The 142,792-nt window shown below is 41.6% G+C and overlaps 5 protein-coding genes across 9 annotated transcripts; 3 read left to right on the top strand and 2 right to left on the bottom strand.

Moving 5' to 3' along the window:
- Positions 1 to 6,882: 6,882 nt before the first annotated feature.
- CDC23 (cell division cycle 23) lies at positions 6,883 to 15,800 on the bottom strand. Its single transcript, XM_082291597.1, has 16 exons — positions 15,670 to 15,800; positions 15,108 to 15,180; positions 14,082 to 14,219; positions 13,778 to 13,820; positions 13,312 to 13,417; positions 13,094 to 13,226; positions 11,948 to 12,125; positions 11,761 to 11,858; positions 11,464 to 11,545; positions 10,736 to 10,889; positions 10,481 to 10,600; positions 10,052 to 10,127; positions 9,714 to 9,775; positions 8,775 to 8,853; positions 8,556 to 8,675; positions 6,883 to 7,681 (listed from the first exon to the last, which is right to left on the bottom strand). The coding sequence occupies exons 1-16, from the start codon at positions 15,795 to 15,797 to the stop codon at positions 7,511 to 7,513; spliced, it is 1,761 nt and encodes a 586-aa protein (XP_082147723.1). The 5' UTR covers positions 15,798 to 15,800; the 3' UTR covers positions 6,883 to 7,510.
- A 22,894-nt stretch (positions 15,801 to 38,694) lies between these two features.
- On the bottom strand, positions 38,695 to 46,936 carry LOC309578861 (GDNF family receptor alpha-4-like; the record flags this gene model as incomplete). The annotated part of the gene is made up of 8 exons (XM_082291789.1): positions 38,695 to 38,829; positions 39,130 to 39,260; positions 40,231 to 40,365; positions 41,445 to 41,554; positions 41,628 to 41,973; positions 42,398 to 42,490; positions 43,185 to 43,460; positions 46,894 to 46,936. 8 exons carry the CDS (start codon positions 46,934 to 46,936, stop codon positions 38,695 to 38,697), a joined length of 1,269 nt encoding a protein of 422 aa, XP_082147915.1.
- Positions 46,937 to 53,188: 6,252 nt separating this feature from the next.
- Positions 53,189 to 64,484, top strand: LOC309578701 (C-terminal-binding protein 2-like). The gene is made up of 9 exons (XM_082291492.1): positions 53,189 to 53,309; positions 53,900 to 54,054; positions 54,145 to 54,289; positions 56,752 to 56,958; positions 57,567 to 57,781; positions 58,567 to 58,697; positions 58,983 to 59,110; positions 59,659 to 59,779; positions 60,823 to 64,484. The coding sequence occupies exons 1-9, from the start codon at positions 53,261 to 53,263 to the stop codon at positions 60,992 to 60,994; spliced, it is 1,323 nt and encodes a 440-aa protein (XP_082147618.1). The 5' UTR covers positions 53,189 to 53,260; the 3' UTR covers positions 60,995 to 64,484.
- A 1,973-nt stretch (positions 64,485 to 66,457) lies between these two features.
- Positions 66,458 to 117,090, top strand: KDM3B (lysine demethylase 3B). 4 transcript variants are annotated; one of them, XM_082291777.1, is made up of 24 exons: positions 66,458 to 66,686; positions 74,049 to 74,216; positions 76,632 to 76,745; positions 77,196 to 77,301; positions 78,764 to 78,888; positions 79,611 to 79,679; positions 80,597 to 81,178; positions 83,574 to 84,816; positions 85,178 to 85,379; positions 86,718 to 86,932; positions 88,000 to 88,152; positions 89,132 to 89,239; positions 90,706 to 90,833; positions 91,517 to 91,793; positions 92,660 to 92,916; positions 96,467 to 96,733; positions 104,495 to 104,666; positions 108,283 to 108,373; positions 108,460 to 108,590; positions 111,759 to 111,878; positions 112,377 to 112,516; positions 112,851 to 113,027; positions 113,614 to 113,748; positions 115,743 to 117,090. In XM_082291777.1, the coding sequence occupies exons 1-24, from the start codon at positions 66,516 to 66,518 to the stop codon at positions 115,821 to 115,823; spliced, it is 5,232 nt and encodes a 1,743-aa protein (XP_082147903.1). In that variant the 5' UTR covers positions 66,458 to 66,515; the 3' UTR covers positions 115,824 to 117,090. The 4 variants fall into 4 exon arrangements, with proteins under 4 accessions (XP_082147903.1, XP_082147902.1, XP_082147901.1 ...); XM_082291776.1 differs by having other exon boundaries at positions 83,574 to 84,858; XM_082291775.1 differs by lacking the exon at positions 115,743 to 117,090 and having other exon boundaries at positions 113,614 to 115,684.
- Positions 117,091 to 121,862: 4,772 nt separating this feature from the next.
- On the top strand, positions 121,863 to 134,898 carry REEP2 (receptor accessory protein 2; the record flags this gene model as incomplete). 2 transcript variants are annotated; one of them, XM_082291233.1, is made up of 8 exons in its annotated part: positions 121,863 to 121,894; positions 122,261 to 122,333; positions 127,547 to 127,623; positions 128,893 to 129,013; positions 129,579 to 129,692; positions 130,053 to 130,200; positions 130,488 to 130,645; positions 132,553 to 134,898. In XM_082291233.1, 8 exons carry the CDS (start codon positions 121,863 to 121,865, stop codon positions 132,625 to 132,627), a joined length of 798 nt encoding a protein of 265 aa, XP_082147359.1. In that variant the 3' UTR covers positions 132,628 to 134,898. The 2 variants fall into 2 exon arrangements, with proteins under 2 accessions (XP_082147359.1, XP_082147360.1); XM_082291234.1 differs by lacking the exon at positions 121,863 to 121,894 and adding an exon at positions 125,625 to 125,682 and having other exon boundaries at positions 122,312 to 122,333.
- Between the last annotated feature and the right edge of the window lie 7,894 nt (positions 134,899 to 142,792).

The following is a 142,792-nucleotide window of genomic DNA, read 5'->3' as shown; positions in this document are numbered from 1 at the left end:
CATTAAGCTACTGTATATAATTTCAAATAAATTTCCAAGGATAATGCTGAAATCCTCATTGAGTTCACCTAACGCAGGATACCATGCAGGTCACGGACACCCACTGCATGTTCAAAGAAAACAGCAACATGTAGGTCATGTTGTGACCCACAAAAAACAGAGACATAATGCAGAAGGGATCTGCAAGCACACAGCCTTGCTGGAGACACCGCTGGGGCAGCGATCCAACCACAGTGAAGGCACAGATGTTTGTCAGCTATCCACTGTCCCTCTGAAACACGTACTGGACACATGCTAAACTTACAGGTTTGTTCTTGAAAGTGCTTCCAAATTAATTATGCAGTCTTCCCTTAGTTATAAGCTACCAAATAGTAACCAGCACAACTGTTCTTTCAGATGCAAATAATCCAATCTTTTTCCAGTGCAACAGTCCCCACGTACTCTTTGTTCACCTAAGACTGATTGTAACATCACAATTTCCTGTCAGAGAGGGGACACGAAACAGGGATATTATTAAGGGCTGTATTAAATAAAGCAGATTCTCAAAAAATGACTGCATTTCATTTTGTTCCTCATCAATGCACAGAGATGGAATAGAGCAACTTACAGAACCTTAAATATTAAGTACAAATAAATACAGTGAAAAAAATCCCCAAGGACTTACCTATAAAACACAGAACTTAAAACAAAAATCACATTCATGTTCATGAAAATCTAAGTGTATATTATGTATTAACACAATTTTAAGCCTTTTTAAAATTTTTGTACACCAAGCCTACCCCAAATACATGCCAAACAGTACAGTATTGATTCTAATTACTTTCTATCACTTGTAACATTAGGAGTTCCTAGGATTTTGCTTACATTATAGAAATGAAAAATTGAAAGTATTTCTACACCCATTAAAAAAAATCAGCTTAGTGACTATTAGCAAACTAGTGCACATACAGGGGGAAAAAAAAAAAAATCGAGAAGCCCCAACTGCAACATTTCTCCCAATTTTATTTGCTCACTCATTACTGGTTACCCTAAACTACCTGAGACCTCAATGCAATTTTCAACAACAGTTTCTTCTTCTTTTCAGTTTTAATTTCCATGTTATTTAGGCCTTTTGTTTACAGTCCATGCAATGTAAGGTTTAACAAGTCTTTCCCTTAAACACTTTAAGGAATAATATAATACACAATTTCAAAACATTCAGCTAATAGCTTGAGAAATGGAGTACAGGGGTGAAGATATTACCTCCTGGTCGGAGATGGAAGGAATGCATAAAATGAAAAAATGAGACAACATGCATTTTAGCATCAGATGTTTAATTAATTCAAATCGTTCATTATTTTTTATAAAATAATCTGAGATGCTGCTATACTTTGCATTATCATTTTTAACATAAAAGAAGATCTGGCATACCATACCAGCTCTTCTAGCCTAACCATTTTCTCAGGTACATCAGTCTGCTTTATTATTCATTAGAGTACATTTCATCCAAAGTTAGAAATGGAATAGTAGTCTATCCAGTCTTCACTTGCATTCTTATTTGTTGGTATTTGTTAAACTGTTAACTAATAAGGTTTCATTGCGCAGCTGTGTACTAAAATGAGTGCTGCACTTGTGTGCCTCTTTCTTGTGTAATGCTGCTGTGTGGACGGTCACATAGATCAGTTCACTTTGCTTCTCTTCTGACCACTGCTGATGCAGACTGTTCAACTGTTCAGGGAAATGTGATGTCCAAACATGATCTTCCAGAGAAAGTGCAGATCCTAAAGTTTCCAGGATGCGTGACGGTTTCTCAGCAACCCACCAGTGATCCAAATGCACAGCAAGCAAAGCGTACAGCATCATCAGTTCTAGTGAGAAGAACTGAAAGCCTGTGTTCCTGAAAATACATGCATGTATTATTTTTCAAGTTCCTCACTGGATGTTTTGGAGTCCAAACTGCAGACTCTGATCCACACTGTTCTGCCATTTCCAAAGAAGCTGTGCTTATGCTCATTTGACCTGACAGCATTCAGTGTGGCCACACCATAAAGCTTTCTCATGTTTTTTTCCAGCATGTTGTTGAATTTTCTATTTAGAGCCCTACCTCCTGGAGCAAAGATTTCTAGTCCTCATATTTTAAAGAAGAAATTCAAATAGACCTTAAAGATACAGAAACTACAAGTACTAACAAAATTACATTTTTCTACCCTCGTGGATTCTGGATTTTGAGAGCTGATGACAGAGAACTGCACAGATGCTTTGCACAGACCTAAAAAGAGAAGACAGCAGAGAATCCATCCCTGAAGATGGGAAGATAAATTTGTTATAATCTGATCAAGACCTGACCTTGAAAGGATATAGATTTATAGAGGAACTTTGAAGATGTTACCTGCTTGGAATTTAAGTACGCTATTGATTTAGAAACACATAATACAAACACGTAATTATAAATTCAAGTAAATAACATTAACATAAATATTTTAAAAATTGGTTTTTAAAACAAAAACATTCGGTTTGCAGTCTTGTAGTACCAATATTGCATTGCTATGCACTAAGATTAAAGAGAAATCTGATAGAACCTAGAAGATACAACATCACTGGAAAGTGACTCAAAATTTGGGCATCTGGTAAGGACTATTTTGCTGCCTCATGACTTCACAAAGCCAATAGAAAGCAAAATATTTACCACTATTGAAAATTACCATGACTGAGTAGTGAAAGCATCTTCGGCCTCACACAGTTTGGTTAAAAAGAAGAGGGGAAAACCCTGGAAGTTATCATTAACAAACAACTTGGATTTTAACTGCTCAAGCTACATCTGAGTTATACCAGCCTTACAACAGTAGAATCCATCACCACACCTTTGTTACAGTTTGAGGACGAGTTTCGTAACTTTCTAAACCACAATATCAACTATTAAATGAATGGAGATCTACATTGAAAATTATTCTGGGCATCATTCCACGGTTACATTTCACAGCATTTTCCTGGCTTGAATACCTTGAGGTCACTTATCCTTTGTAATGACAGAGAACTTATGCAGCATCTTTCCAGCTACATTGAAGTCTTGATAGTAAAAGTCTACCAGAACCCAGCATACATTTACAAATTAAAATAGCCAATCACCTCCTTAAAACACAACCATACATAACCATACATACATAAGCTCCACCTTATGTTCAATTCTTAATGTGCAGGATACCGAAGTTCTTATTCAGAAGATTATTTAGCTGGGAATGGCTTCTGAAAGCAAAGGGATTATCAGAAGCCACTGAAAGGTGACAGGTGCAAGGTTCTCATAAGGGAGGCTGAGTCAATGCATTAGCAATATCACAAAGCCTGAAATTATGCTTAGAGAGGACACTGGAAATACCTGGCTCAAAATTATCTACAAGACGAGAGCCACATTTCTCTACCTTAGGCACTACCAGAACAGTCAGTCAGAGAGCAGGAAGTCAGAAAGGTTGCAGTATCTGTCACTGACAGCCTACTCCTTTCTGCTAGGAGTTCTGCTGACAAGCAGGGAATTCCAGCAGACCACCAAGTTGCCACAGTTCTGGGAAACTGACAAAAGCAAAGGGGCAATCCATCAATAGCCCCTGGCAGCCACCTCCACTGGGTGACTCCTATGGAAACCCCAGCAAAAACTTTCTAGCCTTTCCTCCCTGAGGCTTCTCCTTGGGATTTTGCTTCCTGTGGAAGCAAAGGTGGAACTGGCTCCAATCACACAACTTGATTAGAATCACAGAATATCTCAAGTTGGAAGGGACCCATAAGAACCACTGAGTCCAACTCCCTGCTTCTCACAGGACCATTTAATACTAAACCACATGACTAAGAGCATCATTCAGATGATATCATTCTGATCATTCTGATAAGCTTAGTGCCCTGAGCACTCCCCTGGAAAGTCTGTTCCAGTACCCAACCACCCTCTCAGTGAAGCAGCTTTTCCTACTGTCCTGTCTGAACCTCCCTTGATGAAGCTTCATTCCATTTCCTTGTGTTCTACTGCTGGTCAGCAGAGAGAGATCAGCACCTCCCCCTCTACTAACCCCCTTGAGGAAACTGTAGACTGTGATGGGGTCACCCCTCAGCCTTCTCTTCTCCACGATGAACAAAGCAAATGTCATCAGCTGCTCCTCCTAAGCCTCATCTTCAAGGCCTTTCACCATCTTGGTCACCCTGCTCTGGACACACTCTCATAGTTTGAGGTCCTTCTTGTATCGAGGTGCCCATGGTATCTTTTGATTGACACAGAATTACTGATAAGAGTATTTGTGTCTTGTGCCCTCTTCAACAATGACTGTCTCACCACTCCCAGTTTTCACCAAAATCGCACCAGCTCCTAGAAAACCTTTTAAAATCACCAGGTGTTTACCTCACTGAAGTACCTATCTGAGCCAGGTTGAGTGCCAGCACAGGCAGCATTTACAGCACAACAGGCCTGGGTTTGAAATTCCTATGCAGAGCAGTAGGCCAGATCAATAGAAACAAAACCTGAGTCAGAGGAGGAGCAATAACCTCACGTTATTTCCTGAAAAGGAACAAAACATTCTCCTGATGGGCTTTCCTGATGCTTAGACCAAGCACAATACCTGCACGACGGCAGAATCTGACCCAGCAAATCAGAGACGTTGAGAAGGGGAGTCCAACATGTCACCTTACCGTGATGCACAGGACAGCATCAGAATGCAAATGTTTTTAAACATTTTTAAATGTTTTTTAATTTTAATGGTTTTTTTTAAATGTATCTCTTTTTTTTTTTTCCTTACAAGAGATCAAATTAAATTTTTAAAATATATGAGTTACTATGTTCCCAACATGTAAGGTATGAGCAGCATCTTTTAAATATTTGCATTCACAGCAAAAAACAGAAACAGGCTGCAAATGGGTATTCAGTGCCATAAGGTAGCTCAAATGTAGCATCTAGATCTGCCATAAGTGGCCAAAATGAAGCTGAGGGATGGCAATCCGGTAATTTAACCATAAATTGCACACCGGTCCAAGAGGCAGGTTTCCTCTATCAGTGGCTGTGAAAAAAGCATGCACTGCACGTACAAAGAGATACATTCTGCGGGGTCTGTGTTTGCAAGACAGAATGTCTTCTCACATATAGACACGCCAGCCCTGAAAACCCAGGACACGTACAGGTGCAATTTTGAACAGTGTGCTGGGCAAAAAGCCTTGTGTACCGCCGTGGGAGCAGGGGAGCGGGCACAGATGCACCGCAAGTGGGAACGAGCGCAGGGAGCGCCTGCAGGGCCGCGCTGGCCTCGCTCCGCTCGGGCTCCGCCGCTGCGCCGAGGCCCAGCCCGGGCTCCGCCGATCGCCCCCAGCCCCGGAGCATCCCTTCCCTTCCCTGCCCCAGCCGCCGCACCCAGCGCGCCGCGCCCGCATCGGGCGGACAATGACCGGCGGGCACACAATGGTGTAGGGCCGGCGGGAGGCTAAGGTGGCTGCGGGCTGCGCCTGCCACACCTCTCCCGCCATCTCCTCTCCATCACCAGCGCCGGCTCCCGCTCGCGCTCCCCTCCCCTCCCGTTCATCACCTCCATCGCTTCCTCTCCCCCGCCGCGCCGCCACCCCAACCCCCCCGCAGCCGGCCGCTCATTGTTCTACCGCCGCGGGCACCGGGCGACCCTCCCGGCCGCCGCCGCCGCTCACCGTGGCGCCAGGGAAAGATGCCGAGCGGCGAGGGATGAGCACGGCGCATCCATGTTCCTGCCGCCGTGGCGGCTCCAGCGCCCGCACCGGCCCCACCGCCTCCTGCGCGCCGACGCTGAGGGCGGGCGCCCACTCCGCCGCCGCCCCGCGGCCGAGGCTGCGCTGCCGGTCCGGGGCTGCGGCAGCCCCGCCCGCCCCGCCGCAGCTGCGCGCCCGGCAGCGCTGGCAACGCCGCGGGGAGCGCGGGCCGAGCCGGCCGAGGAGCGCCCGCGGCGCCCCGGACCCCGCGGCTCCGGCAGGGCTCCCTGCCCGCGGGGTCTGACCAAGCCGGCCTCTGGGGGCGAAGGGCCGCAGCCCTCGGACCACAGCCAGGGAGACGCGAGGCGTCCGGAGCCCCCGCGGCCCCAGGCTGGAGCTCACCCCAGGCCTTGCAACTCTCGAGGAACACACCTCATCACTAGTTTCCCTCTGGACAGCAAGTCAATGGCCACAACATTTGGGAGTGTGACCTTCCTCACCCTGGGGTCCACCTATCCAATCCCTGTATTTCCAGCTTAGAGACAAGGACACTGTGTGGAAGCACCAGTATCAAATGCTTTGCACAAGCCTAGGTAAATGATATGAGTCACTCTTCCCTTCTCCACCAGTGCTTTAACCCCTCTGCAGAGGGCCACCAAGTTCATCAAGCACAATTTGCCCCTAGTGACAATTTCACAAATGGTCTCATTGATATCCTCAGCTTTGCATGGAATAATTAGGAGAGTTCTTGAAAAATACATCAAGATCCAGTTTTACTGTTTAACACTATCTGCAGTAGAAAGGGTTGTTGAATGGTTATTATGGAACATAAGACAGTTATTCCTAGAGATGCCCAGAACTAAGAACATGGGCTCCCTCTGCTCCATGCACACAATGCAAATGCATTGTGCAGAGGGTCCCGGGCTGCGACCCGCAGGTCTCTTGCTGTGCCCACCTGTACAACTGGTCTTGTTAAACACAGGAACCTATGGCTAAATGGGAAAGGGTTTTTAGAAAGCTTTGTTCTTGACTGAAGTCATGCCACAGACACCGGGATAAGTCTGTAAATGTATAGGGGTGAACAAGGACACTGATTCTGAAACAAAGGCATAATTCTCTTTTCACCTCAACAAAATGATCCATTATAGTTCATTTGACTCCATTTGCTACAGTACACATGAAAGCTGCACCATAAAGAAGTCCAAGGACAGTAACTTCACTTATTTTTTTTAATTGTGCTATCCCAACTGCTTTTCTACTGAAAGCCGAAACTATCCATCACTTCTACAACAAGAACTCAGACAGCTGTCACCTGTAGCTACTTGGGACTCCTCTGACATTTGCCAATCCTTCAACATACCCATGGGATCTATATCTAAGCGCCTATTCTACCGCTTTAGTGAAACATCTCCTGTGTAGTTCAAGACAAGCAAAAGTCATGTAGACGTAGGTAACAGTCTCTGATCAGGACAGCAGTGATACTACAAAGAGGTCATCCAAAGAAGTGCAGTAAAGACCAGAGGTAACTTGGCAGAATCAAACTTAAAATGTATTTTAATTCAAGCAGACAAGCTCTTCCCAATGCCTCAGTTGGGAGTAGTCCTGTGTAGTGGGACATGTCTGCCCTCTGACTGGAATGACTTGGTGAGAAGTAGAGAAGGTTCTCACATCTCAGCACAGGCACTTTCACATTAGGTGCCCATCTGTCTTCAGCTGCGGACTCTGCTAACTCCTACCCTTCGTGTGAGGGCAACAACAAAAGGAGCAATTTCCCTAGAAAGAAGTAAGTGGTTGCATGTCCCATCTGCAATGTCACATCCAATGCACAAGTTAGAAGTATCAGAATTGTTCATGGTGTTACAGAAGACAGATTGAGAGGGGAAACACGACGTGTGGGAGTGTTGTTAGCGGACAAGGATGCAGGAAGGAAAAAGGGAGCAGCAACATCTGTGGATGATGTTTCTCCTTGGTTGCGAAGCTGTAAGATCTGCCGCAGAAGGGCCTTTCCTTCTTCTCTGGTCTGAAATTAATTTGTAGAAAACAGAACAATACACCTATGAATGGATGGTTTCTGGGTTAAATTCAGTATGTAAGCAGTATAACTTAAAGTACTTCATCATTCTGTAAGGCTACAAGCTATAAAAGCCATTCTCAACTCTTTTTTTCTTCCGCTCCTTAAAAATGTTAAGGTAAGTCACTCTTTTAGTTTTAGCCTTTCCTCCTTTTACTCCCAATTGGTGTGTTTCTTGGATATTTCAGAGAATGGAACCATCAACCACTGAAGCTGTCTAAATATTCCAGCAAAAAGTAGATTGGGAAAACTTCAGTAAGTTGAATTCAGGTTGTAGAGAGCTCCAGACAGCTTCATCACAGGTAGGCCAAACATCCTGCACTCATGGCTAGTGTCTACCAGTAGGCTGAAATTAAATATCTCAAACTACCCACTTACATAACATCACATAGTATGGAGTTGCACAGAAAACTCCAGAACTATTATATTCTCTGCACTGTCTACACACAGAAGATGAGAAAAAAGAAGTTTTAGAAGTACCATCACTACACAGTGTGTGGGAGTTTGTGACCATTCAACTGCCTCCTCACCACCAAGATTTTTAACAGCCTTAAGACTGCCATGTGAAGCTTCAAATTCTTTTACTTAGTGAATACCAATGAGATATGGTTCAATTTAACTATCTACACCACATTCCATCACTTTTATCAACCATACTCAGCATGAGTGATCAGGTATACACAACAACCACCATTCAGGATGTGACCTGTATGGCAGACAGCCCTCATTCTTTCATAAAGGATTCCTTCTACTCTGAGCGGAGCCAAGATCAAGGTCATGGATCCCTTAAGAAAGAAGCACCAAAGACTGCACAACTACTCACATCATTGAAGGCACAGCATTTCTGAGCACATGCTGAGGCTTCATCCCAAAGCTTACACTTGAAGTAGTACTGGGCCAGGTAACGGAATGCAGTGCTGACTTCCAGGTGCTCCACTACCTCCTGCAGTGAGTGGGGTAAAAAACACCATCTGTTAAGTGCCTTCCAAAGTAGTTCTACACAATGTTTACTTTTCCTTTTATTCCCAAGATACCATCTTACCCCACAGGAATAGATATCCTGGATGTATTTGATGTAGCACTGAGCTGCCTGTTCAGATTCATTTAGCTGTTCATGCAACCTAGAAAAGGAGAAAAAGTGGGTCACTGGAACAAGACTGCACTGTTGAAGACCTTCTTGGCCTATGAGAAACTACCTGCTCAACCTGACCTGGACTAAAGCCAGGTCCTTTCCTTCAGAATTTGCAGGACATGCAACATGTACTGCCCCTTGTGGAAAGAGATGATCCAGCTTGCATCCATGCTGACAAGACAGGGAGGCAGTCAGATAGTGACTTGACAGCTAGAAGCAGTGACAACCAGAGCAGGGACCTTTGTTTATCCTGTTGCATTTTAAACCTTTTAACAGACCTTTGTCATTCTACTTACCTGCTATTTCCTCCATTGCTCCTTCTTCCCCTGCTACAGCCCAAATTTGTACAGCAGTTTTACTTTTCACTTGCCCTTTTTTCCCCCCTTTGCTTTTCCCACTTTATATTACTTAACCCCCACCAAAAAAATTAGTGCTGATGTCACAGTATTCACGTTAGACCTTTTCCAATGTCACAGCTATATACTAGAGAGGAAAAATAAAATCAAACAATTTTGTACATCATCTACGGTCATGGGTTGTTTTTAAGTTGCATTACGACAAATACATTTGCTAGCACTGCCTGCTCAAATCACCTCAGGATTCAGAAGTCCTTTGCAACCCACATTATGCTATCATTCTCTCTAGTTATCCTGATGGAAACAAAGATAAAGCTGGACACCAACATTTGCAGTCACTACAGCCCTAAAGATACCATTTCTTACACAGCTCCAAAAGCTATACTACCTAGCAGCAATTCCACTTGTTTACATTCCATATTTTATCCTTAGATATCAAAGTGCGACTTGCATTTAACACAACCCTGACAGTTCAGTGAGGGTACATACTCACTTGGCGAGTTTCACAAGTGCCATTTTCTCCACATCTCCCACAGCATAAGCTCTCCAGTAGCACTGTCAAGGAAGGAAAGTCAGTCAAGCATGCCACAAAAGTCACTCCAGCTCATGACTCCAGCATGCAAGTCAGAAACAACAAACTACAGAGCTTGTCAGCAAAAGGGGCAGGTATTTGTAGACAACTTCTTATTTATCAGCTCCTCCAGTTATATTGCAGCAATGCTTCCCCAGTTGTAACTGCCAAAGAGTTTAGGCAGCACTAGCTACACAATTTTGCTACAATTTCACCCAGTGTTCTGGGAGACATCTTAAGTTTTACACCTCAATTCTCACCTTTTTAGCCTCCACCAACTGATTGAGTTTCTCATAGCATTCTCCTAGAGCAACCAGCATACGAGAATCATTTGGTCTGTAAAAGAGCAATTCTTAAGATAGTTTAATGGACTGCAGCTGATCTCAGGGTGAGGGGAAGGGCAGAGGCGGGGGTGGTCAAGGGAAAAAAATAATCTACACCTGGCAGTCTGTCATCCTTTTGCATAAAACATCACTCATACTCCTGACCAGTCATCCTCAACATTTAACTGACAAAGCCTTTGTTAACAGTTAATTAACACAACTAATAGGATTTGGAACAGTGAGATTGCACACATCACAAAGCGTCGATGTTTTTTTTCCCTTACCCAACTTAGTTCTTGTATGTAAACTCCTTAGCCAGTAACAACCATGTCAGAACCAAGACCAATAAACATGGCTCCACTCTACCTGAGCTGGTGGGCCCGCCGGTAGTAGTAGAGACAGTAAAATGGCATTTTGAGGATTTCATAGGTTTGCCCCAAGCCATACCATGCTCTGTAGTCCCTTTTGTTCACCTCTATTGCATGCCTGTCAAAGAAAAGGAGATGAACTAGACAGAAAGTCAGGATCAAAACCAAGACCAAGTCCAGCAAAACACTAAAAAAAAATAGAAGATAACTATTTCAGAAACAAACACCATTTTGTGCAGTACATGAGAGGTACCTATAAGCCTGGATAGCTGCAGATGTGTTCTTCATTTCCATATACTCATGTCCCATAAGTGTCCAGGCTCCTAGATAACGAGGATTCAATTTCAAGGCCCTCTGGAAATAGAGCGCTGCTTTTTCATGCTGGGAACGCAAGCTATAATAATTTCCTAAAACAAAAGTCATAATACTTAAATAAATTTTAAAAATCCACAACCAACCAACAAAAACCCCAACACCAATAGAGAAGTAGAAAAAAGCATGTAAAGCATATTATCTATTACCTCCTAACAAATTATAAAGAGTCCTAATAAAGAACTGATTCAAACCTCAAAATACCTAATTGCACTCTCTTCACCGGTGTTCTGGTTAATCCTTTTCCAGCTATATCAATCAATTTATGATTCCATCCCCTTGGAAGGTCATGATCTAACAAATTAATTTCCTGCTCCTGACACACAATTATTTCCATTGGAGTTTGAAGACTATAAAGGGATTTTCAGGTGCACGGGTCTCCTTTCTGCCCTGGGAGAACTACAGCAGCTCTTTCAGAGAGAAAGGAGGGAAAGGGGTACTCTGTTATTTAGCCTGCTTTTCAGGCCGCCTGAATCCACATTCACCAAGTGGTGATTTTGAGTGCCTTGCTGGCTGATCACTTCCACAAGTGTTTCCAAGATTCCCTCACACAGCCTACAGACAGCAAAATAAGATGTAAAAATAACATGTAAAAGAACCAGCTCTCACCAATTACACAGCAGGTCTCAACACGGTACTTGTCTATTTCACAGAGATTATGAGCCAGGTAGCTCAACTCAGGCTTCATGCTCTAGTGGAACAAAAGATTGAAGCGATGAGAGAGCACATTATGTTTTGAAAGAAAACCTAAGCAATTAGCAATGCATACAGCGCATCTCTTCCATGGAGTTGAGAAGCAGAAAGCCTGTATTCAGAGAGGTTAGACAGGACCAGCTGCTTTGCCAGTGTTTAACATACCTCCAACAAACACCATCACTATGAACAGGCCACAGGAAGAGTGCTTACCCTTACATAGAGCAAGTTGGAGAAAGTGTCCATGTTTTCTATCCTGTAGGGATCTTGTTTCCTCAGCTCATTAAAGATGGACAAGGCTTTGTCAATATCTGAAGACAGAACAGCAGATGGGACACCAACAACTATAAACACCAAGTTTGCATTAAGAGGGTCATTCCTACTACTTAACGTCACTGACCTCTTATATTGTGGTAAGCAACTGCAATCTGAGAGATGATGTAAGTGCTTTTGGAAAATCCTGCATCAATGAGACTCTGATACTTCTGCAGAGCTTCCTCTATCAGCTGCAGCTCTGTATAAATGTGTGCAAGAAAGAACTCTTTCATCCATGTATCTGGCAAGGACAGGAACTTCAACTAGCAAGAATCAAAGGAGAGGAGGAAGAGATGACAATCAGAAGTATTCTACAAGCTACATGTGGCAAAGAATCCATTATCTTCCCTCCCATGACTTAGCAGATGGCCTTGAGGTAGGAGGCCTTCCTGCAGTCACTTTCTTAAATCCATTTGGTCAATCAGGGAAGAAATTGTCTTCAAATCTGACATCCCCTGGCTCCTGCTTCAGCCATTAAATTCAGAAGTCCTTTGAAAGACTGCACTTTCTTCCTACGCTTGAACATCAATATCATATCACTAATTTCAATTAAGACAGCAAGAAGACTCAAAATAATATAATAAAAAATGCACTTCCCTTTTTCAACAAATTGGTAATGGTCTCTTCTGTGTCACCTGTACTGTTTTAAATACTTCATCAGCCAGAATTTACTTTAGAATTCCAGGAGTGGACTCAAATTCCATGCAGAAAGAAGAATAATCTATTTTGGTTTTATATCTGAAGTTTGTTTCTTTGATACAATTCACCTCCTATGTGGCTTTGTATATTATCATTTCCGTTTTGAAAGTAGTGATTCTATATATCCTTTCAAGCTATCAAAAGTGCTCAATAACTGAGGAACTAGAACCAGATTAAGAAAAAATAAAAAAGGGAAGTCTCTTAGGAGGATCTCCTTCATGTGACAAGGTGATAACCCTGGTGACAACTACTTCCAAAATACATGAATTAGAAACTTCTTAAACCACTTTGTGGATGAATGATAAGAAATTAGCCCTGCCTGTATAAAGATTCTCAAGCTACAGCATGGCCAGCAGTCAAAGATAAAGAGGATTTAACAACAAAATGTACAGTTTTGGATTGCCTTGCCTGACAGTGTCTCACAGAATAAAGCAGTGAGCAACATCAATCTTGTGGCAACAGAAACACTGGTTACTGAATCAGGCTAAACTCTGAGATTTGCTACCACATCTTGGTATCTCCAAAGTTTTACCATCTCTTTATCTGTAATCAAGTTGCAAAGTTCCAGCCAGGCTCCCCAATGCAAAGGCAGGACATGAGCAGCTTCAACAAACACATCTATTGCTTCTTTCACCAGGTCCAGCTTCCGCAGCACAACACCGTATCTGTCAAAAAAAGTATCAGGTCGACAAGAATCATGAAATTCTGTATATCCACACAAATATATAAAGAATACATGCAGACACTTACAGATAAAGGCCAAATCCATCCAGTTCCTGTGCCTTGTGTTTCTTGCTGAGCTCAACTCTCAATTCTCGTAAAGCTTCATTTTTCACTTGTCCTTTTTCCAGAGGTCCTACGTGAAGAGAAAGTCACACAGCTAGCTTTCAATAAGGAGTCTCACCACAGCAATGCAAAGTCTAGGGTATATTCAGAATTATCCCTGACATGGCATGAAGGCTTCCCAGCCTGTGTTTATTTTCCCCATTTTAAAGAAAATTGCTCAGTCTGATCACCCAGTTTAAAAGAAGACCTAACAGATGAAAAACTGTAACCTGTAATTAAGCCAATGAATCAAAAGAGAATGAAAGAAATCATGTTACACTATTATCCAAAAAATTGAGGAGAAAGCCATAAACCCAAGATGAGTTACATGAAGAGTCAACAGCGGAAGCTTCATTATATTGTCATGTGTTTCTTGACACCAGAGACTTACCCAAACTATCAACTGTCTCATCATCCTTCTTCTTTTCCCCTGACTGTGGAAAAGAGAGGAAATCCAAGATTACATTACAATAGTATATTTCCTATATTTGCTGCAGCACTTGCAGCAGCATGAAAATTGAGTTTTCACAGACATCACAGTTCTGAAAAGAACAGCCCTATCTTTCCTTACCCCAACACAGAATTGAACTTCAAGGTGGTCATTAGGAACAGAATAAGCAAAAAAATAAGATATGCCAGGGAGGGGTAGGAGGCAGAAGAGTTCAGTGCTAGGAGGCAACTTTTTTCTACCTTACCAGATATCTGGAGTACATGTACAAGAAGTAAGCTTTCTGGCTCTTGCAGCCCCGTAAAAAGTAGGCAGCCCTGTCATATTCCTTGAGATCAAAGTAAGACTTGGCCAACGTGTAGGCATCCAGATCACGAGCATCCTCCTGCAGGGACACACAAGAGTTTTAAGACCTGAGCTCTGACACACTTTAGGAAAATCATGGTTACAAACATATCAATGAAATTGCTCCAAAAGCTAAAAATGTAGTTTATTCATCTTCAAACATGATTTGAGTACTATCTGAGAAGTTCCTCCACTCCCTCATACGATCCAATTCTGGAGTTCTCAAATAACGAGTACGGACTATTTAGGAACATTTAAAATAAATGGTGAGATTCCAGAAACAAATTGTGGCAAGCTGCCAGAAGGCAAGACTTAGCTCTTCTATGAGTATGAAGGACCATAAACAAGAAACCTGCTCAGGAATTCCATGTAAAAGAATATTAATCTGCTAACATACAAGAGAACAGTTCCTTGGTAATTATACCTTGAAATGCATTTATGACACGTTACACTCCTATAATACACCAGCACTGGCACATACCTATGAGCTCTACTATATTCCTACAGAGGTGGGGATGGAGACACAACTTGTTTCTCTTGTGTCCTAAGGAGCACAAGTTCAATGGCATAACACAATTAGTATTAAAATAAATTTTGACCTTTGTAAAGAAGAATAAAAATAAAGTAGCATGTGCGTGATTTCAAATTTGGCTTACAGAGTGCCTCATTTAGGACACAGCAACAGATAATGCTGTCATCCAGGAAAGCACATTCAGCTCTGTCACCCCATTGAACACACTATGGAAAGGAAGTTCCCAGCATTATGGCAGGATTGGCACTCAGCACAGATTCCCACCTGTGGGATTTGGGAGACTGCAATCACATATTTTCCTCCATAGTTAAGATTAAACAGCCCACCCCCAAGAGCTGCAGCACCTTCTCCTAGAGCTCACAGCCACTTTCCCCCAAGCACAGCCTGGGCCCATACCTCGGTGAGCACGGGGGGAGGCGGCAGCTCGCTCAACGGCAGTGGCTCCAGGGCGAATGCAAGTTCAGCAGCCCTGAGGGAAAGAGAGCATTAGAATCATTGAACCATCAAGGTTGGAGGAGACCTGTAAGATCATCAAGTCCAACCGTCAGCCCAGTACTACCACTGTAATCCCTAAGACACATCACCTAGCGCCAGATGCAGACACCTCTTAAGCACCTCCATGGATTGTGACTCCACCACCTCCCTGGGAAACCTATTCCAGTGCCTGGCCACCTGAACAGTGGAAAAAAAAAGTTCTAATATCTTACTGAATCTCCCCAGTCTCAACTTAAGGCCATTTCCTCTGGTCCCCTCCCTGCAGGCACGGCAGAAGAGACCAACCCCCACCTCACTGCAACCTCCTTTCAAGGAGTTGTAGAAAACGATGAGGTACACGCAAGCCTCCTGTTCCCGAGACTAAACAAACCTAGCTCCGTCCCGTCCTCCCTCCCGGCACAGAACATGTTTGCCCGGGGTCGGCCGAGCTGGGGCCCCGCCCGCTGTGCCCGGCCCCGCTCACCACTTCCCGCTGTGCTGCAGCCCGCGTTCGCGGCTCCGCTCTGCCACGCTCAGCAGCTGCTTCTTGATCTCCCGCAAATCCGAGAAGTCGCCGCCGCCCGCCGCCACCACCATTGCCGCCGCCGCCATCGCGCCAGCCCGGCCAATCACAGCCCCACGCACTGCGCGCCCGGCCAATCACAGCCCCACGCACTGCGCGCCCACCCGCCGGTCCGGCCAATCACAGCCCCTCGCGTCGGCCCGACCAATCATAGCCCCACGCACTGCGTGCCCGCCCGCCTGTCCGGCCAATCACAGCCCCTCGCGTCGGCCCGACCAATCATAGCCCCACGCACTGCGCTCTCCCGCCCCTATACGGGCTCCTCTCCTTGCCCGGGTGCGAGGGTTTCCGTGACTAATGGCAGGAGCGCGCCAGAGCTTTGCCGTCTGATTGGCCGGTTGCGGCGGGCGCGCGCTCTTCCCGCGCGGGGCTCGGTGCCTCGCGCCCGGCGCGCGGAGGCAGCGCCAGTGGCGTTGAGGTATCAGGACGTTCCGAGACCAAAAACACCGGGCTTTCTTATGTCTTCTTTAGTTCTTAGCTGATAGGGGAAATACTCGTTATGTGCCACCCTGCCCTCAGGTTCTAGTTTTCAAGATCAGATGATTGTTTCTTAAGGAGGTATTTCAATTTGCCTCTGTATTGCTAACACCTACTCAACTTAGTATAATTTCAAAATTTGTACTATAATTTAAAAACATTGAGTAGAATCAATCGGTGTCTGATTTTAACAGTACAGAAATTGAAGTACTTGTTTAGGGATGACCGTGCTCCACAACATTTTAAGCTTTTCCAGAAAATTAACAACATATCTGTGTGCTCATCCTAGGATCAGAATGTCAAATTTAATTATGACTTTTAAAACAGAAGTGAAGAAAAAATAGTGTGAAAATTCGTTTTGTATGTCATTTGCAAGTTACACTTTTTGATTTTTTCTTTTTCTGATGGTAAGGGCAATAAATGTTCTGTAGCATGAAAGTGTCCTTCATAATCACTTTTATTGCAGAAGTGACTTGAACCAGAGGACCCAGTGTTTGAATTGGCAGCAAGTTCACTGGTGATGAAAGGAGTGTCACTACTGAGCATGGTGTCATCGTACCTGATTTGTTATTATCGTAAGAAAAGATTTTTTGTTTTTTTGATGAGTTGTGAATGTCGCTAATTCTTACGCTGACTCCAGTATAGAGTCTAAGGCTACCACTGGCTTTCACTTTACTGATGATTACTATGAAAATTTCAAGATTGTGCCTGTGTTGATCTGGAACCATTTCATCTGGAGCCACTTGCTGAAATTAAGGTTGTTCTACAAAGGTTTACAGAGGTAGGAAAAGCCCACTTTGTTGTTAAAGTGGGAAATGATGAGTCATTCATAGTCTTCCATAGTCTTTCAAATAGACAAATCAAATTAGTCCATTATTAGAAGTATAATTTTAGCATTACATGGGTTTTTTCCCCTCTCTTAATTTTAGCCAAATGTGTTGCAAGTTCAGTTGTAGCTTTGATAGAAAATGCGTCTATTACTCTGCCAGCCCATATATCCAAAATGTAAATAAAAACTTCTTTGGTATTGTTGTTACTACACAGATGGGTCTAGTCAACACAATGCCTGACTCATACCTCATTCTCTCTCTCTTTGCCCCCTTCCAAAACGTATGAAAAGAGCCTCAGAATTTTTTTTCTGATGATAAATTTTTTGTTGTACTTACCATCCCTTTTATGTTCTCCATATGTAGGGATCAGCTGTTAGTGTTCTATGCTCCTAAACTTTGTATTTGATATTTGTTTGATAATTACATTGGTCCATTAATTGGACTCTGTGTTCTTAGAACTCTTATCCAACCTAAATGATTCTGTGATTCTCTGTGTGTTTTAATTTAAGGATGTTCGGTTTTTACATGAGTACAAAGAGTGATATTTTAAAAAATCTATGTATGTGTGAGGTCTATGAAGTAATTTTATTAAGGTCTGTTTATCTTCAGTTTTGAGCCCACTGGGTATCATGTGCTATTTTCCTGCTGGAAACTGTAACAATATGTTTGAAGTGAGATTTCAATATGAAATGCGGAACCGGCTGCAAAAATGCACAAAGTGATACTTGTCTTCTTCCTGAAATCTAGGCGAAATACCCTTTATGTCATGTTCCTGGTGCGTGAGCCCTGGGCAGCTTTGATCCAGCTGTTCATATGACTGCTCCTCTCGAAGAGCAGCGTTTCTGGCAGCTGTGACATACTGAGCTGTTCAGTGAGAAAACGTATTTCATTGTTGGTACTTACCCAGACGGATTTGAGTCAAGAGCAGTTCATCAGCTGCCGGAATCGGTATTTGTGGTTCCAGCTGCTTAGCAGGAGATGGCGCTTTGGGCTTTCGAAGGAGCAAGAAGAGGGTGAAAGGAAAGTTCGTACTGGGTGAGTTCAGTAATTCAGTTGCTCAAGACTTGCTTAATAATGAGAACTCGTAATTCTTCCTGTCATTCCATTCTGTAATAGCTAGGTCTGAAGTGACACCAGAGGCTGGCTGTTAGAGCCCTGAGACTAATTAAATCCTCTGTGTGTGAAAACAGATAGTATCTTGGGGAAATACAGATTAACTGAGCAGTACTAACTGGATGCTCTAGGAAGAGAGGAACTTGTGCCCCGTGTTATTGGACAGCTACCTGGATGAGGTTCTCTAGTCCTTCACAGAAACATGTTGACAAAACCAAGGAAGGTCGCTGATGGAAGGGTGGGAATTGTGTCCATCATACCAATGGGTTGTATAGGTGCTTTAAAAGGAATTTTTTTTTTTTTCAAAGTTAAAATCTTCAAATGTACAGCTGATGCTCAATGAAATCCTGTGTAACTGGCCTTTACCAAGTGAAGTGTCTTGCCAATGCAGTGAGTTTCATGTGTTGACTGTTAGAGAAAATTTTGCATTATCTGAATTGAACTTATTTATTATGATGCTGTAAAACTGTGCTTTTTACCTTTTTTAAAGATCAGCTATGATTACAGTTTCTTGTATAATTTTACACTGAGAAGTTTGATGTGGTAGGAAGTTCTTTTCTACTACTGGTTGTATTCTCCATTTAGCATAGTTAATGCAACTCCCACTTTTGCTTTTTGTAGTCTGCTGGGACTTCATTAATGTTAAAACTTGGAAACCATGTGACCCTAAAGTAGGAGGGAAACCATTTATACTTGATTTACATTGAGACCAAAGACTAAATTCGCACCACCTGGGGATCATTTCAAACGGTGGGAGATTGCTTGTTCCAAATGAAAAAGGTCACCCAGAGATTTGTGTCAGCTCTGTGACAACTGTTACTGAGTTCAGTAGTGTGGGGTTACTTTTATTTGTTTAATGAGACTCTTGTCAAACTTCTAATCCCATGCAGACAAGTTTTGCTTTCCAATATCCTTTCTATTTCTTCTTTCTAACAGTTAGTGAGTTATTTCTAATAGAAATTAGTTTTATTTCTGCCTAGACTGTATGAGTATGCTGTTAGTATGCACCCTTTAAGCGACCTGGCATAGGCTAGAAATTATCAATAGTTATCAATAGACAGTGGAAACTTTAGGCTGTGTCCAGTTCCTCTGGTAGGTACTGCCAATCCTTGAACTCCTGGTGAAGTGCTCAGAGAGAGTACAGTACTGGAGAAAAGTGGCAGAGCCATTCTTGGAATGTGAAAGGGAAGATTGGCAATGAGACGAAGACTGATAGGGAATTGGGAGGATATATGAAAAGACTGGTAGAGCAGCACTAGCAGATAGGAGTGGGATCTCTTGGATCAGAGTAGATGGTCCCTGTAATGGAGGGAGCAGCAAAGAGAGTGTGCTAGTGCTGTAGGGGAGAGGGTGGGCCAGTGCTGCCAATACACTTGTCCTGGTTGGATATTTCTAGAGCATTTATGATTTCAATAACTTTGCACTTCTCCTTGCCACACCAATCTTTCCTTCAGATTTTTATGATTGTTATGAATGTTAAAGTGCAGAAGGGGAGTGAGAGGTACAGAAGGTACAGAAATATTTAAATAACTCAAAGTTTGCAGACAGTAAATTTCAGATAGAGAATTTTGCCGTGCTGCTAGAACCCCACAGGCCTTTGCATTTAGCTACAACAATCCCTGAGATTTTCTGCTCCGAAGGAAGCACTTAATTTTCTTCTGTGGAATGCAATATAGCATAATGAAAAAAGTGTATTAAAATAATGTAGCAGAGTAGTGAGGGTTATTTCTGTCAGTGCTGCTATGAAAAGGTGGTGCTGGAACAACAATGTCAGAACAGGTAGTGGCAGGTATAAGTATAAAGTAAATTGTCTTTTCTGGAAGCAAGGAAACAGAAAGCCATATTGTGACATAAAAGTTACTGTGAGAAAGATAGAATTATTCATTTACAGTATGTACAAAATTGAGATGGGGAACATTTTGAAGCTGAATAATGTGTTGAGGTGCAGTTGGGAAATCTTGACTTTCAGCAGCAATAACTTCATTGACATCTGAAATAACTTCTCCTGTGATTCAGCATGCAGCTGTTCTTCTGTCTATATCTCCTGCTTTTCTGCTTCAAACCTGAATTCCAAGAAATCTGCCTATGACTCAATTAATACAGAATTATGACATCAGAGTAGGCTATTGTGTAGTCAGTAATGTCGTTTTTCCCCTCTCTCTTGTCCAGATCTCAATTGTTTTCTTGGGAGGTTAATTGAGATGAAGTGACATAAAATGCCTCTGAGGGCCATGGACTAATGCAGCAAAAGTGTTTACTGTGCCTGAATCACTTCTCCATATCTGAAAAATTCATTGACTCATGCCATATATTTTCTAGTTTTGAGAGATTTTATTTAATTGCAGCTTTTGATGAGCTTGAAAGTAGTAGCAATTAGGCATGCACATCTAGCCCATATGGTCTGACAAAAGCAGCATGCACCATTTGCTTAGCATATTGCCCACTAAGACCTCTGGATATCACAGTGAGGTTGTAAAGAATTATGCAGGTGCTTAGGATGCTGTTATTCAAGAACCTTCATGTTGTTGCTAAACTACAGTTCCCGATTTAAATGGAGCATGGGCTTTCTTCCTTTTCAGGAGACCAAGAAATTTGTTTTAACCAGTGGTGAAAATTATGCTTAGGCTGAATGTTAGGAACTAGATTTGTTTGATTGGGTCACATCTAGTGTACTGCTGTGCATCCTAGAAGTCATGGAGGAGAGGGGAGCCTGGAGACAATACAAGGAGTAGTGATCATTTTGCCATGTGTGCAGCTGGAATCTGCAGTGGATGAGCAGTCTGGGCAGTGCTAAGGCCCTGCAGCCTGTGGTTCCACAGGCACTGCTGTCTGACCCAAGTGTGTGGTGTGTGCTGAGAAGGTTAGTCTTACACCTATCATCCTCCCTTCAGTGCTAGTGACTGTGTACCTAAGCAGTAATGAAAAACTAATTTGGTTTCAAATCCATTGTTGTTTTTTCTTGGGGCCACTGAAGTCAAGAGTGAGGCAAGTGAATTTGGGAAGGCAGAACTTCCCCTTCTGTTATTGGTGAAAGCTTATGCTGGAATAAATAGAAGTTACTGGTTTTCAATGTTTGTTTTTTTTCCTACCCTCCCTCCAAGACAGAAGTAAATGGTGCTGTTGGTAAAAAAAAAAAGTAAAAAAGCCACTGGTAGCTTCTTTTTGTGTGAGCTTTGTTACTGAGCAAGTCAGAACAGATTTCTAATGTCAGGAAACTTAGAAGTTCTTTCTGGAAATCCTTATTTATGTTTGGTCTGTCCAGGCACCTTTCCCCCCTTTTTCATTATACTTACTCTCCATTTGAGAAAAGAGGAGGATGTTTTATGGTGACCAGCAGTCCATTACTATGTTTTAAGGCTGTAGCAATTTATACAATTTTGACCTTGCAAAATAACTAACTAAATGTCTGCTACCCACAGCTCCTCCTGATTGTAAGAGGGGACTTATGGTTGCTCAGTGCATCACAAAATCGGAATGCTTGGTAGCATTTCCATTTTGCAAAAGTGTTACTGAGAGGATATATTTAATAGGAAGGATGTCATCATAAACTTGATCTTTTCAAATAAAACACAATGTTTCTTTGATGTTCTTTTGAACCTTAGTGTTTAATGTTTTCTGCATACTGCATCAGTGAAAAAGCAATTATTTAAATACCTGCTATAAAACCAGTGAATCTCCAGAAAAGGATGTTCTGACTGTTTGCTGTATAACAGTTCCTGAGAGGCAAATGAAGGCATAGTGCAAAGTAGAGCTGTATGTACTGGAGAACAAAAACGAAACAGAGGTGAATAGTTGTCAAAAGGGTGTGGCTAACATCTTTACGAATATGCTGAAGGTGTTGGTACTCTGGATACACTTGCAGAATTTACCTTGAAAAATAGCTTGTCTTGGCAGCTATGGACAGCTTATGAGAGTTGATGAGCATCATCATCACTGCTCAAGAGCAGAAATCCTAACTAATGTCTGAGCAAGATGATAAAGAGAGTCACCGAGTTTTGGTTTGGATACGATTTTGATATTGCTTTTTTCTTTGGTGGGTTGCTTTTGCTTTTGTTTGTTTGAGGGTTTTTTTAATAGCCGGAGTAAGTAAAAGTTCAGCAGATAAGTAAATGAAGGATAGTTGAAGAGTTTATAAAGCAGAACTCTTGGGTTGTGTGTTGTCCTTTACTCCTACAGGAGAAAACTAGAATGTGACAGGAAGAAACGTGCACAAAACATGATACTTTAGAAGGCTTTTTGTACTACTGCAAAAATCTTCTTCATTTGTGAACTATTTCTGGTTCATCATCTTTGTGGCCCCTTTGTGGGACTCTCTGCAGTATGTCTGTGTCTCTCCTGTACTGGGGATACCAAAACTAGACACAGCACTCCAGGTGTGGCTTCATCAGTGCTGAGCAGAGGGGCAGGATCACCTCCCTCGACCTGCTGACAATGCTCTTCTTAATGCATCCCACTCCGTCTGCAGGAATGGTCACGCTCCTGGTCTCTCTGCAGCCTGGTGCCTCCAGGATCAAGGTCCTTTCCTGCAGAGCAGCTTCTTAGCTGGGTGGTCCCCAGCATATATTGGTGCATGTATTAAGAAAGTAATTTTCTTTCTGCTTCATAGGTCTGTTGTTAGAATGAAGTTTAAAATGGTTTTTAGCAGGTTATTTTCTACTGTTGTGGTGATAAAATGAATTTTAATAAACTTTTCAGTATAATTGTGATGACTGCTGAAATTTCAACAATTCTTTAGGAACGTAATGATTTGTAAGCCTTGCTCAAGTGAAGAATTTCTGAGGACATTGTGAGTATCCAAGTAAATGGCAGTGCTAGATTACAAGGCTTTTTAACCTGTGCTAATTAGATTAAAATTTCTAGCTTGTTAACTGAGGCATACTGATTTGGATGGAAGACAAAGTAGTGCGCGTGTAGACTTCTACCATGTAGATGAGTTGCTGCAAAAGTGTTTTCTGTTGTCACTGGATCTGATTCAAATGCAAAATTTATTTCCTTGGTGTATCAGTGTATCATATTAGACATCCTGAGGAAAATTACATTAAGTATTACTAAAGTATGTTCTGCTCATAATTGACTTTATTTTCTTTATTGGAGAGTGATGCTGTTCTGAAACAGAATTTAGTATATCTAAATTGTCTGGTTCTAGCTGCATTATGATGGAATAGAAAGTCCAAAAGACCCAATAGTCACTTTGGTGACAGTTTATTTCCTATGAATTTTCCATAGGTCAACAAAAATTGAGGTAATAAGGACTTCCAGTTTAACTCTGACACTGATATGTTCAGTGCTACCTCTAGCCATTGAAGTATTTTTCTGTAATTCATGCTTTTAAACTGTTTCTGGGAGAGTTCTGTGAATTTTGTGTAGATGCCCAGGTTGTTAAAGTATTTTAAACATGTCTATGGGTTATGTCTTTTTTCTTCCCTTTTAAGAGCAGGAAATATAAAATCCCCACAAAGCCCACTAGATTGCATCTCAATAATGGAGATGCAATATAAGGGATTTTATAGGGATGTTTTTGATAGAAGTAGATTACTTTTTTATCACAATGAAAAATTAGGATGAATCCCAGTAACCATAAGTGCATAGCAAAATATAACATTACAGGAATTCCTGGTAACTGCCTTGGTTCAAGAAAGAAAAATACCACTTTATATAGGTTTTCTTGCAGTGGCACATGATTTACTGCTTATCCTCATTCTGTGTTGACATGATCTGGAATAACTTTTATGGCACTTGAGGCCATCTCTTCCAAGGTTGCATAGTATCATTTGGTCACTGAAATCATTAAGTTAATAGTGATTTACACTACTACAGCATCCTCTGTGAAAGATACCCTTTCATCTGCTGAAGGAAGGCAGCTGAACATACATTCTCCTCTTGTCTGTTGTCACTAAAAGCAAAGCAGGTAAGCTTAAATCACCATGGTGTTTCAGTGGGCTAGAAATGTATAGCCATTTGAAGGATACTCATGTTTTAAAGTCGCTCAATATTTGTCTGAAGTCATCTCCCCACACTGCTGTTGCACTGTTAAGGGAGATGAGTAAGAAGATTCTGTATTCAAAGGCGAAGAGGAGGCTTTTCATGCTCACTGAATCAATGCTTTATGCCTAACTGAAAACTGAACCTAAATCAAGTGCCTGTGTTGCTGCTTAGTAAATTGAATTTCTTCTAGTAGTTTCACTTCAAGAAATGTTGGTGTCCTGTCCTCCTTCAACCTCTTGGCCACTCCGAAGAAGCAAGCTACAAGAGGTATGTTGGTACCCAGCTCATATGATTAATTCAGTTCTACACACTTTATCAAATCAGTAACTAGCAAAGAAGGGTCCAAGGAGGACTGAGTCTGAGAGTCTGGAGTTTTCAGTGAGTGACAGGTACAATAAGCAGGGATGACTGGACTGAATCCAGCCAGTTTATAAATGGAGAAGTCAGCACTGGTAGCATGTCACAAGAGTGTAAGCATAAGATTTATTCAAGGAATATTTAATTAAACTGGAAGGTAATGGAAGATACAGTGTATAGCTCTTCCATTACAGAAAGTACTAGATTGCTCAGATGATTTATTACTGGGGAGAAGTAATGGCTTCATGTTTTTTCCAAGACACAGAATGAAAGTGATACGACATTTTAAAACTACACAGATTGCATTGATATGAATGTAAGAATTTTTGTTGGGTGGAGTTGGTTTTTTTGATCGTACATGCAAAAGCAATACATTCGGATGGCATGTGTGAAAAGTTTCAGGTAATGCTGTTTAAAAAGTACTTTTGACAAGCAGTACAAAAGTCAGAAATGGAACCATAGGCTGTAATTCAGTTCCTTGTGCCCATGTATTTTGTGAATTGATAGTTATTGGTAGGCATGGCACTTCCTTGATATAATTTATTGTTTATTAGTATGTTCTCTGTTAAAATGCTTCTACGATTCCCTAGAAAGACTTGTCATTCTTTTTTCTTCTTTTCTTTTTTTCGCCCTGTGATTTTGGGTATTTTGCAATGGAGAAAATCTGGGTGGATGTGCTGCTTGTCAGCTGGAGTTTGACAGTGCTGCATGTTTACATTGTTGGGCAATTATGTATTTTGTATTCTCTAGAAGTTGTGTAAGGGGAAGCTGATCTTTGCAATGCATTTTTCAGGGGCATAGTTTTAAAAACCAGTAGTACAGTAACTGGGGGTTAATTGAGCAATACCTTCAGCAACAAGGTGCCTGCCTTGCAGTGAGTGAATGTCAGTTTTCTTCCTAGACTAGGCTATAATTTTTTTCCAAGTGAAATCTTCTTCTGACAATCACATTGTGCAGTGAGCACTGCTGATCCTTTACTTTTGGAATATTTTGCTTATTTATAGATTCTGTTCTTAAGGCTGTCTTCAAAAAGTTCAGTGGAAAACAGCTCTGTCTACTTTGTATGACCTAGTAATTAATATATTCTCTCCAGACCTTGAATGGTGCTTCATGTTTTCTGTTTCCCAGTATGCAGCCTTCCATGTGAAACCTTTCTGATGGTTTGGCCACAAAGTTACTCTTTTCATTTACTGAGTTGACCCCACAAATAAAAGTAAGGCTGGTGAAAGATACTATGTGAAAGAGCATGTGTTTTGAGATGACAGTCTTTTAGAAATAAGTATTGTATTGGATGGGACAAAAGGGCAGATTTTGGTAAAGTTTGGATAGACTTCAGTATCAAAAAATTTTGTGTGCAGTGTATTAAACCAACTGAAAATGTGTAGTAGTATTTGTAATCCAGCATTATAATTTGTGCTGTCATATAAATACTTTTGCACAAGCAGTTACCAGTTTCAAGAAGGCTTTTGATTAAAGACACTGAAATATAGAGACAAACTTTGTGTCTTAAGCTTGAAACAATGGAGACTTGGTGTGAGAAAAGGGGAGAGAAAAGCTGTCGATTACCACCCTCCTTTTTATGCATAAGTGAAATGTGAGAATTTAAACTATGTAATAAGGTCCTACAATAAACTCCTGGGAATGGGGGTGTTATAGGAGAGGTAGAGATGCATGTATTTTAAGAATTTAGGTCTTGAAACATGCTTTAAACAATAAAAAGTTAACCAAAGCATTAATATTTAGAGAGCTCTTAGGAAGAGGGCATTTGAGGGGGGAGGATATAAAGACTTTTCTTTAGTCAGGCTGTTTGAGGTTTTCTTTATACTGTACCATGCAGTATTTGTGGAAAAGACATCATATTCAAGTCATCTATCATGTTCACTTGCATTTATGCCTAAATCCTTTGCAGGAAGGTCTGCTGTCAAGAATCTGTTTCTTTTGTGGCACTTGAGCTTCTCAAGGTATACAAAATGGAGCAAAGAAACTTTTATCCAGACAGGCGAGAATTTCACTCTAGGGTACAGATTATTACTTTGTTCTAGAGCATCAGAAGATATTTTTGGTTACTTCTTTTGACAAAATGTTAGTATATAGGTGGGCTGCCCCAGTGAAATCTCTTATAATCAGACCTGCAGTGTCCAAATCGGTGAGACAAGGCGCTGTCCTTTAAGTTGTCGTCCTATTGAGCTGTGTCATGGCCAGAATGGAGATAGGACATCAGAACTCTGCTCATGTCATTGTCTCTCCCAGAACTTTTACAACTGGGTTGTAGAAGCGATACAGTCAAAATTGTTTTACCCTCTATAATAAAAGGGGTACCTCTCAGAATTCCCTTCTTTTTGAAGGAATCTCTGCTTCCAAAATAGTCAAAAGTTAACCAGGGCATTGAGCACTTCTGCACCAAATGCATGTGCTGTTTCTCATGTGTAGTTAGAATTCCTGAGTTCACTTTTATTTCTGATTTTTGTATTCTGTAATATCTCTGATAACATGCTTCTCTGTCTGCTATAATGTTCCATGCTGTTCTGCTTACCCATCAGACAAGAATAATGAAAATTCCATGTCACTGCTGTTGTCTGTCTTACAGATACCAGTTTCCCTTAGCACACGGATGTTGTAACTGTTCTTGTCAGATCATAGTGCCAATCAGTACTAGCTGCAGTACTGTCTCTTCCTAGTCAGTTATGGGATTTAAATTTTTGTCAGAAAATATTTAGACTAAATATTCTGTGGCATCTTAGATGTAGTTAATATTAGCTTCTATTCTGCTTGAAATGTCAAAGCCCTCGGTTGCACACATCTGTGTAATGTGAACATGATTCTTGTTTCTTTCAGTACTGTCCTTCTGGAGATCTACTTGTTTCTGATCTTGTTAGATAAAACATTTCAGAGGAAAGATTTGACTTTGTTTAGCAACATCCACTCTACTGCGCAGAAAATTTGTGGTGTAGCTGCTGTATGCTGCCTTTAAAACAAAGATAAAATTCAACACAGTAAAAATAACTTCCTGGTTAGGGGACCAAGACAGTGTTGCAGTTTTACTTAGATAACATACAGAATGGGAAGTGGTTTCAATTTTTGTCATGAGAAATGTATGCCGCAACACGTAATGTTGCCATGTCAAATCTCATACCAGTTACAGGAGTTCTCAGTTGAGTATTTTACATTTGCTGATTTCAATTTAGATTTGTATTCTCTGCAGAATAAATACAGTAAACTGTCTGTTGGTATGACTGATGGGCTCTTGAGTAATGAAGCCGGGGACTGAAATAGCAAAAAGGGTGGATCTGCTGTTGCCAGTATGGGTGGGGGCTGCTGAGTTTTACAGGATGAAGCAGCTGTATGTAAAGATGCTTTTCAGCCACTCTTAAGGTAACTGTGAAAATAATACTATTAATACATGTTGGAAAACCAGTGAGGCTTTAATAGAAGTAAATGTGGCTTCTCCAGTCTGTGGGCTGCTGGTCCCATTTGGGAAGGCATCTACATTAATCTGACATCTTGTTTAGCACTGATAACACTAGAGAGTCCAATTAAAGTATTTCAAGAAGACGTCCCTATACAAGACTACACTGATTGTCCACTAATGTGTATTGAATTTTAGCTAAATACAGCCCCGGGTGCTGTGCTGGAAAGCAGGGAAGCTTGCTATTCAAGCTCTTAATTTCTTTTATATTGATTTGACTACTAATGATATAACCTTCTACTCTAATTAACTAACATCTGCATTAGGCTGAAAAAGAGCCCCCTGCTTGAAGCTGTCCACTTGTTTGTGTTATGAAATGTGTCCTTCTGTTATGTTATATTTTGCCCAGATTAGCTCAGTCTGTGCAAAATAGACCATCTAAAGGATTGACTTTCCTTTTAAATACTTTGTAAAGCAGGTTTATCTTTTTGTCTCCATTTCTGCCTGTTTTTCCAGGAGTTATGTTTCTGGGAAGCCTATCCAGAGCTGGTTCACTGACTGGATGCTTTTCTAAACCTTCCTTCCCCATGGACTATTAGCTCCTTTGACTGATTTGAGGCTGCCAAGAAAGGTGTAAATTGAGATAAAGATGGGCTATGAAGACCTGAGGATAATGGGTCATTTTGTATGATTTTAGGCTATGAAACAGCTATGAGATGTAAGGGACTTAAGCTAAAAAACATTGCTAGATTGGACTAGGCAATCTGCTTATGAAACCATGTTGTCAAAATTACAAATCATCAGTTCTCAGTTTGGGAAATTTTGATGTCAACATATGAAAAAAATAAAATACATGGGTTTTTTACATCACTTAATAAGTTAAAGACACTTGGGGACACTTAGTTTGCAGAAGTTCATCATGAACAGCTGTTTGGGTTCATTACGTGTACTGTTGCCACATATGTGTTTGCCCATTTTCTGTAGGAGAGGGTTGGGAATCTCAGGAAGTTATGTGAAGTCAGGATTCTCTCGCATTTTTACCTTTGTAGAAGCTTCAAACCCAGTGACAGGTGCTGCCGGAAGCTGCTTTCTCTTGCTGTGTGTTTAAAATGATGTTGGGCTTCTTCATTGAATACTGTTTGAGCTGCTCATTTTCTGGTGTTATTTGAGGGGTTAGAGCTGTGTTTCTTATTCCTAAGAAATAGGGGTGTGTATGATTGCATTTCCAGTGCTCATTTGGTTTCTCTTTTGCCTAACTTTACAGTTAATAATTCTGTGCACTTCTGAAGCTAGCAGTTATAAGGAGAAATAAAAGCAGGTGCTGAGTGGGAAAGATCTGACAGAACTCAGGTAGCAGCTGCCAGCTTCTTCAGTCAGCATGTGCTTATGTCACTTAATGGACAGCACATACGTAATCCGGAATGGATTTGCAGCATTTTCCATTTCTTGCCTGATGGGCATATTGTTAGGAATGCAGCCTTACTGGGAGTGGGGCTGTGTGTGTATACATACACACCCCTCTCTCTGTATACTGCTACTTCTAAGAGTCCTGAGTGCCATTAATAAATGGAGGATGAACCCTCATAACAGAGGACACAGAGAAGAAAGAGTTTTTGAATGCCTTCTTTGCATCAATCTTCACCGATAAGACCAGCCCTCAGGGATCTCTGACCCAAAAGACCAGGGTAAATGAATGTTGGGAGGAAGACCTTCCCTTGGTCAAGGAGGATTGGGTCAGAGAACACCTAAGCAAACTCAACATTCCCAAGTCTATGGGCCCTGGCGGGATGCAGCCATAAGTCCTGAGAGATTTGGCGGACATCATATCCAGGCCTCTCATGATCGTCTTTGAGAGGTCACGAAGATCAGGATGGATGTCTGAGGCCTGGAAGAAAGCAAATGTCACTCCAGTTTTCAAAATGGGCAAGAAGGAGAACCTAGGGCACTACCAGCCAGTCAGGCCCACCTCAATTCCTGGAAAGGTAATGAAGTGGAAGCTGTTTCTACCCATATGTAAGACATTCTGGAGGCCATCTCTACCCATATGTAAGACAAGAACATGATCAGGAGTAGTCAGTATGGGTTCACTAAAGGTAAGTCATGTTTGACCAGCCTGATTACCTTCTATGATGAGACAACTACTTGGATGGATGAGGGGAGAGCAGTGGATATGGTCTACCTTGACTTCAGCAAGGCTTTCAAAACTGTCTCTCTCAACATCCTCACAGGCAAAGTCAGGAAGTGTGGACTGGATGAGTGGCCAGTGGGATGGAGTGGCAGATCCTAGAGGATCATTATCAGTGGCACAGGGTCTAGCTGGAAGTCTGTCACTAGTGGTGTTCCCCAAGGTAGTGTACTGGGCCCAGTGTTGTTTAACTGCTCCATCAGCGACTCAGATGAGGGGGTAGTTGCCTCCTCAGCAAATTCGCTGATGATACAAAACTGGGAGGAGTGGCCAATACCTCAAGACAGTAGTGGAGCCCTTCAGAGGGACCCTGATTCTTGCAGAGATGGGCAGAAAAAATCCTTCTGAAATTCAACAAGGGTAAATGCAGGGTCCTGCACCTGGAGAGGAATAAATCCGAGCGCTAATATAGGCTGGGGTTGACCTGCTGGAGAGTAGCACTGCAGGGAAGGACCTGGTGGACAATAAGCTGTTGCTGAACCAGCAGTGTGTCCTGGTGTCCAAGAAGGCCAATAGAATCCTGGAATGCATTAGAAAGCGCATTGCCAGCAGGTCGAGAGAGGTGATCCTGCCCTTTTACTCAGCCCTGGTGTGGCCATATCTGGAATGCTGCATCCAGTAGTGGGCTCCTCAGTACAGGAGATACATGAAGCTCCTGGAGTGGGTCCAGCCAAAGGCTGTAAAGATGATGGAGGGACTGGAGCATCTCTCTTATGAGGAAAGGCTGAGGGAGCTGGGTCTGCTCATCCTAGAGAAGAGGTGGCTGAGAGGCAATCTCCTTAATGTGTATAAAAGGTGGGTGACAAGACGATGGAGCCAGGCTCTTCTCAGTGATGCAAACCTACAGAACAAGAGGCAACGGGCAGAAGTTGATGCACAGGAAGTTCCACCTGAACATTACTGTGCAGTGACTGCTCATTGGAACAGAGACCAGAGAGGGCATGGTGTCTCCCTCACTGGAGATACTGCAGACCCATCTGGACACAATCCTATGCTATGTCCTCTAGGATGATCCTGCTTGAGCAGGGAGGTTGGACCAGATGATCCACTGTGGTCCCTTCTACCCTGACTGATTTTCTGTTTCTGTTAGTCCTGAAGCCAACCTGCAGTGCTTATCACTGAGCAGTGCCAAGGAAAAGAGTCTCGTGGAGAATTTCTGTGGTGTCCTGTTAGACAGAAAGCCCAGTCTCTGCTGGGGATGAGAACAGCTGGATAGAGGTGACACTGATGGCCTAAAAGGAGCACATCACAGAGTAATTGATGCAAATCCATGGTTCAGTTTGTGTTTTCTCCAAAAATCATTACTCTGTAATTCACATGCAGAGGAATGGAACTGTTCATTCCCCTCTCAAGCACCTGGCTTTATTCAAGAGCTGGGAACACAAGAACAGAAGAGAGGTGTTTTATTGGAACCGAGTTTTGATCTGTTCCTTAGGACAGCTTTGCTGCTTTTGCTGGGGAAGTTGGCTGACATGCCAGAAAGTCTTGACACATCAAAGGTGTTTCAGCTGATGGTTCTGCTGAAGTGGTGTTTGTCCTTAAGGAAGACTGCAGATTTGCCATACCCTGGTGCAGAAGGTTGTGGAACCTTTGACGTGATATGTGCCTTAGTTAGCTGAGTGCCATGATAGCAGGATGTGATAAGACTGAGCTTTAGTTTGAAAAGTTATGTTTGTATTTTTTTGCAACATGTAAAATTATACAAACTTTTAACTCAAAAGCAGAAGTGAATTGTTATCAGGAAGTGTGCAGAACATTTTTACTTGTATCTGTGTGGCATTGCTGATTGAAAATATAATCAGAACTAAACCACTAGAGACATCTGAAGAAGAAAAATTAAAACAGGGCATTAGACTCAGTCTTGGAACCTTAACATAGGCAACTGGAATCTGAATTGAAAAATTAATGCTTGAAAATATGAATTAAAATACAGACTTGGGTGGATACCTGAGCAATACTATGCTATCGTGAGTAACAGCAGGACTCCTGGTGACATCTGCTAACTGAGATCAATCAAAAACAAATGAAAAATAGTCTAGTAAATTGATCAGCTCATCATCTTTTCCATTTAATTACCATTTTATTGGGCCTGATTTACCAGATGGAAGATGTAACTCAGTGGTGCTTGAGAAGAGAGGCCAGCCTTGATCTCTTAGTGTTAGCATTTCAACCTTGTAGAGGGACTATTATGTCCTACGTAGTATGTATAAAACAGCTCAGATATTACTCCAAATATTTTAGTAAATTGCTTCATGACAAGTCATAATCTTTCTCTCAGGGCTGAAAATGTATATAAAATTGGCATTTTCACTGTGATTTATAGTTCTTTATTAGTTCCATTTACACTGTGATTTGTATTTGCATATTAAGAATGAAGTGTTCAGTGCACAACAGAGATTCTGTTGTGATATCACTGCAGCTCCCAGTTGGGAGCAGAACAGCAATTGGCTGTGTAGTGTATTTGTGGAACTGGATTCCTTGTGCATTAAAATTTTTGCACAAGAATGGATTGAAATTGAGAAAAAAAGATGGGAAATCTCTTAGCTGATTTCTGCTGGAGCTGTCATAACAGGTGCACATACTGTGATTTGGAATGATGGGTGTGAAATGCAAAGAACTTGAGGCTGGAAGAATTAGCTGCTAATCTCACATTTCTACAGAAAGACTGAGTAATTCCTGTTTTGTAGCCCTGAAAACATAATGGAGCCCTGGGGATCATTGACAAAACAGGCTTCTTAGAGCCACTAGCACTTAGCAAAATTGACTTCAGTTAATCAAAAGATTCTTTGGGGGGGGGGGGGGTGTGTGGAAATGGAAGAAGCTGATGGTTTGGAAAGCTGGAGAACAAGTAATTGTGTGCAGATGGTTAAAGAAATTTCAGTTTCTTGCAGTGAGGCTCAGTGACCTATAATATCAGTATCTAATGGGCAAACTTATGTCGAAGATAAAGTAATTTAAGTACTAGACTGGTGGAGAAAAAAAGGTGAAAGGGAGGAGTGTACAGTGACACTTTGCTCACCCTGTGTGGACATAGAGCCATTGACCGCAAGTTTCTGGTTGCATCCATCCAGCCAATTCCTTATCCACCAGTTTGTCCACCCTTCAAACCTCTATCTCTTCAATTTGGAGATAAGGATGTCATGTGATTTACTAATTAATTTTGATTCAGCCATATTATCAGTAGAGCATTTCTCAGTCTTTTTACGGTTATCTCTGTATATAAATAATCTTCTTTTGTGTTCTCAGGCTCACTAGCAATTCTTGTTGCAAAGTACTTCTAAAGGGTCCAGTCCATACCTCTTAGCTCTTCAAGCATCTCATGGTGTGAACTCTGTGATTCTAGCCATACAGTACAGCAAATGCAAAGATGATTCTTTCTGCATCAGGATAAGTGATTTGAGTGTTGCTTAATAAATTTTGTCATCTGATGGGGGGAGGAACAGCTGAATCACATGCCTTACAGGAAAACAGGTGGGACCAATGGGAAGAAAGATGAGCCAAAAATCACACTATTATTTTGTGCTAGCTTAATGTCTGCTTGTTCTGCCCAAAGGTAAAGACATAGTTATCAGCGCCATTTATCAGGTACACCATTTTAGTATAAACTTGTTTAAAAAAGGGTAGAGCCCCTTTGTCATCTTAATTAGACAATAACACATTGATTCCAAGTAGGCCTTCATTTTCTAATTATTTAGTACATAATGTCATTAAACATCTTTGAGTGGACATGATTGCTCTAAAAGCTTTAGTTCCAGAGCCCTAATATTAGGCTTTTGGCATTCATCCCTGTGTGTGAAAAGCAGTCCGTTTGTTTACCAGGAATTTAGATTCCCATTACTGGGGGAATTAGCAGTGAGCTATTAGTCTGATTCAAGCACTTAACAATTGCTGATCATCTCCTGCTAGCTTGGGGATAATGGAGGTGATCAGCTGTAAATGGAAAGTATGTGGGGCTATTTTCATGAAGGCACTTGGAGAAAGTGCAGCATCCCCTGACCTCTGCTAACCCTGGGGTTTGCAAGAAACCCAAACACCAAGTCACTTCCTGGAGGAGAGCTAATCACCGATCAGAAGAGCTTCCATTATAGACTAACCAAGCTCAGCCTCAACTGACCTTGCCTCAAATGAAAAAATGTTCAGCCACAAAATCCCTGGGGAAGAAGTGATTAGCCTCTGATTGTATTTACCAGGATCTGTTTCAATGGAGGAAGCAGCTGTGGAATAGCTGTGGGTTGTGATTGCATAGCAGTGCTGAACGATCCTGTGGAGCTCAGCAGTGCTGGCTGGCGTCCTCTTTCTCCACTGTTGTCCCCAAAAGCTTTGCATGGTTCATGGACACCTCAAAGATTACTTTGACAATTCTCCCTTTTATTCTTGTGCAAAGTTGCCTACCATTTTGGCAAATAGAGTGACATGATTTTTAGGATGTATTGAAAAAGATACTTTCATTCTTTACAGATGCTGAACCTGTAGCACATTCCTATCAACTGAAAGTTACCTTTTATTGTCAGCAGATTTTGAGAGGTGTGCCAGGGATCTGTAGCCAGGAATCACTGTTTAAAACAAACAGTGCTTTAGCTTTTCCTCATCTGCAATAACATATTGTTCCCCCTTCTAAAAAGAAAACTGCAGCCACTTGATTCTTACTAAAACATAGGCATTTCTTGGAGGCAGTGGGAATGATTTGAATGAGGCAAGGACATGAATTCTGGACTTGTGAATTCAAGGTTTATCTCTGGCATCATCTAGCTTATGACCTCTGGCAAGAAATGTGTATTGCTTCTCCCACTTGTCGCAAGAAACCACTTATCTAACAGTTGGCTGAGCTCACTGCTGGAGGACTATATGAATGTCCTTTGTAAATGCTACATTAGATCATGTTAAGGGATCTAAGGCTCTATCAGAGTTCTAGAAGCCACATCTGAAGCACCTGACAGTGAGTGATGTCTGTAAAAGTTGTCAAGATTGCTTTGTAAGAGATTCTAACCCTGTTCTTTACATTTCTTTCCCATAATGCCTCCAGCAGTGGAGACAAAGAGTGTAGCTTCTATGAAAGGCAAAGGAAGGCAAGAGACTTCTAGAGTTGCAAGATAAATTTTATTAGTCAGACCTTGCATTATTTTACTCTTTAAAAAATAATCTATATTAAATAATTAGAAGGTTCCCTCCTCATATATGCTTGCTGAAAGCTCATTGTTAAGACTGTCTGGATAGAGAATTTTTATTGGATTATTTTTGTGTTTTGTGGATTATCTTTTGTGAGACCACAGGTGGTCACAGGATGTTGTATTCCACTTTCCCGGAACAGAAGCTGAGGGGAGGTTGTTAATTGACCTGTAGTATGGTTAGTAGGCTGTTCTGAATGGGTTTAGGAAATGTGCCAGTCTTGCAACATTGGTGGTGCTAACAGAACTGAATTGATAGTGATACTGGCATGACATTTCTAGTAGCAGTTAACTTGTGCATGCATATATGCTGTGCAGTTGAAAAACTTTGATATTTGGAGATCAGGTGTTAGAAAAGTCTAAGTGAAAATGGGTTTGTACTCACAGCAATGTGAATACCTGTGAATGAAGGTGTAGTTAGAAGTGAATTTTGCTTACAGTTATTGATGAACAAGCTCCTTTATATACAACATGTGTATATAAAGGTGCATGAAAAAGGGACACAGGACACTTGGAAAAAAATCCAACAAACTGACATGTTTTCTTCAATTTCAGTCTAGAGCATGATTTGTCCGAGTGTCAAGCATTTTCCTGTACAATCCAGGATATGACAGAAGACTGCAATTGCAATCAATAACCTTCTTAGTAGGGATTTAGTGCCCTAAATATGAACAGTAAAATGCTAATTCCTTTTTCCATATCAATCTGTCTTACAGCACTAAATTTGGGAAAGAGGAAAGATCACAACACAGATGAGTGGATGATCAATGCAGTACACTGTGTACCAGCATGCGTGGTACAGATCACTCAGAAATCTAATCCATTATTCTCACAAATATTCTCTCTGTTGTGTGGAATAGTGGAAAGAATAACATTTTCTTCTTCCCTGTCACTCTCCATTAACTTCTGGAGATGACATATGCTATTACATTACAGTCAAGAGTCTTGACACGTTTCTAAGTCCCACCATATGGAGGACGGTCTAATGTAGATACTATATTATGGTTATTCAAACTCTGTTTTTATTAAATAATAGTAGTAAACATGTGGAAACAGTGCTGTCTCTTGCTCCAAATAGCCATATTTCAGTAGGTAATGAGAAATACCAGCATTAGTACTCCTGTTTATTAAGAAGACATATTTGTTCCTACTGCATGTAAATAATACATTTCTTCTCTGTGTGACAGAGGAGATGATGCTGCTGCATGCATGATTTCTTTGCTCTGCCTGCCTAGGAAATAAACAGAAGTCTGGAATGGAAATATTACCACTGCAGAAGGATAATTACTTCAATACACATGACAATGTAAGATTCTGCAATAAGGTGTCTGACAGTGACTGGGAATCACAGCATACTACCTAGCTGGTGCTTCCCTGGCAACAGATAAAGAACAGCATAAAAAGAAATACTCAGCTGTTCTGCCTCTGTTTGGGATTGTAATCTTGTTTGGATGTGTATAATATTGTTCAGATCTGTTGCCTCTCAGGATGAGCAATGGGTACTATATGTGTGCATGGAGCAGCGGTTTTGAGCTGAATTTCTGGCTATTTGAAAATGTAGGCTGGCTGATGAGGCAACTTTTGCACACAATTGATTGTAGACTGTTAACCTATGCTCAGAAATCAATAATCACTTAACACCACATTTTAACAGACAAACACAGTACAAACTAACAGCAGTTACACAGTGCACACATTTACATTCAGAATAAACAGGTCATGAAATAGCGCTTGGCAGAGGAGGAAGATGGGGCAGGTGGCTGGAAGGGGACAACGGTAACTTGAATATGTGGACAGGTACAAGGAGATTTTTGCGACTGAATGTCCCAGGGTTTTGTGGTCAATACACCTTCAGTGAGCCAAATGCATTCTCTAAGAGTTACCGAGAAGATTTGTCCTGAGGCCAGGCAAGATCATCTTTTGCTAGATAAGACTAAATCTACAGAAGTTGAGCACCGTTCATCTTGAACAACAAAACCCAAGTGGGTTGCTAGCAGCGATAATGGATTATATATATGTTGAAGGGACAAAACAGAATGGAGCATAAACTGTAGTATAGTACTCTTGATCTGGACTGGTATTTTTCATATACTTAAAAGAATGGGTTTGAAAAGGGAACTGAAAGTAATCCAGAGATGGTGTTTACCAAGGACTTCATGTGTATGTTTATTGAGCTTTACTTGCAACCCACCCTGAAGCACAGGCTTCTAGTCTTTAGGATGATATGCTCTACTCTATGCCTTCATAGGCTTGAGAAGTGGATACCAACAAACATCATTAGGTTCAACAAGTCCAAGTGCAAGGACGACTCCCAATATCAGTACAGAGTGGGGGAGTGAATGGATTTGAGAGCAGCCCTTCAGGAAAGGACTTGGATATATGGGTAGATGAAAATTAGGCATGAGTTGGTAAAATGCACGTGCAGCCATCCTGCAGCCTGGGCTACATAAAAAAAGGCATGGCCAGCAGGCTGAGAGGAGATTGTTCTCCTCTACCCCACCCCACCTCCCCACCTGGAGTTCAGCATCCAACTCTGGGGTGCCCAGTACATGACAGACATGGACCTGTTCAAGCAGGTCCAGATGAGGCCATGAAAATGATAAGAGGGCTGGAACTCCTCTCCTATGAAGAAAGGCTGAGACAGTTGATGTGGTTTGGTCTGGAGAAGAGAAGGCTCTGTGGAGACCCTGTTGTGGCTTTTCAATACATAAGGGAGGTTGATAAGCACAGAGAGACTTTTTACCAGGGCGTCTAGGGGCAGGATATGGAACAATGGTTTTAAACTGAAAGAGGGTATGTTTAGATTGAATATTAGGAAAAAATGATTCCCTGTGAGGGTGGTGAGGCACTGGCACAGGTTGTCCAGAGAAGCTGTGCTTGCCCCATCCCTTCAGGTGTTCAAGGCCAGGTTGAACGGAGTTTGCAGCAACCTGGTCTAGTGGAAGGTGGTCCCTGCCCATGGCATGGGGGTTGAAGCTAAATTATTTTTTAACATCCCTTCAAACCCAAACCATTCAATGATTGTGTGCCTCAGGAGGAGCTCCAGATGGTGGGATGGTTGGAGACACTGTCAGGTCATCCCTACAGTCAGAAACCAAACTCTGCAGAAGTTCTGACAGAAATCAGACCTTTGATTGAACCTATTAAGCTGGAACATTAGCCTGTTACTCAAAATGTGTGCACAGCAGAAGCAATGGTGAGAACCATACCTGCAGAGCTCAGTGCAAACTGACGGGGGGAAATTAGGGTGCAAGTATGTTGGAGGTTTCCAGTGATTGCCATTCTGGGTTAAGGCCATTCCTCTTGTCTGAAAGCCTTCTGTTTCCCAAAGGTAAATCTGTATTGGGACATGCCTGGATATGGAATAATATTAACAATATGGGAAGGAAAGATTCCGTTTATGCTACGTTAATGTGGGCTCAGCAACAGGGGCAAGAACAGAGCCAGGGAAGGCCAGGAAGTAGTAGCTCCAGAATATACAGAGGAGGCTATAGGCATACTGCTCTGTACGGAGCTGTCTCGCTCCTTCTTCCCTTCAGCCACCTAGGAAACAAAAAGCAGGGATGAATCCCAGTTAGGCACACTTATGCTCAATTTTCTGGCTGCAGAACCTCCAGTTCTGAGCACTAATGTGAGACTATTGAAACTCCTGTGGCCAGACATACAGCCTCTGCTTGTCTGTGGAAGGAATAACTTAAGGTAGAGTAGTCCAGTGTTCTGCATGCACATGGTATCCCTTGGTTTGATGTTTAAAGTCACGTATTTCCAGATCTAAGGTTTTTCAACTACTGTCTCTAGGCTACTTGACTCACTGCTTTGTGAAGGCAACAAAGCATTGCATACCTGCGACGTGTCTGAAGAGAGAGATGTGCTGGCACTGTCTCCTTGGAAGCTTAGGGAAGATGAATAGAGTAAGTCTTCCTGTCTTTCTAGAGCTGTCTGCTTCAGGTGCATTTGAGACCAAATGGTATTTTCTGCAAACAGAAGTAAAGCAAGAGTCTTACTGTACTTTCCTTGTGCACACCTTGGAGTCTAGCGAACAGAAGTGTAAAAAAGCTACTTTAGGAAAGGCACTCACAGGCTGTGTGGCCTTGATTTAGAAAATACGTATTCTCTGTTTGGTGAATGGCCTGTCAGTTTGCGGGTTTACTTGTGAGATTGAGCAGACTGGAAGAACAGTTTGAACTGTACTTGAAGACTTTTGGGTCCCTCTGTGACTTTCCCAACTCTGTATTTTGTAAGGGGCAGGTTTGTAGTATCTCAGATGAGATGATTAAATTGTAGATGTGTCTATAGTGCTGGGTGTAAGGCTTTTATATACTGCAGGAGGTAGGTTTAAATATTAATCATTTATGTAATTATGCCATTTTCTTTTACTTCCTTTTAAAGCTTTTACAAACATAAAATATTTAAATCTCATTAAGGTATGTTGCTACAATGCTAGGGCGAGAAAAGAAATACAGATTTAGGATTACACAGTTGCATGTAACAGGACTTCTGCAACTGCTACACTGAATCTAGTAATAGGCTGCATCAGAAGCTACTTAGCTTGACTAAGTGAGGGGCAGGAGTGAGTACAGAAACAGAGGATGAGGAGGGGAATCCTGACCCCATAATCCTGGTGCACAGGTGTAGTTACTCAGCAACCTATGGATACAGCATGTCTGACCTCCCCATCGTGATGTTTTTGCAGCACCCTTCATTTGAATGATATTTGGAAATAGCTTCAAGGGTGTTTGAGATGAACAGAAATGTTGCCAAAAGATACAGAAACACTTCTTAGAGCAGATCCAGGCTGGTCCCATAGGTTGCAGAGGAGATCACAGAGACATTGCAGAAGAAGGTAGAACTATACACAAGAGCAATGCAACACAGGATCTTGAAACCACAGGAGTTAAATTTCCCTCTGCTCAGCTGTTTCTCTGTGATGTGACTGATGCTTACCAAGGCATTTGTTGCTCTCAAACATGCCGAGTATCTGGTCACACTTCTCCTTCTGGTTGCCGCTGTTCTCACATGTACACCACAAGGAGACCTCCACACTGGAGTTACTGACATAGTTGGGTGTCATGGGTGTGCCTGTCCCAAACCCCCAGAGGAAAGAAGCATTATGAATCATGTTATACTAAAGGAAATGCTGCCCTTTAGGAATGCTGCCCTAAAGGAATGTAGAAGCCTTCCACTGTAATAAGCATGTTACCCAGGCGAGGTCAGGAGTGCCAGCTAGGTGGCCCAGGCTTGATGAACCTACCTGAAGTCTGCTGGGCTGTGAGAAAGTGTTGAGATTGCTACCCCTGACTCAGGCACTCTGTGAGATGTATTGAGAACTGAAGCTGGTGCAAGCATTAAATTGCGAAGGATTTTTATTTTAGGATGTGAAGGACCTGTGTGGACTCAGCTGTGGTACTGACATGGCAGCAAAAGGTACTCTTGCTTCTTGTGTAGCTGGCAACACTGTGTAGCCAGGTACCTTTTGACAAACAAATACTGCACAACTGTAGTGTGCCACTCAGGCAGTGTTCATTTAGCACAAAACCAGCTGAGCCATCTGGAAAAATTGAAGGTATAGTCTAGATTTACAGCTTCTGAGGTACTGCTGCTCTTTACATCCTCCTTTGAGCCACTCTGCAAAAGTATTAGTAGGTTGGCAGATAGTAACCTACTAAAACCAAAGATGACCATCCTTCTAACAGTCGGTAGTGCTATCTTCTGGCTGGCCCTGAGAACATAGTGTGCACAATACTAACAAGCCATCAGGAGTCTAAAAGTCAGGCAGTGATGGAATGCCATGTTTAATCACTGCTGTGATGGGATGTAACTCCAGCATTAGAAATTACTTAGTTCACATAAGCCCATGGAGCGCTGTTTAGGAGGCACTTAGAGGACTTTCCACCAGCTGGTGATGCAAAGAGGTGTTCAGAAATCTCAGGCAAGGATGGGGCAAAGTACAGGAAAAAATGCCATGGAAGATCTCTCTTTGGACTGCATTTACCTCAGAGGCAAGGCAGAGGACTAGCATCAATTAGTAAGGCATATTCACTGGTATACTGAGCACTATCTCCTGCAGGAGACCAAGATGGTCCTTCACAGCATCAGTGTGCCTGCAAGTTTGTGGCCTGAAAGCATCCACCATGTATGTTTCTGTGGATATCACTTACCAATCATCCCCATGTAAGCCTGCAGGCATGCAGCATGGTTGTGCAGAGAGCAGCCATCTGGAGACATGTCTACAGGTTGACAATTTTGTTGGAAGTCAGCCAGTCGGGATCTGTAGGAAGGAAAATGAGACCATCAGTGTCGATGTTGCTCTCTTGGATAACACCCTCTGCTGCCTGACCTACTTGCAGATATGGTCTTCTAAGCAGGAGTCCAGAAGCCAGAGGCAATTTGGTTTGGTGTTATACTGGAAGGAACAATCAGGAACAATAGTTTTCCGGCGTCTTTCTCCACAAAATTCATCTTGACATGGACAAAACAGGATCCTTTTGGTGAAATCCTCAGGAACTTTCTCAAAGAAATTTCTTAGCCCTCTGTGGCACTTGCGGCGGTCACACACATCCTCACTTCCTGCTCCCTTGGTGCAGATGGAGGCATAGTCTGTGCGTAGACGAAAACACTTCTTGCTCAGATTACAGACATGTGTTGCTTTCAGGCATGAATTTGTTGCATCTCCTGCTAACTGTGAGCCTATAAAGCCAAAAGAAACACAAAAACCATGAAGCAAGTCTCCAGAAGAGATTCTGTATGGAAGCAAGAGTACTCTTTTCTTGATGGTCAGATTTGAAAAATCAAAAAGAACAAAGCAAACCAGTCCTTCTATGTGCCGCAGTATGACACTGTAATTATACTAGTTACAAAAGAGTATTTTTTAATTGGTTCATGGTAGGGTGCTTATTTCAGAAGATGGATCATTGTGGGTTATTACTGGTTTCATGGGCCTGGATCTGTGGCTATATTTACACTTGGTAGGAGTGACAAATTTAGGCAAGTAGCCAGAGCAGACATTCCTTTGATTAAAGGGGCCATTACCCCAAATTGTTCTTAATAATCTTCAGCCCATGAAAAGGTAAGAGAGGGCAGCATTATATCATGTAACCATTACAATTCTTACCTGAGACCAGAGCTGCCAGTTTATTATAATCTGTCTTCCAGTGTTCTTCATTTGCTGGATTCTCATAGGGAGAGGTCTCCAAATTGAAATAACCTAGGCAAGATACAAGATATTTTATGCAGTGGGAGATGGGAGAAATGCTTTGTGACCAGCTTATTTGTATGTTTGTTTGTTTATTCTTAAATGGATATTTTTCTTATTTATGCCTGGTTCTTTCCTCAGGCTGGAGTTCAGAAATGCTCTGTCTCACTCAAAGCTAAATGCCAAGAATGGTTCTTCTGGAAATGTGAAGCTATTACTGTGTAAAACCCTCATTACATTTTGTCCAGCTGGAATTTGGTCTATGTTGTCATTTGGATTTTTCAGCTTCAGTAAGTGTGAGGAGCTGAGCAGCACAGGCAGGCTCTAGTGGGAGGTCAAGTAGAAACATCCCACAAAAGAAAGCAGCAGAACACTTAGGGATGCCATGGCAATATGTGTCATAATCACATGTGTTTTCAGTGATGGACAGACAGTACCATTTTGAGGTAATTTCTGCTAAATCTAACTATCTCAGTGTAGCTGTCTTTGTCTCTTAGGGTTGCTGGTGTATTTGAAGGGCTGGTCCCATACCAGATGAGTTTTCTCTGCTTATCAAACAGAGCAGTAATGAATTCTCTTTACCAGGAGATATGGTTCCAGAGCAATTACCTACAGGGCTGGGAAGTGGACTTTCACAGTTGTTTTCAGCTGGGGGGTGGGGGTAAGCCTTACTAGTAGCTTGTAAATTTATATTATTTCATCTCACCATCTGTCATGCTGGAGTGAACAGTCCAGAAAATGCGTAAGCAGTGCTCCTGTTTTTTCATGCGCCGGTGACACTTGCAGTGCAGCAAAGAGCTGTTCCCGAGGTCAAGCTCTGCATTCAGACATCTGACCCTGCTATCATGATCCAGTGAAAGGAGGCGAGTCTTGGCCAGGGCACAGTTTTCCAGGGTTCTGTACGTGGCATTGCAGGTGGAGTCAGAGAGGCACAGCTGCTCTGCCACAACACAGTCACTGCTGGGCAGAGCCATGAGGTCTCCTGATCAAGTAGAGAAAAGACTATTAGGACCCCAGTCAAGATGAATGCCACACAAGCACTGTGTCATTGTTCTGCAGGGATCCTGTTTTCAACAAGGACTCCTGGCAAGATACAGAACTTGTTGGGATCTTTCATGTGGAGTAGTAAGGAACAAGAGCTGTCTCCATTTAGAAAAAAAAGGATGAGTATAAATGAAAGAGGGAATAAAAGGTTAAATAAAAGCCTCCAAAATAATTTTGTTCAACTTAGCCAGGATCAGGGATTACTCTGTATTTTATGGACTAGTAAATCCCTGCGAAACCTCACGGTTGCTGAGGCCTGTTTGAAGAAGCTCTTCTATCTGGGCGCTGAAAACCGCAGTGCAATAAGCACATAGTAATACCATACTGTATACATGAGTCAGTGCTGCTGCAATTACTAAAGTATATGCTGGTCATTAAGAGATGTACTGAGAAAACCATTTATAGGGTATAAAAACAACTACTTTAATGAGCCTGAAGACTTAAGAATGGGGGTTTTTTTGCATAATAAAATTAATCCTTAACAAAGGATGCAAGTAGCTTCATACGGAAGTGCTGATACATAGTCAATTAAAGTACATGGAACCCAGTCCCTAAAATCCCTACCAAAAATGCAGATGAAGGTTTGGCCCATAAGAACCTCATGAAGTTCAACAAGTCCAAGTACAGGTGCTGCACCTGGGTCAGGGCAATCCCAGACCCAAGTCCAGACTGGGAGATGAACCAGTTGAGAGTAGCCCTCCAGAGAAGGACCTGGGAGTTCTTGAGGTGAGCTGGTCACATGCAGTTGCAGCCCAAAAAGCCAAACATGTCCTGAGCTGCATCAAAATCAGCATGGCCAGCAGGTCAAGGGAGTAGATTCTGCCCCTCTGCTCTGCTCACGTGAGACCCCACCTGCAGTGCTGCATCCAGCCCTGGGGCCCTGAGCACAGGAACGACATCAACCTGTTGGAGTGGGTCCAGAGGAGGCCCAAAGATGATCCGAGGGTTGGAGCACCTCCTGCTATGAGGCTGAGAGAAGGCCTTATTGAGCCTGGAGAAGGCTCCAGGGAGACCTCCACTGGACCTCTTCCAGTACTTAAAGTGGACTTATAAAAAAGGAGGGATAGCAACTTTTTATACAGGCAGATAGTGATAGGACAAGGGGGAACAGTTTTAAAATAAAAAGGCAAGATTTAGATTAGATGTTAGGAAGAACTTCTTTATTCAAAGGGTGGTAAGGGCCTGGCACAGGGTGCCCAGAGAAGCTGTAGCTGCCTCATCCCTGGAAGTGTCCAAGGCCAGGTTGGATGGGACTTGGGGCAACCTAGTGCCTAGGTCTAGTGGATGGTGTCCCTGCCCATGGCAGGGGGGTAGATCAAGATGATCTTTAAGGTCCCTTCCTGCCCAAGTCTTTCAATAATTCTATGATTATGTTGTCATGGGTAGGTGAATTCAGTCTGTAATCTTTCTTCATTTCTGCAGTATATGAATCTATGTTAATAGCACAATAGTACAAGTACAATGAAGTCTCAGAACAAGAGAGTTTGCTAATAAAATTTCTATATAGGCTGGTATGTTTCTTCCCTTCAGGTCAATATTCCTTGGCTGGCTTTAGGAAATGACTGTGTGGAGCCTTACATCTATCTGTAGTGTTCTTTGGGTACATCATCTTACCTATCATTCTCTTGTTCAGCAGGTGCAGTAGTACTATTTCAGTCTGCCATCACTATGGTGCAACTCATATTGCCCAGTGCACCATCTTCACCATGTAATTTGTTCTCTCACTTCCTTCACTTTTGCTTCATCAGTTTATTTGCTGTAAGCAGTAGAATGCATAATTCCATGCCAGCCTGCTTCTCAAAGTTTCTAGTTTCCCTACAGCCCAGTAATATTATCTAGGTACCTCTGTCTCACTTGTACAAGATTCTTTGTTCTTCTAGCAATTTACTGTACTTTGTAGTTCACCTGCCTCTTACATAGAGACTTGATGACTTTTCAAGCTCCCTGAAAAATCTCTCATCAGGAATGCTTTGTATCCAGCACAGTGGGTTCAGGCGAGGCTACTCTAAACCTCAAATTTAAAACATGATGACCTCTATAGACATAATTTACTAGCTGTGCATTGTTGTAAGCCCCGAAATCTGGCAAGTTATTCAATTTTTTTAAAATCTTGTCTTAGTAGTCCAGTAACAACGTGAAAGAATGAGAAAGCTAATTCTTCCCTAGATCTCTGGTCTAGGTTGCAGAACATGTTAAAGATGTATGTGTATGGGAATCCCACCTGTAGTTTAAAAAAAACACGTTAAAAGGTAATAACCAATTAACACATTATGATTATTTATACCTTAGAAAAAATGGATAGGTAATACAATACACCTTTATTCTCCCTTTTCAATGTCCTGTCATATAGATATGTCTATCTTGTTGCCCCTGGCGCACAACACTATTTAAAGAGACAACAGTTACAGAAGAGAAGCCCTTCCTTTATTAAACACAGCTACCAAAGAAGCATTGGCATTTGGACATGGCAAATTGTGGGAAATCTTTTGTAATCGTGTGGCTGCTACTGTGGTCTAAGTGCAGCAGCCCATCTTTTAGCAGTCAAAAAGCTACAGCTTTTTCTGAGTGCAAAGCACCCCTAGACAGAAACTAGGAATGCTTCAGAGCAGTTTCTAATTTCCTTATTCCTAGTCACATCAGCCCTGAAGACTGAACAAGATATGAACTGGGAAAAGGAATAATTTCAATCCTCAGTTCTTGTGATTTGGCAGTAGTAGGAGGCAGAGTAGAACACAATCAGCTTCATCTCTGCAGGAGTTCCTTGGATTGGTCTTGGCAAACTCAGCCTCGTCTCGGAAAGCTATGGGCCTGAAGCATTCCAGAGGGGGAATGCATGGGGGGTAGGTATCAAAAACTGCTCTGGGCGAAGCCAGCGAGAGCGCGGCGCAGTCGGGATCAGCTCAGGCGAAGGAATCCCCGCGTTATGCCCGTCCGGCCGCATTCAGGGATCGGCTCCCGGCATCTCCTCTCACCTCCTCACGCCTTGCCTCCAGGGCAGACGTTACCCTGCCCAGAGCGTCCCTCTAGTTTGGCCACAACTACACTGCAGGTTCCCCGTTCGGGCCAAAGCAGCAGCCGCCTTTCCCGGTTTGAATCGCGAATTCCTACCCGCCGCCTGCGCCCGGGGCAGCTGGAGCCGGGAGAGCCAGTTGGCGGCTGGGAGCGCGGCGCTCGGGACGCGCTCCGCGCCGGCCCGGCATCGGGGGGAGCAGCGGTCAACCCTAGCGACCGCGACCCTGGCGCCGCCCCTGCAACCCGCAGCCGCCCCGCGGCGTGACCGGGATGCGGGCGATCCCGCTGTCCGCCCGCCGGGAAGAGGGACGGGGACGTGCTGCCCTGCCCAGCCCGCCCCGCGCCCCGGGCGCTGTTACCGGCTCGGGAGAGAAGCAGCCCCAGGAGCAGCGCCGGCCCCATGCTGGCGGTCGGTGGCTCCGAGCGCCAGGGCTGCAGCTCACATGCTGCGCGCGGCACCGCCTCGGTTCTGCTGAGCCCGGCCCGCCCCGTCGAGGTGCGGGCGGCGAGCGCCGCCCCCGGCCCGACCCACCGCGGGTCCGAGACCCGCCCGCGGGGCCACGGCCGGGGGAGAGGGTAGGCTGCCGTCCGGGATGGTGCGAGACGGGGCAGCTGGGACGGTCATCGAGCGGCCGCTGTCCCCAGGGCGACCGGGAAGCCGCTGGGCCCGGGGCCGGGCAGTGCAGGGATGCTTCAAAAGGGGCGTTTTGGAAGGGGCTGCGCAAGGCGTTTGTTTATTGATTCATAGCGCATCTCAGTACCGAGAGCAGAGCTGTGACTGCGCACCCTCGGGGGCGTACTTGGGTAAAGGACAGTAAGTCTCCAACGGGAGGGAGTGTTCTTGGAGGATGACCGCCTTTTGAGTAGATTCCCCAAGTGATTCTTGCGTCTGTGGACGGGATGACTGAGCTTGCGGCTTCTTCCTTTTGGCTTTGTTGTGAAGGTTGTTATTTCAGTTTCTTACCTGTTGCTGGATCTGTCTTGATTGAGCTGCTTGTCTGCACTCACACAAAAGATGGCATTTCTGAGAGCCCACATGGCATTTAGGCAGCTGTGCTTCTTTTGAACTGATGCTTCCTTTTAGTTTGCATCCTAAGATCAAATTAACCAATGGGGAAAAGTTACAGTCCAACATGTCAAACATTAGTATATGAAAATGAGGGAAACGTTTTGTAAGTCAATTGTTTGCATAAGTAGAGAGACTTACCCCCCTTTCGAAAAGCCCCAACGGAAAGTGTAATAACTGTGCAAATACATTAAGTATTCACAATCAAATTCAGTGGTATCCTCCTCGAGTTTTTAAAAAAGATTAGTCTTCCTGCTTCTGAATGGAAATTACTGTATATCACTGTATTAAAGCAAGTAGCAGTTCCAGTGATCTGCTAGGCATTTCCTCTCTACATCCATGACTACCACAGCCAGTGAAGAGGAGGTTTGACCAAGGAAGTATTTTGTTTGCTGTAGGTGCTGAGTTACTTAGTTGTACCTTATTTTTTATAGTACTAATTTTATGAAGATTATAGCACACTGGTGCTTCTGCGTCTTTTTTTCAGGATTTGACCACTACAACCCTTCTCGAGTCAAAACCAGAGCACGTTACTGGGAAGTGCAAAAGATGCTGAGCCTGGTCCATTTGTCAGGAGTACTATCAGAAAACTACTGGGGGAGGTAGCACAGAGGAACGCTGAGCAAACAATTCTCTGCCTGGGCTAATATTTACAGCACCACACTCTGCTCTTTACAGGGCTAGAGACAGACAGCAGACATTCACAGCTAATAGTAACACCTGTACACTACAGAAATATTAACCTAATGCAAACAACCCAGCAGAAGTTGATGTCTATATTTATGGAAAACCAAATAAAAACTTCCTCCATTTCCTAGCATGAGTGCTAGTGCCTTAAACAGCTCTGGCTGCTCATTGCCAAAGAAGGTTCAAGGGTTTGGCATTCATAGCAGCTACCCACAGTTTTGTGTTTCAGTTCCTGGGATACTTGGCCACGTCTGGCTCAAACAGTTTTACTCTTTTGTTCCTACTATGAGTAAAGAATTCAAAGCTGCTCCTGTATTTTAGCCTCAGTGTAGTTCACAGCAGAAAGGTCAGAGACGTCTAAGTGTCTATCTGGTTAAGTACAGTCATACAGCTCAATGGGTAGACTATATCTTTGGTAAGAATAATTGTAAGTCATTCTACAGGAAAAGGGAACTAAGAAATTTATGATGAGAAGAATTCGGGGTGAGCAATGGAACTGCTGAACAACATAGCTGCAGTCCAGAGGGACTTTGAGAAATGAAAGAACTGGGTCAACAGGTGCCTTATGACGTTTAGGAAAGAGAGTCGAGTTCTGAAACAGGGCAGAGTGACCCCATTGCATCTTTCCTGGCTGAGGACTGATTGGATGAGGAGCAGTCTGCTGGAAGGACCTGGAAGTTGCCATAGATACCAGTAAGCTGTGATTGTGAATAAAACAACCCACACACCACACTGTATTGGGAAGAACATGGCCAGAGACTGAAAGAAGTTACTCATGTCTGCTTAGCAGTGGTGTGGCCACACCTGGACTGCTGTGTGCAGTTTCCTGCCCCTGAAGTTCAAGAAGGATGTGGAGAAACTAGAGAGGGTCCAGTGGAGGATTACCAAGATCATAGCACATGATCTACAAATTGATTATCAGAGCTGGGCTTGTTTGCTTGGCAAAGAGGAATTTCAGAGATTATATACTAACACCCTACAGCTACTTGAAGGTGAGCTGCAAAGGCAATAAACCCAAATGGCAGGTGACACAAGAAATTATGATGGCCATAAATTCCATCTTGGGTTGTTCAGGCTGGGTGCTAGAAAAGAAAAACTGTTTCACTTAGAAGTTGGCGCAGTGCTAGAACAGGTTATCTAGAGACATATCAGAGTCTGTATCCAAAAGGGCAGAAAAAGCTACAGCCGACTTGCTCTTTTGTTGGTGTTAGTACTGACTAGCACAAGGACATTGGATTAGAGACTCTCTAAGTCCCTTTTCACCAACTAGTTAAGGCAATGGTTAGTGTGCACATGCTCGGATGACAGAAGAAATTTAAGGCATGAGCAGTTCAGAAGAAAAATTATTTGTAAAAGGAAAGCAAAAATACTTTTTCAAGAGAAGAAAGGAGGAGTACCTTAGAACAGCACTGCTCTACTACCTTAAGTCTAAATTTTTTCAGAGGCAAAACCACAAAGTAAGTAGTTTTAATAATGCATTACACTATATTTTGATTCAAAGACATTTAAGTGATGTGAGCCCATTTTTCTGATCCAGGTATATCCATGAGGCATATTGTCTCTCCTTGTGTCAAGTGAAGCTTAATTAGCTTGCAGGACAGTGGATCTGGCAGTGGCAAGACAGACCCAGGCCTTAGGGGTTATAGCTGTTCAATGTAGTCAGAAAAATAATGGAACTGTCGGTGGTTTCGGAATGGTATTTCCCAATTTAGTGCTCCCACTAAAACAGCCCTTCTTGCTCCCCCCGCCTTCCTTCAATTGGAAGAACAAAAGGCAAAGATCACAGGTGGAGATAAGAAACAGCAGTGAGATAAGGAACGGTAACAGCAACAATATTAATAACAAAAGGTGTAAGACAAAGAAATTATTTGCATGGACTATACTGACTGGCTCTTCCCAACCATGCTTTCCCCCACCAGAAGGAACTGATTCTCCTCAGAAGCGAGAGTCCCTTTCTCTGCCCCCAGCAATGATGTGAGGTGGTATCAAATAATATTAGGGTATTGGCCATGCCCCCTCCCACTGATCTGTGTCAAGACCAGGACAGGAACAAAACCAAAGATTTTACTTTCCTGTAGGCTAGAAATGTACTTAAACAGGTATTAAAGCAATCAAGTTAAAGAACATGGAAATAATCTAATGATTATTTCCCCTTGTTTCAGCAGCAGTCCTGCTGCTTTCCACAGTGAAATGGACTGGATTTCTATTCATTCAAGCCATGAGACTGAGGACTCAAGGCCACATTAGGCCACAAAGATCAGTGGTCCCACTCTGCTGCCACTCTCACTACATTTCTGGAACACAGAACCAGAGCCAGTAGGTTCTTATTTTAATCACTCCTGTAAATTTTGTCTTCTCTGCTTGTAAAAGAGATGGGCACATGGCAGCATGGCAGGGCAACAGCACAGGGGCTGTTTACTTTACATCTTATCAGCAGCATTAGGTGCTTTAGAGACTACCGGGAAAGACTGAGGTATGAGCCACTCCTACTGAGTCAACAGTATGCCCTGACCAGGAGGGCCAACCATGTCCTGGGGTGCATCAGGCAAAGCACTGCCAGCCAGTCAAGGGAGGTGATTGTCCTGCTTTACTCTGCACTAGTGTGGCCTCACCTTGAGTAGTGTGTGCAGTTTTGGGCAGCACAATATTAAGAAGACATGAAGCTACTAGAGACCATCCAAAGGAGGCCACGAGGATGGAGAAGGGTCTAGAGGGGAAGCCTTATGAGGAATGGCTCAGGTCACTTGGTTTGTTCAGCCTGGAGAAGAGGAGACTTGAGGGGAGACCTCATTGCAGTCTTCAACATTCTCACGAGGGGAAGCGGAGGGGCAGGTGCCAATCACTTCACTCTCATGACCAGTGACAGGACTCGAGGAAAAGGCATGGAGCTGAGGCGGGGAGGTTTAGGTTGGATATCAGGGAAAGGTTTTTCACTCAAAGAGTGGTTGAGCACTAGAATAGGCTCCCCAGGGCAGTGGTCACAGTGCCAAGGACCTGTCTGAGTTCAAGAAGTGTTTGGACAATGCTCTCAGGCACATCATGGGATCCTTGGCACGTCCTGTGCAGGGCCAGGAGTCGGACTCGATGATTGTGATGGGTCTTTTCCAACTGAGCATATGCTATTATTCTGTGATTCTGATACATGGCAGGACTTTGGATCACAGCACAGAGCTGCTGTATTAGCTGCTGACAGAGGAGGCTTTCTTTACTAATTTTGCCCCTGGCAACAAGGTTTCTAGGATTTCCAATTTCTTTGTGTGTCCTCAGAAAAATCCTCTCTTGCCTCCTATCCCTTGTGGTTTTTTTAAGCATCCAACAAAGTACGAGCTATCAGCAAGAGTGTTGGCAGGTGAGGAGGATACCTGAATGCACTAAGGGAGATATTAACTGAAATTTTTATACAGACATGAAGGTCATCCAGCAAAAATGTAAAGGGCGGCTCCATGGGCCATAGGCAATTGTGCTCCAGAAGACTAGGGCTGTTTGGGTAATGTGTTAGAAGGCTTGCCTCTGAGGTTTGGCATGCAAACCAAATGGGTAAAACTACCCAATTTTTTTTTTTTTTTTTTAGTAGCCGCATATAGCACAGACACTGGATTAATTCTTGACAACTGTAGGAAACAAGTAGTAATCTCACTGATGGCCACAAACAATTTACATGCAGCAGATTATTATTTTTTTAAATTACAGGGAAGGTCATGAATTCATATTCCTTCGCCTATCCTCTTGTCTCCACACAGGCAGATTTTTGCCTCTTCCAGCTTCCTGGTATCAGTCACTCTTCATGGTTCTGTCACTATTTCAACCAGTTCATGAAATAATCTGAGATATTTAGGGGTCATCAAACCCAGTGGGCCTGAAAACACATTTTTCTAAGCACTCTATCTTTGCCAAACATTCTTACCTTGCTATTGTTTAATTGCCTGAGTGTGTGTCACCACAGGCAGGCAGCAACCACAACAGCCACACGCCCACGGCTAAACCCCAAAGAGTAATTTATTTCCCTTCCCTAGCTAACTGGGGATCCCCAAAGCAACCCCTTGGCAGAGGCACACAAGGAAACACAGGCACCATTAAACTGGTTTCATGCCAGAGGATCACCGGAGTGTTCACACCGGTTTAGCAAGGGTTATTCCCAGCTTCGCGTTTACAGTCCTCCTCAAGAGGCAGTCATCTACTTTTAACCCATTCCTCCCAACACATAGTCGCCAGCTGGCAGTTCGAATTATCATGTTGCTTTTTGCCCACCAGACTCCAACATAGAGCAGAAGGAACTCACACAGATTTATTAAAACATATCGTGGCATATCTGAACGGAATGTGGGAGGTATTTAAGAAAAGGGTCGTGTGGAACTAGATCAACTGTATGGATTTCCGATCAGGTACCAGGAACGTTTGTGTAATAAATAGCTTGATTTTGTTCTTCAATAAACTGTACAGAACTTGCTTAGTGATGTCCTTATCGTGATTTATGCAGTGGATTCTCAGGATGAGCGGGTATTGCAGCGCTGATCCACTCCCAGGAGCACGGGACAGGTGTTGCAGACCCGGCTGCAAAGGTGGCAAAACAGAAGCAGAACCGCTTTGAATGGCTCCCTGTTTTGTCTCATGCACAGAGAGCTTCCTAGGAAGACCTGGAGCTACATGCCAGGATCCACCTCCCAGCTTTTTGTAACCACCCTCCTGGCCCATTCGCTGCAGCCCCAGCCGGCCCGAAGCCGGCTGTGACCCGGGAGTACCGAACGACCCCAGAGCGGCCCAGCCCCATTCGGTCCCGTCCCGCCGGGCCCCGAAGCCCCCGCGTCCCCAAGCTCCACGGACCGGAAACGGAAGCGCGCGCCACCTCAGTGGCGGCGATGCCTCTCGCGTGGGCCAAGTCCCGTCTTTCCGGTTCCGCCGGAGCGGCGCGGGCGGCGAGTGACGGGTCTCGGGTCCTTCCGCGGCGCCGAGGGCGGCGCGGCCCCGCCCGGCCCATGGACCGGCACAAAGTGAAGCGGCAGCGTCTGGACCGGATCTGCGAAGGTGAGGCGCGGCGGGCGCCCCCCGTCAGCGGCGGCAGCAGCGGACGGCGGGGAGCGGCACCTGCCCTATGCCTCGGGGATCCGACGCAGCCGCTGCGCGCCTGTGGGGCTGAGCGTCCGCCCGGCCGGCGGCGAGCAGGGCCCCGTCGCCCGCGGAGGCGCTGCCTACGGCCTTCTGGAAAGGGCCGGATGCTAGTGACTGACGGAGGCTCTGTGGACGTACAAGTTCTGCTCACTTAAGGGGGAAACAGTATCTGGGCGTGCTGGGATGGGGGGGGGGCAGGTCACTGGGGAGGAGCTGTGAAGCGACTTTTTCACTCGTTTCAGGAGCCTGGAGTAAGATGGCATGCTGCTGAGTAGATCACCTCTATTATCTCATTGATAAAACACGCTTTGTTTTCCTTTATTAAGTGATGGCAGAGGTGGTTGTGAGTTTTTTCCTAGCCTCTTTTCCCTGTGTTTGTTTCCTATTCTTGTCTTTTGCTTTGCCTAAGCTGTTCTTAAATACTATTAGTGACTTATTGGACTAGCAGATGAGGGTTTCAGAGTTCTTGTCTTTCATGTAATCACTCCTGCTGACTTTCTTAATAGGCATACGGCCTCCTATTGTGAATGGCCCAATGCCAGCACGGCCACTGGTTGCACTCCTGGATGGACGAGATTGCACTGTGGAGATGCCCATCTTGAAGGATGTTGCTACAGTGGCATTTTGTGATGCTCAGTCAACTCAGGAAATCCATGAAAAGGTGAGCAAGAAAATGTGCAAGATTCAGAAGTAGAGCTCAGCCTCTTAGGTAACCAAACCAGATATTGATTTGGACTGTTTTTTGTTATAGGTGCTGAATGAGGCAGTAGGAGCTCTGATGTATCACACCATTACCCTTTCTCGTCAGGATCTGGAGAAATTCAAAGCCCTCAGGGTCATTGTGCGTATTGGCAGTGGCTACGACAATGTTGACATCAAATCCGCTGCAGAATTAGGTATGATGACACCATTAGGTGTCTGTTGCGATCAGAATTGAATGTGAAATGGAACACTGCACCTGTTTTTGTGCTTTATAGCTGAGTGCATTTAAAAACTTCTATGTACAAAGATTTGGAGCTGCTCAGTATCAGGTGTCTTTAGGAAGCTGACCAGTAGAGGCACTGGTAGTTGGCTTAAAAGAAAGATTCTCAGTTTTCAGATTGCTCAGCTATGGATGTTGGTGTCTTTGTTGTTGTTTGGGATTCAGGAACCTGAATATGGTGTCTAGGTAACATTTGGTGAGGTGACTTTGGTTTTTTTGTGACCCCTGAGCAAGCTGATGTCTGAAAGCTGCCTGCAAATGCTGATGCAGGATAAACTCTCTAAATGCTTCATGAGTTTTCCTCTTAATTTTGTATACGCAAATAAGTTCTGATTCAAAACTTTATTAGTTATCCCTGTAGAACCCTAGGCATGTGAAAAGCATCTGGATCAGGGAACAAAAAGCTGCTCTTTATTAAACAGATGTGACTGAGACTTCTGAACCTTTTAATCCCCTAGGTGAGATGGATCACCTAAGTACCTTTCCCCTTCTTTTTCAAGTTTTACAAGTGTAAGGGATTTGAAAGCTTCCTTAATGTAATTCAGGTCTTGTTAAGCTTAAATCAAATACAGGTATTAGTATATAAAACTGAAATAGGTAAGCGTTGCAATTTTCAGATCTGTAAGAACAGATGAATTGCTGTTAAATGAAGAGTGTGTATTGGGCTAGTGCTTGAATTAGGTCAAAAGAGCCTTTTCATCTGGATGATTCAAAGGAATAGTCTCAAGAGTTGCTGTCAAGGCCCTTGGCTTTCATCCAGCCTTTACATATTTGTGCTGAGTTTGGAACCTAACCTAGTCTTACGTTTCTCTACTTAAGGTCACCATCCATATCTTTGATTCGTTCAGATTCAAAGATTTCCCTTTTCCCCCACTGCACACTCATTAATCCAAGGTGAAATGAGTCAAAGTTCTTTCACCATCAGACCATTGCTTGCCACTTTTGCTTTGGAGTGATAGTATGATGACCCTTACACGTGGTCAGATCTGCTTTTTCATGGACAATTAATGGTTATTTTCATGCTTAGCCAGGCCTTTTAATTCATTCTGAGGTAAGATACTGTTCCTTGTGTGTTCTGAATCTTCAGACCAAAGGGCTGTTGTCTGTGTTTGTGCTTTTTTTACATTTAGGTATAATACTGCATGCTAACACAAATCTGTGTCTGGCTATGTAACAGATGGATGCATGGGGCTTGTCTGGAGTTGAATGAGATGGTAACCAGTGAGACTAAGAGAAATTGGGTTTTTCTATCACCCCTACTCATGTCCTCTGAGTTGTCTGTGTGGCATTATGGCACAATTGGAAATAATTTGAGAGAGAAAAGCAGTCAGATATCTGGGATTGTCTGTGGCCATTGCTCTCCTAATTCTCATGGGTAAGCACAGTCTGAGTTTAGCCAAATGTCTCCTCTGAATAGGCTTACGAAACAATGATGCCTTCAACCATTGCCTAGATTTTATTTCCAGTTTTTAGCTAGGTGGTGGACTTTTGAGGCAGAGGAGTTGCCTTGGTTTGGCAAGTGGCTAGGGTTACATTTGGGAAGAGACCATTTTTCTATCTAATTATTTTTATTTCTTGGCTGGTTTGTCAAATGAAGGATAGCAGGAGTGAAATGGTATGTGGCCAGCTTCCCCTCCCCCCCCCTTTTTTTTTCATAGACTGCTCAGGACTTACCAGATTTTGATACAGTGTTCCACCTTTCCCTGTTCTGACAGTAATTTATGCTTCTAGAACTTCAACTCTGTTTGCGTTACTAATTTACCTGATAGTTGTAGTCATGGGTTTTATGGTCCTTGTGGCTGTATGTTATTCTAGAGTGGGAGTGTTATGTGTTGTTATTTTTAAGCAAAACTTCAAATGGATTTAGAGAAGCTCCTGGGGCTTCTGTCTGCATTTAATGAGTTAGTTACTTATTGTTGCTCCTGGGGAGGCTGATGCTTGCAGTGAGCATCTGGACCGTGAGGCATGAAGAGCTCAGCCATCTGTCTCAATTCTCCTACAGTCTGCCTGTTAATCTATCAGGAGCATCTGTGGAAGGAGTGCATCTTTTTGAATGCAGATCTCTTAAAACAGTCAGTTGCTTGTATCACTTGTATGGCCCAGTTTTCTCATTTCAGCCTGTTTGTTTGTTTGTTTGTTTGTTTTTCTGGTGAGTGTGTCAATCAAATAGATATTTATGAAGGAATGGTATTTCCTGGGGGATTGAAAAGATGGCTGGTCGCATCTGTGTTGTTGTAGAGTGAGGTTCTGAAATGAATCCTGTGTTTCTTGAGTTCTAGAGTACTGAATTATGTTTCAGCATTTGTGCTTAAAGAGCTTTATGTTGGTTTAGAATTGTGATGCTTAAAATCTTACATGATCTCTATGGCTTTGTAGGGATTGCAGTTTGCAACATCCCTTCCTCCTCAGTGGAGGAGACTGCTGACTCTACCCTTTGCCACATCTTGAACCTCTATCGCCGTGTTACTTGGCTACATCAGGCTCTGCGGGAAGGGAATCGAGCCTCAAGTGTAGAACAGATTCGAGAGGTGGCTGGAGGTGCTGTGCGTATCCGTGGGGAGACTTTGGGCATCATTGGACTAGGTAAGTGATGGGAATTGTTAGACTGAAAAGAGAACTGTGAACGTTTTTGGGAAGCTAAGAATCACATACTGAGAAAAGTGATAATTCTACAACTGTTCTTTGTAAAACACACTGTCTCCTAAGGAATGCTAGTGCCCTATTCTGGATATCTTCAAGAGCTGGGTGTATGTCAGGGGATTGGGTATTCTTTTTTCGATTTCAAATGGTTAGAAGAATTGGAACATTCATACAGCTCTTCTCGGTGACTGTTTCCCTGTGTGCTAGGCTCTGTATCGGTAACAGAGCTGCCTGAAAGGTGGCTACCAAGTCCTTCTCCAAGTTCTTGTAGCCAGATTATTATCTCTGACTCAGAGTCCAGATTTGGTTTGAAAACAACTGCTTCTTGACTGAGCTCTGGCTATTGCATGGGGAAGAACTAGAATTAGCTACATAGGAGCAGCACTGAATAGCATCCTCTGGATCCCTATGGCAATCCTAGGGGTTTACAGGGCTGCAGTACCTTGGGCCCTGGCAGTAAACTTCAGTGTAGGCTCCCAGTCTACCCCAGTATCTTGTCTTTAAAGTTTGTTTTACCTTTCCTTGATGATTGTGGGTTTTCTTTTGTGAAGGCCGAGTTGGACAGGCAGTGGCTCTGCGAGCCAAGTCCTTTGGCTTCAACGTGATTTTCTATGATCCCTATCTGCCGGATGGAGTGGAGCGATCCTTGGGTTTACAACGAGTAGGAACCCTGCAGGATCTACTAATGCACAGCGATTGCATCACATTGCACTGCAGCCTGAATGAACATAACCATCACCTCATCAATGACTTCACTATTAAACAGGTGCAGCAGGAGCTTGATTTCCCCCACAGAGCACTGTGGAAATGAATGCAAACCAAAACTGCTGCTTTCACAGAGGCTGAGAGCGTGTGAATCCTGCTGCCTCTGTTGTGTGCCTTCTGCTGCCTTTGGAGGCTGGGCGCGTGTGGATCCGGGTGCCTGTGCTTTGTGCTGTATAGAATTTTATGTTAAGAGAAGAATAGGATTGGCTCTTCTTGCAAAGTAGTTTCCTTTCTAAAGAATATTTTAGATGATTCTATAATTTTAAATTATCTTTAAAATAATTTACTGCACTGGTTAGAGCTAGGTGCGGTGTGGCGGGGACTGTGTACATTGCTTTACACAGCACTGCCAAAGCCTCTCTGCCCAAGCCCACTGCAAAGTCAGTCTCGGGCTAAACTCCACTAGCCTATGGATGATTTCCAGTGCTTTTATGAGAGACATTTGGACATTGTAGTCCAGTTTTGTATAGCTGGATACTTGATTCACGATTCATGTCCTCTTTCTTTTTTAATGTAGTAGGATGAATATGGAGTGCAGAACTTGAGAGTTCCACTTTTGCCCTTGTTGTCGTGTGGGTTTGTTTGTTGATTTTTAAAACAAATTTCTCAAGCATTGCTTGCAGGCTTTTTCCCTGTGGTAAGCTTTGCAGTGAGAGCACTCCTAGTTCCTCCAGGCCTCATCTAGTCACTGCAGACTCCTGCTCATTTCCAGTAGACTTCGCAAGATTCACTTAGCTTCCGTGACGAGTCTCATTCTCAATGCACATAATATTTTTCTTCTTCCAGATGCGTCAGGGCTGCTTCTTAGTGAACACAGCCCGGGGAGGGCTGGTAGATGAGAAAGCTTTAGCACAAGCCTTGAAAGAGGGGAGAATCAGAGGAACAGCATTGGATGTGCATGAGTCTGAGCCTTTCAGGTAATGTACCTGCATGCTTGCTGCATCTGGTGGTTCACCTACACTGGATGATTCTTTTGGTGGTTTGGTGGGGTTTTTTTGTTTGTCTTGTTGTTGTTTTGGGGGGTTTTGGTTGGTTGGTTGGTTGGTTTGGGGTTTTGGGGGTGTTTTTTTGTTTTGGGGTTGTTTTTTTGGTTGGTTTTGTTTGTTTGTTTGTTTGTTTGTTTTTGTTATTTGGGTTACAGTGATGCCCAAGATGACAGGTGGGGTTATCACTTCTGGAAAAAACCTTTTTCTTCCCTCCAGTTTCACTCAGGGGCCATTAAAAGATGCACCCAATGTTATCTGCACCCCTCACACTGCCTGGTACAGTGAACAGGCTTCCATTGAATCCAGAGAAGATGCAGCTAAAGAGATCCGCAGAGCTATTACAGGTAATGAAGAAGATTTGCAGCTGCTGCCAAATTAGTGGTTTTTTGTTAGTTCACTGCAAGGATTATGCTGATTGTTCTGAAAACTTAGACTTATTAACTGGTTTCTGGAACTGGAGTGTAAGTTGATAATTGTATCTTTGCCTTCTGAGAATTCTTGTGCCTAATGCCAGAGTGGCTCTTTCTCTCCCTGGGAAAGCCTTTTTACCTACGTCTTCCAAATCCTTTGCAATATTTCCATTGACAGTTTTATTGTATGCTTTTCTCTTTGAGTAGTACATGTTGTCTCTTGAAAAAGGTGAGGCTTGGCAATTGCAGTTTGTGGCAATAATTTTCACAAGATCACAGAAATGGGAAGAAAGGATCAGTTTCTTGCCATCCCCAGACACCAGATGCTTAGAGGAGAGTCTCCCATACCCAGTGTTATCCTGTGGAGGTGGATGAAAAAGAGTTTGTGCTTTTCCTTTCTACTTTCCTTTGTAAATGCTGCAGGGAACAAGTCTCTCCTACCTGTTTTCTGGTTTTTTTTGTCATTCTTGGTGCCCTTGCAGGTCACATACCCGACGCTTTGAGAAACTGTGTTAATAAGGAGTACTTGCTGTTAGCAGCTCAGTGGTCCAATATTGATCCTGCAACTGTCCACCCAGAACTCAATGGAGCTGCAGCTTACAGGTGAGATACATAGGTTATCCAAGCATATCTTCCTGCTGAAGTAGGCCAGGGGTTTGAGAACTGCTTGTACCTGCAAATAGGTATGTCTCTGTTCCTATATACTCTATATGAGCTCTTTCCCAAAACTTAACAGCAGCTCTTCTAAAGCTCTACTAGGATTTAACATGTACTTGGTCATATTTAGTTCCAGCTGCATACTGGTCAATATTTCCGAATGCTTGGAAGACATGCCCAAGAGATACCTTGATATAAGAAATCCTGCTGAATGCCCCCAAAAAAGGACTGGAACTCGACATTAGAAGTTGTGCCTATCATTAGGGCTATATAAAAAAAGCACAGTTCTTACCTGTAGCCCAGATGTGGACTATTACTGAGACATCATCCAGTGGATTTGTTCAGTAGTCTAAATAGACTGTATTTGAGTTTATCTGTTTACCTGTTAAGTGATTGTGGGCAGGTTGCTTCTCTTCTGTTTGTCTCCCATCTGCAAAGCAGGAAATACATTGTCTTTCCTTCTATGAGAGATGTACAGAGGTTGAGATGTATTTATGAAGAGGGCATAGGGAAGTAGAATGGAAGTGATGGAAGAATAGTTCATTAGCAATTCATGACTGTCACTCTCCTATTTTTCATCTTGCATCTAGCTGTTTTATTAGTGCAGCTTCTTACTTCTTCTGTCTTGGAGCCCAGTGAAGGATAACTGCAGCTTACACTCTGCCTGCTGATGGGGAGGGAATTCCTAGCCCTCCAGGTGCCTTCATAGAGTGCCTCACAATGTTTTCAGCTGGAGATAAATTTTGTATCTGTTTTCAAATGTTTAGTGTGTGACCTCAGACTGTCTGGGTCTGTCTGCAAACAGGTGTCATTTGGCATTAGGATACCACTGCTACTCCTCAGCTCTGGAGACTTTTCCTGCGTTCTATCTCAGAGCATTTCTGTTAGAAAGAGGGATTTGTTTTCAGCACATCTGAGGGCGTGGCTCCTTTTCCTTTGAATAATTCTGTTGGACAAGCTTGTAATTTCTATGTTTTTGTTGGTTTTAGGTTTCCTCCGGGAGTAGTGGGAGTAGCCAACCCTGGGCTACCAGAACCACCAGTAGTGGAAGGGATTGTAGCTCATGGGATTCCTCCTGTTTCTCACTCTGCACCACGTACCCCTTCCCCAGGAGAGACAAGCAAACTGGATGCAGACAGAGAGATTCCTGCTGACCAATAGCAGCGTGTTTCTCTCCCCTCCTTTGGCAGCAGAAAAAAGTAGGAGGGCATCTCCTCCTAGGACCTTCTTTAACACCCTACAGACACTGTTTCCTGTTCACATGGGACAGGAGAATGCATTTCATTGCTGACAAACTTTAGCTCTTGCCTTTATTTTGTAACCCTTTAGTTAAATTTCTTAATGAATCTTTCTCCTTCTCTGGGGCATGGCAGCAGTGACCTTGCCTCCCCTTGACTTCACGAATCAGTTCTCCCATGTATCTGCTTCAGTTGTCTGTGACAGGGAACTGTCTTTGTGCGCTTGAAAATGGAAGTGAGGCTGCCTGATCGGGGATGGTCCTCAGTGTTCCGAACACCGGACTTAAGTGCACACTTTTCAGTTGTGACTTGTAGCTTAAATTTAATTTGGCTGAACCTCTTTTAAGTGTAGCCATGGGGAATATTAGAAAAAATATTAGTGAATTGGAGAAGTTGTGACTATTGTCTTCATTATGCCCTTGATAGAATGCAGCCAGGTTAAGCTCTGTGTGTTACTTCGCTTGTTTTAATTAACGTTTCCTGTGAGAACAGGCATAGCGCAGGCACTGTTAGTTCTTGACCATACCAAGTTTTCTCTATGCAGTTCTAGGCCTGAAGTTAAAAGTAACAGTCTCAAAGCCAGCCTTTTAAATAATTTGGAAACGATTAAAATGTCATCAAATGTATTTTGGTGGCCACCATGTTTGTGAGGCTTCAGAATAGTTCACCCTGGAGTCTGTAATTTGGAGAAGGTAAGAAAATGCAGAAATGGGAAAAGCTCACACTGAGAGACAGCAAGTAGCAATAATGTGCAGATGTAGTTGCTGGTTCCTCGCACCCAAGTACCTCGTAGGCTATGGCAGTGTTTATCCACAAGGGATCCATCAGGCTAGAATTCTAAGCTTTAAGATACAGATTTTTTTTTTCCTTTTTGCATAATTGCATCAGCTAGAAGTAACGTTCCACTTGTCTGTGCTGGTGGAGAAGGCAGCTTTTAATAGTCAGGAAAAAGTTTTTCACCCAGAAGGTGGCTGAGCACTGGAAGAGGCTCCCTAGGGAGGCTGGCACAGCACCAAGCCTGTCTGAGTTCAAGAAGTGTTTGGACAATGCCTTTGGGTACATGGTGGGATTCTTGGGGTGTCCTGGGCAAGGCCAGGAGTTGTACTCGATGATCCTGATGGGTCCCTTCCAACTCAGCATATTCTGTGATTCTATGATATACTACATCTCAATGGCAGGGCAGGGCAGCAGGGCAACGCAAGATAGCAGTTTCTTTTACGCGAATAGGCTTTGTGATACTAAAGGAGAATTAATACTCTCAGTTTTCTACCTGAAGCCAAGGCAGGATTGTTTCTGGCAAGTCTTCTCCATTTCACATTGCTTCTTTGAGGAGTGGGGAGCCTTCAGCAAAAGAGGTTCCACAGGAGAAGATTTTTCTTTAATTCCAAGTCTTCCTTTAATTTCATCTTGTTACACTTCAGTTATAGCCTTTCCATGCACAAGATGTAACAGTATCTGACTGATTTGTTCATGTTGTTTGGATATATTAAAGTAGGTGCTATACGGGAGGCATACCCTATGTGTGGGTTTCTCTGCCTCCCTTGATTATTCTCTCTGTTGTGTGTCTGTGACTGGAAGCTGAACAGATGGGAGCAGACTGGAAAAACAACTTAAAGTATGGACAAAATCCTCTGTTTAGGCTGTTTAGGAAGGTAAGGAGAGCTTTCAGAATAACTAAGTTCTCAGATTCTTTTTTTTCCTGGTGAAACATTTTTCTCCAATACTGCCTTCTCTATAATGGCTTACTACTAATACAGTGATTCATTCCTTTCTCTTCCCCTTCTCTACTCCCCCCAGCAATTCAAGAAAGGAAAATAGTCAAGAAGTAAACTTCAGGTGTTTTCTTACAGATTTTACACTTTAGCTGTTTAGCATTAGTGAGATAATACTAGTTTTCTAGTGCTGAGTGTCTTTTTTTGATAAGGTATTTGTCTCTGTGAAGTTTCTTGGCTTCTGTGTTTTTGTGGATGATGCTGATTCTACTTCAAATTCATATACCTCCTTGGCTGCTCAGGTTTAGCAGATCAGACTGAGATGGTGGTAGGCATGAGTTACAGGAGAACTTTTTCTGAACAAAAGCCTGGAGCTCAGAAGCCCGTTGATTGCAGATGTACCTAAAATAACCATCAGCACTTTCCTGAGTTCTCTAATCTCTAGGAAATTCAGATTTCACAAGCTACTGTCTTAGAAAGCTCTTCTGACAGGCAGGTGTGGAAAAGTTTTCAGAGAGCTCATCTTCTATTACCACATTAGGGAAGCAGTCTGTCAGTAACTACTCTTTATTTGCTGCTGAAGATTCCTGCCCTGGTTAGGGGTTCAGGTCTGAGATTATTTTGTGGTAAGGGGCTTCTAGTTACGAGCTTTGAGGATCAGAGTACATTGACCTTGTCTTTTCTAGAGCACAATGCAAGATAGATTTATTTTTTTAGAAGAGGCAATTTATTTTTTTTTCTTCTTAACTGCAAGTATCTCTATAGACCGTCAAATAACTGAGCAGAGGAAGAGTGGAAAGATCTCATTTGGGGGAAACTTGAGTTTCTCAGTTCATATTTTTGGTGGCTAGATACACTAGTGACTAGTAAGCATAGGAATTAAATGATTGGTGTTGCAAGAAATGTTTCCAGTTATGGGTACCAAGGAGTTGAAGCTGACAGCATTGATAGCAGCTCTGTTCTATCCAACATGATGTAGGCTTGTTATTGGATATGACAGTAATTTTCCCTTGATTAAAGCCACAGCAGAAAATGTTGAGGTAAAAATGAACAGAACCCTCATTTAGTCCTCAAAGGACTCTCTTTGTATTTATAGGATTACTCTGCTTGTGTGCTGTTTGTACCTCTGCTGAGAGCCTGAACCTATTACCACCAGTCAAAGGCTGTTCTGAACGGATAGCTCAAAGAAAAATTTACCAGTACTTAAGCATCCTGAGGTTTTCTTTCCCTGAGTGCCAAGTGCTTTGTTAGCAGTCTTTACTGTGTGTTACACTGAACTTGCAGCTCCCTCTCCCAAGCTTAGTGCAGTATACAGAAGTGGAATATCTTTTTTTTTTTTTAATGCCTTCCTTCAGGACTAGTGCAGAGCTTTAATCCCAAAGAACAGAAGTCTCCCAGGGTGAGGCAGGAGTTCCCTAGCCGCACTAATCTGCTTACAGGAGGTGCTCACACTATCCCAAGGTACATTCTGTTTGTCAGGGTCACTGCTGCTGACCAGCTTTTTTTATAGAGGACTCAGAGTTTCAGAAATATATTTTTGTAGACAATGATTAAACTGTGAAACATTGAAATAAAGCATGTAAACAAAAACTTACAGCACTGTCCTCTGTACAGATGTTTTTCTCACTTCAGTTCTCTCCTGGCTCATTAGAAAATGTTTGATTACTTCTTGGATATATTTTAATAAAGTTCTCCAAAGAACATGGCTGCTGTCTATGGAAAGGGGTAGCCTTAGACACAATATCGAAAGGGAGGGTTGAAAACCTGTACAGGTGTGTTAATTTCCAGGTGTTCCAACACAGGTGAGTGCATCAGTCCCACTTTTCCCAAATTACGTAAATTCCACAAAATCGGTCCCTGGATCAGCCACTCTGGCAAATTACTTTCTTTGTATTCTGGAGCACAACCATCAGTCAGGGCTGTGAAGGTGGCAGTCTGGAGAAGCCATCTTCAGTGCTTAAGGGACTTTGGATGTAAGCTGATGGTTGCTTGATTTCTCACAAGCTGAAATTGTGGTATCTGGTTTTGCAGCCATTTGAGTATGTAGTTTAAGAGCAGTAGCTGTCTTTATGCTTTCACAGTAAAGTAGTATTTGAAGTTAACACGCAGCCCATGAAACTAATTTTTCTAACTTGTAATAGAGGTTGGTGCAACAGAATTAGCGTAGAAAAGTTAGGTATTTCATAAATTGAATTTAATTCATTCTTTATGGCCTATGCTGTCTTGGTCAATCATTAATGACACCTAGGAAACCCCTAGTATTGGTGTATTTTATCACTGTTGGCCCACCTGGTGCTGTATGCCATTGGAATATCCAGCACCATGCTTGGGAGATGGGAAATGCTGGTCTGCTTTATCATGGCAATGGGAGTCTGAGCTGGTGGAATGGGAAGGGGCATAGGAGCACTTGGAATCTTTCACATGGTGGTCCTATTTCTGGTGCATAGCTGATGATCTTACTGTTTCAGTAAAGAAACTTAAGACATGAGGGCAAAGACTGGTCTTCAAAGAATGTAGTACTGATCTTGGATTTACCATGGCACTCAACTTAGATGCAAGACAATGGCTCTGCTACCATTCAGTAATGTTTCATGTAGGTATTGTACTTAAAAAAATGGGGGGAGTTAGTAAATCTAGTGGTGTGTAGTAAATCAAAACTCAGAGGTGTTGTACAGCACAGGAGGAGAGCACTGAGTGCTGATGCTGCTGATACTCTGAAGTTTTGGGTAGTTGTTCAACCGGCTTTGGGCATTGCCTTACCCATATTCCAGTCAGTACATTGTATCCCTCTAACTAGAAAGTAACAAAGAGGAAATGTCATCTACTTAAAACAACCTGGCACAATCATTTGAATAAATGAAAGTAAAAGCAAGCAATTTGCCTTTGCTGTTGCTAATTCAGTGTCAAATGGGATTCTGCCAGAGTGAAGAAACAATACGGGCAAAAGAAAAACCTGCTTCCACAAGAGTATCCTTGTGGTGGTATGGAGTATAGCATCTGCTCCTCTTTCCAGTTTATATCAGTGCTAGTGTGCCTTTACTGCACAAGCAGAAACAGATATAAAATCGCATGTCATTTTTCAAACTGTAGGATTATTAAGTATTTTGTGGTTGTTCATATTGAAAAGGGGCAGGTTTAGGACATTGTGCTACGCTACATGACGACTGTTCAATACATCGACTAGATGTATTAGCTAATTGTAACAGCTGAATTCATTAACATACTGATTTTGTACCTTAAGTAATTCCTAAATGCACGCCTTTCCAAAATCTGCCTCACTGGAAAGCGAAGCACCCGGCCCTGTGCGGCGCTGCCGCTCCTCTGGGGCCGGCAGCAGTTCCTCATGCTATCTGTGGGATCCAGCCTGAGACGCGGGCACTGGTTCTTCTGTATGTTTACCTCGAAATTTAGGTTAAAACTCCTTAATTTCTGCAATAATTCCAGGTTTTGAACTTGGCGGTCGTTAGAGATTCTGCCTAGGGAAGGCTCATACCCGCCGATCGGCCCACCTACCCCGCCGCGGGGCTTGTCCCTCCCGACGGCCCCTCAGACCGCCCGGATCCCGCCCGTCCCGCGCGGGGCGTTGTGGGGCCGGGAAAACAAGGTGGGGGGGGGGGGGGCCGGGTCCATCGCGCAGTGCACGCCGGGACGGCGGCGGGCGGCGCTCGGGCCCAGCGCGGGGCAGGAGCCTCTCGGTGACTCGGGCGGCGGCGGCGGCTCTGCCCGGCGGGGATGGCGGACGCGGCGGCCTCTCCCGTGGGGAAGCGGCTTCTGCTGCTACTGGCGTCGGGGCCGGGCGAGGGCGAGACGGCAGGGTCGGAGCCGGGGCCTGCGTTGCCCGCACGGGCCTGGCGGAGCGGCACCGTGAGGGCCATGAGCGGAGCGGTGCCCCAGGACCTGGCGGTGAGGCCCGGGGCGGGAGGGGGAGGCGCACACTACCGTGGACGGGGCTGCGGGTCGAGCCTCCCGCGAGGGCCGCGAACGGGCCGTGCTAGACTGGGGACGGGCGGGGTGCCGTGGCCGAACTGTGTCGGCGGCCCAAGCCCTCCCTGCAGCGCCGGGCCCGCCGGACGCGCTCCGGGGCTGGAAGCGGCGGGCCTAGCCTGCGGCGAGCGCGACGGCGGAGCTGCCGGGCAGGTATGTGACGGGTCCGGCACCGTCGGTGCGGTGGTTGGAAGTAACATACATATGAAACAAATACGTCTGGGACATTTCTGGTGCTGTTCTGGCTGTGTGTATATAACCTCCAAACGTTGTTTTGGGTTTTCTTGGGTTTTTTGTTTGTTTTTCCACCGGGAATATGTTAAATATTCTCGATCAGCCTAAATTATATATGAAAATATGTATTGAGGGCGCAATTTTGAGTGAGGATCATCCATTTGGTTTTGTCTCAGATTTTGTTTTCAGTTGTAGGAGTTTGGGTTAGTGTAATGTATTTAAGCACTCTTTAGCATTTGTTTGGTTTATTTCTAGTATAGCTCAGTGAACCGCTTGGGTGGAGATCCTAAAAAGAGCTCTTGAAATGTATTGGTGGAGTTTCTCTTTGCATGTATTAGTTCTGCAGGCACTCACTGTAAGTGCTGGCATGCTTTGGAGGGCTGTGTCTGATTTAGTGACCCATGGTAGTGGGAATGAGGTTCTGTGTTTATGAAGAGTTTTAATTCTCTTTATGATTAGTTTTTTAAAAATTAGTAGTTACAATAAGTTTTTTTGGGCTTGTTTGCAGAGTTCCAACTTTGAGAAGTTTCCTTGACATCCATCCTCTAGTGATGCTGCTTTCTTTGGCCTTGTTCTAGAACTGCACCTACAGCTGTCAGCAGAAAGCAGTGTGCTGGTTTTGGCTTTGCAAATCTGGGCAGCCTGGCACCCTGTGTCTGCAGTTGAGAGCTGTGGTTATGTACTCAAGCTGCTGTCTGACTTGTTCAAGGAGGAGGAAAGAAAAACCCATGCAGAAAGGGTTTCTTCAAAAGGGAAATGTGTCAAGTGTTTGAGACTATCTGAATTGTGAAAGTGTATCAGGGCTAAAATCCAGTTGAAGAGCCACTCTTGTAGCAGACTGCATTGGACGTGTGTCATCAGTACTCTTGCATTTTCATTGGTGTGTGAATTCATTACTTTCATTCAGCACTGCTGTTCTCTCCCCAGTTCTTTCCATCAACAACCTTCCACTTAATACTGTTTCAGGGGTGCAGCTGTCTCTAAACAGTGTGTTCTCAAAATCTATGCGAGAACTGTAAAATGTGAACTGTGTAAAATAGTCAGGGCAGAATTTAGAGTAATGTGGGACATTCAGTGCTTTCATGGACTCTTCCATGCATAATGAATACTACTGTGACAATGGCAATGATATACTATCAAAAAAGAGCTCTTTTTAAATTCGTTCTGTCAGAAGAAGTGATGAGTTGGCACCAAGCAGTCAACCACTGTTTCGGAAATACTCTTCTAAGGTAATAATGTGGACTAGGTGTGATAAAGGCTAGGAAAAATGTATTTTCTACTCTTTGGTCTATCTGTCTGTCCTTTCTCGTAGTATCTTATAGGGATGGTTTCAGTTACTAGACTGTAGTCTCACATTGGGCTTTTAGAAATACAAAACTGCAGTTGAATATCTGCACCTTTCTAGGGCATAAATCTTGGGAATAGACAAGAGGTATAAAACTTAAAACCATGTTTGTTTGGGTTTTTTTTTTTTTTTTGTCTTTAATATATTGGAATTCTGGGAAGCTATTACTTTTTCTGATAGAGTAAAGCCTCTGAAAGATTTTTGGGTTTTTTCCCCTGTAAAAATTTGGTTATGGAGAGTAGCTCTTAGACATTCTTACTTTGATATGATGTGGAGTAATCTAATTGTGGTTAGTCCACCAAAAAAAAAAAAAATATTTATAATGGTCAGTCCTAGTTGTGGTCCCATCTTCAGAGCATCTAGAACAAATCCTGAGGAAAAACTATGCTGCTATTAGAAAACAGCTTTGCTTCTTCTAAATGGAAACAGGTATTACCCTCTTTCTCAAAATGTTTACTAGAACACTGTCATTAAAGACCTGTTGAGCTTTATCTCAGTATGTTCCTAATATTGTGAAAGTACATGGTACATGCTAATGGCAAAATAACTCAATGTGTCACATGAAGGACAGTACTGCTTTTCTTATGTGGAACAGAAGTATGAGAGATGATTGTTTTAATGGATAGGCAAGCTCTACAATACCATGAAAATTAGGAGGCCTGGGACACAAAGTGTTTTGAATAGGGACTGTTGTGGAATAATCCCATGGTAGATGGTGTACAAAGGATTGCCCCTTCTCCTGCACTCCCCTCCCCAATGTATAATAAGTTATTTTTTCTATGGAATGTTTTGTCTTATCCAAGTTTTTTGTGTCTTGAGTTTATCTATTTCTTACAGTAATCTGCACATAATTGAATGTATTCTGAAGATATTTTTCCTTGTACATGATATGTAGATTATACACCTTAACAAAAACATGTAATTTAAAGTATTTTATTCATAAGGGATTTCATGCAATAAAGTTGGTATTTAGAAATTATCTGGATTGTGGCATAAGCTTAAATACATTGCAAGTATCAGAACTCTGAATTAATCGGAAGTATCAGGTTATTTCAATTAGTTTGTTTTAACTAGGTCACATTGAGAAAGAATATCTTCCTATCTGGAGGCTGTATGTAGTAGATGAGGGATACCCTACAAGACTGATTTTAGCACTTGTGTGCTGTTAAGCAGTTTTTGAGTGCTACATGAAAGTCATCTTGAAAGCAGAGAAGCACATGGGAAAACATGCCTATCCTGTTTGTTGTGCTGAGGTGTGTAGAAGTTTTTGTCTGTTGTGCACGTGTCTGCTGCAGAATTTAAGGTCTTTCTGGGACTGAATGGGGAACTTGGAGGGACTTTCAAACTGTAAGGGATTTTGAAACAGGAGTTTTCAGACTGCGACTTTTCACTGTGGCTGTAGAATGGTGGGAAGGTTCAGTGCAGACTGGAGTTGCGTGAGTCTAGGAGATTGAAATTGTTTTCTGTGCCACTCTATTTTTCTGCATTTCCTTCCATTCTGCAGAGGTGATCATGTTCCTTGATCATTCTCCCTGGCAGCAAGGCACTTGCATGTTTTTGCGTATCAAAAGAATACATGCGGAGAAGGAGCACCAGGAAGTGATGTAAGGCTTTGTCTCATTCCCTAAGTAATGTCTCATATTGCTGCTGTTGAAGGCAAAACACTGGGCTGGATTGGTGTTGGCAGTAGGCATATATGTAATGCTTCTTGTTGTAAAAGAGATTTTTAAGAACAAATGGAACGTCAAATGTTTCTTCAAGTACATTTTTATCTGCTTTGCGATTAAAATACAGTTCTGTGAAGAAGAGCTGAGTGCAAAAGTAGTGGATGTACATTTTCTCTGCTCACTCTGCGATACTTTGTTGGTGGCCTAAGTATAAAGTCCTGTGAATCCTTGTTATGCCACAAGGTTTTTTTCCCTGCTGATCTTTCTGTTTTCTCTGTTTTATGTGAGAAAGATAGACATCCACACTGAAAAATACGCACATGTGGCAAAGAATGTCTTCTATGGCTCCATTGATTACTTTTCTCAGGGCTCAATAGGGTAATGAGGTCTTCTCTAATCATTTGTGCTGCTGAAATGGAAGGAACAGGGATGATATGAGGGGGATGGAATACCTCTGCATTTGTAGCTTGTATACGTTTACAGGATTTATTAAAAAAAACATCTTGGTTTCTTTGTCAGTGTAACTGAGGTAGAGAAAACTCACTGCGACTTCAAACATTCACAAAAGGATCTTAGCAGATTTGATGTGGTTATCAAGTTACAGATGAGGAGTGGGGTGAGAAAGAACTCTATTTCTGTCTTGTTACTGTTTATGCTCTTTTGAGGTAGCACTGCTGGGTACTGACTGCCTTGATTCCAGTGCTCACTCTTGGGAGTCCCTTTGGAGTGTCTCACCCACACTGGATAGTGACATTCTGTTGGCAAAACACAAAGGAAAATGGGGAGGCTTTCTTGCATAGTCAAGTTTTTTTGTCAGTTTTTGCATGCTTAGCACACAACAACGTCTTCCTAAATTTCTTCCAGAATGTCATGCTTTTGTTGATGTTTACCTTGTTCATTTTGACATTAATGGTTGTAGTCAGGGATGAATTTCATTTGTTAAGAGTTGCTTAGTATGCTAAATGACATTGATGTAGGTGCTTCTGGAGAGAGAGTGACAGTTTCTGAGACATTCTTCTGAAGAATTTGCAACTTGAGAAGATTAGCTTTGGTTTCTTATTTTCAGATTATTGAGAAGGTGGCATTAAGCTTCAGGTCAAAGCTTGTTGATTATACAAAGAGTGTGTGTATCCCAAGGCAAATAATCTTAGAATCATTGAATTATCGAAACATCAAGGTTGGAGGAGACCTGTAAGATCATCAAGTCCAACTGTCAGCCCAGCACTACCACTGTAATCCCTAAACCACATCATCCAGTACCAGAGCCAGATGCCTCATAAACACCTCTAGGGATAGTGACTCTACCATCTCCCTGGGAAACCTATTTCAGTGCCTGACTACCTGAACAGTGAAAAATTTTTTTTTAACATCTACTCTGAATCTCATCTCAGGTGAAATCCATTTCGTCTGGTCCTCTTGCTGCAGGCACAGCAGAAGAGACTGGCCCCCACCTTACTGCAACCTCCTTTCAGGGGGTTGTAGAGAATGATGAGATCCCCCCTGAACCTCCTCAAAACTAAACAAATGCAGTCTCCCTCAGCCACTCCTCATAAAACGTGTTTTCTAGACCTTTTGTGGAGCCTTGTTGGTCTTTGCTGGATACGCTCCAGCACCTCAATGTCCTTTGTAAAGTGAGGAGCCCAGAACTGAATGCAGCGATTGAGGTGTGGCCCCACCAGTGCTGAGTAGAGGAGGATGATCATTTCCCTAGTACTGCTGGCTACACTATTCTTGATACAGGCCAAGTTTCCATTCAGCTTCTTGGCCACCTAGGCACGTGCTGGCTCTTACTGAGGTGGCTGTCAACCAGCACTCCAAAGTCCCTTTCTGCCGAACAGCTCCCAAGGCACTACTCCCCAAGCGTGTGGCTCTGCAGGAGGTTTCTGCAACCCAAGTGTAGGACCTAGTGCTGCAAGGACCCACCTTGTTGAACCTCATGTCGTTGTCCTTGGGCAGCGATTTTGATTGAGCCTGTCCAGGTCTCTCTGCAAAGCCTTCTTACCCTCAAGCAGATCAACACTCCCACCCAACTTGCTCTTGTCTGCAAATTTACTGAGGGTGCACTCAATCCCTATGTCCAGATCATCAGTAAAGATGTTAAACAGGAGCAACCTCAAAACTGAGCCCTGGGGAATACCACTTACGACTAGCCCCAACTGGATTTAGTGCTGTTCACCACAACTCCCTGCACCTGGTGATCCAGCCAGTCTTTTACCCATCGAAGGGTCCAGTCATCCAAACCATGAGCAGCCAGTTTTTCTAGGAGTATGCTGTGGGAGGCGGTGACAGACGCTTTACTGAAGTCTGGGTAAGTACATCCACAGCCTTTCCCTCATCTATTAAATGGGTCAGTTTGTCATAGAAGGAGATGTAGGCTGGGCTTGTTTAAATCTTGAGTGAAGTAATAAAATGAACCTAATAGGTATTCTCATTTATTTGGGCAGGGTGGTAAGCTGTACTTCATTGCTTGTTTGAGTTTGTCTGCCTTTGGTGATCCTTGCCAAGTACTTTAGGGGGACATGCCAGTGAGAGGTCCTCTCTGTGTTGTTACTTATAAAATCTCCCCATCTTTTAATCAAATTCTTAAGTATTTTGCAAAAAAGCATATATTCCAAAGTCAGCATTGTTGTAGTAATTATTTATGACAACCTCTTTTCATATAACCTTTGTGATAAGAGAATCATAACAGGATTATTACCTCACTAATGCTGCATGCATTGTAAACAAATTATTCCATGTAGTTATTTTTCTGTGATAGTTTTCTCATTATGTCACATGCTACTGGCAAAGTAGCACAAATATAATACTAAGAAAGCTATAGGCCCACTGAAAATGGAAAGGTGTTCAGTCTAGTTTCCACTCTATTGCTGAAAATTGTTGAATTGGTGGAAGGATATCTTGAAAGGTCCGGTACTGTTTCTCAGCAGGGCAGCTTAAGCAGTAATGGAGTTCAAGAATTCATCAGGAGAATTACTTCATGTTCCTTCCCTCTTCCCTTGGACTTTGAGCTTTTGAGTCTGGGGGGAGGAGTGGGGTAGAGGAGTAAGCGGTCTCTAATACTTCTCTTAATAGGGTTTATTGGTAAAGCAGAGAGCTGTCTGTCTCTGTACCTTGTCGCTCCCCAGTGATCTTGTAATGGTTACAAAACTCTGTTTTGACCATCCAGCTTAAAGTGTTCCTTAACTGATTAGTAATTTTTTTGCCGTTCATCTGACATGTTTGATTATATTTGGCAAGTATGTAAATTGTGTAGATGAGAGATTGGAATGTGACTTTTCTAACTCTTAATAGCTCCAGTTGTTAGGACATGGAATGAGATTTGTAACCTTAGCATTCTTGCCATGTCATTTCATATGACTTTAACAGTTGTCCTTTGTGATGGGAAAAAAGGAGGATATCTCAGAACAGCGATTTAGATTTGTAGTGTGTGTAGTGTGGTTTATATTGTTACACTTGTAAATAAGGTAATTAAAAATTTAGCAAGTAGGTAATTCTCAGTAATCTCGTGTCATCCAAAATATTTGCATTTGTTCAGGGACTTTAATAATGTACAAGACAAGACAAACGTCTGGTTTAGAGTGGGTTTTGTAAACACAAACCTTGCAGGCTGAAGCATTTAGTTCTGTGAGTGTCAGTTAATCATACTGATACAGGCTGTCTGTTGAAGTGCCAAGTAAGAGGGTTGAAATTCTCTAAAAAATCCTCCTGTGAAAGAGGCTTGCACTGGGTCATTAGCTGTATTTTGGGATGAACAATTCTCATGTCTTTAATTTTGTATAGGAAAACACAGCATTTGGAGCCAGTGATGTGTGTTTGGGGATAAATAATTGGTCATAGGTTAGTAATTGTGAATTTGATTCCCATTTCTTTTGTAATATTTGATAGCTATGCTGATGTGTTCTCAGTATTAATATTGCAATACTTATGTTTCTTACTAAAGCTGCTGTCTCATTTTCCATAAGGATTGTAGGAATGTTATTTTCTATTAAGTGTCTGAAAAGAGATTAAATACCTTCTAATTTTTTTTTCAATCAGATCTTTGTGGAATTTGATGGCTGTAACTGGAACCAACATGCATGGGTGAAAGTCCATGCTGAAGAAGTTATAGTGTTGCTGCTGGAAGGATCATTGGTTTGGGCACCACGAAATGATCCAGTTATGCTTCAGGGGACTCGAATCTCGCAGGCACAGTGGCCTGCACTGGTGAGTATTTGACCAGAAGCCCTTAGATCCTCAGAAGTTTTCATCAGCTCCGCTGTGAAACTTGAGGCTTGGATATTGTACAGGGCACCATTTTGCAGGTTCAAAAATTTCTTGGGGATGGACTTTTACTAACAGGAGTTTCTTAACTGGCGCTTAATAGCGCCTTTGGGAAAGCACTGGAGAGGCAGTAGGCTTCCAGTTCCTGCCCCAGGAATTGCTATGACATATTTTACAGAAATGTGTTATTTACAGGTTAGTCTCTGAAGAAACGTGTTATATATCTGAAAAGGTCATTTTGCCCTATTTTAAAATTTTATGTATGTTAGGCTTTTCTGAATTGTGAGAATAAGCCTTTTAGTCCTATGAAGGACTCTCCGGAGCTCTGTATGGTAAAGGCTGTTGCATCAATTCAGTGGGTATACCAGAAGGCATCTTGGGGAAGAGAACAGACTGCGTGCTGTGCCTGACATATTGAATTGGCCACTTCGAATCTAAAAAATTTATTTCCATTTTGCTGTCAGCATTAACTAATGTGACATGCAAAATTTTCTCATGTTTCTTGATGTGGTTAACCATATTGCTGTTTACATGGCAGCTACATGTCATGACACTTGAAAACAAAGCCAGTGTATTTTAGCTAGCATATCTGAATATACCCATTCTGCAAACATCCTGATGAGTAGTATATAGTGATGAGCATTCCTTATATATTTCTTCTCTTAGTGGCATCTGAAGAGGAAAGATTATATGTGAGAATCCTTCCCTCATTTTTATGCTGTTTAATTTTTATTATTTGGCCCTTCTTTTGTTTCTTTTCTCCTCCCACAGTCCTTGGACTACTTGGGATCCTACTCTGCTTTTTAATACATTTTGTGCGTGGCTACATTGAAACATTTTTTCCCCATCAAGGATTGTGTGCCTTGGTAGAATTTGAATTTAGTGTTTTAAAGGGGCACTTGGGCACCACGAAATGATCAAGTTGAGCAAGTTCATCACTGCGTCTTTCTCTGAGGATTTCTTTATTGCACTTGGCTTAAGGCAGAAGAAAACCAGGCCTTTACAGCAGAGACTCTGGAGAGAATGTTTTTTCCAGAGGTGAAGTTTTCCTTTCAGTGTATTTCCAGCTTGTCTCCAAAAATTAACTCCAGTTAGTTTCATCTGGGAAACTGTTTTTACACAGGAACAGCATTTTTCAGTTGATTCCCAAATAGGTCAAAATCCAAGTGATTTGGGTGTATTACCATAGTCTGCATGCTGACTGTGTAATGATTCCAGAGTATTTCCACTACAACTCGAGCTTTACCTGTAGGCTTGCTGAAAAAATATTTCCCTACTCTGGACATCCACATGAGCATTGAAGCTTTCTCTAGGTACTACAGGCCTACCCAGATAACTGTATGGGAATGGAGATTGGAGTTAGTCAAAGCACCAGAGTACATATTGGCAATGGGTAACCAACTACTTAGCATTACAAAGGGGATGGTATGTTTCAGGGGTGTGGGGGATGGTGGGTTTTGTTGGGGTTTTGCTTTTTGGTTTGGTTTTGTTTGGTTTTGTTTGTTTGTTTAAGATATATCACTTATGAATGTGTTTTCATTCTTCATTGTCTCTTTTTTGTAGTCCTGTTTGCTTTCAGGAAATAGTTCTACATAAACTGAGAAAATAAATTTTTATATTTATACTGTTGTGTACAGGAGAATGGAGTGTAAACAAACTTGATGAGAGCTGTTAAGGGAAAAATGTCATGAATACTTGTGTGTTAAAATCATGTAAGTGTGAGCATGAGACAAATAACACTTCAAAGACTCTTGCTGGCAACATCCTCTTCCATCAGCAAGTTATTTTATAAGGTTGTCTGATTCTGCTATTACAAGGTTTCTGAATCCACTAGGTATTTTTAGTGATTTGCCCTGCATCTTGAACTTAAATAGTACACTTGCTATGAACTTCAGTTTTTCGCAAAACACTGGCCAAAAATTCTCTCATTCAATAATAAGCATATAAATTCCTTACAGCTAACTTCTGTAGAAGAATAAAACCACTCCTTTCATAAGGCTGTATCTGAAATACGTTAGATAGTTTGAATCATTAACCAAAGCTTTTTTTTAACCTGAGCATCAGGAGGTGTTTACCTGTGAAAAACCAAATACCACCACAGGTGTTTTCATTTCTGCTTGAAGATCTAATGAAAAAGTGGATCCAATTGTCTGTAATTCCTGCTTGTAATGCAAGAATTATTGGCTTAGACATAAGGACTAATATTTTGCATTACAACTTGAGCACTGGGAGGTAGAAGTTGAGAAATTAAAATTTTTAATTTTTTAAAATCTAAAAAGCTTGTGAAATCAATTGTTGGTGGCATGTATGTGTGCTCAGTTATTTTGGTAACTTCCTTTTTTTTGTCATTTGTCACAGACCTTCACTCCTCTAGTAGATAAACTGGGGTTAGGCTCTGTGGTCCCAGTGGAATTTCTTCTGGACAGACATTTACGTTTCCTGTCTGATGCCAGTGGATTACGCTTATTTCAGGTATTTGAACTGTATTCAGTTAAAATGTGAATTTAGCTTTGGGCTGTGCTTGTCAGATTAGTTTTGGTTTTTTCTTACTGTTCCACCGACATATCCATCTTTCTCCTTTGACTGCCCTGTCACGTATTTGTGTTTGTTTCCCTGCATAGCCAGGTCCTTACACTGACCTCCATTTGCATGCGAAAAGTACTAATACTCTCTACATTGTTCAGTTGGAGAGCTAGATGTCATTGTGTAGCTGATAATTGCAGTGGAAGTTTTGCAACAGCTTTTGCATAGTTAATTCTTTTATTCCTCCTGGCATGCTCAGTAATATTTTTTTTTTTAATTTTACTTTTTTTTTCTTGTTTGTCATCTCTGACTGCAGTCCAAGAAGAGCTGTCCTGTAAAACCTAATGATTCTATTACCCTAGAAGACTGTACTTTGTTAAAACTGTTTGTTTTTGGCAGATGGCAACAGAGAGTCAAAATCAGATTCTGCAGGAACAGCCTTCACTAAGAGAATCTGTCAATGCACTGATCAGCGACCAGAAGCTTCAGGAGATATTTAGTAGAGGTGAGGTGTGTTTTCTATCTCGGAGCTACTTTGTTGTGCAACAGCTGTAAGACTATGCTGGAATTTGTGAAGGAGGATAGTAATAGTATCTGTTACTGTTTCATTTGGAAGGTCAATTTTCTGTATTTTGCAAGTTCTTTACAAAGAAACATTATTTTATCACAGATACAGGTAAGCAGTTGCTGAGATACAACCAGAAATACCTACTGGGAATGGTCACTTAAGATGTAGTTAAAGTAGGACAATATCCATCTATTTACAGCTTCCCTATTTTAAGTTTTAGTTTTGAATTTTTAAAGTGTTGCCCCTTTTCTGTGGGTCTGTTCTGTAAATGTGGAAATTGAGAATTGAAGTTCCTTTGTATTTGCTGATCCTCAGAAACTTTCTTTTGTAATGGCAATTCAAATTTTGACATTTTGATAATTAATACATCCGTTGTTTAAGTTGAATATACGTGTGGATGTGGCTGGTCAGCATAGAGTTAGTACCTTATCTGTTGTCTGGGTTGTGTATTAGGGTTAAGCCTGATTGTGGCTTTTGTTGTCAGATTTGGGTCATTTTGGTCAAGTGCTAAAATAATTTCTATGCAGAGTTCATGTGCCAGGGAGGCACCCTAGAGACAGACCACTGTCTTACATTTGAAGGACGATGTAATTCTTAAGGGAATTTGGTGCCTTTTGGTCAAATAAAATGTGTATTCATAGAAGTTCTATGAGGGCAATACTTCTTACGTGAGCAAGTAGCTTAAGAATTGTCCAGTTCGAAGCCTTCTTCTGAAGTCCCTAATTCTGGCTGTGTCACAACAGGTTGTTGGATCACGTGGATTTTGATGATCCAAGATTAGCAGAGGTTTATTTTGTCTGGGCTTAGGGTAGGAGGAAAGCTCAGCATGCCGATGTGGAGAGCAAGGGGAGGGTGAGAGGAAACCTTTATGTAGATAATCTGTTACCTGTGTGAAAGAACTAAGACTGGTTGATTTAGAGGTGTTGGGTATCCAAATACGTTTCTACTCTGAAATGCATGGGTTTTTTTCTGGGATTTGACACATCTGAACTAAGTCAGAATACTGGGACTGTTTACTGGATTGAAGCTGCATGATTACTAACCTGTAGGTTAGAAAGCAAAATAATTTAGTTAGCAAGGAGCCCCCATCCAGCGTGATTTTGTCAAAGGAGTGAGTTAATTTTGGTCTTTCACGTTTGGTTTTTTTATGTGTAAACTGTATTCATTTTGTCGTCACAATAGCTTTGAGTTACAACAATGAGGACCTATTGACTTTTTGGGATAAAATGCCTGGTTACACAGAATTTGCAGCAGAAGCCCTAGTGTTTTAATTTCTTTCCACCTGGAAGATGACACGTCAAGTCCTAATTAAGTGCACAGAACCATTTTTTTGTGTGACTCCTAACTAGTATGACGCAAAGCTTGTTCGGAAAATGTACTCAAAGTCCTTATTTTCCAGGTCCTTACAGTGTCCAAGGCCAAAGAGTTAAAGTTTATCAACCAGAGGATGAAAATAGCTGGCTCTGTGGTGTTGTGAGCCACCAAGATCCAATAACTCGTCTTATGGAGGTGTCTGTGACTGAGGTAAAAATAAGAAGCACTGCTTTGGTGTTCCTAAAATACCATTCCTCAATATCTGTATGTGGAGAATCACAGCTTCGCCCAAACTTACTCTTTTGGTTTGTTTTTTTGCTTTAAAAGATGAGTAATTATTTGTGTTGGGATTCACAGTATTTTTCTAGTATTTTTTCCTATTATGTTGACTTTCCAGAATAAATGGTGTCACACAGACTGTTAAAAAAAGAAAAGCTGTAAGAATTTCAGTACTGTGAACTAAAAATGTAACCTCCAAGCACAGATACAGAGATTGGATATTTGTTGCTCCTTTTGCGGAGAAACTGGTGAGGATACTTAGGCTAAACTGAGGTGCTTCTTCCAGTAGTCCTTTCTACACCTAGCGGAGTGAACATGCAGAGGGCTGGAACAATGTTGAATCAAATTTAAGAGCTGTGTTTAATGCATGAGTACCTCTAGAAATGCTCAATAGAACAAATATACATGGAAACAGCAGTAGGAATCAAATCTGAAAGTTTTTCAAATAGAGAAGGAGCAAAAGGATAGAAGGTGAACTGGAAGGCTGTAGTATTACTAAGAAAGTGAGACAGAAGGAAAAGGTAAATGGGAGAGGGCCTGCACAGTAACTGTGTATTGAGGTCTCTTATGTTGATACTATATACTTTGAATTAAAAATTAACCTCTGCTTTTCTTTCTCCTACCTCCTCATTATCAATCCGTATAAAAATTAGAGTGGTGAGATAAAGTCGGTGGATCCTCGACTGATTCATGTGGTGATGGATAACACTTCTCCAAGCGAGGTAGTACAGCAGTTCGTTCAGGTCTTGTATATACAGTATGAAACTTCATAAAATTTTTGATCTGAAATAAGTAAAATCTGGAAAGGACTAAAAGATTCTGCAGTGTTCACTGTAGATTTTGGATAATTTTCATAATTTTCCTCTTAAAGTTGGAACAGGAAAATTTTGTTTACCATTTTGATGGTCATAGCTTTCTTGAAACAATCTTCTCTTTTTGTTCAGGCCTGTTTACTAAGTTTAGCATGGATCGTGGAGAGGGGATCAGTTACAGTGTAACCGTGGTGGTTGTTCTCCATTTTAAGGTGTAGTGTTGCTGCCTTTTTCTAAAAGGATCATTCTGTGCTGGTTCACAGACCTTTTAAGGCATTTCTAAAAATTGCCATCTGGCTTCTCTGCCTTGTAAGCAGGCTTGTGTGTTTGTGGCATTTCATTGCTTCAGTTGAGAGGTTCCATGATAACATTTGAACCTGAATTTTTACCGTAGGCTAAAGGGCAAGCTATCTCCTGTAGTTAAATATTGTAGGCTTTGTGTAGTGGACAGACAGCGTGCCCTTGAAAAGAGTCGTGGGGTCTATACTTGGAGAAAAAATTAGTGTGCAGATGGTATTCATACATTATGAAGAGCTTTGTTGGAGTATTGCATATTTCTCAAAATTTGGTGTGATGTTCATGCTACAGCAAGGTAGCTCAGCTAAAAAATTTCTTGTGCAGATCTTATTCTAGTACAAAAAAGACAACTGCACTTAATGCTTGTGTTCTGTGCTCACATAGCATCTCTCTTTAGATGTCTCAGTTTCTGATAAAGTGTTCCTAAACTTCAGAGCAGTGTAATATATTCTGTTCTTACAGAAAAGAAGTTCTTTGACTGGGTATCCTGATTGTTCTGTTTAGTGATTGCATGGCTTTGTCTATTACAGGGAGGGGGCCTAAAAGCAGCTAAATCATCAACTAAAGGGAAAAAGAAGAAAGAAAGCCTGGAGGGAAAGGACGGAAGGAGAAGGAAAAATGTATCAGATCCTGGTTGTGATCCTGCAACAAAGAAGCTAAAGGAGAGGAGTGAGGCAGATAGCAATGGTAGTGACGGAGGTGAGGCAAGCAGAGGTCCTTGGAAAGGAGTCTCCAGTAGTGAAACAGGACTGGATCCAAGGGCCAAGCAGTTGCCTTCGTTTATTCCTCAGATTAATCGCAATATTCGTTTTGCTACTTACACCAAAGAGAATGGCCGAACACTAGTAGTCCAAGACGAGCCAGTTGGTGGTGACACACCATTGCCCTTCACTCCATTTTCTTCTGTGACTGGACAACCATTACTAGTTGGATCTGGATGTAAAGAGGCAGGCAAATCACTGGAACAGGTTGGCCAAGGCACAGTGACTTCTACAACTGCAGTTACTACACCTGCTTTGACACCGACAACTGTGAGAATCTCTGATACCAGTTTGCCAGCTGTTACTGGACAGGAGAAACTGAAAACAGTCCGATCCCAAGCCCAGGGAGAGGTGAGTAGCTCATGATCCAACATGTTTCAGAAAGATTTAAGTGTTTGCGGCATATGTTCTGCAACATACTCCTGTTACAATGTGTGTCCACGGAATTGAAAAAGCCTACTTTTTCTCTCCTGAGTCTGTCTCCTTCCAAAGAAAACCTGCTACCTGACCTAAGAAATTACTCAAAAGAAAATTAAGATGATTGGTGAAGGAGTATTAAGAGACAACTGTGTAGCACTCTTATGCTTATTCAGCCTTAATCTGAGAAATGCAGCTTTAACATAACACTAAGCACTGCACTTAATTAATTTTGTTGCGTCATGTGGCAGATAACCTGCTTAAAATCTCTTGCCTTTATATAAACAAATCTGCGTGAAAATGCGTACTGAGTTGAACATTCAAGTTACTTTAAAAAAAAAGCCTCAAAACCAGAAAAATGATAAACCTACATTTAGAGGACCTTTAACAGATGGCTGTCTTGTGTGTTAGAGCTGTGGTATCTATATAGTAGTAAAATGAGCCAGTTCCATTGTATACGATCTAGGACTAAAACCAAAGAAATAATTAAAGTATTTCAGATGAGAGCTCAGTCTGAAAGCATTTTGAAGGCCTTTTAGTTATGTCTTTGTTTACAATGGAAAGAGTGGAAAAATAGAAGGGAAACCCTGTTAAAATAGAAGACTTTTTAAATAAATCAAATGAAGATTTGTAAAAACAAAACAAAAATGAAACTGACCTCAGTAAGTACAACAAAAATAAAGAATCTCGCCATCTACTGTATAAAAAAAGAAAATGGGAGATATGTTAAGAGAGTCCAGTGTGATTGCCTGGAGGTTAAAGGCATTGTTATCATTCCTGTCTTTTGTATAAGCCAATGGAATTGGTGGAAGGGTTAGATGTTTACCTTGGGATAAAGATGCCTAGGTGGTAAGGTGTAAAGGAGAAATAAAATTGTTGAAAACAGGAGTGTTGCATAATGAGCATAATACAATGTAATATGACCTCTTCTATCCCCCACCCCCCAAAAAAGAAATAAATTCAGAGTTGGGAGCAACTACAGATCGTGTAATTGTACTGAGAAATTACGGTATCAACTGTCCTTCTTTCCCTCTCTCCAACCCCAAATCACTTTTTAAAAACATTTATAATTTGGCTTCAGAGTTGGCAGGCAGACTATTAGTCCATTTTAAACTATTTTTTTTGAGGGAAGGAACCTGACATAAATCAGTAAGAGTGTTGTAGGTAGTTCACATGTGTTACTGTTTCAGACTGTCTGCTATATCATAGTGTGATTTGGTCCTTGAGATGACTTCAAAACCTTGGTTTCCATTCAAATTCATATTGTTTTTAAAACTATTAGAACTCAGTTTTCTAAAATTATTTTTATCTCTAAAAATAAATATCTGAAATTCTAATATCTGAAAGAACTGTTAATGGGTTATTAAAGTTATTACAGCTGGAGGTTGGTAATGAGGAACAAGCTAAACATTAGTATGCAGTAGAGTAGGTGTGCAGGGACACTAGTGACCAGTAGGATGTGTTGCACAGAGTCTGTGGTTGTATTTAACATGACCTTGAAATAAAATTGTGTTAATGATGAGCAAATTTCTAAGTGGAAACTCAAAAAAAAGGAGTAGAGCTGATCTAAATGATTCTATGAGGAATTAATCCCAGTATATAATAGTTACAGTAGGACTGTCAGAATTGGAAAATCTGGACAAGTACCAACTGAGAAGAGAGCAAGTGAATATTCCGTATCGCTGTTATGGTTCTAGTAGAAATCTGCCATTCACAAAACTTTCTAGTATTTAATGGTCATAAAAACTAAGCCTTTTGTGCTTAACCTCTACTGAGTAATTCCCTGGAAGGCACTGTGTCCTAGGCATCTATCTACCTGTCAGCAGATGTGGCTTGCAGGGACCAGGAATAGTTTGTCTGCTAACTGCTAGGGGGCTTGGTTTGTTTAATTAACTTGCAAACTAAGTTACTTATTTCAACGGTGCTACTTAAGTAGATGGAGCTTATCAGAATGATCTTGGGCGAGGGTGAAAGGTGGAAGGGTATTCCAAAGCAGTTTCAATTAAGGTTCCCTCGTTGTTGATTTGACTTCAAAGGATCAGCAGTTTTACTAAGTTGCTTTTGTATGAATTAGTTCACCTGTCTTCTGTCTCACCTTTGTTCTAAAGTGTGATAAGACATTAAGTATTAGTTTTCTTTGTGTGTCTTCAGTTTCAATAGCTTGTGGGTAGGAATCTTTAAAGAAGTTTCTTCATTGTAAGTATGTCTGCTGGAAATTTCTATTCCACATGGGTAAGTAGAATGCTAATGGTACAATGAGATGAACCAAAATATTCTTGAATCAAATAACAATCCTGTAATAGACTAATGCTTATTAATTTTGTTTCAGAATTCCCGAAATTCACTTTTGACTTCTTCTGGATTTGGAGTCTCTCTTCCAAGTGCTTCCCAGTCCTTGGTATTTGGGGCTGGAAGGAGCCAATCAAATGGAGTGATGGCTCCAGAAAGCAAACCTTCTGGATTTCCTTTTGGCTGTGGTACTGGACAAGAAGCTCAGAAAGATTCTGATTCATCCAAGAACTTGTTTTTTCAGTGCATGTCCCAGAATCTTCCTTCCAGTAACTATTTCACAGTCATTTCAGAGAGCTTGACTGAAGATGTCTCTAGTCGGGACTCATTCAAGCAATGTACAGAGAGTGTGGGTGCTGGGACTTGTAAAGGTAAAGTTATTTCAGTGGACACTAAGCCGGGAGCCCAGTCTGGTAGTTCTGTGGAGCGGAAGCTGCCTGTAGAATCTATGCCTACCCTTACTCCAGCCTTTTCACGAAGTCTGTTGAATACTCGTCCCCCTGATAGTCACGAAAACCTATTTTTACAGCCCCCAAAACTGTCACGAGAGGAACCCTCAAACCCTTTCCTGGCATTTGCTGAGAAAGCAGAACTTAGTCCTTTCAGTGGCTTTGCATCTTCATCTCAGACGGGGATTTGTGCTCCCTCGACACCTGTGGGTCATAAGGCCACTTCTGGCTGGCCAGAAACACTCACCTCTACAGACTCTTTAGCTAAGAAGAAAACATTGTTTATAACAACTGACTCCTCAAAGATGATCTCCAGTGCTTCTGGTTCAACAGCTGCTGCTGGTGTTCAAAGCCCTTCCACTGTAGGGAATGGCCGTTCCAGCTCACCGACCAGCAACCTGACACAGCCTATCGAGATGCCCACACTTTCCTCCAGCCCAACAGAAGAAAAACCAGCTGTTGGGCCTGGGCAGCAGGACAATCCTCTTCTGAAAACTTTTTCTAATGTGTTTGGCAGACATCCACCTACCCTTTTCTCTTCACATGTAGAGTTTCCACAGGAGAACAAAGCCCCTTTTGAAGCTGTGAAAAGGTTCTCGCTAGATGAGCGGAGCTTAACATCCAAACAGGACTCTGACTCCAGTACAAATAGTGACCTGTCAGATTTGAGTGACTCTGAAGACCAGTTGCAGGCTAAGGCTTGTATGAAGGGTATCCCAGACCACTTGATGGCGAAGCTAGGCCCCAATGCGGAGCGCAATGCAGAATTACTGCTGGGTAAAGGAAAGGGGAAACAAGCCCCAAAGGGCCGGCCCCGCACAGCTCCCCTAAAAGGTGATGACTTGAATGCGGATAATGTTTTGGAAGCACAAAGAGGTGGGATACTGGGTTATCTCCTGTGTAATGAACTGCGTGAACTAACCACAGTTGTAAACCTCATTCATGCTCAGTAGACAGCACACAGGATGCTTACAAGGCTGAAGCTTAATGCTTCTTATATGTGAATTTGATGTTCACTTTGAGAAATGTTTAAGCATGTATTTGTCAGAACAGAAGTGTGGTATGCTGCAGGCTTGAACAGACTTTCTGGTTTTACGTGGGTATGAACATACAGATCTCTGAAAAGATGATTGTTGGAGCCAGTATCCTTTTGCTGTTTCAGTTAACTAATAGATTTTTACTTTGCCTCACCCAGTTGGCCAGTCTGTGCTGAAAGATATGAGTAAGGTGAGGAAGCTGAAGCAGTCAGGTGAGCCTTTTCTCCAGGATGGCTCTTGCATCAATGTAGCTCCACATCTGCACAAGTGTCGGGAGTGCCGTCTGGAGCGGTACCGCAAATTTAAGGAGCAAGAGCAGGATGACTCAACTGTGGCATGTCGCTTCTTCCATTTCCGGAGGTGCTCAAATTCTTCCTTTCTTCATATGTAGTCTATGTGCAGAGCTTGGGCCATGTCTAAGCACGAAGTAATTATGTTTTACTTATTAAATATGCTTGGGGGTACAATAATGAAGGTTTTGAGTGTCTTGCGTTTCCCTGCATCACCTGACCGGAATTCCCTCACTGGGCCGGAAAGAGCTGCTTTTCAAAGATAAAGCTGTAGGATACTAAGTGAGCTGCCAGGTACAGCCTCAGGAAATTGAATTTGCTTTATTGGGTAGAATTTTACTTCTGGGTAGCAATTTGTATGCAGTAACTCTCCCTCCTTCACAAGACATTCAGAACAAAGGTAAAATTTTAATCCACTCAGCAAGTAACTGAACATTGCCAGCACGAGGCTAATGTTTGACCAGATTCTGTTAAGTACAGGGCTAAATTTTAGGAGTAGAACACTATGTCTGTGTTCTCTCTGTGTTGCGCACATGTCTTACACTGTTGTGTTTCGACCTGTCATGTTTCTCTTCGTCTTCCTTAACTGCCTATTCTAGCAAGTGCTATGCATCTTTTTCCAAAAGTATGTTCGTTGACTTTCTGGCATGTAAAGGATGAAGTGAATTTTTAGTATGTGTCACCCATCCAGTAAGCATGCTGCTTCTTTTCCTAAACTTGTTAAAAATTAATCTAGCTTGAGGTTAAAAATAAGATGGGTTCTGCTTAAGAATGAAGTTACCTTTGATATTGACAGGAGATGTTTAGGGTTCTGTCGTACATTTTTACATCTTTTACCCCACAAGGATTAGAAGGGTCAACAGCTACTGGTAAAACAGTAGTGATTCATCTATGGGGAGAGCAGCACAACAAGGATTTTTGCATATCTCTTAATGTGAGCTGTTAGAAGAGTTGCTGAGTGCTGGCAGCCCTAGCCAGAACTGAAATACTGTTTTCTCAAAAGTTGGGAAAAACTCACATGAATTTAAATTGAGAATGACAACCATTCAGAATTTTGCAAGCAGCATCATGCAGCAGGTCAAATTGAGTTTTGTCATCTCTTTCTATTAATAGGATAGAGAAGTGGGATTTAACAAGCTGTAGCAATTCCTTTTAGGTGGAATTCCCCACTGATGTTTACTAGGACCTTGGGATTTGTTCTAGTGGGTGTTGAAGCCACAGCTTTGTATGCCTTATTCTCTGTGTTACTGGGATTTGCATAATAAGTGTATTGTCTGTAGAATATAGCACTTTAGCTGAAGTCTTTTTTCCCCCCCCTTTCTGGGTTTATGTTCTGATATAGATGTCATTATAAGTTAATTAAAGGTGGTTAAGCAGTTTCTCAATTACTCCATCCTATTTTGTGCAGGCTGGTATTTACCCGGAAAGGTATACTACGAGTAGAAGGTTTCTTGAACCCACAACAAAGTGACCCTGATGCCATGAGCCTTTGGATTCCTTCTTCCTCCCCTGCAGAGGGGATCGATCTGGAAACTTCCAAATATATCCTGGCCAATGTTGGGGACCAGTTCTGCCAGCTTGTTATGTCAGAGAAGGAGGCAATGATGATGGTAGAGCCACATCGTAAGTTGGGCTTTTGTCATGGGTTTTTTTTCCCATCCTCTCTGTATAATGCATGTACAATACAGTGGAATAGAATTGAAAATGTCATATAATTTCGTGTTGAAATGCTTCTCCTGCTCTTCCAATGAGAAGGCTATGTTCACCTCCTTGGGGTGTAACTGTGGGACCAGCATTTGAGACTTCCTTTTGGATGAGTGCAACATTATTACCAAGGAAGCTAGTGGTAACTGTCCTAGACATTAAATTATTTTTTTAATAACTAAATGCAGAAATCAGCTGGCTCATGCTCCTAAGAAAATAGAAATAAGCCAGAGTACCTACCACACTGAGCAGCTATAAGTATAGTAATGAACAGATTTTCTGATCTATTCGTGTCCTTTTATGCTCCAGGCACATCATGTAAAAGCTCACGGTTTTTGAGGGAGCAATACCTTCATTCAGCCCGCAAGGACTTAGCTGAGCAACTAGTTGCCAGCTTTGCACTTCAAGGGGAAAAGGTTTAAGGAAAAAAAAAAAGGTAGCCAGTTTAGCTTATCACATGGATAACTGACTGTCTGATTTTTTCCCTTTAGTTTCTGGAACATACAAGGGCAGCCATTCGGAGAGCCCCTTCCTTAGCAAATATGTTGGTTTAGAATCTGAATAGTTAACAGAGATCTGATTTTAGTGTATGTGTATTATGTGGTGAAACTAAATACACATTCTCTATGGTTTTATGTATTGATATCACTTGTTCATAAAACTAGCAGAAGATTTGTAATTTTGCTGGAAGTTCCATTAGTGCTCCTTTAAATTCGGTTATTACAGAACACTGCAAGGTGCTGCATTTCCTTGTAGTGTGCCTTTTGATACCTGACCTTACCTATTCTTAGAAATGGGAACTTGATAGTGTCACTGGACCAGCAACTCAAGGAATGAGGCTATGAATGTAAAAAGTATGTGTTTCTATACTCTGCCTTCAGGTCATGTTGCTGTGAATTTTTCAATGTTGCTGTGATATTCTCAAATTAGGTGGGAGAAATGAAAAATGTCAAAGCAATAATTCGTAGTGTGCCTTCTCTCTATAGAGAAGGTGGCATGGAAACGAGCAGTACGTGGTGTGAGGGAGATGTGTGATGTATGTGAGACAACACTCTTCAATATTCATTGGGTTTGTCGGAAGTGTGGTTTTGGGGTCTGTCTGGACTGTTACCGGCTGAGGAAGAACCGTCCACGTAGTGGTGAGTACTGGGCATTTTTCCCCCACTGTAATTTTTGAACTGACTATAGGCAGGGAATAGTTTCTGGGAAGTTGCAGAAGGTTTTGTGAGAGAGTTACTGAGTATCAGCTTGGAAGGCTGCATGTTTAGAACTTGTCTTGTATGCTGCTGTTCCATTCTTCATTTCCTTATGTACCTGTGTTTTATCTATTTGTTTAGGATGTGATTATTAAAATTACAGCATTAGCAGGCATAGAGGGTCTGCTGAGACAGTCAACTATATAGTTCTGTCCTTTCCTCAGAAAGTATTAAAGAAATATTGAGTAGTGTCTTAACAGTTCAGAACTGTCGCAAGGGGAACTAGTAAGCAGACACTGAAGAGAGCTGCTGTCTTTAACAAGGAGTTAGATTGGAAAGTTTTCTTCTTTTTTTTTTCATTCCATGACACACCAGGGCTTGTAATTCAGGAAGAAGTTCAGTAAGTTCAATTTTAGGAAATAGAGGCATGAGAAAGCAGATACCTGTTTGGGGTTTTTTGTGTACTTTACTGTTTTGAGACCACTCTGGTAGCATGGATGCTAACAAATGGCAACCTCAGTAAGATTAATTTGTGAGAGTTCCATTATTATATGGAGCAGATGTATAAAATACTGGATGTTAATAAGTGTGAATACTGCTGTCTATTCATTATGATAACTTAGAAAAGCATAATGAGAACAAGAGTATCATATTTTAGAAATTGAGGTTAGAAACCAAAATTTTTAGTGATTGAAAATAAGCTGCTAGAGATGACTGAGGGAAAATTACTGTGATAGCTGTATACTATGAAGAGGCAGAAGTTGCTGTATATCCAGTCCTAATGGTCTGTATTTATAGTTTATTGCTGAGATCACCAGGTTAGTTTCCTGCACTGTAAAGAATCTAAAGAAACAATATTAATGCACAAATACTCTGTATGGTAAAGTTTTAGTACAAAATCTGGGTTTTTTCTTTATTCCAGAGACAGAGGAAATTGGTGATGAAGAAGTTTTCTCATGGCTGAAGTGTGCAAAGGGTCAGTCTCATGAACCAGAGAATCTCATGCCAACACAGATCATCCCTGGTACAGGTAATGCTTGAAACATGAAAGGAAAAATCGCAAATTTTGTATTAATTCTGAGAAAGCAAGTGGAAAAAATATAAAGATGGGTGATGTTGTAGCTGATACCTCTTCTAACATGGATTTAGAGGACAATCCCACTTGCTACAGCAGAAGGGTTGAAGGGAAGGTAACCCAAGTACGACCAAACTGTGGATTTGAAGTGCGCATCCTTCTAATATTAGCTGTGACTTGTGCTCAGCTGTTTTTAAGTTGTATCAGTAAATTTGTTTAAGTAGCGAGAAAGAGTTTTTTGGGGATGGTTTGTTTTTATTTTTCTTCTCTGGTGAGGGGGAGGGAAAGCTTGCAGCTTTCTATGTTGCTTTTCCAGCAGATGTCAAGGTGATTGAATTTCCCTAATCATGCATGTGAGCATGATGCTTCCTGTAGTTGAAGTAAGAACACACTGTCAACAGGCTCCCCTTGGCTGGGTGGACTGGAGTAAACCCCAGCAGTGAGGTTTTCTTTGTTGGCTTGGTCCCTAATTTTTACGCATAAGTTCTCAACCTGTTCATCACTGTTTTTCAAAGACAGCTCTGTGTGGACAGTATGTTGTTTTATGTGGAGAACACCTCCCCACAGTGCACCAGTTCTTTAATTCATTCCATCGCGTTGCAGTGATAAAGATTAGATTGTTGCTTTCTAGTTGCACAGTGACTTCTGGCTCCTCCTGCTCATCACCCAAACTGCATGCATTAGTATGAAGAGGCCCTCCAGCTGGGCTATCAGCCTTGCCCCTCTTGACAGGAACATGCCCAAATTCCTTTGAGTTATTTCACAGGTGTGTCCCTGTTGCTTCCTAATAGCTAAGTAGCCCCTGGCTCTTGTCTGTTGCTCAAATCTGCATCTCCTTTCCCCGTAGTAAATCTAGTTTTAAAGTTCTCCATATAAGGCTGGTCAACTTGTTGGCAGAGACTCTCTTGCCCTGCTTGGGCAGGTGAATCCCATCTGCTCCCAAGGCACCTGACTTCTCAGAAGTAGATTTGTGGTCACAGAAGGCAAAACTGTTGAGTATGGCATCAGCCATGCAGCCAGGTATTCACCTGTTCAATTCATTACATATCTCTGTGTACCAGGAGGATAGAGGTGAACACCTGTGCTCCAGATCCTTTCAGCATTGCTTCAAGGGTTATCTAGCTTCTTGTGGTGGTTCAAAGTCACCTCATTGCAGTATTGTTGGACCCTACATGCAATAGTAGGAGCAGATGATAATCTGTAGGATTTGCAGGGTTTGACAGCCTCTCAGTGACATCACGAAGGTAGCATTAGCACCATTCGTCACGTACTGTTCAGGGACAATGTGTTGTTATATATTATGTGACCTTAAAGATACTTTGCAGTAATACTAGAAAAACCTCACCCCTTTGAATATATAGTTTAGGCCTTTTTTTTAGATTTCTTTGCATGTGATATTAAAGACTTGACTTTATTTACAGCGCTTTACAATATTGGAGACATGGTTCATGCAGCACGAGGCAAATGGGGTATTAAAGCCAATTGTCCGTGTATTAACCGACAGAACAAATCGGTGTTGAGACCAGCTGTCACTAATGGAATATCACAGGTATGTAATTTGAAGCTGAAATTACCTTGTTTGACATTTACATTTTTAAGATCTATTAAGATGTTATATCCTTTAGGCTGACCTGTTGTGAATTTTAGTTTCTCCATATGTACTCTGAGTGTTTTAGTTTAGCAGAAGTCTTCTGGGGCATTTTTTGGGGACACGAACTGCATCTGTTATCTACCAAGTGGTTATTTGGGCTAATACTCTTACGTAGAAATTGGGTAGGAAGCCATTCATATTGATGCTGTATTTTAAAACAAGCTACTATGAGTAGCTTGGAATACATGCTTTTATTTTGTTGTGGTTCCTGAAGGAATCTGGAGCAGTTCTGTTACTATCGATACAAAAAATCCTCCTGTAATAAAAAACCCCTGAAAGAACGAAAAAGAAAGAAATCAGAAAGTTTGGTCTTATGTTAAAAGGTGACTAAATGATAACATGGTAAGAATTCACACCACAGTGCAAAGGCGAATACACACAGACAAGAAGCTCCTGTATTGTGCTGCTACCTTAGCATAAATTAATTTTACTGTGTGCTTATAGCAAATGGAAAAAGAAAAACAACAGACAAAACCAAATGCATTGGATATGAAAAATGTCTTCCAAGTTGAAGTCTTCCCTTTATTGAAAATTTAGCAGGTTTTTTTTTTGTTTTGTTTTGTTTTGTTTTTTTGTTTTAGCTTCCAACTGTAAATCCTAGTGCATCAGTCTCTGGAAACGAGAACACCTTTTCCACTGGAACAGGGGCGGCAGCAGTGGGGCAAGTAGAAATGGACACTGTACCAAAATCTGAAGCAACTGATAGTAGGATAGAAGATTCTGCAAAAATGGAGACATTACCAACCAATAACACTGAAGTAAAGACTAACAGACCACTTTGTCCAGAAACAGCTCCATCGTCAGCTTTACACTGGCTTGCAGATTTAGCAACGCAAAAAGCAAAAGAGGAGACAAAAGGTGAGCAGAAGAAATGCCCTCTGGGGTTGGAATCAAAAGACAAATGATAACATGCTGTTCGATTGCTATACTTTGTGAGAGTGTGTAGCCCTAAAGAGAAAAGAACAAGGTAATTTTTCTTCCTTTGCCTCTCAGAACCAGTTTTGTTCTATGGGCTTAGAAAAATGCAAAGCTGGAAAGATGATATAGCTGAAGACAATACTGTCTTGTCACTCACAGTTTATTTCTGTGCCAATTTATGTATTTATTTTCTCAGAAGCTGATATCCTGGTGTAAAATGATAGTAATTAATTTCAGATGCAGTTTTGTCACTTTATAACAGTTGAAGTAAATATAACTCTTTTGTGTGCTATGTGAAGAGTGCATTTCCAAGGAACTGAGACTGGAGTCCAGTTGGAGAGTTAGATGAAAGCTTAGAGCATCTTTAATACTCAGTAGTTTGAGTGAATACACTTCCTATATGTCAGAGGTAGCATGACTAACACAGGATTTATTCCTGTCCATATGTCTGGAAGGGACTACTTTACGTGTTGATGTTAAATGTTGGTGAATCACTCACGAGTTCTGCAGGTCTTAGTCACTGTAATATTGAAATATTTAATATCAAAACATTAATTCAGAAAGTCAGGGAAATGTTTTTTAATTGAATCTATTAAGAATTGTGTGTTTGCACATCTTTTCAGATCAGATCTGTTGAGGTGCCTCATTCACTGTTACAGTGATAATTTACCATTACCACAAGATTCTGTTAATATCCTATTTAATGCAATAGCAAATAATTTCAGAAAACTTTGTGATCATTTTAACTTTGCCTCTTGGGGTTTTTTTCCTCTCCCCTCCCTGTAATGTTTATATTTATCTTGCAGAATCAGGATCACTGAGATCAGTGCTTAATAAAGAATCCCATTCACCCTTTGGATTAGATTCCTTCAACTCCAGTACAAAAGTTTCCCCGCTAACCCCAAAGCTGTTTAATAGCCTCTTGTTGGGCCCAGTGACATCTAGCAACAAAGCCGAAGGCTCCAGCCTCAGAGATCTGCTACATACGGGGCCAGGAAAGCTTCCGCAGGTCCCATCAGACACAGGAATCCCCTTTCCTCCAGTCTTTTCTGCAGCTTCCACGGTAAATAATTTTTTATTCTTTCAATGATATCTGTCCTAGGGAACAATTGTCATCTATATGTTTTTATAGTATTCTACTCTTGAATGTTGAAACAAATGTAATACCTTGCCAAAACCCACCACTCCACAAACTTGTAGAGAATTTTAGTTTACTACTGCTGAGGAGAGGCTGTTCTTTTGAAGAGACCAAGAAAATGAGTTTAATACAGCCTATAAATTGTTTAGTTGATAATCAGCATCCCTATAAAAGCTCACTTTAAATTTCACACCTTTAAAAATATTGTAAGGGCATACCGCAGAAAAAAAGACAAAAACTCAATAGTAAACCAGTTGCTTAAACTTATGTATACTTGAAAGGCATTTGAGCTAAAATATGCTTGGGCAGGATCTGCTGCTCCAGCTGGATCACTACAAATCTATGGGGCCTGATGGGATTCATCTGAAAATCTTCGCAGAGCTGCTGATGTGATTGCAAAGCCTCTCTCAACGATTTCCGTGCAATCTTGGGAATCTGGAGAGGTCCCAGATGACTGGCAGCTGGGTGAACATTGTCCTGATTTTCTAAAAGGGCAAAGAGAGGACCCTGGAAACTACAGGCCTGTCAGGCTCACTTAAGTGCCCAGTGAAATAATGGAAAAGATTATTCTGGGAAGTGTAGGTAAATATCCGGAGTACAGTGCAGTCCTCGGTCACTGCCAGCATGTCTTCGTGTGGGTGAAAGTCCTACTTGTTGAACCTGATTTCCTTCTATGACAGGGCCACCTCGTTCATCTAGGAAAGCCAGTAGATTTATTTAATCTTTCTGGAAGTAAGATTTTGATGACATCTCTCTCAGTATCCTTCTGGACAAAATGTCCAGCAGACAGCTGAATAACCATGTTTGGACAACGTGCTCAGGCCAGGGTGGGATTCTTATTGTGTCTCATGCAGGGCCAGGAGTTGGACTCGATGATCCTGATGGGTCGCTTCCAACTCAGCACATTCCATGGTTCTGTGATTCTGTGAGTTTAAGGGGTAGTTGCTATTTCTGAGTGCTTATTCTGGAATAACAATACTTTAATCCATTTCGGAAGGAATAACTTCGAAAAAATCCTGAACAAATCAATGCTATTTGACGTGGTTAGAAGCATTTAGTTTAGGAGAAGGATAGATTCTGTGGAATTTATCAACGCTTAGCTCTTTTTGGCTAACACTTTCTCCAAAAGCTTAGGCAGAGTAAGGAGGAAGATGAAATGGCTTGTCTCATAGCAGATTTTTTTTTTTTAACTCTCTGCCAGGCAGGCTGGCTGACTGTCTGGAACCTTGATTATAGTTCATGTTGGTTGGTTTTGGTAGAGGGAACTGTGCATGAAAATATGCTGCTGCTACAGGAAAGTGAATCCAAGAATACTTCTGCCTCTCATCACTGAGTACAGGGGAAGAAATTGTGGTCGCTCGTTTCAAAGCAACTTACTCCTTCAAGGCTTGAGATATCCCCGTTCCAGCAACTTGTATCCCCCTCCCAGCAACTCTATGCATTCTCTCACCACATCTAATCAGATCTATTGTGTAATGTGTTTTTTCACTTTCCTGACTTCTGATCTTCACTGAGTAATTTAGATTTGAAAAAACTTGTGGAGAACTCTGGTCCAGCTCCTGACTTGAATGTCCGGATGCTTCATGTAGAATGAACAAAACATACCTGAGAAACAACAGTTACATTGCTCAAATTGAGAGAAGCAGGACTGCTGCTCATGAAGAGAATCATCTTGATGTTCCTGGAGCATTGACAGTCTGTTGTGAAGAATTATAAGCATTGTCTTTAATAATTAAACTGCATATTATCTATCTTACGGCCTCCAGAGAATCAGAGTAATGGTACTCTTTTAAGACCATCCAAAGCGGATGACGTCATGATGGGCCTAAGATGGGCTGTAGAAAACTAGTATAATTCCAGGCAGCAGTAGAGAGTGGGATCAGACTAGCACTGGCGCAGCTCCTCTGAAAGGAGCCTAGAGTTCTGGAGGACAGCAAGCTGCACCTGGGCCAGGACTGCACACCTGCAGCTGGAAAGACAAACAGTCCTGGTCTGCATCAGGAAGCATACAGCTGGAGCACATCCAGGAGTGTGGTTATTTCACTCAGCCCCTGTTGGGCCACACCTGGAACACTGTTTCCAGTTTTGATTTTCCCAGTTGAAGAATGACAGTGCAAAATTGCATGGGATCCAGTGAAGGGCCATAAAGAATGATCAAAGCGTTTTGGAGAGCTTGACACATTTGGAAAGGTGGTAGATACTGGTTCTATGCATCCTAGCGAAGAGAATGCTTTGGGGATCTGATCAATCTTACCGTATCTAAAAGATGGTTGTAGAGAATAGGGAGGTACTCCTTTCATAAGAATGCATGGCTAACAGGGCAAGGGGCAATACCAGTTGCTTCAGGAGAAATTCTGTCTGGATATAACAAAAAATTCTCCCTTTACATGCAAGCAGTGGAATAGGCTGCCCTTAGAAGTGAATTAATCTCCCTATAAAGTTAAAGTTCGGCATGACCCAGCCCAGGGGAACGAAGCCTAATTTCAACAGAAATTTACACCAAATGATCTCTAAATCTTCTGTTGGACCTAGACTCTTCTACAATTCCATAAGTATTTTTTACTGAATTGATATATTCAGTAATGAATAGTGTTATGTTTTATATTGATAGTTCTGTATATGGTAAATTTTTTATCTATTGACCTCTAGTTTGTAAGAAGATGGCAATTTTTGGGAGGAAGGAGGGAGTGGTGTTGATTGATTTGTTATGATTTTTTTTTTCACTTGAATGAGAAGGTTTTTGCTACCAGAAATCTATCACACCCCTGCCCCTTCCTGCAAATGTGTGAATAAAGATCCAGTAAGTGTTTATCTTCTGTTGAATATATGAAATATATTTAGTGTCTTAAGTTTTTTGCTGTAAACAAGGCCTATGGGCAGGCTTTTTATTTTTTTAAGTTAAAACAAAGTTTAAGATTGTGTTGCTAACCTGCTACAAATTTTAAACACCCCTTGAGTTTTAAATGTCCCCTGAGGAGCATGGCAACCAGAACCAGAGAATCTGTCTACTAATGGTTCCACTGACATACAGGAAGCACTTTCTTCTCTCTCTGTCGTTGTTTGCTTAGTGTTTACATATCCGTCAGCTTACGTGTCCCAAGGTTGAATTCACTTCCTTAGTAATGGGATGAGGAAAATGGAGAAATAGAGCTGAGATATTAATGAAGTTAGAAAAAATATGAACTTTTTTTACTATCAAAGTAGCTGAATTTAGATCATTAAAGTTTACTATTTTATGTCTGTGTAATATTTTTCTAGGTAGCCTGTAGTTGGTTATTTTAACTTTTACCATTGTAAAACAGAGCCATAGCCATTTCTGTTCTTACCTGGATATGTCTGTCTCTGAGCCAAGTTGTTTCTGATGCATGTTTTCCTGGTTACACAGTGTCTGTGACTAAGTCTGAAGGAGAGCAGATATACGTTAATACTTACACTGTTGCAAGACTAGATTTACCTCTGGATTTACATCTTCTAGGGGGCCAAAGGTAAAGCCAGCCTGCCAAACTTCTTGGACCATATCATTGCTTCTGTGGTGGAAAATAAGAAGACATCTGATGCTGCAAAACGAGCTAGTAATTTAGCTGACACACAGAGAGAAGTGAAAGAAATGGTGATGGGATTAAATGTGCTGGATCCACACACTTCCCATTCTTGGCTGTGTGATGGTAGACTTCTTTGCCTTCATGATCCCAGCAACAAAAACAACTGGAAGATCTTCAGGGAATGCTGGAAACAAGGCCAGGTAGGTGATAAGTGTCCAACCCTTGCTGCTTATAAGTGTCCTGAAATTGCACTCTGCACCTTGGTAAAAAGAGCCTATTCAGACTTTGGCCAGTTGCTCCTGAGTGAATATGGTGAATGAATATTTCAGCTGTAGCTTTATAAACAGGGGACACAGCAGCCCTGTTCACGCTATGCTATAGTGACTTGAGCCCATGTACTCTTGTGCTTACCGTTATGAGAGTGTTTGCTGTGACAGCCTTTTTAGTTGTAGTGTGCTTTGTGCTGAACTTGCTCTGCTCTGCTACAGCCCAGTAGTGAATCCACTCTGATTTCCGGTGTGCACCCACACTTGATGCTTTATAGCCTCAGGGAAAGGTCCATTCCTTCCAGCTGCAGCATGTGCAAGAACGAAAATGCTGAATGCAGTAGTCTACTGAATTTTGGGTTTACTTGATACAGTATTTCACCCTGAGTCCTACAGCCAGTGGGAACCCAAGTGTTGTTCTGGACTCAGCAACTCATGCATGGAGCACTCTCGTGGGTTGTCTGAGGTGCCATCAAGTGCTTAGCCCTTGAGACAACAGACTGTACCTTAGACCTGCTCTCAGCATAGCCACTTGTTCAGATCTCAGTCTGTAGTGCTGCAGCTTAGACTTCTCCAGAGAATCAGTAAGATCAGCCTGGTCAGACAAGCTGAATCTTAAAAAATGGGTGAGTAATTGCTGCTGCAAAGGAAGTGCACCCACAGCTCTAACAGAGGATGATGTCCATCACTGTTCAAATTGTATTCTTGACACTTGGTTCTGCAGCTGCCTCTGACACAGTTACCTTCACTAACTACCTGGAGTTGAGACCATTCATGCTAGACCATTAAGTGTCCTCATCATCTTTTCTGGAGAAATGCTTGTTGTTGGCTAGTCTGTTATTACAGTGCTAGTGCGCTTGGCAGTCGCATTCCATTTTTATTTGTGGTTGATCACAAGATGCTGAGGTGGGGTGGAGGAACAGGCTGCATGTATCTCATTTAGCACTCAGAGTCTATTCCTGACAGAAGTAGAGTACTTTTCGTTTAAGTGTAGCCTGTCCCATGGAACTGCACATTCTCTGGGTTCCCTGGGCACAAGCACAACTAGCACATAGCCATGAGAACTGCAAAGATGACTTGTGCCGCCAGCCGCATTCCTGTTCATGACTCCTCTGGCCAGCTCCTAATAGTTGGAGGAAGGTACTGAGCAGCACACCCTTGTTTGTCTGACTAGAAACTTCATTGCCAGCTTCCCACTACATGCAGTTATCTTCCTGTCCTGACGTTTTTGGGGTGCATAGGAGTCTCCTTTTATTTTTTTTATTTTTCATCCTGTTGTATTTTTCTGATTTATGAGAGATTTCAGATCATTCTTTTGCAGTGCTGTGATGTCCATCATCTGCCTTTCTTTGCAAAGAGCTTCTTAGTTTCTGGTTAGTATACTTTGATAATTTTCTCAACACTTTTTGTCAGGAAATACTACTGTCTCTCTGTGAAGATCCTAAATATTTTGGGAATGCCTACAAAAAATGTGCTTGTCAGTTTCTCTGCCAATGAGATGGTTAATCACCATGTGCAAGGTGCTGCTTGTGACCTTGGGGTCCTTGACTGGTAATGAGTCTTGAGAGACTGCTTATGGAGTCTAGAGATGTGATTACCAATCTTGTGTCCGATGTGTAGCTTGCAGTGTGCATCGCCATCCAAGTTGGTGCACTTCCTGAGGCTCTGGCTACAACTGCTATGCTCGTGTACTCTTTGCGACCCACTATTTTAGGCTGTGCCCCAAGGTGTGCTACTGATGATTTTGGATCATTTTATCATTCAAAAGACCCCTTGAATAGGAACAGACTGGGCAAGTCCTTTGCTCATTCAGGGATCCTCAAAGTGGTGTTGCAGTCATTTGAGTTTTCTGTTGAAATGTGAAAAGGAATTGAACAACCTCCGTTGTTCCTGCGTAAGAGAGCAGGTGACCCAGGCAGGCATTACTGTCTCAACAAGGTTATTTTAAAAAGAATTTCTTCAAGCAGAGACTCTCTCAAGAAACTGCTCTGTCAGAGTTCTTCCTTGGCTTACATCTTCCTGTAAATCCCAGCTGCACCTTTAAAAGTGAAGTGAAAGAACATTAATTCTACCACCATTCCCCAAATCATCCTCCTGTTTTGTGGTTTTGAAAAGGTTATTTGGAAAAAAAACCCTTATCCACCCTCCCCAGCAGAATAAATGCACACTGGGCACGAGATCCATGCCATATGAAGATCTTGGCTATGGTGGCATCCCAAATTGTTAAAAGAGAAAATTATTTTCCCTTAATGCTTAGATAATAAATGGCAGTCTTTCAGTGTCACTCAAAAAGAGCAACATTTTTTGAGTCCTTTCTCTTAGAAATTGTAAGAAATAAGTTCAACTGTCTTATCCCAGAATTCACTGAGAGACCATAAGATTAATTCTTGCTGAAGCTGTTTTTCAAGAGCATTTTGCTCTCTGGAAATGGTTGTTGCTCATCTGGGGATAGTTAGGATTCTCATCCTGTAGCAACCTGATATTTTCTGAATTTTCATGCTAGGATTTCTCATTTTTGAGACAGTGAAAATCTGGTATGGTACTGGAGCTTTTTATTTTGTTGTTATCTCCCTGTAGTTTGAGAGCAGATTTGGCAGGAGATGTCTACCAGGCAAGTCCACTGTCCTTTTGTCTTGGAGCCCTATCTGTGTTCTTCGCTAGAGAGAATACTTTATTTCTTCCATGGCAGATTTGCTGCCATGGATGGCAAGAAGGGGTCTACTAAGTTAAGTAGTTTGGTTGTTTTGGGGTTTCTTTTAATTGCAATTTACAAGTGGTCAGGTGAATACAGCAGGAATCAAAATGTCATTATTTTTCTGTACTGAAGACAGCTGGTTTATCTGTCAGCTTAAAGTCTACCAGGCAGTCCTTTCCACACATCCTGTGAAAGGTACTGTTATTTTTTACTCGTACATGATCCCTAGTGTTTGTTGTAGAATATGCTTAAAACTTTTTTATTGCCTTAATGTTACCATTTTTGCTGGGATGAGGGACTACATTAAGATTTGAGATTGCTGTATTTGCTCTTAGGGAGGTTTGCTGCTTGTCAGGGTCTCACATTTGGAACATAGTGGAAAGACTACCAAAGCTTACCTGTCCCTCAAACATGTGCCCTCTGCTGCTTTTCCATATTGGCACACACAGTACTATTGGGGAGACCAGGACAGTATCAAGAGTGACTGTATGGCTCTGGGTATTAATCAAGGCTATGGAGCCCTCATGGTTTTCTTACTCATGCCAGTGAGGGGTAGGGGAGTGGAGAGATCCTGCATGTCAACCATTGTTTGCACAGCTGGTTTTAACCAAGAGGGTTTTATGATCATGGGAACCTCAAAGAGGATTGGGGATTGCTTGGAAGAGGTAGGATCCACCAAAGAAAAAAAAAAAAAAAAAAAAAGGCATCTTTGCCAACCCGCTGGCCAACCTTATTAGGAGAGCTATAAGCAGGAACAAGGGAGGGAGAGTATGACCAGTGATCAAGGAAGGAATTAGTTGATTGGTTTGGCAAGCGAGCAGTGTGAGGTGAAGTGAACAGGGGTAATCTCATACTTAAGAAACCAAGGATGAAAGATGTCCACATCAAGCACATGCATGTAAGTAAAGATCTGTGTGCATCCCAGCATTGTGAAGAAAGCTTTCATACTGTTTCTGGGAAATCAACATGACTAGGTGTCTTTCTGAGGTACCTGTACACTAATGCATGCAGCACATTGAACAAACAGGAGGAATTAGTGTGCTGTTGCACAGCCATGGTCTCATTGGTATGACAAAGTGGTGGGATAGCTCATGCAGCTGTAGTATGGGAAGGAATAGGTACAGGCTGTTCAGGAAGGACAACACAGGAATGACAGGCCAGGAAGGTGAGAAGGGAGCATTGCTGTTTTTGTGAGGAAGAAGCTAGAATGCATGAAATTGTGAAGGAACTGATGATTCAAGAGCTTATGGGCCAGGATTAGTGAGCAGAGTAACATGGACAACATTGTGGCAAGTATCTGCTACAGACCAACTGACCACAAAAAAGTGATAAGGCCATCTTCAGAAAACTGGAGGAAGCCTTGTGTTCACATTTCCTGGGCCTCATGGGACCACTGTGATACCTGCTGGAGGAACAACACAACAGGTCGCAAGCAGTCCTGAAGTTTTCTGAAGTGCATTGGTGTCAATGTCCTGAGACAGCTGATCAAGGAAACAGCTCGGGAAGGGCGCTTGTGCTGGACCTTGTGCTTCCACACAAGGAAGGTTGTTGATGTGGAGATACGCGGCACCCTTGGCTGCAGTGACTATTAGATGGTGGCATTCAGATCAAGATTTTGAGAGGAGGGAGCAAAGCAAAAAAATCATGATCACAAATCTGGGCTTTGGGAGAGCAGACTTTTACCTTTTCAGATACTTGCTTGGAAGAATCCCATGGAGATATGGTCATGAAGAGAAGAGGAGCTCAGGAATACTGTTTGAATCATGCTTAACCTGCCTTGTAGCCTTCTGTGATGAGATGACTGGCTTGGTGGATGAAGGGAAAGTACTGGATGTTTTTTATCTTTAATAAAGGCTTTTTACACTGTCATGATGTCATCAAAGTAAAGTACAGACTTGGTAAGTGAGCAGTGTGATGGACTTAAAATTGACTGAAATGCCATGTGTGAGAGCACTGTCACTAGTGGTGTATTGTAGGGGGTCACTTCTGGGGTGAGTAGTATTTATCATGTAAATAGTGACCTAGATGGGAAAGGGTTCATAGACCCTCAGCAGGTTTACAGACAATACAAAACTAGGAGGAATGACTGATACAGCAGATGGTTGTGCTGCTACTCAGAGGGTCTAAACAGGCTGGAGAATTGGATTGAGAAGACTCTGGTGATGTTCCGCAAGGGAAAATTTAATGTCCTGCACATCAAGGACGCATAACATGCTGCAGCAGTTGCTGAGGAGCAACCATTTGGAAGGTAGTTTTGCTGGAAGGATCTTGGGGTCCCAGTGGGCAAGGGAGTGACCATGAGCCAAGAATGTGTCCTCATGACAGAGAGAATTGTCAGCAAGTCAAAGGAAGTGATGGTTCCCCTTTACTCAGCACTGTTAGGGGCCTCACCTGGAGTACTGTGTCCAGTTCTGGGCTCCCCAGTACAAAAGAGTCGTGGACTTACTAGAGGAAGCCTAGCGAAGGGTCACAGAGGTGATGAAGGGACTAGAGCATCACTTAGATGAAGAGAGGCTGAGCGAGCTGGGACTGTTCAGCCTAGAGAACAGAAGGCTCAGGAGAGCGTGGGGAGGAAATTTTAAGAGGGAGCTAGGCTCTTCTTGTTAACGCTCATTGACGGGACAAGTGGGAGTGGGTGCCTCAACACAAGAAAATACTCTCTTTCGGTGTGAGGGTAGTAACTTCCAATCTGAATGTTTCTGTAGGTTTTTTTACTTCTTTTCATTCCCCTGAAATTGACAGGAGTAAAGTAAGAACCCTTTTTTGTTTTCTTAAATCTCACTCTTCTGGAGTTGAGGTTTCATTGCTGCCTTCTAGAACTTAATGGCTATGTTGTATTGTGTTTGAAAACCAAGGCTATTTCTGTTATCCCCAGAGCTGGGTTTTTGTTCCGTACATTTCTGAATCAGTAGTTGTCCTCATTTAGGGACAAATTGAAACTAGGCCTTTTAGAGGCCATTGGGCAATACAAAGGAAGCAGCAGTTAGTTACTGGAGTGTTTTTAAGCAGCATAACTTTAGAGTTGCTTGTATATAGCTCTGTAGGTACTTTTGCCTAACACACTTTTACTGCATCTAGGGACATCTGTGCTTCTCAGGGTTGTGCTGAGCTCTTCATGTGAATAAACCAGACCCACCATCAGATCATTGTTAAAGTATAGGGCACCGCTTGGAATTAATTCAAACTTGCGTAGACATAGGAACTGCTATTTGAACATAGGCAGCAGTTACTAAAGCTAAAGGTCTTCAGGTGGGAATCGTTTATGTGCAAATTCACTTTGTACCCTCTTCCTTTTCTCTCAAGTTTGGTAACTCTCTTTTGAGATGGCAGGGTGAAAGGAACTGAAAAGGTTTTGGCAGTGTTGGGAGGATTGTCTGGTATACCTTTCCCAATTGTTGTCAGTTTAGCAAATGCTTTGAGTGTTTATGGGGAGAGGCCACTGAAATATCTGTGTGGAATATATGTACATCATTAGCCTAAACATCTTAAAACCCCTTTTGCAAGTGAACTGCCTTTTTTCTGCTATGTTGATCTGTGATTATACATAAATAACGAGCGAAATAGTTGAACAATTCATATTAAAAGACAAAAATTTCACATGAGAAGGCTTTACTACAAATGCTGTTTCTAGTGGTAGTTGCATGTCTGCTTAAGAAAAAGGACAGGTGCTGGGATTCTACACTTACTGTACTGCCACAGATGGATTGACCCTGTCTGGCTGCCAGACCCCTCTATCCAGCTGCTTTCTCACTCCCCCTTCTCAACAGAACAGGAGAAGAAAATCAGGTGAAGAAGTTTGTGGGTCAAGATAAAGGCAGGGAGATCCCTTAGTGATGGCTGTCATGGGCAAAACAGATTTAACTTGTGATAAAGGAGTTGAATTTATTGCCAATTAAAAATAGAGCAGGATGGTAGAGAAAAAAGACAAATCAGTAAACACCTTACCCCTCCCCCCCCCAGTTACCTTTTTCCTAAAGGCTCAACTTTACTCTCTCATCTCTGACTATTCTACCTCCTCACCCCCACAATTCCTGGAGTGACACAGGGGGGATGATGGGGGTTGTGGTCAGTTCGTAACACTGTCCTCCTCACACTTTCCCACTGCTTCAGTGTGGAGTTCCTCTCACAGGATACTATCCTTCACAAATGGCTCTAACATGAATTGTCTCCATGGGCTGCTCCAGTGTGGGTTGCCAGTGGGCACAGTTTTTACCAGAAAGTTTGCTTATTTGTGGGATTCTCCCCACAGCTTCTCCCAGAGCCTGCTCCAGCATGGGCTCTCCATGGACTGCAGCTTCCTCCAGGGAATATCCCTCTGCTGCAGTGCAGGATCCTCTGTGGTCTGCAGATGGATCTCTGCTTCACCGTGGTCTTCCACAGTTTGCAGGGGGACAGCCTGCCTCACCATGCTCTTTGATGGGCTGTGAGCACCTCCTCCGTCACTGACCTTGGTGTATGCAGAGTTGTTTCTCTCCCTTCCCCCTGCCTCTTCCCCCTGCCTGCCGTCTGTGTGTTGTGTGTGTCCCTGTCTATCTCTCTCTCTCTCTCACACACACACACACACGCAGCAGCTGTGGAGAACTTTTTAGCCATTCTAATTATCACAGAGATGCCACCAGCATCAGTTATGGGCTCAACGTTGGCCAGTGATGGGTCTGTTGAGCCAGGTGGAACCATCTGTGTCCACCATGGAGCAGCTCCCAGCCTCCTCTCACAGAGCCTACACCTGCTGCCAGCACCTTGCCATGGAGACCTAATGCACTTGCCTTGGCAAGTCTAATCCAACGCCACTTCTAAGGCAACTGCACACGGCGTGGAATTAAAGTTTGCTTTGACTCTGGTTATTTGCTTGATGCACAAAACCCAGACGTGGATGAAAATAGATTTGTGGTGTCTTTTGTATGGTGGTAGCCAGGAGTCTCGGCTCTCTTAAGAAAGTTTGGCTGCATGTGTAAGAAATTTGGTTATGGTGGAGTAAGCATTCATCTTTGTATTCTCAGCCCGTGCTGGTATCTGGTGTCCATAAGAAGTTGAAGTCAGAGCTTTGGAAACCAGAAGCTTTCAGCCTGGAATTTGGAGATCAAGATGTAGATTTGGTGAACTGCAGGAACTGTGCCATAATTTCAGACGTGAAAGTGCGTGACTTCTGGGATGGCTTTGAGATAATATCTAGTAAGTAATATTTATGGCTGACTAGTTTAACTGAGCAGTCTGTCTTGCTATCTTCAACTCTTCATTTTCCACCTGTTTTCTTAAAAAATAAATTAAGAAAAAAATCCGGATACCTGTCAGTCTCATCCAAAGAAGCCATTGTTCCTTACATGTAGCACACCCTAGAAAATACTTTATTGAAGATGAGGGCAGGACTGCCCAAAAGAACTGTCTCTACTGCAATATGTTGGGGTGTGTTACTGTCATATGTCAAAAAATTATCCATTTCATGGGAAACTACTTTTTTTTTTTACCTTTTCCCAGTGAAATTAATCATGAGTTACCATTATTAAGACAGTAAGTAATATGCCTACCCTTGCTCTCCTTTCAACCTCAATTTTTATTGTAAAACTAAAGGGATCCTGCAGAGCTAAAACAGACTGAGACTTTTGACACTAAAACTTGGACTTGGTGGAATGCATCAGTTAAGTACACTTGACATTGCAAATTCTTTTTTGGTAGATCATCTGTGAGTACAAATACAAATTTATATGTATTACAAATGGCAATGCTATATGCATGCCTCACATGATAACACATTATTTAATGCTCAAGTTCTTCTTTGAGAAAACCTTCTGTCAAGTGTGAATGGGGAAACTAACCAGCTAAAATTTCTGGGGGCATAACTGGTTAGGTTAAAGAACTTCTGAAAAGCAGAGTGGTCCATTTTGCATTGTATATACCTAGATCCGAGTCATTTTCCGATCAAGTAACTCCTTGCTTTTGACTTGTTTTTTTTATGTGGGTAGTACAGAGTATTGTATTTTGTACTGTTAAGTTTCATACTGTTTTTGTTATTAATCAGAAATAAATGGCCTAGGAGGATATAATGGTGTGGTCTTTGTGTATTGACAGTAATTGGGAAAGTTCACAAACTCTTCACTTTTGTGCTGGGGTCGTTCATGAAAATAGTGAATTTGTATGGGTCAAGTTATCTTTGAGAAATGTTACTTGTAGTTTGTCTCCAGGCAGATACACTCCTTTCAGCAAAATCAGCTTCTGCTTTTCTTTTAGACAATGCCTTTACCACACTTTACCTGAGAACTATTAGTGACTAGTTGGAAAACCTTATCATTCTTGATAGTTTCTTTTAAATACATTTTATTTAGAGTTTTTTCAGCCATGTTCAATCCCTAATATAGAGGAGTATTATTTGCTACTAGTCCAGAGATTTCACACGCTAATTCTTATGAAAACTGTTGGCAAATTACCTAATGTCTCTGACTTCTCTGCATTACATGAATTCTGAATTTTCTAAAAATGTGGCTGGCTCCCACCCTCGCTTTAAGTTACCAAAGAGCTGTAGAACAGCCACTGACTTTGGAGGTGTTATTGAGATTATTCTATAAGATGCTTTATTCTAATTAATTTTAATCTTTTGCTGTTTCTTTTAATACTTTTGGGCTTAAAATGGACTTTTGAAAGGTCTGACTTTTTGTTTCGATCCTTCTTACGCCTGCTTTTCTTTGCTGATCAGATATTTTCTGGGGTTCGTCCAGTTTCATGTAATTTGTCAGATCTGTGTGTTTTCATCCAGGTAGTTCTTCACTCTGTCCTTTCTGAATAGCCTCCCTACAAGCTGCTTCTTGTTTGGAACAAAGATCCTTGATGAGTTCAAAATCTTGAATATGGGAAGTTGTAAAACATCTTTAAATTCAAGTCCTTGAGCTTTTCAGTTCACTTGCCTCTCTAAAATCTGTAGCATATCAAAGTTTGTTATCTGTAAATCAGTCACTTCAGTTTACGTATCTGCAGTTCTTAATTCCTTTTAATTTCAATAATTTTTTTTTTTTAATTGCAAACTCAGGCTGTCTTCTGTAGCCTGTTGATATATAGTGCAGATGTGATTCACGGGTCTCCAAGTTCTAATTTCTTAGATATGCTTTCACTTCTGATGCTGTCAGGAGCTCTGTTAGATCAGTTTGGCTGACAATCCTTGGGAAGTCAGGAAGCAGTTAAGGGTGTTACTCTCTGGGGAGATGGGGATGCTAAAATGTCAAGACTGCTGTACACCTTGTTTTTCTATTGGTGGCTTCATGTAGAGTTGTGAAAAATCTGGTAGAAGAGTGAACTTTGTTTTTCTCTAAATGTTACGCTGAGTCCTAAGCTGCTCGTGTTCCACTTCCAGATAGACTCTCTTAGCCCCGAGACCTAGCCCTAAGATCTGAGGTAAAACAGCAGTTGATATGGTCAGTGCTGTCATTAATTTACCAAACTATGAATATCGATCTAATATCGATATCCAACTGGGACAGACAAAAATTCTCAGTTTAGAGTTAGAAAGTGCATGTTTTATTTGGTGCCAGGCACTGCGTGGGATAGCTCCCTAAGACGCGGGGCCCCGATCCAAGCAAACACAAAGCTTTTTATTTACAAAAATTATGACTATCCAAAATACAAATGCATATTCATAACATTAACACCTCCCATTCTCCACTTCGTATGGAAATGAGCTTAAATGTCATTAAGCATGCGTAGTGTGTGTTCTGAATTGAGTCGGTGGTCTTGAATTGGGTCAGTGGTCTTAAAAAGATGAAGTAGCTCATCTTCCTCATTTTGACCTTTTCGCCTCTCTGAACTTTAACAATCCTAATTACTTTAGTGACCTCTAAGTTTCCTCTTGCCTGACTTTTGAATGGGTTCCCACCAAGGGAGGAAATTGCTAATTGTCCTTGTTCCCTACACCAACTTATCAAAGTTTCTATTCCTCGTTCTAAGCACAGCTAAGCAAACATGCAAATGACAGATCATCAGTTATTTGGTAATCAGTTACTAACATCTTAAAACCCATTTCAGGTCCAGCTCTCTTAACTATTTTAATTAACTCTAGCTGGGCCCAAATTCCTTCCTATTCTAACTAATTTCAACACAGCTAGCCTATAACTAAAATCTTTATGTTTCTTCTAAATCTATGTTTCATCATAGCATACATCCACTGTTGCATATGTAATGCCATCTTTCTGTGTTGCCAGCTTTCTGTTTCCAGTCAGGACTCGTGTAAAACTCTTAAAGTGAAGAACAAATGTTTGGTTTTGGTAGTCTGCTAATTTGAGTGCCTCCAGCAAAGAAGAATTAAAAAAACTAAAGGCTGTCTTTCTTTGTGACCACCTGCCCTTTAGCTTTTTCAAATGTGGTGTACCATGGTTTATTGCTTTACACTGAAGTTAGGGTTGATTTCAGAACAAGAACCAATAACTTTTATTTTATAGAAGTACCACTTCTCTTGAAATTAAAGATAAATTAAAGATAAAGCTCCCTGAGACTTTGGTAAAAGGAGTAAGGAAGAATGCTTTGGAAAGGCTTGTTTTCGAAGCTGAATAAAAACTATTCTAAAACTTAGCAGTTGTGCGAGATCTGTCAAACTTGTGCTGTAGGTAATTATACCTGTATCTATCGATAGATATACTTGCTAAACTGCTGTGGGTCATACTATGACAATGCTTGGAAGCCCAAAACAAAACCAGGATCCATTTTGCTGTGCACTGTAAGAGGTGCAGAAAGCCTTTACAGCTTTAACAAGGTAGTGGGCTGTGGTAAAAAGATATTGCATGAAGAAATCTTAATTTGTTTCTTGCAGAACGGCTCAGGTCAGATGATGGTCAGCCAATGGTACTAAAGTTAAAGGATTGGCCTCCAGGGGAGGACTTCAGAGATATGATGCCTACCAGGTAAGTAACCTTTAGTATCAGTGCTGACAGGACTGCTGTAGGTGCTACAGGAGGATAACCCACCTTTGTCTCTCTTTGCTCTCTAGGTTTGAGGACTTGATGGAAAATCTTCCTCTTCCTGAATATACCAAGAGAGATGGCAGACTGAATTTGGCTTCTAGGCTGCCAAGCTACTTTGTCCGTCCTGACCTGGGTCCCAAAATGTACAATGCGTATGGTATGTGAGTATAGTTCTGCAGATACTGGGGTTTGAGACTCTTTATTATACTTAGGGCAAATACATGGCTGTGGCATTAGTCAAAACTCTGTGCTTATCCTAGAGCCTGCTGTTACTTTTTTTTTCATTTAGTCCTGCGATCTATTCTTACTTAGTCCTCTCTCTGTCAGATGTGCCCTTGTCTGCCTTGTATATCCGATTTGTAATACATTTAACAAGCATAATACCAATACAGGGTTCAAGGAAAAGTTAGTATCTTTTTGAGACCAACTGGTGTGTTTAAGAGGAAAACTACCCACCTTCTGGGCACTTTGACCTGTGCATTCGTGTTTCCAACCAGAGTTGTAATTTTCTTAATCAATGTCTAATAAAATAGACCACTGACAATATGCAAAACAAAACTGTCACCATGTTCAGCTACCTGAATTGGATAGTTTGTCCTCTTAAGGCTAATTATTTAGCAGGTAAGTAGCATATATCTGAGCACATAACCTACATGGGGCTGTGAAGCATTACATTTTCTGATGATTGTAATATAGCTGTGTGGAGGATATGTGAACAAAAAAGCATGTCAGCTCGAATTATTTTAGTTCCTGAATGTACTGACTTTGAGGTCATGGCCCAAAGCAGGTTTTGTAGACTTTTAATTTAAAACCAATGGTTGTTACAGGATGTTTTCAAATAACTGATTGATTTGGAAGCACATACTTTTGCAGCTTTAGAATAAAATAACATTTAGAGTAGTTGGTTTTTGTATATGCTGTAAAATGTCAAGTGATACTGATAAGGAAAAAGTTGCAGTCATCTCGCAAAGCAAGTATGTGGAAGCAAACTTACCCTAATGTAGTTTATGTGGTTCTCTTTGAATATTGGTGAGACAGGTGCAGTGTTTTTTAAGGTTTTGCATTACAATTGTTGTTACACCTACGGTAACAACTCACCCACGGACATGGAAGATTTTTTTTCACCGTTTCATCATTTTAAGAATGTTGTATCTCGGTAACCAAATGTGGATTAGACTTAAGCTGTAAGCCGACATATTGCAGTTCTCAAAGAGATGTGGTGTTATTTTGGATTTTTTTTTTAAGCAGTACAACATTGCAAATAAAAGTTAAATAGGTTGTTGCAGCTTAGGCAAATTGAGCTTATTCCAGTATTTAACAGTGTTCAGTGTTTTGGTTTATGTACTACTAGACATGTAAGTTGAGTGAAGGAATCCGTACACCAAAGAGCTTATAATGTAATCAAGCAATACATAAATAAGAGTGCAGCAAGAAGGAACGTAATCAGTCACTGCTGACTTGTTTCTGTATATTGCTAGTTGCTATCAATGGAAGGAATGGATTCATTTTGTTGAATTTTTCTTAAATATCAAAGTTCTATTTTCCTTTTTATCAGAGCTTGTGGAGGCAGGGTTGATGGTATTTTTCTTAGTGTAGATCATAACACTTTACTATTTGATCCTTTTTAGACATACAGGTCTTGGTCCAAAGAGAGAAAGTATTACACTCTCTTTACTTGGAAATTGAAAGAAAAAAAATTAGCTACGTCTGTCTTCAAAATTAGTTTTGTATCTTTTTGCTCTTAGCTGCTTGACAGGCAAATTAAAGGGTGGACCTCAATATAAAAATAGTAATTCTGTCTATGGTGAATATGAGTAACATTTCTAGCAACTTAAATGTATTTTGGTTATAAATATATGGCTTTGTTTGCAGAGTATGTGGTGAAAAAAATTCACAATAGCGAAGTCTTTCATGTGCTTAGCATTTTAAAGCATTAAGATACAAAATTCATGATGTTTGATTCGTAGTGATATTCAGTTACCTAAATAAAAGGACTGTTTATAGAAGTTAGCTTTGAAGAAATCTTTTGTCTAGAGGACCCTTAAATACTGACCAATTTTTATATAGAAAGAAATACTTGAACTGTTTAACATGAGACTTGCCATTGATGATGTAATTGTATTTCCCAGCATACTCTGTGTGACTTAGACCATTAGCAAACAATTAATTTTAAAAGTGTCATTCTTTCCTTTTGTCCTGCTGCATCTTGCAAAGCAGAGGTTTGAGGTGGAGGTTGTAAGGGTCCTTGAGGTCAACAATTAACCTATCTTTAGTGAATTTGTCTGGCCTGGATTTTGGACCTATGTATTGTGTTTCTCCATGTTCGTAGTATTTTAGGTGTTCTTTTTTAAAGTTCATGTTACAAACTGTCTATATTAGCTACTGTTTCTGGTCTTTTATGATAGGTACTGTTCAGTGAGTTGAGTTCTATCTTCAGAAGCTTGTATTTTAAACAGAAAATTGATAAATATGATGGTGATCCTAAAAACTCTTGTGGGCACACTTCTGTTAGTGTTTGCTGATACAAAGATATATATTTTTTTTAATGTTCTAATTTCCTGCCATGTTACTTGCTAGAGATGGTTAAGCAGAAGTAGAAAGAGAGGGTGCTACTGAAGGGCCAGAGGAAAAAAAAAGGAACATGTTAATAAGAAGGTGAAAGAATTAAGCAAACATTTGAAATCTTTCTCCATTACTTTCAGTCACTTGAGAGGTGTAAGCTCCTTCAATGTATAAAGGTACAAGCACTTGAATCTGCAGGTGTTTTTCCTTACTGAATTGTAATCTGAATTGCTAATGATGGGTTGATCACTAACTACTGTGAATTCAACTGGTCATGGATTTTACAGCTTAGTATGAGAAAATAAAAATCTGCTGGAGGCTTATACTTGTAACAGTCCCATGACTTGCTCCACACAGTAGGATGCTAATGCCACTTAAAGCAGTTCTCTCATGCCTCCAAGCAAACGAAGACTTGCTCTGTGCTTATGATAGCTAAGTTCTCTAGTACGGACTGTATAAATGACCCTCAGAGAGACAAAATTGTGAAGTACAAGTTCTGGCTTTGGTTTTAAAATGCTTGTTTCCTCATGACTTGAAAACTAGGTTTGGTACTTCTGTTTCCTGTAAGATTAAAATACCAGTTATCAGTAAACTTTTTACTTATGCTACACATGACACGAATATACCTACTTCAGTTGCTGTTTGACTTTGGTTTCTGCTCTCATTGCTGTACAAAGTTAGCATTCTAGACAGATTTCTCAGGTAGGTTATTTCTATGAGAGATGAGTCACAGAATTTGATTTTATTTTGCACTCTATTGTAGGCTTAATTACTGCAGAAGACAGACGAGTTGGTACCACAAATCTTCACTTGGATGTGTCCGATGCTGTTAACGTCATGGTGTATGTTGGGATTCCCATTGGGGAAGGGACCCATGACGATGGTAATGCTTGAGGAAAGCTGTTTTCTGTACACTAAATTCAATTGTGTGTGTGCGAAAGGAGACTGTGTCTACTGCTTAAGCTTGTCATATCTATGATAAGTAATTCAAGTATACAAGGCAGTTGGCTACATTTGCAGCACATAATTAAAAGTGCAGTAATGCTTCATTAGTTTCCAACTGTGGGAGCAGCAGAGTTTTGCTGGAAATTAGGTACATTCCTGAAGAAAGGAGGGGAAAGAGTAACTTACTACCCTTTCTTCTCCTTGTGTTTGAATAACCATAGTTCAGTTTAAATTCATCAGCTTTGTGATTAGCTGTCACTTGACACATTCCCTGCATTCTGTTAAAATGAAGCTTGGTGGGCTTAGAAGGGGCACTGTATGATGCAGCAGTTGCAGTGTGACTGAATTTAGTAACTCAAAATGCTTCTTCCTCTTCTCTATGTCAAAAATGAGCAGCTTTGTAATCATACTGCTTTTACATGGATTCCCCTTTCAGAAGTTCTGAAAACAATTGATGAGGGAGATGCTGATGATGTAACAAAGCAGCGAATCCATGAAGGAAGAGAAAAACCTGGAGCATTGTGGCACATTTATGCTGCCAAGGATGCTGAAAAGATACGGGAACTTCTCCGGAAGGTATGCTGGTTACAAAGAAAGCTTGAGCTTACAGGGTTCCTTGACTAGCTTGCTTATAGCAGCTGAATGATACAAATTGCTATCAATGTCAAGTGCATAGGTATTGCACTTCTGTCTTTGAGGAGATTAATAGTTACTATGTTCCCAGGTTTTCAGCCTGGTCTGGAATCTTCATACGAATGCACCTTGCTATTTAAGACCTAAATGACCTTAATTAAAATAATGTTCTACCTTGACATTGTTTGTTATGGTTTTTAGTACAGACCATTTTGTGAGCCAGCAATATCAAGGTGCTGTGTCATGGTTTCCCTCCCACCCCATATCTTGGCCCTAGGTTGGAGAAGAACAAGGCCAAGAAAATCCTCCAGATCATGACCCCATTCATGACCAAAGTTGGTACTTGGACCAGACCTTACGTAAGAGACTATATGATGAGTATGGTGTGCAAGGCTGGGCAATAGTGCAGTTCCTTGGCGATGCAGTGTTCATTCCTGCAGGTGCACCCCATCAGGTAACTATACCAACTCTAGGCCATATTGACAAATAGAATTGAATTTGAGGCGCAACAGAACTGCAGCTTGAAAATAATTAATTATTATGGTAATTAATATTGCTCACTTAAGATTTTGTTTTCTACACATGCAGTTCTTACATTACTATAAGTTATGTAAATATCTGAATGATGTGTACGTAACTGATGAAATTACCGGGCAGGGGGGAAAAGCTGGGGTGAATGGAGGGAAAACATTTCTGTGTAATGAAACTTCAGCCAAGGAAACCAGATTCAAAGGTTAAGAGAACTTGCTTTAGGGAATGCTAATGTTTGTGGGAGAACAGGGAACCTGTTGGGTGTCACGTATTTTGTTCTGGTTTTACTATTAGATACAATTCTGTCAGTTTCTGATGACTAAATGTGGCAGAGCCTAAATATATGGGGGGGTATTGGGGTTTTTGGGGGGTTTGGCTTTCGGTGATTGTTGTTGTCGTTCTTTCTTTTGGGGTTTGGAGGTTTGTTTGTTTTCATTTTGGTGTTTTGTTTGTTTTGTTTTGTATGGTTCATTGTCTTGATATATCAGTCATTTGATACGGGTTTTTAGGTCCATAATTTGTACAGCTGCATTAAAGTGGCAGAAGATTTTGTATCTCCTGAACATGTGAAGCACTGCTTCCGTCTGACCCAGGAGTTCAGGCACCTGTCTAATACTCATACAAACCATGAGGATAAACTGCAGGTAACCGATATTATGTCAGTAAACACTAAATATATCCTGTGTTTTGCCAGCTTTGTTCAGTACCAGAAATGTATGGCTAAGGAAAGAGTAACAGCTTCCCACAAATCTGGAGGTTCTCATTTGCTAGGTACATTAATTAATTTTTAAATACTTCTGTCTACAGTATTATGTAAACAAAAATTAGTAATAGACTTCTGCATTTCCAGAGAACTTTCCCCCTATTAGACTAATGGCATGCATTGGTATTAATAAGTTTTTGAATGGCTGAATCCTAATGACAGCAAAGCAGACCAGAAGAAAAAAAACACTATTAAAATTGAAAGAGCAATGCTTTGTTTTGAAGAGAGATGTTTATTTGACCAAGTACACTTATGTTTGTTTCTTTATTGCCTGTAGGGAAACTCCTCTGAAAGTGAAGGCTGGCTTATTTAAGTCAGGGATATGGTTTAGTGGTGGACTTGGCAGTGTTAGGTTTGTGGCTGGATTCGATGATCTTTAAGGTCTTATCCAACATATGTTAGTCCTAAAATTAAATGTGTTTTAGTTTGAGGAAGTGTGACTGCTTCAACTAATAATTATGCACAGAACATAATAGGTACACAAGTACATTGGATATAAGACAGTAAGTTCTACAGAGAGAAGACCGTAGGGGATCTTGTTGAATTTTGTCTAATGCTTCTGAAGCATTAGTATGTGCTCAGTTTGCAAATTTTGTTGTCAGCATTTTTTGTGTGTCAGTAATCACATGCATGTAAAAGAAAGGAGGGTGGAGATCTGCAGAATGGCTGTCCTCATCAAAGTAAGTACACAATATATAGTCACTCTCCAGGATGCCACCCGCAGATGTCAGAAATCTACCATGTTAATTCTCTAATACCAATTCAGTGAAAGTTTGCTATAAATTTCTATGTGGATTTTCATAGGATTATAAAGGAAAGCAAAAGTAGGATCAGCTCTCATTCTGGCTTCTAACTTTGTACCTCTTCAGCTGTGATGATGTGACAAATGTGGAAGTGTTTCTGTAAATTAAGAGGTTTGCAAATGAGTAGTGCTTGTTATTAAAAAAAAACCAAACAAACCCAAAAAACCCCAAGAGACAAAAACCCACAAAGTGCAACTCAATATTCCTGTGAAAAGGAATACTGGTTGTATTTGCCTCAGAGGTTTTTTTTTAATTTGTAATTTTTAATGTATACTTTTATATAAACCTCTGTCTATATTTATATATATTAAAAATACACAGAGACAATAACAGCCACATAAATGATACCAAAAAATGAGGTCACATGTACATCAGGAAAAGATTATGGTGCTTGGCAGTTAGTTGAACAAGTGCAATTGAGCCACTCACTTAGGAGGTGAAACTGTTCCATTCAACACCTGGAAACAGAATTCGGATAAACTTAGCTCAGAAGAAATCAGAAACAAGACAGAGCTTTGATTCTTAAATAGGTAACTGTGAAAAAGATTGCAGTGAATACTAGTGGATTTCTCATCGCATGCTTGTCTTTCTGCAAGATTCACAAATTCGAAGAATTTCTAGCCTCCATGCAAAGACAACAGGATGATTTGTTGCATCATCTTAATTTTCATAGGATTAAACCATATGATTTTCTTGCATCTTTTAGATTTGATTCATGTGAATCTGTAAGTGACTTGGATCACAAGGACTTTTTCAAAATAAACTCATATATATAACTTCATAGTGCACTTCCTCCTAGCTCTCACAGAAGAAGGAATTACCTTAAAATAACACGATTAAAAATACGTTGCTGGGTGACCAGAAAATGAGTTAATAAATCAGTGCAGTATCTAAAATACTTGTCATCTGTGACAGTTAAAATTTGTGCTGTTGATATCCTGAAGCAAAAAGAGTATATATTTTGTGTATACTTGCCAACTGTTACAAATTCAGCTGTCGAAGTTGATTGCGTAGATATGTAAGACTCTCCTTGTTAGTCTGTAGAAGTTGATTTTTTTTTTTCCTGTTGCAGGTGAAGAACATTATCTACCATGCAGTGAAAGATGCTGTTGGCACACTGAAAGCTCATGAATCCAAACTAGCTAGATCATAGGAATTGCTAATTCCAAATGCCCTGTCAAGGAAGCCTTTTGCTCACGGTATATACAGGGACTGCACACAACTGCCTCTGCAGGAGCAGAGGCTTCTCACTGAGAGCTGGTGTGGTCAGTATTACACACACTCTTCAGCCACTGTTTTCTACGCTGCCTCAACACTGAAGGTCTAATGGAAGGTCGCACTGTTAAATGCAGAATTCCATATTCTAAAAGGTGCCATGTCCCTTTCCTGTGGCCTTTTGCAAATTGAAAGAACATGGAAACCACTTGGTGTTCCTGCATATTATGATTAGAAATGGTATAAAGAGTGTGGATGTTTTTTTCCCTCATGCCTAGTTAGTCTCCACAAAGTTAGACAGAACATGCTGGAGGTGGGTTGTCCTACTGCAGACTTTGTTGATAGCTGCTGAAGGAATGTGACCAACTGCAGAAATTCAAACAAACTTCCCATGTGAGATACAGGCCAAGGAAAAGGATAAAGCTATTCTCTGCACTCCCCTTCTTCTAGCTGTTTCTCTAGACACTGTAGAGTTGCAGAACTAAAGGCAGAACTCACTTTTTTTTTCCCCCGGGAGACTCCAGAAATAAGAGAATTGTGTATTTAGTGAAAAAATAGGTTTGTAGTGAAACAGTTAATATTTCATGAAAGTAGATATTTTTAGTATTTTTGAAGTACCACAATTGTTCCTGGATTTTCAAGGAAAGGTGTATTACATTTAGTCTTCCTTTCAGTAAAATCAAGAAGTGATTTTTAGAAAGCAGTCCAAAATAGCACAAAAACAGCCAAAGGAGAATTGAACAGATATTGACATCCCACCTCCCTTGCCCATATTACCTCACCTATCTTCCCCCCTCTCTCTATGCCACCCTGCTTCCTCAGAATGAGAAGTAAAAAGGAGTGTAAACTCTATTCTCACATGGAGATGTTGTACATCTCTCCCTTTACTGGTGACTGCAGGCAATATTCACCCAATACCAGTGCTACCTGAAAACGTCTATAAAACATCTATCCTTTCCAAAGTGAAGGAAAAGTTAACTTTTGGTGTCAACTTTGTCCAGAACTATTTTAAGTAAAATGTTCCTGCTTGATAGAACTGTATTCAGAATTTACTAATGTCAGCATTGATGCAATGGATTTCATTGTCCGGGTACATGGGGAAATGTATTGACCTTATCTCCAGCTGTACTGTAGTGCCACTTGCAGGCCTGTTAATATGTTCACGGTTATTTCATTTTTTAAAAAATAAAAGTCATTTACTGTAACAGCCTGGGCAGTTTCTTTCATACCTGTACACTGATCTTCCTGCCTTGAGGTTGTCTCAGCCTCTGCCCCTGGTAGTGTAGGCTGCCTGCTAATTTTGACCTGCTGTATTTGACCAGAAGGCTCGTGTGGTTTAGCCTGGCATTCCAAGTATGTGCTGGGAGCATACCAAGCTGCCTGCCACTTTTTGATTCTTCGAGGTAGTTTGGGTAGAGGATCTGTCTTGTCATAAAAAACACCTCTTGTACTGTGCTCCCCATCTCTCACTGCCTTCCTAACAGGTTGGGACCCAGAGATGCCCTCTCCACTGGAGATGCGGATAGGGTGGTAAAAGTTCTGTGGTTTCTGACCTTGGAGGTTGTGATGGCAGCAGCAGTTCTGTTCACTGACATGCGGCCTACTGACAGCTTCTCAGTTTGGTTATTGGGTGCAAAGTCCAGTCACAGGCTTTTGCTGCCTTATAGCCTTGCAGCAATCCTGTGAATATGGGCTCATTCAGTCCGCTAGAGATGAAAAGGGTTATTCCAGACACGTGAATCATTCTGCTTCACTGTATTATGTTGTGTACAAATTCTTGTGCTCTTTTGTTGCACTCTGTGCATACAGATTAATTATAGCTGAGATGTTTCCCTCATTTCTATGTGTGTGTATATATAAGTATTAGAATTGGATAAAGATCAAAAAGGCAGGGACTTGGCTATGTCTAATACAGTAGCATGAGTAATTTTCAATGCAGTGATCTACAGCAGGAGTTTTGCATCTCATGCTAAACCTTTGTTTAGTTTGAGTCTATCAAGTACTGCTTCTGTCTCTTGAATTTCCTTTTTTATTAAGCATAGAGTACAATCAACCTAAAGCAATATTCAGCCAAAATCAGAGGGATTATTAAAATTAAGAACTATCATAGAATCATAAAATGGCCTACGTTGGAAGAGACCTTAATCTAGTTCCAGCCCTCCCTGCTGTGGGCAGGGATATCTTCCTCTAGACCAGGGTACTCCAAGCCCCATCCAACCTGGCCTTGAACACTTCCAGGGATGAGGCAGCCACAGCTTCTCTGAGCAACCTGTGCCAGGGCCTCACCACCCTCACAGGGAAGAATTTCTTCCTCATACCTAATCTAATTCTAGTCTCAACTTGAAGTTATTCCACACCTGTCCTGTCACTACTAGCTCTTGTAAAAAGTCCCTCTTTGTCTTTCCTGTAGCTCCTTCAGATACTGAAAGGCTGCACTTAGGTTACTCGAAAGACCTTATCTTTTCCAGGCTGAACAATTCCAATTTTCTTAGTCCTGCCCCATGTGAGAGTTGCTCAGTTCCTCTGATCAGCTTGGTGGTCTTGTCTGGACTCATGCCAATAGGTTTACGGCAATACAGACTTTAGAGCAGATGGGGACAGGAAGAATTTGTAAACTGTTCTGGCAAATCAGTTCCAGTAACTTAAATTTGAAAACTTTTATCCTTTATCTGGATCATACGTAACAGGAGATGGAGACTGCTGCTTCTTTTGGCAAGTTTTTCCAAGTATTTTTTCTTATATGGGGCACAAACTTTATGTAGTTCCACAGTCCATTTCATACTTCTTGCTTGTTTTACACCAAGAGAAAGTCTTCAGTTGATGCCAGGTGGTAATTGTCAGCTCTTGGAATTCTGTTCAACTACTCAAAATCTAGTTGTTACTGACAGCAATTTCAGAATTTCTGAAACACAATGTTCACATATTGTGTATCTGCAAACACACTGGTTTTTGTTAGTTAATATTAATCAGATACATATTTATATATTATGTATATAGATAATATATAATGCTCATATACTTATGGAGGTATATATTATACATTACACATTATACATGTATAGATATAAAACCCAGACAACTGCAGGCATTTGTCTCCTTTCAAACACACTTAGCTTCTGCTCCCTGCTGTAGCCGTACATGTTCAGGGACATTTTATGGTGCTTGGAATTGGACTGTGAATCTTGCTGCAAGTCTTGTCGTGGTGATGCCAGAAGTAATTGTATTTAGAGCTTCTACTACGTTCTTTGACAGAGTTGCAAGATTTAATTATGCTTTGTTTGAAAGATGTACCTTTGTTAGCTTTGTAATTTAACTGGGCTCCAGAGCCGTTTTTACTGGAACTGTTTGTTCATTCCTTTGGCCATTTTCATAGCTTCATAGTTCCTTTATGTCACCCAACACATCTCTCTTCCAAGATGAACAGGTTTAGAGTGTATAATGTTTGCACAGAACCTGCTCAGTGCCTCTGATAGTTCTTGTTGATTTTCTTGTGATTGCTTTTTGTTCAGCTACCCCATCTTTGAGCGAGGGTGATCCCGGTATGTGCGGGGTTTTCAGTGTATTCACCATGCATTTCTGTGGTGAGATTCCTGTTGCTGCATTTCTTAATAGCAGGATCTCTGGATCTGACCTGCCATTTTTCTTAGTGTAGCTTTGCTTCAGCTGCTCTATTCGAGGAACAGCTTGTTTGTTTTCCATGCCTTATTGTTTAGCCATAGCAGATTGATAGATATTTGGTGACCTATTTGTAAAACACAAGTTTATCATGAGTTGTTTCAGCAGTAGCATATCTGCAAAAAAACCATACAGCCTTAACTCGAAAACAATTGATGAATTGCTTTCCTGGGTAGGTCTTAAGGTCTTAATGACACAGCATTATACAGTATTACTAATAACTTAATAGAAAGAATACTACTAATAAATATTTTTAGTTTTACTTGACCTACCTGCAGCTGACACTTTTCCCAAAACCAGCCCTTCAACTACCAGTAGTTTCTCCTTGTGGAAAGGTAAGTTAATGAATTAATCTTTCATTTTTGTTTATGATATGGAAAGAAATTGAGGTTCTTACTGCTAAATGTAAATTGCTATCTTAAAGTACCTTTCCTAAAGTTGTTCTAAAGCTCAACATGCTACTTAACAGCGAGCCACCACTTACAAGACCACCACAAGACTACTGATGTTGAGATTCTGTTGTTCTTACCACCATTTGTGTCTAATGCACTGTAGATTTTCATACTGCCCCTTGGCACATTAAATAGCTTAAAACACTAAGGCACGTTTTATTTAGGTGTCATTTATCCAAGCTGCACTTATTTAGCGTTCTCACACTGTCATATGTGTTACTCACCAGATCTCTGCATTTTCCCTCTTCTGTTTGCATCTTCCACTCACCCAAGCACGAACAAATTACTCAAGTAACAGAGCTGTGCTGGTCACTGATAGGAAACTGATGCAGTTAGAAATAGTTATTTTGTTGAGCATTTTGCGTGCCTGTGTTACTTGGGTGTGTGAAAGCAGATTCCTTTTATCCTATTAGTAGGTCAGTTATGCCATCAGTGGTGTAAATTGTGCAGTCCCTTATGCAATCATTTTGTGGCCATTCATATCCAAAAGCAGACTGTGACAAAATGTTCTTTGTCACTGTCTGTAGAGACATTCATGTTTTCATCTCTTGCATGTAATGCGGAAGTAGTCAATGTTTTGTATTTGTCATCACTGCTCATTATACTGAATTTCACGCATTCATGAGAAAATTCTTCCTGAGCAGTTCTTTGTTTTTGTTCTGACTCTTTCCTTGGTCTCCTTCCTTTTCATAAAGACTCTTCGGCAACCGATGAGACTTTGCCATAGTGCCTTCCTTTGGGGTTTTTTGTTTTGGTGGGGTTTTTTTCTTGTTTGGTTTGGTTGGTTGGTTGGTTGTGTTTTTTTGGTGTTTTTTTTTTTTTTTTGGTTTTTTTTTTTTTTTTTTGGTTAGCTGAAGAACTATAGTAGATTTCTAGCAATTTTTTTTCCTTTTTTCTTTAATTAAAAACCAGCTTATGTAATGGTTATCTCAGTGTGATTCAGAGATCTGTGTACTGGGCCTAACCAATTCTTGACTGTAATATACATACAGGCTCCCAGGGACCCAGTAATGAACTCGGGCATTGACTGAGGAGGAAGATTCTCTTAACAATATTCCTTGGTGAGCTGTTAAAATACAACAATTTCTGGCACTCCAGTATGCTTAAGCATACACATTTCCCACCCTGCACTAAGGGTAATGACACGCACACACATACACTGTTCAGCCTTGTTTGTGTAGTTAACAAAGTAATCCTTGACCTCTCAACTGACATTTCGAGGAAGAGTATCTGGCAACACTGGAATAACCTGGAAACTACAAGTAACAGCCATGATTCTTCTGGTTTGATAACGCAAACGTCAGTATCGGCAAGTTGAGTTTTGTTTTGCATCCGGTTTTGGGTGAAACTTGGAGCCGTTGAACTCTGTATCCTGTTTGCAGCGTGTAACAGCTGCTGTCTGGACTTCCCTGGACGACGCAACTGGAGGGAAGATGGCTTCTTCTGTGGTCTCTATTACTCTGTCTTCCCAAGTGCCCGTGACCTCACTTCAGCACTGTCCTGTCATTTTCCTCACGTTGCGCATATTGCTTCTCTGCTATCGTTCCAGCAACGGCACTTGTCCGCCTCACTGCTGCCGCTCCGCTGGCGGGGCTCCGTTGCCGGGTTCCCGCCGCACCTCCCGACCTGGTGCAAGCGAACGCGGGGCTTCCCCCCGGCGGGGGGCGGACAGCTCGACCCGCCGGGGTTCCGCAGCGGGGCGGGATGCTGGGGGCCCTGCGGCCTCTCCCTCCGCCGCGTCGGCTCCTCCCATCCGAGCACACGGGGCGGAGCTGCGCTTGCTGCAGGAACCTGCCCTTTAAGAGCCGCCTCCCGCAGCTGCTCAACCCTGAGCCGCGCCCGGCGCCGCCATGGTCTCTTGGATAATCTCTCGCCTCGTGGTGTGAGTGCGTGCGGCCGGGGCGCGGGGAGGCGCGGGCCGCTGCGCAGGGCCCTTCCCCGGTGGTGCGCCTCGGGGACCGCGGCCCAGAGCGGGGCTCTGGCGGTGGCGTCGGTGCTGCTCCGCGGGACCCCGCGCCCCGGGAAGGGGCGGCTGGGGGGCGGGCGCCCTTGCGGATGGCTGCGGCCGCGGACGGGCGGGTCCGCGCGGGCTGCGGCGGCCCACGGGCGGTGCCGTGGTGAGGGCGGCTGAGCCCCGCCCGGAGACCGGCATCACGCCGGCACCGGCATCCCGGGGGGAGTGCCCGCCACTGCGGCCGGGGGCGGGGCGGTGTGCCGCGAGGCGCTGAGGGGTCTGTTCTTCTCGTAGGCTGATCTTCGGCACCCTCTACCCCGCGTACTCCTCCTACAAGGCCGTGAAGACGAAAAACGTAAAGGAATATGTGAGTACGGGCTTGCCGTGCCGGCGCAGCGCCCGCCCCGTCCTTCGCGGCCGCCTCGGAAGCCCCCGGCCTGTCCCCGGGGCGATGGCGCTCCGGCTCCGCAGGGGCTCGGGCTCAGCCAGGCCTCCGGAGCAGCAGCTCCAGTGGTCTCTGGAAGAGCTGCCAAGGAAGGGTGCCTACTGAAATGGGAGGTTTCAAACCGTAAACGTGGGCTGTTTTTTCTCAGGAGATGCTGAGTGAGGAAGGGAAAGTGGGGGAAACACTGCAATCTGGAAGTTTATGAAAGTCCAGGACAAGTTCTTTCTTGTAACTTTATTCGTACTTTGCGTCCTTTACTGCTTTTTCAGTACTACTTTTGTTTTCTTCCAAAGGGCTGAATAATCTTGCTTGGTTTGTGGCTGCCTATCAACTTTGCTTGTGATCAGTGTTTTATGTTGGTCAAAATTAATTCTCTTTCCCCTCTGGAACCGTTTCTCTCTCTCTCTCTACACCGTTGTTACAATTACCGCATTTAAAACACCAAATTTTTTTTTGCGATGTGGTGTGTTGCCTTCTTACAGAAGGGACGTTCTAAGTGGATCAGTTGAGACAAGACCTATTTCTCTTATGGGTGGGATGAGTTTCCATTTACGTAGAGCAAAGAATAATGTGATGTAGAAGTAATATGTGTGAATAGGATATAATCTGTCAGTATTACTTTATGATGCAGTCTGAGACTTCCTTCTGCTGTCTCTGTTTGATCCTTACAAAATTACATGTCAGTAATAAATGTTGTGGGATATAGTCTTCTTTTGGCTTATGCTGCTTCAGCCCTCTAGCATTGACTAGACCCTTCCTGTGCATTGGCTGAAAATTCAGCCCACAGGTTTTTAAGGAGACACCAACTGGCCTGAGAGTCTCGCTCATAATGGACAGCTTTGCAAACTGCAGGATCTGGCCTGAAGTGTTTGATTTTTGTTTTTGTTTCAATACTGGCCTCAGCAGAGAAGTTGAAATGTGAATGTTCAGGAGGCACTGATAACTAATAAATTGTTTTGAGTATTAAAGAGACAGTCTTGATGAGCCTTACTAAACTTTAAAGTTTATTAGTAGTAATATTAGAAATGCAAAACAAAAGCACAAAAGAAACTATCTGAATCACGTGATCCTGTGACTTCATAATTACCTTTGAAGTTATGTATTAAGTGGTATCATATTACTATTGTCTTCTCTGGCATTCCTTGCTTCTTTTATTTCAGTTGCCAGTGACCTTTATTTGTTGCATAAAATGTGTATTTTTTACCTGGAATTTTATTCTGGTTCATGAATGTCAGTAACAGAATGATTTTATCCGGTTACAGAATCTGAACTTGAAGACAGATTTCAGAGTTTCAAATCTTTTTATTGAGAACTTGTTGTGAGAAAAAACCCTCAAACCCTCATTTTTTAAAAACAACTGGCATTCTTTACCTGCTTATTTTCTGTGGGTAGGTGCTGTTGAGGTACATCAATGCTTTATTTCTTTGCAGAATGTAAATGTTTATTGATCCGATTTTCTTTTGGTGAGCGTTACCTGAGCAGCTGCGAGACTTACTTAATCTGCTGGTGAAAAATCACAGCATCACGGAATGGTTTGGGTTGGAAAGGCCCTTAAAGTGCATCTATTCCAACCCCCTGCTGTGGTCAGGGACACCTTCCACAAGACCAGGTTGCTCCAAAGCCTGACCAGCCTGGCCTTGAACACTTCCAGGGATGAGGCATCCACAAGCAGAAATGAGATTAAGTGCTTGAGTATCATGAGGTTGTCTTAACAATAAAATCAACCGATCGCTTGGTTGTAAGCTCCACTAGGGCTGATGTGGAAAAGCATGGCATTAATTTTTGGGTTTTGTTTAGTGATTCAGCAGTATAGGTTTCCTGAAGTAGATAGTCTGGATTGCTGCAGCAGAAAATATAATCTTGTTTTTAGTTTCAGTGAAATTGCTGGAGTGATTCAAGAAAATGTATTTGAACTGCTAAAACTAACATATTAATTATTTCTTCTTGAGAGGACTGCATCAGAAATAAGCAGTTAGATGTTGGACTCCCATCTGCCTAATTCATTTACATTTGAAGCACTTCTTCCTTCTCAACACAAGTGGAAAGATGGGGGAAAAACATCGCAGAAGGGGCCAATATCTGTTCAAACTGTTCTTCATGTGAAAAGTCAGAAAACTTGAATGCTGTACTGCCCATTTTCAAAGCCAGCTGTTTTATGTACCACTGCTAGGTCATAGTGCTTAAGAACCAACACTGATTAGGCTTTGGTGGTGGAGAAAAGTCTTACAGGTGTATCTGTGCTAAAGTGGTGTATTGAAGCTTGAGTTGACAGACCAAGCTACCACAAACAGTCCATCAGTGGCATTAGAATACAGTGCAAATTTACTCTTCTCTACCACCATGATAAAAATTCAGGATGAGTCCTTGAGCAGTTGCAGCAAACTGCTTCTAGTAGCTCAGATTGTCCTAAAAACAATTTCTTTCTTTTTACATGTCATCTTCAGCTTTGGTCAAGTCTACATTCCAGTTATGCTTTTGCACTTGCTGAATTCATTTAGGTTCTTGGCACAAGTTGGGGAGACTATATATGTGCCGTTAACTGAACCTGGCGATCATCAGGTTGAGCAGCAAAGACCTGACTCCTTTTAGTGGATTGAAAAAAAAAATGCAGCCTCATTTAACCCTCAGTTTTGGAAGGTGTTTGTAATCTGTCGCAAGAAAAAAAAAATAGTGCTTCTTCCCATCTGCTTTCTGCTCTTTTAGTTTCTGGTCATCTGCAGGGACTTCTAGAACTAGAAGTTGGATCCTTCTGGTTTATTTAAGAGCTATACTTCTTTTTTTCTTTGGCTTTAGAGCATAGAGTGAAGGCTGACAGAAGGAGACTGAGGCAAGAGACCTGCGTCCAGTATCAAAGATATCAACATGAAGTTTCTTTAAGCAGTAACGAAACAATGTTTTCTGTTCTCAGTTCATACTCCTGAGCATTCTGTTAGCAGAGTGAAAAATGAGCACTAAGCTTACACTCAGGCTGCTTAACAGTGACCCCTTTTGAGTGACATCTGCTAATGTATGTAAACGCAATAGTTTTCACTAAGAAAAAGCAGACACTGTAAGTTCATTGCTTTATAATTAAGCCCATTTAGAGACAAAATGTCAACTGAAGATCAATCAAGATCCTCTTTTTTAATTCTTTAATCAACTCCTACCTAATCTCTTGGATAGAAAAGTATCTTCTGCACAGTTTGTCATTTTACTATTCACAACCTTTTCCAGATGTTTCATGAAGATGAGCAGCACAGATCTCAACACTGATTCCTGTGGAATTCCACTGGTAACTTTCCTCATTGTGAGAAGTGGCCATTTATTTTATCCTTTGTTTCTTTCTTTTTAACCAACTGTTAATCCTCAATAGTCCTTTCCTTTTTATCCTTGACAATTTTGTTTCTTTAAGTGTTCGTTTAGACCTGTTAGAAACTATTTAGAAACTTCATATACTCTGCCCTGTAAGGAAAGCACTATAGCTAGCACAGGCTTATGGAAACCTAAGAATTCTGCTACACTTGTGAATTTTTTTTTCTGAAAAAACCCCATAATCTTAATTTTGTTACATATATGTAGGTATTTGCTAATTGCTATTATTATTATTATTATTACCTTCATTTTGCCTAATGCTGAAGTAAGATTTACTGCTGTTGAGCTTCTCTGAAATCTCTCACCCTTTTGGATCCCTTTTTGCAAACTTAGATTTATCATTATTCACACACTTTTTCATACAAGAGCTGGTTCATGTTGCTGCACCGAGGACTTAATCATTTGTTTCGAAAAGTTGCTTTAGATCAGCTAAATGACACCTGGTCTTGTCCAAACTGATGATACAGGAAAAAAAAAAAAAGGCAGGAGAGAGCCATACAATACAAATTTTGCTATTTTCTGTTCTGAAAAAGAAAGCTTACAATAAAGTGGAAATAATGGTTAGTAGTCCAAATTACCTTCTAAACTGTTCACTGTGTTAGAGCAGCTGGAGGCAGATTAATTTTCTTTTATGAGAAATTTGTGGAGGGTCTTTCAAGAACAAATCACCAAATTTTCCAACACATGCAAGTTTGGGGAAATACCTGCTTTTATAGTATTTGCTGTAATGAGGATTGTCAACATGTCATTAGTATATGAACATAATTGTTCATGTAATTTTAATATATGGATTAATGTGTGGATTTAATATGTGGCATTTCCCTGATTCAGTTTAGTTCTTTTTTCCCATTCTTGATGACACAGAGTGTTAAAGTGTTTTTAATTAAGGTGTCCTCTTCATTTATCTGCTACTTATGCTTATTTTTAATTCTCAACAGTATAGAAAACTAGCAATCTTCCTTATAATTCAGCTGACTCCTCTTGAGGAGTAAGTGGCTTGTAGCTGAGAAACCAGTTACCAAAACAGCAGAGTGTGCATGTGTGTTTGTTAGGGGGAATTATTTTGTGCTTTGAAAGAAATACTGCCCCAGATAAAGGTGTGAGGAGGTAGAGAGGTAGATGATAGGCATACAAATGTGCCATAATAGTACATACATATACTCTAAACCTTAAACAAGAAGATTAGGTTGATGTGGCATGTTCTTTGCTTTTTTACCTCTCTCAGTGAGCCCTTATTTAAAAAGAAAAATGAATTGCTTGTGTAATTTCTGGGAGTAATGATTAAGGCAAAGAATGCTTATTAATGAGTTAGAGCAAAATAATATGTTTCTTGGTTTGTTGTTTTTCTTTTTTCCTTAGGAAAACTTTACATCAGGAAAATACAGGGCTGCAGTTGAAACTTAAACTTTTACATATATGTGTGTGTATATATATTTTTTACTGTATTCATAATATCTGGGAGAGTGTAACTTCTTAAAGTTAACTGATTAATCTTTTTGGATAGGTCATTTGGGACCTTAACACTGTTGCATCATAATGTTGCTACAGGGCATGCATTCATTAATGCATCTGTCTGTGTTTATCTATTTAGAGCACAGTAATCCTATGTGTTTTCTCAGACTAAAATGTACCATTTAGTATGTGGCCCTCTCCATTACAGATTATATATGCCTTCTTTTTGAATCCGTCCTCATGTGTGGAGATGAGTCATTTATACTGAGGACATTTCACTTTTTTTTCTGATGGTTCTGATGTATGTCCATTGAGTGACTACTCTTTTGCAGGTGAAGTGGATGATGTACTGGATTGTGTTTGCCTTTTTCACCACTGCAGAAACACTCACAGACATTGTTCTTTCTTGGTGAGTTCCTTGGTGGCACATTGGGGACTTTTTTGTTGTTGTTGCTGCATCTTTGTTTTGGTTTTTTTGCCTTTTTTTAAGCAGAGAGGAGAAGTGTTAGGATGCTAAGAATAAACTCTCTCCCCTTTAGGAGTTTTCAATCCCTGTGAAGAGTCAGCAGGTTTCTAAGTATTGTGGGTAGTAGCGGCTATCTTAGCTGTTTCCACTCCTTTGCTTGCAAAGTTAGGGTAAATGCACAGTATCTGTAAAAGGATCTTCATCCATTCATAACTTGAAATATTTGAGAAGCTGTTAATGTGAACTGGTACAGTTTGAAAAATGATGGTCTAAAAGACACCTTAAAAAAATGGTGGAAGGCAAGGACCTGTTTTGCTTTGACAGCCTTTTATGTGGCTTCAACTGAAGCTTTGAAACAAAATATCTTCGGTTGCCTCATTGCTTTTGTGCTTGAGCTTTGCATACATCTCTGAAACAATGTTAGTCAAGAGTTTCATTTTCTAAAGAATCATGAAATGACTACACATGCCTTACAAAAGTGCTCAGCAGCTTTGTTTCTACCTGCATAAAATTTGAAAAGCAGAAAAAGATCAAAAAAGTACAAGAATTTTAGCTTGTTCACATACTTGAAAAGGACTCCTGAAGTTTCTTCGTACTGAGTCACTAGAGAATTTGCATTCACTTGTTTCAATCTCTGCTACTGTATCTTCCCAGACTTTATTGTGTAAGGGTTGGAGATGACAGGCTTACGTCCTGCCTGCTCTTTCTCATCTGCACTGGCCCTGCTTTTGTGTCTTATCTGAGGAGTACCTACTGGAAGTTTCAGAAACAGCCATCAGCCTTAGCAGGAACGTGACATTATTAAGACAAACAGTTGAAAATTTTGGAAATTGAGAATGGAAGCGAATGTAATACTAACATCCACTGGATGCTCTCTGACGAAACTTCAGAATGATGAGAGTAGCTATCAGATTGTAATTTGGTGTGTTTGCAGGGCTGAGAGATGCCCTGTTTATGGAGTTTTCATGGCTATGGATGAAAGACTAAATGATACTCGAAGAAGGTATGTCCTAGGACTTTAAAAAGGGTTCTGCTTTTCTGACCCGAATAGTTGATTCTCTTGTTTCTGAGCCTTTACCTTGCCTACGCTCTTTCTGCCTGTGCTGCTCTCTGCTAGTTATCTCCATCTGTCTCTGTGCTGATCTTGATTCCAGTTCTCCATCTTTCTCTCTCCTCTTCTTTTTTTTTTTTTTTCTTTCCTCTTTCTCTCAGGTTTCCTTTTTATTTCGAGCTGAAAATCGCATTTGTGATTTGGCTGCTCTCCCCTTACACCAAGGGCTCCAGTGTCCTCTACAGGAAGTTTGTGCACCCAACGCTCTCCAATAAGGAGAAGGTACTTGCTTGTTGTTGGAAGATACTGACCTGTCTGGGAACTGACTGACTTCTAATTTAGTTACCCCACAATAAAAACTGAAATCGGTGAATCTTGCTTGTGCTGACCTTAGTGAATGTAGAATGATTCTGTGTCTGACAGTGATGTCATACTGCAGCTTACTGAAGTTTGTAATGTAGCCAATAGTTTGCCTAATGCTTAGAAAGCATGTTTGGCTAACCCAGTGTCATGAGCCCTTACAGTTACTGTGAGTAGTTAAGCCCTTTGAATCAGGATAGGAGCAGCATGTTCTGTAGCCAGTCTGTTTTTTCACATTGTCAGTATAAGTAACTGCTTTGTTTCAGTTGTTACAATTTGGAAATAGCATACTGTAATTTAAAGTTGCGTTTAGATGCTTTCTGTAATTAGCAGAGAAACTCGAGTTATGTGATCAATGACACCGGATGCTAGTAGCCTGAAAAAAAAGTGTCCAGATGAGCTTTGTGTTTTTAAGGGTGATGATGGGGAGACTTTGATCATGCTTGTAATGAGGAGCTAAATGCCATGTTCCATGTTGCATTCCTAGGAAATTGATGAATACATTACTCAGGCTTGTGACAAGAGCTATGAAACCATGATGCGAGTTGGCAAGAGAGGGTTAAACCTTGCTGCCAATGCAGCAGTTACTGCAGCTGCAAAGGTAATGCAACGCCTTCTGTAACATTCAGGAATTCTCCAGCAGTTTATTTTTGTGTACCAGCAGTTAGTGCTGTGGGTCTGTTAGGGATACTAGTATTTGTTTGGCACCAACCTACTTTTCTTTCCTTCCAGTTTGCCCTGCAGCTAATCTCATCATTTGACTTAGAAAAAGTAGAGGGGGAGTGGAGTGGATTTTGCTTTAACCTCTTTGTTATTGTTCTTGGGAGCATACATTTTCCCTTCTTTTTTTCAGAGTACCCTTGTGGGAAATAGGGCACCTTTCCTCCTCTTCTGAATGAATGATCCCATGTGAGATGATCTTGGTGAAGTGCCCTTCACCCTAATTTTTATGTCCTCTTAGGGCCAGGGAGTTTTGTCTGAGAAGCTTCGAAGTTTCAGCATGCAGGATCTCACTCTGATCCGAGATGAAGATACTGTGCATATGCGGAGCCGTGATCCACAGCTGCACCCCTCTGGTGCGAGTCTTCTGGAAACCATTGAAGACTCAGGTACAGAGCACCTGCTGGGCCATTGTATGAGACCTCGCATGGTGAGCCAGGAGGGCTCCCCTGAGCCTTGGGTCTCAGAAGGGAGTACAAGATTGTAGATTATCTGGGAGAAGTTGCACTGTCTTCCCTAGAGCCTTCTCATTTAATATACATCCCTGTACTTTTCCCATTATCGTTATTCAGGATGGTTGACTTCTCTCTGTCATGAGTTCCTTCGGGATGGGCCATTTTAAGCCCCATATGATTCTTTAAACGTATTTGCTAAAACTTTCTCTCTTGTTCCTTAGCTTCCTGTTACTCCTCAGGAGAGGAGAGCAGTGTGGCACATCGGTCTAACGGAACCCCATCAGATACTAGAGCAGACCCATCAGATGAAGATGCAGGAGACAAACTTCCTAAACGTACCCAGAGTCTCAAAACTCCTAAAAAGGTGGTGAAAGCTGAGGTGAGGTGGTGTATAGATAATTTCCAGCACTGACATTGATTTGTGAGCTTGGTTGGAAGGCTCCAGCTTCATAGTCTCAGCATTTAGAAGCTGTATATATAAATTTTGTTGGACTGTCTTTGCTAGTTGAGTCCTACATCAGTGGACTTGTCGTCTACTTGCTATACTTGTCTCTAGCTTTGCATTTTTATCATGCCTGTAAGCCTCTGTCATGAGCCAGAACCCAGCTTTTCTTTCATTTGGGTTTTGTGTTGAAGGGTGGAGCATTAGATTTTTTTAACGTGTTTTGTTGACAATGTCCTCTCTCCTGCCTGCTACAGTCTGAATACGTAATAGTGACATTTATCCCTAGGACAGTCACTTTCTCTTAATCTAAAATGCAGCAGTTGTGTATCCTCTTGACTTTGACACATTAGATATTGGGAATAACACCACTCCCCACCTGTCCCATTCCTGGAGTTTTGTCTTGAAGTTTGGGTGACTAGTGATTGTTCAGTTGTCTTCTTCTTATGTTCGTGTGATGATCCAAGGTATTTACAGCCATTCAGATGGGAGATGAATTCTTATTATTAAAATAAACCGTACACGAAAGTAAATGCAGTTGTCTCCAAGAATCATTTAAGCTTAGCAGTATTTTTTTCAGCTGTTTTCAGGTGTGTTTTGTAGAAAATGCTTTTTGAGGTGCTGCTTTCCAGGTTTTAACTCTTACTTGAGTATTTCTTATGGTTTGATTTGTACATGATAAAATGCTTCTCCCTTTTTATGAAGTTGGGGTCCTATTTGCTTGATTCAGCTTGGACTTCTAATGTTATCATTTTTATCTAAGATAAAGAATGCTATATAACTGACTCACATTGTCAAGCTATTCAGGCTAAATATTAAATAATTTGAAGGAAAGTAATTTCTTAGAGCATCATTTTAAGTTATACTGTTAACCTGATTTTATAGTGTATGGGAAACCTTTGCATGTGCTTAAGTACTCCTTGTAAGAGAATCACAGAATAATTGAGGTTGGAGGGGATCTCTGAACTCATCTGGTTCAAACCCATTGCTCGTGTAGAGCCAGTTCCCAGGACCAGGTCTAGGTGGCTTTTGATTTTCTCCAAGGATGGACATCTATGTCCAAAGATGTGTTTTAATTTAACTCAGATCTTCCTATGGCTTATTTCTGAGTTGAGCCCCTCTTCTTTCTTGTCTACTATATTAGACAGGAGCAGGGAAACAAGAGGCTCAAAATTTGAATTGATGCTTCCTAGTGAGGAATTTTCAAAGTGGAATTGTGAAAAGACGGAAAGAACTCTTATATGCTGTTTATTGTGAATACAGAAATGCCGATAAAGCCCTTTGCAGGCATTGATTTTTGTGCACAGACTGTTGGATCTTTGGGTCAGATGTAGGACTTGTAGGAGGTCTTTGACCGAGATCTCTGAGATTGCCAACCAGGGCGGAATGCATCATAGATGAATAAATGCTCTTCTTGCCAGTATCTAGAATGAAAGACACAGAACTAAAGCATGCAAATTAGTTCAGGATGTTTCTACAGCTTTTATAGAGCTGCAGTGGTGATAGAAGTTAAGAAGCAGTAGAGCAGTGCAAGTGTAGATGTTACCAGTTAGAAATATCTGTGTTTAACCTTTAGTTTAGACAGCTGGCTTTGATTTTACTGCCGTACATACCCTGTTTTAGAATGTCTTCTCCTGATTGCTATTTGATGGATATGTTGAGTGATTTGTTCAATGAAAAAAAAAGAAATGGTTAAATAGTCTTTTGAGACAACAGATGACATGAGTAGGGTCATGTTGTAGTTGTTTTGTCCTATTTTTCACTCTGCATTCTTGCATCTTTCTGTTAGATACTTCGATGTTAAAATAAACCAGCCTAAGATGCCTCTTTTTCTTTCTCCTCAGCTTCCAGTAAGAAGTGTAAAAGCCCGCCCTAAGAAGAAAGCTGCTGGCTCTCTTGCTTCTGGCGAGTCATCCTAAGGCGACCTCCCCCTCCCCAGCACCTGTCTCTGTCCTGGGATTTGCCTTTCACTTTTATGGGGAAACTCTCCAAAGGAAGGGAGCTGAGATTCTTGTACATAACAGATACTGCTTTATAGAGCTCATTCCAAGGCAAGGGGGAGGCTGGGATTCAGAAAGCAGAGTAGAGGATACAAATCCTCAGGAATTTTCTCCTTTTCATCTCTCTGTTGGAGGGAATGCTGATATGTCTGTACATAGCCAGTTGCTTTGGAATTCCCACTGTATAACCCTAGTTGAGAATTCTTTGCTGGAAGAACTGACTAGGGTTAGAGACATCCATTGCACAGAAGCTGGAAAAATACTAGACACTGGAGTTCCACAGGGTGGGTGGCTCCCTAAAATGTCTTATCTTGCTCTGGGTATTCTTCTGCAGCTGTGTGTTGTTAAGAAGTGCCCACCATGAGGCATATTCCTTAAGAATGGACCATACCTGATGTGTCCATCCCCTTTGAGAAAGTGACTGAAGTGATGTATGCTGAGTGCTTTTGAACATAAAGGATTGGCTCATGGGAGGTATATGCTAGATTCCCATTACTCATACTGGAAGATGAAGAGATTGGTTTTTATTTTATTTTTTCTGGAAGGTGAAGGGAGATAACTGGAAAAATTAATAAAGGAAATGTGCTATTACATGCACATTATATGATGGAGTAGGTAGGAGTTACTGTTGAGAAGGAAAGTTTGGCATCTTTAAGATTTTGGCTCTTTTTGAAGCTGCTCGAATTTTATTTCAGGTTCTAATGCTCACTTTGACTCCTATGAGAGCATCAGAATGAGGTGAGTCCCATGCAGTCCCACGGCAAGCGTACTCGCTTTGCCATTTAGTGGTTGAACTCATGTCATTTTGTTGCTTGTAACTGCAGTCAAATTCTTTTATTCTAGCAGATGACTGGGGAAAGTCTGTCTCAAAATAGTCTGTGGTCATACTTAAGAATTTCAGAAGCCCTCACCTCTCAGCTTTAGGAGATTCAATCCTCAAGACATGAGAACTGAAACAGTTGATTTATTAACAGCTGAGTTCCGCTAACTTCAGGATTTCATGGGGGATAAAAAGCAGGGACTAGGGCACAGTAATGTGATTAATTAGTACTCTCGCTTTATCCTGCTGCAGCCCTTGCACAAATTTTCTGTCTGATATGTGCCGTGTTTATCAGTGTTCTGAGACTTGAGCAATATTTAACACTTGGGACAGAAAACTACAAGGAATGTAGAATATGTACTGTGGGAGTGAAATTGCAGTGCTGCAGAGAAAATTTGCATCATGCCAAGCCTACTGATCTCTTGAACATTGTTGTTAAGGGGAGATCCCCTGTACACATGCCAGCTGAGTCAATGAAAATTTATGATATTTATGAGTAGGGTTCTTGTTGTCAAGATCTATAATGAAGGTGCACCATTATAGACGTGTGTCTGAATGAATGGTCTTAATTTTCACTGAAATTAGTTATCAAAGGAACCTGATTCCTACATGCAGGTGTTTGTGTCCCACATCTTTAGCTGTCACATCTCTGAAATGACAGTGAATTCTTCACAGAGCCCAGTATTTTGCTGTTGATAAGGTATAGAAGCACTTCTGCAGCTAATGCTCCACAAATATTTCTGTCCCAGAGAACAGCCTTTCAAAAGTTTATAAAGTTGAGGATTAGGATTGAATTTTTTCTTGTTTCCCATTGTCTTGGTGGCAAATTGTTTGCTGTTGAATTGACCGGTTATTTCAGGAAGCCAGTTAAGTTGGGTTTACTACTGTTTGTAGCTTTTAAAAATTTAAAACTTTACAGACCATTTTAGAAACTTGCATCTTGTCAGAAGTATTTGTTCTAAATTATCCATAAGGCCTTATCCAGAAACCAGTAGAAAATCCTTGATTTGGTTCTGAGTTTCACAAAAAAAACCCCAATTATTTTGTTCTTTTTTAGTTTATTAGCAAACTTCATATTCATGTCTTACTAGCACATGCAAATGTATGTCCTGAAGCAGGAATACTTTCTGTTTCCAAAGGAAATTCCTCTCTCCAGACAAAAGATAAAAATCTTTCATGATTATGTGGAAGATCCAGTTGTGAGGAATTGTTGTCCTAGACTTTACTGTACTGAGCAAGAGAACCATTATTCTCTATATACCGAGTATGTCTATGACTGTGTTTCTTGATTTTTTTTTTTTTTAAACTGAAATTTTGCAAAGCAAATTATTTATGTAAATCATTGTGAGGGACTTGATTTGGAAGCCAAGTCTCCCCTTGTGCTGATCTTCTTGCCCTTTCCTCGTGCATGCATTGTGATAGTCTGTGATTACTAGGTTTCCACAGAGTGACTTCCCAGAATCTTCTCCAGAATCCATTTATTTGTAGTGGCTTTTCTGCTTTGAAGCACAGGAAGAATTTCTGAAGATTCAGTTCTGGCATTCGGATTTATCTTTGTCTTCCTGAGTTAGGTCCTGTGCTAAGTAGCTTTTACTTAGCACTGATGCTTGATGTCATTAGCTTGCGGGTAAATATGGCTCAATTTTACTCTGAGTTTTTTTATATGGGGGAATTGGCTTTTAGTTGCTAGAGTGAGTCTGCGGTAGAGTGAAGGACTATTATATAGTGTGTGATGATGATGTCAAGCTGATGTGAAGCTGATGATGCCAAGCAGCAGAACTTACCCAGAGCAAGAACAGTGTCTCAGCATAGATACTGTTTTCTTCTTCTAGTACACATGTAACTGCTAGATTGTGCTTTGCTTGATCAAAGCCACTGCAGATCTACCACCACCCACGTGACCTCTTAGTGAGTTTCTAGATATAGTTCTGCATTGGATGGCACTGTCTTGCATAGAAATTCTCTTGTTAATGAGAACGCTGAATGTGCTGTTTTGATAAAATGCTTTTATCAGCTGCTGTTCGGTATTTTCAGCAGGAAATGCTGGAATGTAGTTTCTCTTCAGTATCATCTGTGGGCTTCATTGTGCAATTAAGCGACTGGTAAAATCTTCACCTAGCAGTAGAACCTGTTGTGTTCAGTAAATGTTTAGAACCTTTTCCTAATATGCCTGGCCACAGAGAGAAATGCAGTTAAAGAAAATGATACTTGAAGGTAGGGGCTGAAGAGGATGGTATGTGTGTGTCAAACTTTGTGTGCCTAAAAGTTATCCTAAAATACCTGTACCATGAGATACAAAATTGAAGCCATGACTGCCTTTTGAAAAGAAATGTTCTACTTTCATGCTTTGTAGTAGTACGAGTCAGTGTTCTGCTGTTGGAAAAGAAAATAGTGAAATGTGGTTTCTTGTCTGAGAAATGTAATGATTTGTTGCAGAAAAGGGAAAAATGTTTTCTTGTTTGGCAGTAATCCTCCATGGTGGGTAAGAACAACTGTCAGGTTTTAAACCTTTACGCTTTACCTAAACATCTTTGTTACTTACTTTTTAAAATTGAGTTTGTGATTCTCCAGCTTTACATTTCTGGGACTGATTCCTTTTAAACTAGAATAATCTTCTTGGTAGGTAGAGCATATATATAGAGAGGGGTGCTGGTGTTCTTAAAATTGTGAAGCTTGTTCTGGGGAAGTGTCACCTTTCCTCATTTCAGTGAATTGATTTCTGTTCATTGTGGTTTTGCAGTGCTGGGCTTTCTTTTATACATCCCTCTTGGAAGTACGACTCCCTCACAATATAGTTCCTTGAAAAGCAAGATTTCTAGAGAACCACAACATTCCAGAAATGGTTATTTACTCTGTGCCATCTTAATCAGTAGGAAATTTAGTGCCTTAGGAGGAAAGTAAGATATCTATGGAGAACTCCGCTGGTTCTCTGATCTACGCATAGCATTGTATTAAGGAGGCTCACAAGTTAACTGTGAAGAGTCATTGTATGCTTGAGAGCAGCTGTTGAATTGAGCTGATTCTTCCTTTCTGTCTTCCAAAGTTGCATATAACACCGGCAAGTGTGGATTATTCCCTAAGAGAGAAATCTAGGGAAAAGAATTGTATTCTTATCATGCATTCTAATGGGAACACTGTATTGTCACATTACTGCTTGCTGGGGAGATGCTGAATGACATCTCTGTGTAACTGGTCTGTACTGTAGCTTTTCTTGCTTTAGCCACTAGGAATTTGTAATGTGCTATCTGGCTGAAGCATCTTGTGGTGCTGCTTTCTGAGTTGTCTTGCAAAGTCCGATATGTGAAAAACAGGAAAGTGTTCTGAAGTTACATGAGCTTGTAGAACCATAGCGGTGTTAGAGTTGGAAGGGACCTCTGGGGGTCATGTGGTTCAGCCTCACGACTCAGTCAGGCCCACCCACTGCCAGTTCCCGTGTACTTTTTCTGTTCTGGAACCTACTGAGTTTAATGTTTAAGAGCTGATAGTATGTGCAGAAATGCATATGCTGTATGGAAATGCGCTTTAGTGTTACCGAGGAGAATTGTTTTCTGGTCACCTTTCATCTGGAATATGGCACTGTTGCAAGACACTATGAACATAACTCATGTTCCTTATAGGTATTGTTAAAAAGCCTAGAGGCCTCAAAAAAGATCTTAAGAGGTATGCAGAGTAAGTTGTGAAAACAGCTGGCTTTAACAGTAAATTGAGACAATAACTGCATAGCAGCTAAGAACCTGTCTTGTGAGAATTAGAGTAAAAATTGAGCTGTGTGTAGTACAGAGTTGTCCAGTAAATACTGCTAACTTTCTGAGCCTTGAGCAACACTTAAACTGTGCATTCTACAGATAAGAGCTTGATTTCTTTTTTGAGCCTGATTTCTCTCTTAGAGTCAATCTGTCTCCCTTCCTCCCTCCCTCTTCCCTTTCCTTCTACCCCTCGCCTTCTAAACTGGGCTTGAGCTTCAAACTTTCATCCCTTCAGAACAATAAAGTTTGACTTTTAGCTCAGCAAGCAACTGATCTGCAGGAAAGACCAGGTGAATTCCAAGTATCTCTCATCACTTCATAGATGTGTTATGCTGGAGAAGCACCACTAGCAGGAAGCTTCAGAGGATATGTTTGCCTGGGAAATTCAACCCTCTGCCCCTTGCCAAAGCCTGCGTTTTTGGATGAACCAGATGCTGGACTTAGCTATGCTCATACATACAGCTATCTGTAGAATCCCAAAATTCAGTGTCAGAATTTCCAGTGCTCTGCTTCTGATGAGAACGGGAAATAAAATAATGTGAAGCAAAAAGAAACAGTGGCAAATTGGTGGGGGGTTTTCGGCAACTTTGCAGGTAAATTTAGGTCATTGCTGTTTATATGCCTATAATCTTTGCCTAAAGGCCCTTGCAAGCAATCTGTTACTTTCTTGCTCTGTTTCTGAGCTTCTATTCTTCTGTGAATTGGTTATGTTTTTGATGTTTACTCTTATTAAGCAAGGGGTGGCTTCCATTTTACTGACTGTGGAGACAGGAAATGTACTGTATTAGAGCTGTAATTTAGCCTTTTTTCGTTATTCAAACCTATGACCTAGATTAATACATGTAATTTGTACAACAAGGCCTAAGGCTGGATTCGCAGGTGGAATCTGAGCATCTGTTGCAAAGAGCATAGGTTGATATATTTCCCTTTCCTTGCAGTGGATTCTGGCTGAAACGTGCTTACTGCAGACCCTTTGGACAAGGGCATTCTGTCTGCATTTAGCCAGATAACGTTAGAAGTAACATTTATGGGAATACTGCAAAAATAAGTGAACACTGAAGGAGCAAAAGCTCAAGTCTTCTGTAATATACAACTGTCTGAGACCATGTAAAACACTAAAGCTTTTCTGGCAGCAGTGGGAATACATTGCTGTACTGACTTACAAAGGTAGGGAATTCAATCATGGTCTTTGTAGCAAGTTTGGAAGGAAAGTAAGTCTGGATGGCAAGCATATAAATTTTACATATCAGGGAACTAAGTTTTTATCACAAGTAATGCGTATTAACTTACCAAAAAGAAAGAAGTAAAAGAAATTTGGTGACTATAAAATGGAGAGAAATTATCCTGATCATCAAACCTAGTACTGAATATAAACCTTCTGTGTTCATGCTGCTGCCTTACTTGGGAAAGCACTGAGTTAATGGACTCCTCATTTCTGGCTCCTCTGTTAGATTATTTCTCAAATGTTGTGAATGCCACGTAGAGATAAATGGAATTTTAATTTTGGCATTCAACCATGAATTCAAGTCTAAATTCAGGCATGCTGAGCTTTGTCTGGGACAGTGTTGGCTGAATGACAGCCCAATAAGAAAGTGGGGAAAGCTGAGACAGATCTAACCAGATAAAGACGATTGAAGGATCTTACATGAAGTCCAGAAATTAGAGATGCTTGGGTTCGACTCAGCATTTTAATGTCAAAGTTCCCATTAACACAGTGCTGATCTAAAGGCAGTACGGCACAAGGACGGCTGTGAATTCCTTTTTGTCCACCAGAGGGTATAAGCATAACATAAGATCACTGAACATGAGCGAGCAGACACGTCTGATAACGGTTAGTTCAATTATGACAGTTGAACAGCAATATTTCCTGTGTATGAAGGTCCTCCTTGGGATGAGGGGGAAAACAAGCTGGGGCTCTAATGGAGAAATATGAAATAATACTGCTGTTAACCTCTGACTGAAAAGGCTATTTAAGCTTTCTGGGCATTCTAATTGAGCTACTATCCAGTGAGGCTTGCTGAGACAATAGTGTTACAGAATAACTGTCCTCACTTTTTTGTTGTTGTTGTTGTACATTCAAACCATTTTCTAGCTGCAGGAAGCAGCTGTGAAAACAGCAATGTTTGTGATTCCCCCCTTGCCCCACTGCTTTTGCACTTAACCAATTGCTGGGTGTTGCTCTACGTTATACTCTGAATTTTAGTAGTATTTCCTGGTAAGGATGAGTATTTTCTTTCAGTTGGATCTATTTTCTATGAAAAGAGAAGCAATTTTAATCTAAAAATACAGATGTATCTAATGTTACTATGGTAATTTGTGACCATGGCAACAGAGAGCTAGCATTCTGAAGCACAGACAGATTTGGTTGGTTTTTTGGTTGGTTGTTTTGTTTTGTTTTTTTAAAGTCAACGACCTAATTAATGATGTACACATTTCAGGAAAAGAACCTGACTTTTTGTATTTGTTAACCGTACAAGATCATATGGGTCCAAGGGATTTTGACATTCTTACATAGAAAAGTTGATCAAGTGCAGACTGAACGAGCAGACTGTGCAGTGGAGGAAAAACTGGCTTAATGGCCAGGCCCAAGGGTGAAGATCAGTCCCAGAAAGTCTAATCAGAGGCCAGCAGCTAGCAGCATACCCCAGGGCTAGACCTATTGTCTTCATTAATGTTGGGGCAGAGCATGCCTTCAGCAAGTTTCCTGGCAATGCAGAACAGAGGAGTGGCTGAGTCTCCAGAAGGTTATGCAGGAAGCAGCAAGAGGAACATAGGTTATTTTACCTTCACTTTGAAAATACATAGAAATCCTAGTAGGAACATAATGAAACAGTAAGAGATTCTTTCCAATGTTGAGAAAATCTTTTATTTGCAACAGCAGAGATGGAGACTTGCAGACTGCAGGAGGATCCAGGACATACCAGGAGGTTTCTGTAGGAAAGAGGAATAGAATCTAGAATAGTCCTGGGGATTCTTCAGTGTCAGACTGCGGGGGGGAAAAAACCAAGAAGAATAAAATATATTCAGTATGTTTCTATTTTTCCATCATATGATCAGAATTAGGTAAACCAACGTAGTGCTTTTGGGCAGGTGCTGAATTTCAAGAATGAGTTGTGGATTGCCCTGACATGCCCCATCCCAAGAGCGTGTACTGCGTTGTATGAAATATTTAGTAATGATTTAAAGAGTTATAAGAAATTAACTTACTACTGAGGGAGGCAGGAATGTGCTTTTGTGGCTAAGCCGTGTATTTATCTCTGCCAGTATAGAGATAATGTAAAGGCCCTTTGCTGTCAACACTCAATGTTGGTTTTATAGGAAGTATGTGGATATAAGTTTTGCCAAAGCCAAGCCACAGATTTTTCCAAGCTTTTTGTTTTTCCTAGGCTCTGTTGGGGAATCTAGAAACTGAATGGAAATTATAACATTGCTGCTATCGCTTGCTTATTTGGGGCAATGAATATATTGAATCAAGTAGAATTAAGCAGCATTTAACAGCTTCATCTTTGTAGAAGCCACCTGTTGTGACTATTCTCTATTTACCACAAGAATGCAGTAGCTGATGCATGGAGCCATTATAGTGCAGGAAGGCTATTACCTCTGAAAAGGGAAAGCAGAGACAAGGCCAACCCAAACAGGGAGTACGTTCAGCTAGTGCAGTCTCCTGTCTCTGGTACTGCTCAGTCTATTTGATGACCAGAGGGCAGTCTGGAATTAAACACACATTGGAAAATGCCTTGTCATGACACTGTCACCTTTTTACCCGTGTGCTGAAGCACGGTGGTGTTAAATGACTGGGTTAATGGAGTTTTCCTGGGAGGGAGAGTTGTTTGGATTCTGTCACTAATTTTTTGTAGTCATTAGGTTTGGTTACTTGCTGTAGTATAATGACTTGAATGTACAAAACTTAAATCTTGTGTTGTGCTTGCTTTAATACCCGGACTCTTCCTGGGTGTCTTTTAACATTCTCTTTTTTGAAGAACCTATTTAAAGGGCCCATTGCTTATCTTCCATTTCTACCCAGAGTATAATATAAATGGTTTTATCAATGCAGATGTGCTCTCATTCCATAGGGTGGCAACTAATCCTTATTTCTCTTCTCAATTATTTTGACATTTCCACTAGAAGTAGCTTTCCTGGAAAAGTTCCCTTCTGAGGCATCAGGGTCATAAACATGGAAAGACAGCCCTTCTATTGGGGTTAAAGAGCATTTGGAAAAGCTCATTATATTCAGGCTGTGTCAACTTGCTGAAGATTGATGATGAGACCAAAAAGGCATCATCTAAGGACTAAATTTTGAACACTGCTTCTTGCTACTGTCTCATGTGTGTCTCTCTGGTAAGTGGTGCTCCAAGCACAACTGATCACAAGTATATGATGGCACCTCTAAAGAAAAAGTTGTGATAAGGTTTAGTTATTGATGTGGGTGGGTGTCACCCCAAGACAGTGGGGCAGAAAGGTTCTGGAGGTTATTTATTCACTTTCTATTTCCACTTTATTTTGACAGATAAGTGTCTCTGATAATTTGAATTTAAATTTACATGTGTCATTAGAATAGGCTTATAGATTTATGACTTGCAGGTATGGCTTTTTGTTCTTTGCTGTTGAGTTTACATACCTTTCTCCCACCTCATGCTCCAGTTTCTTGCTACTGATGCCTGTGAATATTATTTTTTTAAATGCTGTTTTGTTATCTTCTCAAATTGTGCTCCTAAATAATTTTAGTTTATCTTCATGTCTTATGTATTTAGTCTTCTGCCTTTCCCCTTCTCCATTGTTGAATGAATAAAGATATGAAAATGAGTACAGAGTCCTGCTATTTCTGCTATATAAAAATAAGGCAAATTTTGAGAATCTGGTTTCTCTTGGCATTGTTTCCTCACTTAAATGTTGCCTGTCAGGTTGTGTCCACTTCCCAGCTGTTTACTGAGGACTTGGATTCATATCACAAGTGTGTTTGTTGGGTGGCCTTTTTGTTTCTGCAGAATAAAATACTGTTGCTGTTAAGCATTTGGGAGACCTGCCTGAATTGTAATTGCAAATAACTTTTGGGGAGGATGGAGGTTGGAAAACATTCATATGTGCAAAGCTAGAGAATGGTGAATGTCTGTTTCTGAGTCCATGTGCAGAAGCATAAATGTTTAGTCGGTACTACATAGCTATTATACCTAGGCATGAAATATTAGAGTGGTCAAAAAATAACTTATTGTCTTGCAGGGCAGGTAGCAAGAACTCAGCTTACTGGGAAACCTGTGGTACAGACAACAGGTGGAGGGTGTGTGAAATTACAAGTTAAAAATGGGCTGTGAGAAGAATTTTCTGTAGCCATCACCAACAGCTGGCCCTCCATAGACCCAGCTAGTGGGTAAAGTGGGTAGCTGCGAGCTAGCAGTTGTAGTGGCTGGGATAAGAGAGGAAGTCAGCTAGCAGGGTTTTAGTGTTTTGGATAACATAAGTCTGAAGCTGATGAACTGTGGCCTCTAGCTGGAACTTCACAACAGTAGTCATGGACTGAGTC

Source organism: Coloeus monedula (assembly GCF_965178545.1).
Source record: "Coloeus monedula genome assembly, chromosome: 15".
Classification (NCBI taxonomy): Eukaryota; Metazoa; Chordata; class Aves; order Passeriformes; family Corvidae; genus Coloeus; species Coloeus monedula.
The sequence above is the reverse complement of the archived record's forward strand: the minus strand, read 5'-3'. Positions and strand labels throughout refer to the sequence as shown.

Bases quoted from the DNA above. Each gene is read 5' to 3' on its own strand.
- CDC23 (XM_082291597.1), bottom strand. From the start codon at position 15,797: ATGGCGGCGGCGGCAATGGTGGTGGCGGCGGGCGGCGGCGACTTCTCG. The intron at 10,128-10,480 runs GTAGAGTGGAGC...GCTCTTTTACAG, and splicing joins CGGCGGGCCCACCAGCTCAG to ACCAAATGATTCTCGTATGC. The intron at 9,776-10,051 runs GTGAGAATTGAG...CTTCCTTGACAG, and splicing joins AGTTGGTGGAGGCTAAAAAG to TGCTACTGGAGAGCTTATGC.
- LOC309578701 (XM_082291492.1), top strand. From the start codon at position 53,261: ATGGACCGGCACAAAGTGAAGCGGCAGCGTCTGGACCGGATCTGCGAA. The intron at 53,310-53,899 runs GTGAGGCGCGGC...CTTTCTTAATAG, and splicing joins TCTGGACCGGATCTGCGAAG to GCATACGGCCTCCTATTGTG. The intron at 59,780-60,822 runs GTGAGATACATA...TGTTGGTTTTAG, and splicing joins AATGGAGCTGCAGCTTACAG to GTTTCCTCCGGGAGTAGTGG.
- KDM3B (XM_082291774.1), top strand. From the start codon at position 66,516: ATGGCGGACGCGGCGGCCTCTCCCGTGGGGAAGCGGCTTCTGCTGCTA. The intron at 84,859-85,177 runs GTGGGATACTGG...TGCCTCACCCAG, and splicing joins TGTTTTGGAAGCACAAAGAG to TTGGCCAGTCTGTGCTGAAA. The intron at 88,153-89,131 runs GTGAGTACTGGG...TCTTTATTCCAG, and splicing joins GAAGAACCGTCCACGTAGTG to AGACAGAGGAAATTGGTGAT.